At 40.9% G+C, this 113,134-nt stretch overlaps 5 protein-coding genes across 6 annotated transcripts; 3 read left to right on the forward strand and 2 right to left on the reverse strand.

Annotated features, from left to right (window-relative positions):
* Positions 1-5,036: 5,036 nt before the first annotated feature.
* Positions 5,037-12,810, reverse strand: RpS24 (ribosomal protein S24). The gene is made up of 5 exons (XM_080269523.1): positions 12,777-12,810; positions 12,484-12,552; positions 8,050-8,118; positions 5,363-5,503; positions 5,037-5,190 (listed from the first exon to the last, which is right to left on the reverse strand). Exons 1-5 carry the CDS (start codon positions 12,786-12,788, stop codon positions 5,050-5,052), a joined length of 432 nt encoding a protein of 143 aa, XP_080125649.1. The 5' UTR covers positions 12,789-12,810; the 3' UTR covers positions 5,037-5,049.
* A 344-nt stretch (positions 12,811-13,154) lies between these two features.
* On the forward strand, positions 13,155-28,809 carry RpL14 (ribosomal protein L14). The gene is made up of 5 exons (XM_080269524.1): positions 13,155-13,190; positions 14,846-14,947; positions 25,269-25,346; positions 27,185-27,301; positions 28,451-28,809. Exons 1-5 carry the CDS (start codon positions 13,179-13,181, stop codon positions 28,772-28,774), a joined length of 633 nt encoding a protein of 210 aa, XP_080125650.1. The 5' UTR covers positions 13,155-13,178; the 3' UTR covers positions 28,775-28,809.
* A 12-nt stretch (positions 28,810-28,821) lies between these two features.
* LOC145396061 (uncharacterized) lies at positions 28,822-52,225 on the forward strand. The gene is made up of 9 exons (XM_080269525.1): positions 28,822-29,452; positions 29,875-29,961; positions 41,069-41,117; positions 41,394-41,438; positions 43,087-43,133; positions 45,343-45,392; positions 45,926-45,969; positions 47,535-47,581; positions 52,109-52,225. Exons 3-9 carry the CDS (start codon positions 41,095-41,097, stop codon positions 52,216-52,218), a joined length of 366 nt encoding a protein of 121 aa, XP_080125651.1. The 5' UTR covers positions 28,822-29,452; positions 29,875-29,961; positions 41,069-41,094; the 3' UTR covers positions 52,219-52,225.
* Positions 52,226-67,704: 15,479 nt separating this feature from the next.
* LOC145396062 (transcription elongation factor 1 homolog) lies at positions 67,705-79,626 on the reverse strand. Of its 2 annotated transcripts, none has more exons than XM_080269527.1 (3): positions 79,566-79,626; positions 70,078-70,217; positions 67,705-69,322 (listed from the first exon to the last, which is right to left on the reverse strand). In XM_080269527.1, exons 2-3 carry the CDS (start codon positions 70,191-70,193, stop codon positions 69,190-69,192), a joined length of 249 nt encoding a protein of 82 aa, XP_080125653.1. In that variant the 5' UTR covers positions 70,194-70,217; positions 79,566-79,626; the 3' UTR covers positions 67,705-69,189. The 2 variants fall into 2 exon arrangements, with proteins under 2 accessions (XP_080125653.1, XP_080125652.1); XM_080269526.1 differs by having other exon boundaries at positions 79,561-79,612.
* Positions 79,627-80,695: 1,069 nt separating this feature from the next.
* Arpc1 (Actin-related protein 2/3 complex, subunit 1A) lies at positions 80,696-109,316 on the forward strand. The gene is made up of 10 exons (XM_080269528.1): positions 80,696-80,748; positions 83,911-84,011; positions 84,648-84,799; positions 86,272-86,377; positions 87,354-87,526; positions 92,660-92,777; positions 97,830-98,008; positions 106,055-106,158; positions 108,114-108,294; positions 108,618-109,316. The coding sequence occupies exons 2-10, from the start codon at positions 83,945-83,947 to the stop codon at positions 108,654-108,656; spliced, it is 1,119 nt and encodes a 372-aa protein (XP_080125654.1). The 5' UTR covers positions 80,696-80,748; positions 83,911-83,944; the 3' UTR covers positions 108,657-109,316.
* The last annotated feature ends 3,818 nt before the right edge of the window (positions 109,317-113,134 follow it).

A 113,134-nucleotide genomic window follows, 5' to 3' on the forward strand; every position in this document is an offset into this window, starting at 1 on the left:
TTGTATCATCTATCAGTACTACCAGTGTCCAGCTATACTCAGTTCTGCTAATGTCACCTGTACTCCCATCCACTGTTGACAATTTAGCCATTTTTCTCCTGTCCTTGACTCCCCCCCTCCTTACCTCGCCTCCATTACCCTCTCCTCCCGCCTAACCAGCTGCGCTGCACTACACAAATCCTGGATGGATTTTTCCACTTATTTTATCCATTGAAATGTGCCCTTTGCCCTATTCTTATACAAAATAATGTATACAAGAAAGAGAAAAGGTAACTGATACTACCATACATCTGGAATGGGCTAAATATCACCTGTCAACACCTAACGTGCACTCGTTCGTTTTCTGTTTATTTCCCCTTGAAATATGCTGTATGACCTGTTCTCATAATAAAAATATATATAAGAAAGGAAGGGAGAAGCCTAAGTGATATTTACATTCACCTGGAACTACCTAATTTATTATGTATTGTCTAGATTTCCTGCCAATCATTTCACAGTGTATATATTAGCAGAGTTTTGCTGATGTCTGTAGGCATCGTGCCTTGAGAGTAAATTTAGAAAAGAGTAAAGTGATGGTTACTGAGAGAGAAGCTTACTCCCAGTGCAATGTAACAGTGAATGGAGAGAGACTGGAGTTGGTGAGAGTTCAAATACCTGGGTACAGTGATAGAAAAGAGAGGAAAATGTGCAAAACAAGTTGAAAGTAGAGTGACACAAGGAAGAAAAGTAGCTGGTGCAATGAAGGCCTTGATAAGAAACAGAGGCTTGCGTGTTGCAGCTGCACAAGGCTTACATGAAGGAGTGCTAATGCCAACATTAACCTATGGATGTGAGACTACGATGTGGCATGAAAATGAAAAATCAAGAGTACAAGCAGTGGAGATGGGACTGCTGAGGAATGTATGTGGAGTACAGAGGGTGGATAGTATACGAAATAATGTGATTCGTGAAAGATGTGGAGTGAGGAAGTCGGTGGACACCAGAATTGATGAGAGAATACTAAGATGGTATGGTCATGTGGAGAGAATGGATAACAATAGAGTGGTGAAGGTATATCTGAGCGAATTCGAAGGAGGGAGGAGGTGAGGTAGGCCAAGGAGAAGGTGGAGAGATATGGTGGATGAATGTGTGAGGAAGAGAGGTTTGGAAGTTGGTAAGGCTAGGGAACTGACAGGAGATTGAGCTGGCTGGATGAATTTTGTGAGGAGATATGCATGATCGGGGATTTTTGGCACCCCTTTTTAACGTGGCAGCATCTTGATTGACTCTGTCGGATACGATATGTGAAGCTACAGAATGTGGTGAATGTTTTTGGCATATCCGATACAGCCAGGATTCCAGGGGCTTGAATGATGAGTGAATGGAAGTGTGGCCCATTGGATTGGGCAATTTTGGGCTGTCTGGACATTGCTACTCCTCACCGTGCCCTTGGGTGGGAAAGGAGGTCCGGATGATGATGATGATGATGATGATATATTAGCAGCTGTCACCAAGCTGTCATTGTCAACCCTTCACCGCCCCTAGGCCACAGCATTCAGTTTACTGTCGTCTTTCATGGTGAAATCATGTCGGATTTGCGCCTGTTCAATTCCGCCGCTTTTTAGCCCCATGCAAAGGGCCCTGTGACCTCTACCCCTACTAAACCTCGTGTGGGAAGGGGTAAAGGGCTAAGTGACTCTGCTGTGGAACGTGAACTGACTAATATCAATGATAATGATGGACAGTGACTACGATCTTTCTGGTGACTCTAAAACAGTGCAAGTGGAAATGTAAATAATGTGTAAATAGCAAGTGAAAGCAATGGATGTAAATATGATTGAACAGTGGAAAATAGTTTTATAAGTTACTGCAATGTAAATATTGAAAATACATTACGTAGTTTACTGAATGTGAAAATGAATGCCTGGAGTGAAAATAAACTACTACTACTGAAGGAAACTTATGGATAAATACTGTAGATATATATGTGTAATAAAGTAATAGGAATATAAAGTGTGAGTGTGTTTATGAATAACAAATGACAGAATACCAGCGGCGAATGATCACGGGTGGGAAGCTTGTACACGCTTGTAATTTACATTGCCTTCACAGTGTTTTTTTTTGGAGTATGGATTCCAAACTACGTGAAAACCATAGAATAGTGTTTCTAGTGATAATATCAGGCTATGATAGTCACATTACGGGGTGTCGGGAAGTGTAAAGTGGAGACTTCAATACCCAACTTCAGATGTCTTCACAAGTCCTACAGTTGTCAAAGAAGGCTCAACAAACATCCCAGGAGAAAGCTGAAGGTATGTGCCATGTGCACATATAATTGTAATATTCTAGGACTAATAACTGATTTTTGGCAAATATTTTTTTAAAGTCAGTCAGAGTGCGAATATCCCCACGGGAGGCACAAGGAGCGGCAAAAACATCCCTGCGGTGTAGGGGTTAATTACCCACTAAAACCCACCAGGCACCATATTTTGGTTACTAGATACAGTTACCACCCAGTATGGTAAATGGTTTCCTGGTGTACAGATGTACAGGAAACCGTTTGGTTTGTTACTCAGTGTAGAGTCACCCGCAGACAAGAGGAGGAGGAAAGAATGTAGGAAAGACAGAATGGGTAGGAAGGAAAAAAGGGAGAGGAAAGGGCAGTCACACAAAAGCAGCATTACATCAAGTGAGTGGATGGTGAGTGTCGCCACCTACAACTTCCCTTAAGTACATTAACTGGTCTGCCTAATACCATGAGGTTCATTGTAATCAAAGGTCAGAATTATGGAAGCAATACTTACAATTCAAAACTTGCCCACCAAGTGCCGCTGACAATCACTTCCACTACTGCACATATATCTCTGACACTTCACTTATAAGGCTGTCATACAAAATACCACCATTGCAATGTGGATTGGAGTCAAATACAATATTTTTTTTTCTTATTTATTACTGCCATATAATTTACTGAAAAGGAAAAAAAATTAGGATCAGAATATTTCCAGAGAAAAATAAAAGTAATTGCTACATAACATACAAATTAAACAAACTACAGCAAATGAAAGCACATACTATACTGTATCTGACTGATCAGCATCTGGATTCTAGCTTATACCAATGTACTCAAGATAAAAAGGTGACCAACTTATTTTCCCATGTTATGTCACTACTGAAGCCTTACTGTTTTGTTACAATGCTAATACTGTACTAATATACAATGAAAATTTCCTATAAAAAATGAATATGACAACAGAGAAAGTTTATCCTGAACAGCTTTAACTTATACATTGCATGACAATTAAAAAAGATACAAGCTGAAACCTTGACAATATGAGTAGTAATAATAACAAAAAAAGCTTCATTAAATACTACCTGATTTACCTTCTGTATATTCTACATTACATCTAACTACAGACCTTTTCACAAAAACTGTACGGTACACAGTGAAACTGGCATATTCTGGGGTCATCATACTTCACTGAGGCTTTCAAGATTGTGACACCTTTCTACAATAAAATTAGGAAAACTATTTGCTTCTGGCAATACCTAAGCAAACTCAATCTAACCACTTTCAGGAGTACCTAAGTGAACCTAGTAATGGGGTTAAATATGCCATTTGTATACTCTTCCACTGTGTAACCCATCATTCAAAAAGCCTACAAACAATCACCACTACCTAGCTGGCTCCACTAGCTATGTCATGAATACCCATTCATTCCAGTGATGTTCAAACCTGGCATTTCCTTTATAAACCATCGAGTCCATTCTTAACACATCAATTCAAACACACCACATACCGAGCTTGAACCAAAGGATTTGCACTTTTCCACACGACCTCCCCCTCTTACCTGATCATCACATTCAAGCAATATATACTAACAAAATCACACCCTGCTAGTTTACTGGTTAACATAATTAAATTGTGATGATCCCTGATATTTCTAAAGGCTCTACAGAATGCATACCAACCTGTTTACACACTCACTGCCATCATAACGCTTTCACAATTTTAATAACTTCAGGATAATCTGAACTGGTACCGCTAGTTAGATATTTCCTTCACTGAACCAATCACTAACAAGGGTTCCCCTAAACTGAGTACTGTACCACCATCTAGACTCTGCAAGACCGAAGGGATTAAAAATTGACAGGTCAATGCAGTTTCATGATTCTTTGGGTGACAGCAATTTCCACTCTTGATTTCAATGAAATCCATGTTTCTCATACTTACTGGACATACACCAGCAACTTTCCAGGCCAATACAAGATACCTACAACACTATGTACCGTATCCCTCTAAATCCAGGTGACTCTATTTTCAGTTTAATTCTACTGCTACCAGGTAGTCTTGTTCAGCTGAGAAAAGTCTTTTTATAATACCCAGATTCATTAAGGGTATATCTATCATCATGTCCGAAGAAATTCCTCCAAAGCTTATTAAAATCATCTGCAGGGGGCAAGAAAATATGAAAAATATGTCCCTGGACTCAAAGGGATGTAAGCTAAATCAAACTTCAACTCAACATGCTGCCAATGCCTGGTCTTCAGGACAGCAACTAGCATTACAACACGTACCTTCTGCAAAGGAAGAAAGAGAAAGAAAGGGTGAGAAACATGATTATTTTTTAAGTTTGTTAAATTTAAAAAATTTCCTGAGTATCAAGACTAATAAAAAGCCTGATTCCCGTTCATTTCTCTCAGCAGTACAGAACAAGAATGCCCCCCCCCCCCCATCTCCCACCCACAAAGGTATTAAAGCTGGCTGTATTCTACCTGCAGTATCTGGTTTGCAATGAGTGAAACTGAAGAGAATTCATCTATGTGGCAGTTTACTGCAGTATTTTTAAACAATGTCCCATAATTCCTGGAGATGCAAGTTCTTTTGTGTATTCACAAGCAAATACTCAAAATCATGGTATTTCCCTGGTCAACTTATACCTGCTATAAGAACATTAGTTAAACTGCAATGTGCTAACTTTTATTGTGAATGTACATTACTGTGGTCCACTGTAGAGTTAATGATGATAATGTGAGATGCTTAATATCTGTATACCAATATGCCAAGACCTACAATATAGTTAATATTGTCTTTACCTTTTTCGTAGCAGCAGCCATCTTGGCCTTTGCTGTGCCACGAGCCTTCTTCATCCTGTTCTTGCGTTCCTTCCTCTGTTTGCGAGCGGTCTTCTTCAACTCCAGCAGCCCTTGCTATAATGTTGAAAATAAATGGTAACATTCTTCACCAAGGTGTAGCATAAAAAAATACATTAGTAGAGTGTCAGAGCATATCATGCTCCATATGTCGTCAGTCGGCAATTCCTATTTTTATGGCTCATCACTATTAAGGTGAATGAACAACTCCAGAGCACACCACACTTACCCTCACAAGACGGTATTTGGGCTCAATTTTCTTTGCATAGTCAAGGGTGTCATAAATAAGGGCAAAGCCAGTGCTCTTGCCCCCACCAAAAGCTGTTCTGAAGCCAAAGCAGAATACGACATCGCCAGTGGTTTTGTACATCTGCAATAAGAAATCCACAGAGAAATGATTTGATAAATAAAAGTATTTGCACAATATACAATCCTGTATATTTACACATACAAAGCTGGTGGTGGATAGCAGAAGATGAGTGATTTTATTCCTAAATTATGCAACCGTCGCTTTGCTGCCAGCAAGCAGTAAAGAGTAACTATGCAGACTTGCTCTCAGCCTGGTGTACATTAATGAGCAACAACGTTCAAGACAATGCAGATACGACAACAAAGTATGATTCCTGTTCACCATGTAATGCGCAGAATGGAGAAGCATTCTGAATGAAACAAACTTGGCACAGCAATGTAAAAATGTTGTGTAAGGAGATTAAAATATGAAGGTACAGTAGTTCATTAAAAGAACGTGGTTGGTGCTATGAAAACTCTGATGCAAGGTGGAAATTAGGATACTGCACATGCCAAAGATACTGATATGGCATTACTCATGGTAGGCTCCATGGCACCCTGTTATAGTATTCGCCTATGTGGTTACCATCCAGCATTATAAATGGTTTCCTAAGTTGCAGGAAACCATTTAGCTTGTCACTGTGTAGGAGGTACTTCAAGTGTAAAGAGGGGTAACAGCTTTTGACAGAAATGATGTAAGAAGTAGGAAGAGAGGACAGATGCAGAAAAAGAATGACAGACATCAAGAATTAGGCAGCATTACATCAAGTGACACCCCTGCCTAATACCAGATACGTAAATGAATAGTGCCAATTCAACAGGGAACACAACTGACACAGATTCTACTTTTGTTTCACAGCTTATATTCTACCTCTGAATTACACAAATCCATTTCACCCCTTCCAGGCAGATTCTTAGTAAGGTAGTCTGACCTCCCCCTCAGTCAGTGTTTTAAAAGCAATGTTAACTGTACCTCATATGATGCTGAAAGCTTGGCCCAAGCTTACCTTTATTGTGCCTCAGATGAGGTCTCCCTGTGCACATCAGAGAACTGTCCCATAAAGGAGAAAACACTTATGTACAATGGGGATTGTACCCAGCGAGGGTAATGCCAGGAAGGATGAAAGCCCAACTGGCGACCGTTATGCTGGACAGCTTACTCTAGCTCTAGTTTTGACCACACTTGGCACCAGCCCAGTATGGCTTCGATGCAGAGCAAGACATTATAAAAAACTACAATTACACACATCATATTCAGATCAGATTATACCTTATTATTTCTCAGATTATGATTCCATACAACTTAGTTCAGCTTCAGGAAAACTCCCAATCTGACTAGGATATACAATATGGTTTGTACTGCTGAGAAATGTATGTGGAGTACAAAGGGTGGATTGGATATGAAATAATATGATTTGTGAAAGCTGTGGAGAGAGGAAGTCTGTGGACACCAGAATCGAAGAGTGTTCTCATGTGGTATGGTCATGTGGAGAGAACTGATAACGTGAGTGGTGAGAAAGGTATATCTGAGCGAATTTGGAGGAGGGAGGAGGTGGAGTAGGCCAAGGAGACGGAGAGATATGGTGGACGAGTGTGTGAGGAAGAGAGGTTTGGAAGTTGGTGGGAATAGACAACTGACAAGAGACTGAGCTGGCTGGATGAATGTTGTGAGAAGCAGTACATGATGAGGGATTTGGCACCTCATTTTATCGTGGCAGCATCCAGACTGACTCTATCAGATACATTTATGTGAAGCTACAGAACGTGATGAATGTTTTTGGCGTATACGATAGAGCCAGGATTCCGGGGGCTTGAATGATGAGTGAATGGAAGTGTGGCCCATTGGACTGGGCAAATTTGGGCTGTCTGGACATTGTTACTCCTCACCCTGCCCTAGGGTGGGAAAGGAGGCCAGGATGATGATGATGATATAATTCACCCCACAGCAGTCATCCCTCTCTTTGCTGTTTTGCTTTTACCAATCTCATGCTACTCTTCATTACAATACCTTCAAATATGTTAGTTTCTGGTACAGTTGGGATGATTTAAGAACTTGTATGGTTGAATCATCCAAAATTGCACTTACATCTGGTGATTAAAATAAATTATAACAATAGTAATTTGGCTCATAATGGTCCCATAGTTTTTGCACCACGTTCTATGATATTTTTTCACCATATTGGGAGGGGTCATCTCTTTGGTATTTCCTTTGGAAATGCATAGGTATTTTCATACTTTAACCCATCACGGTCCCATGATACTTTCAGTGTGTTCTATAGAATTTTTTCATGTATATACAATATAGTACTGTATTTTGTTATTCCCATCTCCAGACAATTTCATTCAGACTAGGATAAAACTCTCATAACAGGGGTCAGATTTAGCTTACAGTGACCTTTTCAATATCAGGGTGCCTCCCTAAGGTGTAATATAGTTTAAAAGTAGAAAGAATACAGTAAAAATGACATACTCAAGCTGAAGGAGTTTGAGAGGAAATGGGTTCGATTACTAATAATGGAATAAGCTAATTCAAATAACCAAGAATATTACTACGAACCTGCACAATTACTAAATAATATCAAAAGCAATATACAATATAAATCAATATTAGAACAACCCAAATCATACCTTAGCTAGCTTTTCACGAATTTCAGTCTTGCGAACAGTAGCACGATTGGGATGAAGAACATCAACAACCTGCAAAAGATTACTCATATGAAAGTCTATCTATCTAACTATCTATTGCCAGACGCCATAATCCCATAAGGGGTGGCCGTTTGACTTTGAGTTACTTGTTTTACGGAGAGGGGCACTAACCCTCCACCAACCCACTTGTTGACATGTAGGGAGCACGTATGGTTTGGTTATATGGTTACCACCCAGCGTTGTAAATGATTTCTTGGCTTACAGGAAACCTTGTCACTCAATGTAAAGCCACCCGTAATGGAAAGAAAAGCAATAAGAAGTGACAGGAAATGGGAGAAATAAGAAGAGAGGAGGGCAGGCACAGAAAAAGAATGATAAAGACTAAGGAAGAAGTAGGCAGCACTACATCAAGTGACCATCATCCACTCACTTTATGTAGTGCTGCCTACTTCTTCCTTAGTCTTTATCATTCTTTTTCTGTGCCTACCCTCCTCTCTTCTTATTTCTCCCATCTTTCCTGTCACTTCTTATTGCTTTTCTTTCCTTTACAGGTGGCTTTACATTAAGTGACAAGCCAAATGGTTTCCTGTAAGCCAAGAAATCATTTACAACGCTGGGTGGTAACCATATAACCAAACCATACGTGCTCCCTACGTGTCAACAAGTGGTAAACAATACAAAACATTTAACACTGCCAAGATAAAATATTCTTGCATGCCAAACCATCAAATCATTGCTACTTCAACAACACAAAACTTTATTCTTTTCCCTTGCTTTCTGGATAATAAATAAAGACTTTTCCCTAAGGACACATTTGGCTGGTGCCTCTTAGCTCACTGGACCACCATGCATCCCAAAATTAAATGAGGGCAATGGGGCTAAAGCACAAATCAGCAAACATACAAAAGCCCACCCATGATCTCCCTGTGCACATCAGACAACTGCCTCACAAAGGGGAAAACACTTAAGTACAATGGAGGTTGTGCCCAGCAAGGGTAATGCCAGGGAGGATGAAAGCCCAACTGGCGACCGTTATGCTGGACAGCTTACTCTAGCTCTAGTTTTGACCACACTTGGCACCAGCCCAGTATGGTTTCGATGCAGAGCAAGACGTTTTAAAAAACTACAATTACACACATCCTATTCAGATCAGATCATACCTTATTATTACTCAGATTATGATTCCATACAACTTAGTTCAGCTTCATGAAAACTCCCAATCTGACTGCGATACACACTATGGTTTGTATAGCACATGTAATTCACTCTGCAGTAGTCATCCCTCTCTGCAGTTTTTCTTTTACCAGTCTCAAGCTATTATCCATTACAATAGCACCTTAAAATACACTAGTTTCTGGTACAGTTGAGATGATTTAACAACCTGTATGGTTGAATCTGGTGCTTAAAAATAATATTTGGCTCATAATGTCCCACAGTTTTAGCACTGTTCAAAAACAATTTTTTAATCATATTAGGAAGGGTCTTCTCTTTGCTATTTCCTTTGGAAATGCATTGGTATTTTCATACTTTTACTCATCATGGTCCCATGATACTTTCAGTGTGTTCTATGGCACTTTCTCATCAAGGGGGGGGGGAGGACAGGGGGGATCTTCTCTATGGCATTTCCTTTATAAGTGAGTCATTCTGGAGAGTGCTATGTTTGTCCCCAAATTACGTCAGGTCCAAGCTAATACATGTATGGAAAGTCTGAGTGGCTTTCTAGGGTAGGTTTAGTGGAGGTCCAGATAGTTAATGTCATGGGAAGAGGGGGGGGGGTTAACCCCCATCCAGTTAGGTACATGGTTTTTCAGATGGTTTTTCATGTGCTCTGACTTTTGATGTTATTTTTTTGGGGGTGGGGTGGGGAAGGGGGAATGCCTTATTTTGTTGTGGTGATGGCTGGAAGAAAATGGCAAAATAAGGGCACTTCTGACAAAAATTGCTGGGAAAAAAAAACCTAAAGAGACTACCAAGAGAAAAATTAATGGATGAGACCTGGCAGTTTCAAGATGAACAAAACACTCCCAGAAAGATGCATTTATGAAGGTATGCCATAGAGAAGACTCTAATTTCATGAGACTGAAAATACCATGGGCTGTGATGAGTACAAAAAAACAACATGAATAAGGATTGTTACAGGAATTTTATTATCATCATCATTAGCTATTATTATTTTTTTAATGAATACAGTCCGGTTGAAAGCTTGCCCAGCACAAGCTCATAAGAGAAAATAGACGTTCTTGGTCTGCAGTATACTAAGGTCTGGTCTGAAAATTTTACTTTCATCACTACATTAGGTTTCACTTTGGTGGTCTGAAAATGTTACCAAAAATACCCCCTCCCCCAGGAAGGGAGGAGGAGGATTCTAGGAGCTACAACCTATTACATTTCATTTATGACATCCATTATCTGTGGAAAGACTAGTAACACAGAAGATAAAATCTATGAATGCTGCTTTCATGTTTAGGCTGAGTCCTGTGGGGTTTGGACTGTGTAAAATTGTTGGATCCTTAATGTTGCTACTTCCAATCATGAACTTTAATTGGACAAGTCTGTGAAATCAAGCATTTTCCAAAAAAAAAAATAAAGTAAAAAACAACTCAAATCGCATCAAAATCCACCAGAAAAATACACTGCACCACCGGGTAACATAATGAAACAGACGAAACCTAACCAAACAGACATACCGTAACCTCACCAAACGCACTAAACCTAACCAAACGTAACCCAGCATACCTAACCTATCCTAGAAGAATACGTAATGTAACCTCACCCAACACACTAAACCTAACCAAACCTACCTAACCTATCCTAGGGAAACACATAATATAATCTCACCCAACACACTAAACCTACCCCAACCTACCTAACCTATCCTAGGGGAATACATTACATAACCTCACCAAACACACTAAACCTAACCAAACCTACCCCAATATACCTAACCTATCCTAGGGGAATGCTTACTCTTGAGATACGATTGTCCAGGACGAGGGTCGTCTGGCAATAACGTCGTGGTTCCAGAACCTTTGAATCCAGTGGTTTATGAACAATATAATTTTCCAAGCAAGAAGGCGTGTGTTGTCCAGAAAAGTTCCTTTGAAGTTAGAAACACAAAAACTACACTGTACCCGTTTCTTGCTTTTTGCGTACTTTTTGTACCGACCACAGTATGACTGATGTCTGTCTTTTCAAAATTTACAAGGTTCCTGACAGTCTGGGCAATAAACTTCCGTAGGTAATACACAGTGTCCTCCTCCGATTTCGTGTGGAAACGCATTATCACTCATAAATAATCAACATCACACCAGGGACACACAGCACGTCTTTCTTGTTCAGATGCCATAGCGAGAAGGATTTGAATTTTTCCATCCACAAGGAATAAAAAAGCGCGATTTAAATTCATTGGCCAAATTCCATCACGTGACCTAAAGTAGGCATATGAGTGGGCGTTACATACCTACAAGACGCATGTGCGGTCGAGTGGAAGAGAAACAAACGTACTAACGCACGCATTTTTTTACCCGGAGTGGCCGAGTGAAGATCCAAGGTATTTTTTTGGGGGGGAATTTTAAATCAAATTCATTATCTCTGAAAATATCAATTTCCAAATGGAGTAAAGGTTTTTTTTTGTGATCCTTAGGGACTATACTATACGTTAATGGTGCTAAAATTCAGAACTGAATATTGTCCACTTATAAAATAATACCGATATTTACCGCTAATTTGATTTATTACTAACTTGTCCTTTCTGTTTACATAACCCAATTGATTCTGTCATGACTCGCCTATTCCCTCCTCCAGCCAATAGGAGCTTAAGGATGGAACTGGTCTAAAATCCATTCTTACGAACATCATGTCCACCAAACTTTGACCGGTCTTGACTGGTCTAAAAAGGGCTCACGAAAGTGCTGCATAGGACAGGCTAGTTGAGATGGACAATTAGTGACTGAAGCTGAATCAAAGTCTAACACAAGAGATGGCCACTTGCCACAGTTTGCTTGTAAATCTGGTGAGGCTGTGTAGAGATGGTATCTTTAAAATCACACATTTCCACAACTTTTTCAAGCTGTCACAATGGTGACTTAATTTTTTGAATAAATAAATACACAATTACAAATTCTATGCAGAGGAATTATCCAGCAGTTTCATTAAAATATAATAAGATCTTTAACTGTGCAAACCTGTAAGATAAAAATACCAAAATTGAATAACGTTAACTATTGCCTATTCCCATTAAATGCTTTATGCCAAAATGGGCACTGGAAAAAAAAAAAAAAATGGTCAGACTTCCAGATACATTACCCACTTCGATTTACCAGGAGTCTGACTACCGTAATTGTCAACTAGCATACAATAAGCGGGCTCTGAATGGGCCGAAGTTCCGAGGTACAGAAGTTAGACTATATTACATACCATTTGCTTCCTGTTGAGAAGCCGGTTGGTGAGGAACTTCCTCGTCCTGATCGTAGCCGTGGCTTCTGACTGTTATGGAAGAAAATTAAAATTACTGCACGAAGGAGCACTTTCGAGTGTTTGTTTACAATATACAAGCTCTCGTTGAAGCTTTAGTCAAACTATCAGAAGTACTCAACATTACTTTTATATGCATCAGTCACCATAGTAAACATCAGTATGTACACAGCTGTATTTAAACCTAGCAAATTCGTAATGATGTCTGTAATAATAAAAGATATGCAACTCCTCACCTCCTTCCCCATTGCTGTTTGTGGTCCTTGCCTACCGTAGAAGAGAGCGGTATGAGTACAGATGTCAGAAACAAAGAATTTAGAAAATATGTACTGCGTTACTTTTTTCTTAAAAAGTACTTCCGATGTAAACTCTTAGCCATAGATTAAGGTGACGGTTAATTTATAAAACATTTTTAAACACTCGTCTAGAAGCAAGAATTGAAGTTCACGTTGTGAGACAGCAAACCAATTTTCATAACTATTCATATAGTATTTCATCATGAAATATTTCTCACATTTTTCTATCGCAAATAATTGTTTGATTTTGCATATTAAGGAAGCTTTGTTTCTCAGGAATGGTTCATAATTTTTGGCGAGTACCGTACCGTTCCTTTCGTGGATGTTGCTAAACAAGTGAACATGGGGAGGGAGGTAATGTGAACATTTATCTGGCTGTGTCTTTGTCATCGTTCATATTTAAGAAGAAAATCGTGTGGTATTTGGCCGTCAAATGCCAAGGCATCTTAGCATTGGTAGGATTTACTGTTTACGGTGAAAGCTATGCTTGAAAAGTTTAGAAATTTATGATCGGTTAACTGAGTCAAGGCGACGGTGGAGGCCCCAGGACAGTTCAAAGACGTATTCTTTATGGAAAGATGTTAGGCTTTTGTTAAAGTGATTACTGTTTCTGGCATTAGGATGAGGTATACGCAGTGTAATAAGTTTTTCAAGTGGTGGGAGTTGAATGTGCAGCGTTGGTATGACGTGAATTATTACTGTGATTTATGTCAGTGTATGCTAATATGCATTTGTGTTTGCCACTGGTACGTAATAAATCGAATAATAATATCTCATTGGTGGGAATGTAAACTAAGTCATCGATATATTTCAAAGTGATTGCTGGGCGCAGAGGTATTCTCTTTTTAACGTAGTGTATACAAGTTAATGACTGCACTGTTGGCTGTAGTTTATACAGATTTCTCACAGAGTACTCGTTACTTATTCTTTACGTGCCCATTTTCCAACCAGTGAAATAAGAAAGTATGGACATTGTTACATTATCGCGTTGGTAGGCCATTATTGGTAGTGTACTTATGTTTGCTTATGAATATATGACCGTATGGGTATAACCATGTAATAGTATACTGTAGTCTTTGTAAATATTTAATCGTGTACAAAATGAATGCAGGAACTCGTTGCTATACATTTCTCAGAAGACCATGTAATACTGTAACTCCATGTTGTCAGAAATGTCTCAAAATAAGGTAAAACTGCGGGAGAGCTCCCATGGATAAAATTGATAATTGTACTTTTTATTTTTTTAATTATAATGTAATTATCATTGTGATACCATAACTTTAAAAAGTTTCAGAAATTTGTAAATTTGAAGATATAAGCTGTAAAACCACCAGTTTTCCATTCAAACCATGGCAAGTGGTCACCTGCCATGTCAGACTTTTGAATGATTCAGCTCCAAAGTCAAGTCACCACTAATTGTTTCTCCATACTAACCTAACATAATTCAACTAAATCTAACACTTATACCTAACCTGAATTATTTGAGGACAAACAAGTTTCAGGTCCAAATTGACCCAGTTCAGATTTTTGGATGAAGCCACAGACGTCAGCAAACCTAACTTTGTTCTCTTGAATACTGTAGTGTTATTTTTGCAGAATCTGGGTGTCATGAATGAATTATGTGCTAGTAAAAGAAATATTTTGCAGAATCTGTGTCATATCCAAAATGAATTTAAAAAAAAAAAAAAAAAAAAAAAAAAATCCCTGTGATAAAATTTTCATGATTTGTCAGTGGGAGCTCTCCTGCAGTTTGGCCTAAAATAACACTTTAATGAAATAGCTAGTCAATTGGGGGAAACTACTGTAGTTGTTGCTTAATCCTAGTCAGAGTCGCTAAGCTGAGCCAAGGGGAAATTGATAAATCATAGTATACAGTAGGTAGCACTGAAACTTAAAAGCGCATCTAATGGCAGGAAAGGGTGTAATAAAAAACACATACAGTAGTAAGAATGTACCGTATGCTTAATAACCTAACAATCTTTTTCTAATATGCTTTTGTTTTCTTTCAGACATACAGAAAGCTTGTCCAGATTGGGCGAGTGGTGTACCTCAATGAGGGCCGCTACAAGGGCAAATTGGCCACGATTGTTGATATCATTGATGCCAACAAGGTGAGAAGTATGAGTTTTTTTTTCTGTCCCATTTTCTGAGTTCCTTTTTGTTCATTGACCTACCTCTTTATTTTATTTATTACCGTATTTCGCGGCATGTAAGACGCAGCATTGTGAAAGACGCACCCTAATTCTGGCAGGGCAGTTCTGTGAAAAAAAAAGTTTGCCCCAACCAAGACTGCAGTAAGGTTTCTTGATAAGAGCCATTACCACACAGATACACACTCACCTTTCAGAATCTATTCATTACTGATCATCAGCCTTTGGTTTCTTTTTTTATATACAAAGAATGGTACAGGAAAAGAAAACAATGCCCCTTCTTGACAAAACGTGACTGATATGAGCCACTATCACTTAGATACAACACTCACCTTTCAGAATCTATTCAGTACTGCTCATCATCCTTTAGTTTCTTCTTTTATGTACAAAGAATGATACAGGAAAAGAGAAAACAAAACCCCGTCTTAACAAAACGTGACTTCAAACCACGAGGCCATCTCAACACTTTGCTGATAAATATGTATCAGTAAACTGATATAAACACTGTTTTTAATATTCTATGAATTTAAAACCACAAATGATGTCAATAAACTCTATTCTTTCATTCACTGACGAAAACATAAAATACAATGAATGTTCACATCAGTTCATTTATCCTAAAAGAACCCCGTCATATTCCACACCTGTTACGGAATTTCCTCACATTGCCTTGACTCAAGCACAATATCAGACGACTACCATCATTAATCATGCACTCTAACTAACCTGTAATTACCTCCACAAATAATATAAAAAGATAGCACTTGTAAATACACAAATTACAATGTTTTACAACCAAAGTTCAATTTAGCAAGGCTGCTTGGGAACAGGATAGACAGCTGTTTTTACTCTCTTCTCTCAGTATCACTCCTTCACTGTCAGCTATGTTTGCCTTGCAGCATCAACAATTAAAAATGTATGCTTCACTGATCATAATTTACTATAAACATTCATTTCAAAACATACTATGGTGAAAACATCCATTGCTACACCTTAGTAACACTGCTGCCTCCCAGTCGCTAGACAGCAGTCTCTACCCCTTCCTCTCAGTATCACTTCCTCACTGTCAGCGATGTTTCCCTTGCAGCATCAACAGTTAAAAATACGTTCTTCACTGATCACAATTTACTAAAAACAGACATTCATCTCAAAACATGTCGAGAATGGTGAAACTATCTCTTAGCAACACTGCTGCATCCCAAGTGCTAGACAACTGGCTCAACCCTCTTCTCCCAGTATCACTCCCTTACTGTCAGCTGTTTTCCTTCCAGCATCAACGATTAAAAATGCATATTTCTCTTACCAGAATTTGCTAAAAACAGACATCCATCTCAAAACATTCGAGTACTGTGAAAACATCCATTTTTGGTCTTAACACTGCTGCCTCCTAGTCGCTATGGTACACACACACACACGCACACGTACACACCCCATGCAACATTCGCTCACCTCTGAAGCATTTACATCAGTCCGTTTTGGAGTACCCAGTGGCTTTATTATATGCCAAAAACATCAAAATGTATTTGGTTGTTCAATATAAATATCATCACTTAAGGACATGAAACATCTCAAACAATTTATTCATCCAAACATCGTCAGTGCAAGACTAAAGGTGTACAGCACCATTGATCCTAAATTTTCCATGGTTGCATCTGTCATGATCACCTAAAACCTATATTCACTTCATATTACTGACATGGTGAAAATTTCACTCGTCTTCAAATCCTGAGAATTCATCACTACTTCCCCGAGTCCTGAAGCATCACTGGAAGTCATCACCACGGTCATCATCACTGTTTCACTGTCACTTTCATACAGTAAATGGTCCTCAGTACCATCCATTGAATTGCTTATACCACACTTCATACGATTTTAACTTGGCAATCGCTTTAACTGAGCACAGGCGATATTCAGACTTGGGGCATTTGATACAGCCCACATTAACCTCCTCAGTACATGTTTCCTGAACTGAATAAAATCATATGGCGAGCATGAATAAACTACACTATAAAATACATTGCTGGGCTGAAGGGATTATAATAAGCGGATTATCAGTTCCCTAGCCTGACTCTTCCCACTTCTACTTCCTTAACTACACCCACACCAAACTCTCACCTACACCTTAGGATTCTGGTCGTTTCGACGTAACGTCCAAAATGGCAAACGATTTTACAACCTAACCTAACCTAACCTAACAAATTTGGACGTTACGGCCTAAATGATCCCCATTGCCGATCATGAGAGCTTTGCTTAGGCAGCAGAGATGCAGAGAGTGAACGTTGTCAATCATTCTGATCGCTTCGTCTGCTAAGAATACAGCAGAAATGGCGGACGCTGATATGAATGCCCGTCAGGCACTGCTATTTCAGATATTGCATCAGTTATGCTACTCAGTGAATTTTATCCTATTTTCATAACAAAATACTGTAATTGGGTGTGCCCTGAGTTGCATAGACATTGCTAAAGTACTTCACTTGGCTGAAAAAGTGAAGCTGCAACTTCGTTAGCTTGCTAGAGTAGGGTGTACGCTAGACACTAAACTGCTAAGTTGCTAAACCGCTAAACCCCTTGACGGTATTGGCCAGTTGAGCTGAAAACAATCCCGTGAATGCTTTGTGTTTTTGAACTTGCATGTTTTAATATCTGCTGCATATATACACTCACAAAATGTCACAAAAGTAACTGACCTAATTAGGGTTACTGAATTTCCATACGTGACGAAAGTATGTTTTGGTGACTTGGCAGTTTCACTAGCCAGCATCTCTCCAGCATGATTGCTTTGCTAGTTAGTTAATGGATGGCAAGCAAAGTGGTCATGATTGCCTTTCAGAAGGTTAGCAGACAGTTCACCAGTGATCATGTACGTTAGCTTGCTGGAATAGTGCGGATGCTAAACTGTTAAATTGCTAAACCGCTAAATATCTTCACGATGTTAGCCAGTTGAGCTGTAAACAAACCCGCGAAAGTTTTATGTGTTTCTGATCTCGGGTGTTTCTGAAATCTGCTGCATATACACACTAGTGTATATTATTTTTAAGAATAAAATCAAGTCTGCATACTGTAGAAGACACCTGTGGTTGCTAAGCATTGAGATGATCATCTTTATAAGAGTTTCTTCTCAGTGAAGCCTAACTAACCTGCCTTAGTCTAACGTGCAGGACGCATGGGGATATTTTAAGTTAACTTTGAGACAAAAAAGTGCGTCTTATATGCCGCGAAATACGGTAATTTTTAACTCCGTTATGATGGTAGTGATAGGGATGAAGAAGAGAGGAAGTCTTTCTGGAATGATGATGAGTGTCTGCAGAGTTTCAGAGCGAGTGTGAATTTGGTAATGATGGGAGATCTGAATGCTAGAGTGGGAAATGTAGCACTTGAAGGTGTAATTGGTATGCATGGTGTGGCTGGAAGCAATGAAAATGGGGAACGAATGATAGGAATGTGCGTTGAGCGAGAGATGGTGATTGGAAATTCCCTGTTTGAGAAGAACGATATTTATAAGTACTGTATACGTGGGTGAGACAGGAGGGTGGAAAGGTTGTTGACAGAGCACTGATGGATTATATGGTAGTGTCCAGGAATGTAATAGGAAGATTGTTGGATGTGAGAGTTCTGAGAGGGGAGGGTGGAGGTATGTCTGACCACTACCTGCTGGAGGGAAAGTTAAGAACAGGTAAGAGATGGGTGAGAGTTAGGTGTGGCAGGGAGGTTTGAAAGTGAGTGAGTTGGATAAAAGAGAGAAAATGATAGAGTATCAGGAGAAACTGAAAAATGAGTGGAACGCAGTGAAAGATCAGGAAAATGGTAGTGAGGAGGAGGAATGGCAGTTGTTTAAGAGTGCTGTGGTGGGGCATGCGGAAGAGGTGTGTGGTGTGAGACATGTGGGTAGTGGTGTAAGAAAAGCAAGTGAATGGTGGTGCAAGGAAGAAAGTATGGCCTAGGCTGAGAAGAGACGTGCATATGAAGTGTGGCTGCAGAGGAAGGATGGAGTGTCATATGAGAGGTATAGGGAAAAGAGGAATAGGGCAAGAAGGGCTGTGCGTGATGCTGAAGTGGCAGCAGATGAGAAATGGGGTAGGCAGTGGACTGAGAATTTTCAACAGAATAAGAAAATGTTCTGGAAGGAGATGAAAAGGGTGCGAAAGGGAGAGTCTGGGAAGGAAGAGCAAGTAAAAGCAGAGGATGGAAGGATGTTAACTGATATGGATGCAGTAAGGAAGAGATGGGCAGAGTATTTTGAAAGATTGTTAAATGTGGAGGAGGAAAGGGTGGCTGAGATTGTGGCAGATGGAAGGGTGCAAGGAATAAATGTATTGGGAGAGTTGAATGATTCTTTGATCACGAAGGAGGAAGTGCAGGAGGCAGTAAAGGAGATGAAAAAAGGGAAAGCTGCAGGTATGGATGGGTGTGCTGTGGAATGCCTGATGGGTGGTGGAGCAACTATTGTTGACTGATTAGTAAGATTGTTGAATGTGTGCTCTGTGAAAGGTATGGTGCCAATTGACTGGGCAAGTTCTTGTGTTGTCCCGTTGTATAAAGGCAATGGTGATAAGTATGAATGTACTAGCTTTAGGGGTATAAGTCTGTTGAGTGTTGTAGGTAAGGTGTATGGTAGTGTTAATTAAGAGAGTTAGAGAGGGCACAGAGGGAGTGATTGGTGAAGAGCAGTGTGGTTTTAGGAGAGGGAGGGGATGCATGAATCAGATGTTTTGCTGTGAGACAAGTGTCTGAAAAGTATTTAGCGAAAGGCAAGGATGTGTTTTGGGCATTCGTGGATTTAGAGAAAGCGTATGATAGAATTGATAAGGAGGCGTTGCGGACTGTTTCTTGATGGTAGGTTACTAAAATGAGTGAAAAGTTTTATGCAAATAGTAGAGCATGTGTAAGAGTGGGAAATGCTGTGCTGTGAGTGATTGGTTTCCTGTGAGAGTGGGGCTGCGGCAGGGATGTGTGATGTCGCCTTGGTTGTTTAATATTTATATGAATGGTGTTGTAAGGGAGGTGAATGCAAGAGTTTTAGGTGGAGGTCTGAGTCTGGTGAATGTTGATGGTAGAGAGAGGAATCTGAAACAGCTGCTGTTTGCAGATGATACTGCACTGGTGGCTGATTCAGAGGAGCGATTGAGACAGTTGGTGGAGGAGTTTGGAAGGGTGTGTGAAAGGAGGAAATTGAAAGTGAATGAGAATAAGAGTAAAGTGATGAAGTGTGCGAGGTCGGTACATGGTTGGAGGATGGATATAGTTTTGAATGGTGAGTTGCTGGAGGAGGTAGAGTGTTTTTAGTATTTAGGGTCACAGTAGCTATTTGCTGAAAATTTGAATTTGTTTGATTTTTTTTTTTTTTTTTTTTTTTTTTTTAAATCCATCTAGTTTAGTTTTGACTCCATTTTTGCTGATGGTTTTTCATGTCTTAAATGTTTTTAATTGTCTGTATCACAAATGCCTGCTATTTGCACCCCCATCCCAAGGGAAAAACAAGCGTTTCTGACATGTGACCATCAAAAATTGATTGAAACAATACAAAATTGGACAGTGGCAAACCTGGGTACATAACTGTTAGCCCCCCACCTCAGTGACATTAACCATCCAGACTGCCACAAAATATAATATTTAAAGCCTCTCAAAACTAGGCCAGCAACCTGCCTTAGCAAACCATTGCATTTGTGGTGTGCTTGACCAATTTGGTAGGGTTTGGGACGCTGTCTGCAACCTGGTGTGCACAGGGTTCAGACTGACAGTGTGTTATTGCACCACCAATAGTGCTTGCTTTTGTTGTATCAGCATACATTATTACACTGGACACTTGACTATTATAACCCTATGGCTATAAAAGATTCTAAGGCTTGTAGGGCAGTTTTGATAAAAATTCAGAACTATGTCTCTTCACAGGAGCACAGCCTTCACACAATGCCGACATATTTGAAAAGACACATTTGCTCTTGCAGAAAAGGGAGATCGCTCCCAGTGTGCTCTAGGTGTATGAAGGTCATCGATGATTGTCTTAAGGCAAACCATGGGCATAGTCATGTTTCTCACAGCTACCTGATTGGTTTGTTCAGGAGGATTGATATGGGGCAGCACAGTAGGAAGAAAAACAACTGAGGAAGTTTGACAGGACATCATGTTTGGAAATCACTTGAAAGTCGTTCTTGCAAGGTCTGTATCCCCATGCCATAGTCATGGCAATTAATTTTCAAGATGATTGTAAAACCCCCTAAAGATGCATTTCCAAAGAAAATTCTGTATTTTGATGAGATGTCATGGGAAACATCAGGCATTGATGAGTCAGAGCTAAAAATATATTCAGGAAACTTGTAACGTATCCACTCTGAATTTAGAGGGTCTTCTAAAAGTTCAGGAAAAGAAACTGGTTGCTATTCTTTTGACATTGTGTATTTTTCTCACCCATACTAGAGCATTCCCTCATATCAGAAGAGTAAACTTGAGTATTAATGAGTATTGAATATAGATGTCCTCTGAACCACATCTGCTATACTTTCCAAAAACTGCATTGTCATTTTTTTTTGTTTTTCCTTTAAATAATGTGCAGTTGCTTACATGCATTAGCCCTGGTCACCTGTTTAATATCGAGTAACCCTTCTGTTCAGTCCCTTATCCTTAGTCTTTTTTGGTCTGCCTTAAGTAACCCTACCCACAATGTTCACTCCTCTCACCTTCTACACCCAGTTGTCCTCCTCTGTCTCCACATACCCAAACGATCTCAGACTATCCTTTCTCAACACAACGCTAATTCATTGAAGTCATGTAGTAAACGTTTTTGTAATGTATCCATACGTACCACGGCACACTTACTCATCTCATTTCAGAACATAAACATAAACTCAACAAAACATCTCAGGGAGTGTCTGGCTGAATGGTGTTTCCTGCAATTCACCAGGTGGACATCCCCCCCCCCCCCCCCCCCCGACCATGCCCCTTTTGACGATAAGGACAAAGGCGTTGCCCCTGAGTAGAGGACTTAGATTTTGGAGCATGTTGCTAGCACTTTATGACCGGATGCCCTTCCTGATGTCCACCAGTGACCCGTGGGTGGACTAGAACCTCCGACCCATCAGTCAGAGCGCTCAAACCCACTGAGCCATGGCTGCTACAACCAGCTAGGTGACAGGAGACCTCAACGTCTCCTGGCATGGCAGCTTACCTATGCGTGGCATGAACTCACTACTCTTTGGTCCCTAGTCAGACGCTCTATCACTGAGCCCCCATGCTCCCCATGATAGTAATGTCTTGGGTTTTTGCCTGCCACGTCCACCTAGAATAAGAAACATTCGGGTAGTCCCCATTTATGCTTAAGCCTGCCTATATTGCAAGCTTTTCATGGGTGTATATGGGCATCTGGTGGTCTGGTGGTTAGAATAGTCCAGTTGTAGTGATACCCTTGCATTGATTCAAGCCCCAGGAGATCTATCTATCTATCTATTGCCAGATGCCTCAATCCCGTTTGGGGTGGCCACAAACAAATCGCCTCCAAGTCGCCCTGTCCCCCGCCATTTCACTGCCCTGCTCCCAACTCACACCCCCCTCTCTCATATACCTCTCCACCCCATCCCTCCATCTCATCCTCGGCCTCCCCCTCCCTCTTCCCCCCTCCACCTCACTCACATACACTCTCTTTGTCAGTCTTTCACCCTCCATCCTCTCCACATGGCCAAACCACCTCAGTGTGTTCCTCATAACGCTTCCTATCACATCCACATCCACACCACAACGCTCCTTTATATCCTCGTTCGTCAGCCTGTCTCTCCATGTGACTCCACAGGCTCCTCTTAAATAACTCATTTCCACTGCTGTCACTCTTGACTTGTCTCCTTCCAACAACGTCCAAGCTTCACTTCCGTTCGTTAGAGTTGGTATCACAATACTGTCATGTAGTAACTTTTTCACTTCCATGCTCACTTCCCTGTTTCTTATCACAGCTTTCAGGGAACCAGCAACCTTTCTTCCCTGCTGTACCCTTTCAAGCACTTCACCCTCCAAACCTCCATCCTTACTCATCACACTACCCAAGTACTTAAATGTACTAACATTTTCCAATTCCTCACCATCCAACCTCGCTGTACATTCACTTACTTCACCTCTCTCAAAGACCATCACTTTACTCTTCCCTACATTCACCTTTAGATTCCATTTCTTACACACTCTCCCAAACTCATCCACCAAGCCTTGCAGCTCCCCTTCGTCTTCACTCAACAACACAGTATCATCTGCAAACAACAGTACAGGGAGTTTCCAAACACTATCCTCTCTCACCAGGGCCACTCCAACATCCACTGCCCTACCTTGTACCTCTTTTATTACCACATCCATGTACAGATTGAACAACCATGGAGACATGACACATCCCTGTTTCAACCCAACTTTCAAAGAGAAAAATTCACTTAGTTCACCATCCACACACACTGCAGCCTTCGCACCATCACACATACTCTTCACAGCTTTCAACAACTTCCCATCTACTCCATATATTCTTAACACTTTCCACAATCCTTGTCTATCCACCCTGTCATATGCTTTCTCCAATTCCATGAAAGCCACATACAACTTCTTTCCCTTCTCTAGAAACTTTTCCACTAAAGATCTAAGAATGAATATCTGATCTACACAACCTCTCCCTTCCTAAAGCCTCCCTGTTCTTCTCCAGTTAATTTCTCTGTTCTTTCTCTAACTCTGTCAGTAAGTATCCTACCATACACTTATTATACTAAGAAGACAAATGCCCCTATGATTACCACACACTTCTTTTTCCCCTTTTCCTTTGTACAAGGGAATAATTATACCTGACTTCCAATTCTCCGGGACTCTACCTTCCTCCCTGGCCAATCTGCACATCTTCCACATCCATTGTACTACTATCTCTCCCCCATGCTTCAGCATTTCACCACACACTCCATCAATTCCTGGGGCTTTCCCCGATTTAACTTTCTTCACTGCTTCCACAACTTCTATCCTACTGATTTCTTCCTGTCTTCTCACCTCCCTCCTTCTCCCAGCCATTTCCCAGCCACTTATACTCGCATTACTTCCATCCTCTATGTTCAACAATTCCTTAAAGTGTTCTCTCCATCTGCTCACTTTTTCTCCCTTCTCCACTAGTAATCTACCATTTTTATCTTTCACTCCCCTGCTAACTTCACTTCCACCCTGTCTTACTCTTTTCACCTCTTTCCAGAACATTTTCTTACAGTCCCTCCTCTTTACACTCAAATTCCGTCCAAATTCCTCATCCACTCTCTTCTTACTCTCTCTTACTAATCTTTTCACCTCTCTCTTTCTTTCTACATATAACTCTCTCTTCTGCCTCTCAACTTCTTCCACGCCCCTATTTCTCATCCATTCATTGTATGCTTTCTTCTTTTGTGCCACAGCCTGTCTCACCTTTTCAGTCCACCACGCTGTTCCTTGCACCCCCCTCCGTCTTCTCTTCCTTCCACACACCACATCACATGCTGCACATATTTCTTCTGTAAATATCCTACACACACCTTCCATGTCTCCCATCTGCTCCAGTTCATATTTGCCCAATCGTTCCTCCACTTCTCTCTTATACTCTGCCTTTTTCTCATCCTCTTGTAACCTTTCCACTCTCCTTGCAACTACTCATTCCTCTCGTCATTCCCTTCTTCTGTTCCTCCATCTTACTTGAATCCTAATTCTGGCCACCACCAAGTAGTGGTCAGAAAGTCCACTCCCCCCACCTCTATAAGCTCTTGCATCCATTACACATCTTCGCATCCTTTCATCCACACACACGTAATCAATCATTGCCTTCCTTTGATTCAGTTCACCACCCAGCCTTCTCATCACTCGCCATGTATACCTGTGGATCATTTTATGCCTGAAGAGGGTACTGGCTATCACCAACCCCCTCCCAGCACAGATGTCCACTAATGCACTGCCATTCTCATCTATCTCAGCAGGCACACCCCACTCACCAACTATTCCATCCACCTTCACATTCCCAATTTTACCATTCATATCACCGATCAAAAACACTCTCTCATTCCTTCCAAACTTTTCCATGCACACTGCTACATTTGTCCATTTAGTGCTACTAGGGGAGTAGGCTGCACATTAGCCTTTAAATGGAATAACCGTGGAAACTTTGCTCATACACATTGTGGGGGTAAAATGGGATTGGCTGTCACTGTTTATGAAGTATCAAGAAGTCTTTAATTCCACAGTACAGTGATACTGGTTGTCACATCTCAGGATATGTTAAGTAGATTTGTATTCTACAACGAAATGTCGGTGTTATTTCCAGGCCCTGATTGATGGCCCCTGCAGTAAGGTTCCCCGACAGGGCTTCAAGTTCTCCGAGATGCATCTCACCAAGTACCTGGTAAGTGTGGGTACCGGTACTTCACTTTTTTTTTTTTTTTTTTTTTTTTTTTTTTTTTTTTTGAGGCAGTGGCACTTTTAATTGGCATTTTTTGTGTATGTGTTTATTGACATACTTTAGTAGCGGAAAAGAAAGTCTGCCAAATGACTTACAGTGAGAACTTACTGTACCATACTGTATAGAGTAAGCAGTAAAATTGGATGACCATAACTTCTTCCCTATAATATAGTGCTGATTCCAGATTGTTTTATTCAACTTAGAGGAAAGCATTTCTTAGTTAAGGGTAAATAAAAGCTACTTGTGTAAAACAGTTCAAAATTAAATAAATTAGAATTATGGTAGCAACAACTAGCCTAATGGAAAAGAAAAACAAAAGGGTTAGGTTGGCTTATGCTGCTTCTATTTGTAGTTTTGCTTCCCTCTGTCCCTGTGGAAAAGCTTTTACTTAGTTGCTTTGTTCGTCATCGTCTTCTCTGTGCCTCGCTCCCTCCTAGGAACCCCCAAGTTGATTTGTATGTTAGCTTCTTCCTGAACTCCTTCAGCTTGATGAGAACCTTTTGTTTTAATCTTGTTTTTTTACAGACAGTTTATTCAGCTTTTTATTATTTATTCTTTTTTTGGGGCGGAGGGGAGGAGGGGGTAAATATTTAGCTATCATTGACCCATTGTGTCTGGGAATGTCTTCTCATTATGTTCTTGCCATTGTATTATAAATTTTTTTCTGCTTAGGATAGACTTCTCAAACTCAAGGGATTAAATTTAGCCTCAATTATCCCTGTCTGTATGAGAGGTCTTTCTTAAAATGAAAAGGATTGTTTGGTAGGAGCAAGAGTAAACTATAAAGGGCACTACACGAGTGCAAGGGGTTGATCCTATCACAGTTTAGGGGCTTGTCTTGCTCGAATAATGTAACCTAATTACAGCAAAGAAGCTTAGAGTATTGCTATCTGTTATATGGCATTTAAAGACCACGGAGCATACTAGCATTTGTAGGACGTGATTGAAGCTCTTGTCACATCTAGACCCATTTCCTTTCTTATACCCATCCTAAAGGTCCTTACGTAGTACCTCATCCCAAGTCTTCCTCAATCTGCCTCTTATCAGTCTTTCCTCCACATTCATAACTGTGACCCTCCATTGCCGGTCACACTTCCCCTTCCTGTCAGCATGTCCAAACTGTCTGAACCTACCCATTTGCATCACTTCTCTAATAAAGTATCTCGTGCGCGAAATCTCTAGTAGCATACTATTCTTACCCGTACCATTAGTTATGCTCTGCCTACCCTATCACAAAATTTTTTATAAGTATGTTCCAACTAGCATATATCCTATTCTTTCACTGGTCAAATATTGCTGCTGTGAAGCATAACTCTACAGGTTTTGTAGAGTACCGGTACCTTTTGCATGAAGGAGAGTCTCTTTTGTCAGGAGAGGCATTCATTCCCCATCATTGTTCCAACCACTTTTGTTTCATTTTAGCATTAGAACCTGTGTTCATCCTCCTGCATGCAGCATAAGTACCAGGTAGCAGAACTCACACATTCCAAGTTGCTGTCGCCCCAAACAACTTTTGTTTTCCATACCAGTAGCCCGAATGCCCCTACATGCTACACAATGAAAATATTACACATATTGCTTTCTATCTCACACCACGACATATTTGAATCCTTTTATTAGAAGTTGTACGTGGAACAGATTACTCCCAACTCCCTCTTTACATACTGCATCAGGCCATGACATTACTTCCCTCACACTTACTAACCATGACCTTTATTATGCCACACTTAATTTGAGCTTTATAGCCCAAGAAATTGTGCTAAAATTGTAAAATATTGCAGTTGAAAATCAACCGTAGCCAGCGATCTAAAATCTTGCGTGGTGTGTGGGCGCAGGCAGGCATCGATGAGAAGTTCAAGAATTCTCTCTGGAGCAAGAACCTACACAAGGGTGAACTGGTAAGGAACTGGACCTGACACCTTAAATTATGTGCTTTGTTTTTTAGTTTCCCTAATTACTGTTATTAAACTGTTGTTTCTGGGATAAATAAGTATTTATGCTTACAGCTGTAGAGAGAGAGAGAGTGAGTTTTACGCCAGGTACCCCTTTTTTGGATAAGGGCTATGGCGTTGCCCCTGGGTAGAGGACTTTGGTTTGGAGCGTGTAGCATTTTATGACCGGATGCCCTTCCTGATGTCTACCAATGACCCTTGGGTGGATTCGATCCTCCGACCCTTCGGTCAGAACGGAGCACTCTAACCCACTGAGCCACGGCTGCTACGTGTTGTAATAATGTTCCCGTGTGTGTGTGTGTGAGAGAGGGAGAGAGAGAGAGATATATGTTGCAGTTGGGTCAGTAATAGAAAAGGCACTTAAAAATGACTGTAAGATAAAGCATTTAGAGATTTGAAAATTAGGGTGGAGGCTTGAAGGCCTGTATGGTTAATTTCTTGGGAGTGCGGATGATAGATCTCATACTTTTCTTTTTTTCTCTCTTCTTTATTTGTCCGACCTTACCACCTCGTTAGGTGGGAAAAGGTCAGGATGATATTGAAAATGATATATTGTATGGGAGATAATACTGTAGAATGGAGCTGACATTATTTTCCTTCTGCTCTTTTTAATGATGTCTGTTGCTTGACTTTAGGCATATGTATGGTCATTTGTTTAACACAGTAGCTACTTCTCTCTTAGCTGGGAATGCCATCATCCAACATTGCAAAAATGTAAAGGACCAGATGGAAGAATATAGTATACAGTACACTACACTTTATAATCACTAAAGGATGACAATAACTTTAAATGTGGGGGATTATAAAGGTGTTAGACATGCATGGTCTTAAATGTAAGCTGCTAAATACTGAAAGGAATTGATTTGATTGAAACCTCTGGTGTAAAAGTTGAATGTTTGTGTGTGTGATGAAGTATAATTACTGAACTGAGGAAAATATGTGTCAGCTTTTTTCTTCAGTACTGGTATGTATAAGTTATGTGATAAGAGGAGGATCTATCATTCCGATATGCATAGTAACTATTTTGTGATTTGTTGGCACATGTTGAGAATGTAAAGTTATATTTCTAGAAGATAATTTTGAATTGCATTACAGAGAGAAGCTATGACTGATTATGACCTGTACAAGCTTGGTCGATCACGGCAGAGCAGGAACAAGATTCTGAACCGAGCCCATTTCAGCCTGAAGAAGAAGCGCCATCAGATGCACCTCGCCAAGAAGAACAAGAGGAGGGTCAGACTACAGAGGAAGAAGGAGGAGAAGGTGGAGAAACCAAAGGCAGAGAAACCAAAGGCAGTGAAAGCAAAGCCAGAGAAGGCAAAGGCAGAGAAAGGAAAGGCAGAGAAAGCAAAGCCAGAGAAGGCAAAGGCAGAGAAAGCAAAGCCAGAGAAAGGAAAGGCAGAGAAAGCAAAGAAGTAGATTGCTTGCACTCTCAATAAAGGAGAATAATCTAACATTTATGCTCTTAATATCCAGTTTGGTTTCTGTTAAAAGTGCTTTAACTTCATTAGTTAGGTAGTGGTTTTCCTTGTTATAAATTTTTGGCAGTCTTTTTCTGTTCAAATTCCACTGATGCCATTGAAATTTGTTGCCAGTTTCCTCTAATTTATTGTGCCATTTAAGTGTAAAAATAATTTAGAAGTCATTGCTTATAACAAGGATTGCTTGTTCTCTTAGGATGGATGAAGGAAGGCTGAGGTTGTCTGAACATGTGAAAAGGAGGAGTAACTGGGTGATGTACTGTGCAGATTTGAATGTGAAAAGAAAAGTTACTGTGATCAGGTTAAGGAAAATTGGGATGAAGACTCAAGAAGTGACCTTGATGTTATGGGGTTTGAATTCAGGAATCATGTTTTGGACCTAACATCTTGAAAAATCATCAAATGAAGGTAAACACATGCAACACAGGTACACTGATACTCAGAATATGTACAGTATGTGCTGTTTGGGTATTGGTGTTCAGGGATTAAGATCCTGTAGAATATTTTCAGATGAACTGTAGTCTGTGTACTCTCGAATTAGGGAGCTCACTGAGTCTGTATTGTGTATACCATACAAGAGAACATCTTGGGACTTAGTGCCAGGAGGACACAGGTGGTAAGTTGCTTCGTGTCTTTAGTTGTACATGATTTTGATGAAAGTGTAATTTTTAATGAATGAAGCCATTAGAAGTCATGCTGTTGTGTAGAAAACAACAACAATCAGTTGTCTCTCTTGCCTCTTTTTTTCCGTGGTCTATGAAAAGTGATGTGGTGAATCTGTAGCAGCCAACACCAGTAACTTCTTTTGGACAGAGGTCAGAGTCAGGTGTCATCTGCTGCAGGTCCACCAGACTTGAATTTTTTAGGTCCACGAAGAGGTTGGAGAGGTGACAGGGCTTTAGATGCCGACTAAATGTTGGTAACACTCGTACTAGTACAGTATTGAAATACACAGGGTGACCATAATTTTGTTTCGTTGATTTCTTCAATTTACTCCCGTAAGATTCTTCATGATTATCAAATCACCTTTCTCCCCAGGTAAATGGTGGCAGAATTAAGTAATCATCATGATCCTGGCCTCCTCTCCCACCAAAGATTTACAGCAGAAGTGCTTCCAGGGAACAGGTCAGTAAGTCCCTTTCACACATAACTGCATTCACCCCTTTTGCTAAAATGACATGTTTTGTAGTTTTCTGTCTCCAGACAGTTTCATTGAACTTAAGGGAGATGTTTTGATTTGAGGTATTAAACTTAAATATCAACAACCGTTTAACAACTAGAAGTCCTTCAAATGCTAAATTGAATTATTTGGTGGTAGCAGTATGTCAACAGATTGAAGGGGGCTAACTTTACATTACGTACATCAGCACTGCATTCCTAACTTCGTAAACCATTCAGTCTGGTGATATTTTAAATTTTTAGCTCACAGCCACTAGATGATCTTATTCAGCTGTAACACAATGTATGAAGACCGTCTTATTAGTCCAGTTTAAAAATTTTCCTTTGTTGAGTTAAAAAAAGATGCTGATAGCAAGAATGTAATACTGTACTAGTACACTATTACATTCTTGCTATCAGGCATAACCAGGGATTTGGCACCCCTTTTTCCATGTGACAGCATTCAGATTGACGCGATTGGATAGGTATATGTGAAGCTACAGTACGTGGTGGGAACCATTTAGCGCAGGCCTATCAGATGGGTCCAGGATTCTGTGGGCTTGAATGATGAGTGGATGGAAGCACGGCCCATTGAAATAGGAAATATTTGGCTCTCTGGACGCTGCTACTCCTCACCCTGCCCGAGGGTGGGAAAGGAGGTCCGTGTTATGTTGATGTTATCAGGCACCCCTAGTGCAATTCCAAATTTTCCCTTGTACGACAGTTTAGACTTGCTAAATACGTACACACTGTCATGGTAAATACCAGAAACACACAGGCATGTTTAATTTGGGAGAAAGTGATGACAAGGGCCCAGTAAGGGAGAATATTTTATTTGTTACTGGGTTCACGAACCTCATCAAACCCTCGACTAGCCACTAACCTTACACATGTGGACACATTGAGGTAAATATGTGGTTTAGTGTAAACAGCAGCAACACCTTACCATTCTCTTTTTGTTTTTAAAGTTTATTTTCCATATTTTTATGATTATTATTATGGTGGTAAACAATTGCCATAGAGATGGTAAACTTTGTTTACAATCCTTAATAGTGCCAAAGAGATGGACGCCATCTTGTGGTGTGCAGCAGACGTGTGCTGTTGTAGAACGCTATTTTTGGCACGAAATTACTCATCATTGCTGATTTAGCCGGACCTTACCAAAATCTTCATAACTACTCAACCCACTGTATTTCCCACCATATAGTGTGCACCCATCCTACTGTATTTCCCACCATATAATGTGCACTTTTTTCTCCAAATATTTTGCTTTAAATAAGGAAAATGAACATCATGGTCTGTGGTAGGCATACGGGTTGTGACGACTGGTATGAAGGCCACCAGCAGTCAGAAACAAATCGCTCGATGACCTTACTAATTATTAATGAAAATTTCAGTAATATTAGCTTAGATGAGTGTGTTATCATAAATACACAGTAAGTTATGCATACTGCAAGTTAGATATGCACATACACATCAAGGATCAAGTGACTTCACGCTGAGCCCACTGGTAAATTGTAGTAAACAACTGATCGTGTCATGTACGGTGGCAGTGGAAGACTTGTATGTTTGTATATTTCCACTTAATATAAATTATCAGTAATTTAATGCAAAAATATTCTAACCTAACCCATTTTGAAGTGTTTATATTGTTTTCGTTTTTAAAGGCTCCAACATGCTTGCATGTGTCGGCCTTGGTCACCTAATGGCGGCTCTCCATGCTGCACGATCCATTGCAGCCTCCCTGTTCAGTCCCTTAACCCTAAGGTCACACTTAATGACCTCGTCCCATGTCTTTCTCGGTCTACCCCTCATAACCCCACCCCCAATATTAACACTTCTCACCTTCCTCACCCAGCTATCATCCCCCATCCTCTCCACATGTCCAAACCACCTCAATCTACCTCTCCTCATCACAACACCAATACACTCCAGTCCCATCCTACCTCTCAACTCTTCCATTGTAAACCCAGCCCCTCCAGGCCTTGGACGCAGGGACGCACTGCACATCCACCTAATCATTGTCATTTCTGTACGTCTGAGCCGGCGAATGTCTTCCTCCTTCACTGCCCAGGTCTCACTGCCATACAGCATTACACTCCTAACACACGCTGCATACAAAGACCCCTTAGCACGTAGGGAGAGCCCCCTCAATGTCAGGAGAGGCAAGAGCTCCCTGAACTTCTTCCAACCACTTCTCACCCTAGCCACAGAGCTAGCTCCAGCCCCACCTCCAGCACACAACATGTCTCCTAAATAACAAAACTCTTCCACACACTCAAGAGATTCACCAGCAAGTTCAATTCTTTCACGTCTGACGATCTCCACCTGCTCACCCCGGCACGCCGTACACATAAAATCAGCATTATCTCGCAGTCTACCTCTGATACCACTACATCTCTTATGCACCCATTTATCACACACACCGCACAAGATGGAATTACTTCCCACGCCCTTGTGGCAAACTGCACATGGCCACTCTCCCTCGTCTTTGACAGTACCGCCACCAACCCTAGATATCATCACTTTTGTTTTATCTGCATTTACCCTTAAACCCTTTTGCCCCATACCATCTCTCCACTTCCTAAACCTTTCCTCCGCCTCCCTTTCATTCTCTGCAATCAACACCAAATCATCAGCATACAACAACTCCCACGGGAGTCCGTTTCTAAAGTCACGTGAAAGGGCTTCAAGTACCATGATAAACAACATGGGACTCAAGACTGACCCCTGATGCACACCAACATTCACGGAAAACTCATCACTCAAATCTCCATTCACTCTCACCTGGGTGTGAGCACCCACATACATGGCCATAACCACCCTAACCAGCCACTCCTCCAAGCCAAGCTTTCTCATTGCCCACTTCACCACCTCTCTAGGGACTCTGTCAAAGGCCTTTTCCAAATCAACAAAAACAAAATAAAGATCCCTTCTCCTACCAATATATTTTTCCTGAAGCTGTCGAACAATGAATATGGCATCAGTGGTCCCCCTACCTGGCATAAACCCAAACTGCATCTCATCAATATTCACTCTTTCTCTAATCATACCTTCTAAAACTCTCTCCATTACCTTCATTATCTGATCTAAAAGCTTTATACCTCTATAATTCCCTCTTTCCAGGGCATCACCCTTCCCTTTATACACATTTACAATTACACTCTTCAGCCAATCATCTGGGACAACACACTCATAAATAATCCTATTTATCAGGTCAGTGACTAAACTCACCCCTATATCGCCTGAGGCCTTCAACATTTCGGCAGTCAACCCAGACACACCTGCTGCCTTCCCCACCCTCATCCTGCCTATTGCCTCACTCACAGTAGCAGTATCAATCAAAGGCCAAGGGCCAGACACTGGATCTGCTGGCTCCAAACCTTCCCTGTCCCAGTCAAACTCCTCATTCAACAACCGGTTATAATGCTCTCTCCATGCATCTTTAATATCCTCACTGTTCACCACTACCCTTCCTTCATCATTCTTCACACACTGCTCACCTATGATATCCTGATTATCCCTCTTCACCTGACCTGCCACCCTAAATATATTTTTCCTTTCCCCATGATTTAGGTTATCAAGTAATTGTCTCTGTGACTCAGACTTTGCCCTGTATACCTCTCTCCTAGCCCTACGCTTGGCAGCCAAATATTCCTCTTTGCTACCACCCTTCTTCCATTCCCGGAAAAGCCTTCTTTTCTCCTTAATTGCAGCTTCTACACCCTCATCCCACCATGAAGTTACTTTATGTCTTGGTGGTCCTCTTGTCCAGCCGCATGTTACATCAGTAACTCTCAAGAAATTGTTCTTGAGGGCTCTGTACTGTTCATTAACGCCTCTGTCTACAGCTCCCTGTTCAGCCACCACTCTCCTCAACTCGCTATAGAAGGCATCCCTTACTACTTGGTTTTTCAGCTTCCATATTTTCCTCCTAGGTACATAAGTCCTCTTTTTCATCATTTGTTCTTTAAGCACCATATCACAAATCAGTAGTTTGTGCTGCTGCACACACTCCTCACTTCCTATAACTTTAACATCCCTCACTAACCTCCTATCGGCCCTCCTAACCAGAAAATAATCTATCTGACTGCTATTTCCCCCAGACTCATACGTAATTAACCTACTGTCTCTTTTCCTAAAATATGTGTTGCACACAATCATGTCCGTTGCCTCCCCAAACTCGAGTATCCTTTCCCCTTCTGCATTCCTTAGACCATATGCACAGCCCCCATGCACTCCTTCATAACCTTGGGCTGCTTCACCTACATGACCATTTAAGTCCCCTCCCAAAATCACTATCTCATCATCCCGCATACCACCCACTACACGTATTAAATCATCCCAAAATCTATCTTTCTCTGATTCATCCAATCCTGCCTGTGGAGCATATGCCGATATAATCACAGCTATCTTTCTTCCCAACAGAATTTTCACAACCAATATCCTATCGCTTACTCTCAAAACATTCATAACATATTCCACCCATTTCTCCGCAACCATCACACCAACACCTCCATATCCATCTATCCTCCCCTGCCAAAACAACTTATAGCAACAGTCCTTCCCAACAATCTTTCTGGCTGATCCACCCCTGTACCGGACTTCCTGCAAACACGCCACGTCCACCCACCTCCTACTGAATGCCTCAACGACTTCCCCTGCTCTTCCCCTCAAACTTCCCACATTCCATGAACCCACCCTCATCCCCATGGGTGATTTACTGTCCTCAGGCTTGCTTTGAAACCTTTTTTGTTTTGTCATCTTCAGTATTAATAAATGGGGACAGACACAGCACAGGTCCCACTCACCGCACAATCCCACGTCCAGGCAATGGATCTGGGACCCCTAGCCCACCAGCTTACCAGTGGCTGTGGTAGTGGCCTCGGGGCACCCTGCCAGTACAGCTGCAGGGACACCCTCCAAGCGCGTCTTGGCACTGCAACTATCCCGCCATTATACACCCACTGATAGGGCAGCCTCCTGGGACGCTACTCCCAGGTTCGGGCCCCTCTCTATTGGGCGGAAGCGGCAGCCTGGGAACCGCAATGCCCTGTACCCTCTAGCACAGGCCCGAGCCCCATCTCGCCCTGGACCCATGATCTATGCCGGCGGAACCCCCGCCACGCCTCCCCCCAGAAGTCCGCCACTAGGTAGCGGGGGCAAAGTTTTCTGGCCGCATGCCCTTGCTGGCGCCAACCCCTGTAACGTAGTGGGATACGTTGTGTGAAATGTAAAGTGCATGTGGTGTAGTGCATAGATAGTTAGAGGTAATGTTTGGGAGACTATGCTGGTCTACTCTCCATGTTACTGTCACACTGAAAAGGTCAGCAAAGGGGGATGGTTAGATAGCTAGTGAAACAGGAGCTCCAGCTCTCCCTATCACCAGCATTCCCATTCCCCTCGGGAGTACTACCCTGTTCGGCCCGTGCTTGGTTATGATTAAAGTTAATTTAGACAGGGTTAGGTTTGCTTTGGTTTGGGTGTTAGATTAAAATGGTTGTGGTTTGGTTAGTTTGGTTATGGTAAGTTATATTTTTGGTTAGACAGTGTAGGATAGGTAAGGCCAGCATATGAATATGTAAGGTTAGAGATGTCCGTCCATCCATCCAACATCTAATCATATGTTGCCCCAAGAGGAGCGTAGGAGCTCGGGGCTAGGCAAGTTGTTCCTGACATTTAAGATGAGAGTAACCAGCCTCACTCATCCCTGAGTGGGATTATGTGAGCAGTAACTCCAGCCACCCCTTGGATATAAATCTTCACCAGCTCAATCTAATTTGAGCGCCTTAATTACCCACTAAATCACCAGATGCCATAATTTACTTTTATGGTTACCACCCAGCGTGGAAAATGGTTTCCTGGTGTACAGGATACCATTCAGTTTGTTACTTGGTGTAGAGTCACCCATAGGCTGAAGGAACAGGAAAGAATGAAGAAAGAAAGACAAAAGAAGGAGTGTAAAGTCACCCGTGTGGAGAAGGATGAGGAAAGAATGAAGTAAAGAAAAACAGAAGAGGAAGGAAAGAAATGAGGGAGAAGAGGAAAGGGCAAACACTCGAGAGCAGCACTACATCGAGTGAGTGGATGGTGAGCACCCCCACCATTAATAATAAATTTCAGTAGATTTTAGGAAGCCTACCATTGTACTTGATAAATAGACATGAGTGAATCAAGATGATTCATCATCATCATCATCATCATTTTCTGGACCCCCTTTCCCACCCTAGGGCAGGGTGAGGAGTAGCAATATCCAGACAGCCTAAGTTTGCCCAGTCCAATGGGCCACGCTTCCATTCAAGCCCCTGGAATCCTGGCTCTATCTGATATGCCAAAAACGCTCATCACGTTCTGTAGCTTCACATAAACGTATCTGATAGACTCAGTCCGGATGCTGTCACGTTATAAAGGGATGCCAGATCCCTGATCATGCGCTTCTCACAATATTCATCCAGCCAGCTTGATCTCTAGCCAGTCCCCTAGCCTCAAGATGAACACTGATATGAAGAACAAGTAAAAGAATATTGTCAGTAAACAGTTTTTTACCACCATAAAAATTAATAATATAGAACAAGTAAAGAGAATAGAAAGTGAAACAGCGAGGTAATTCTGCTTCTTAAACTAACATGAGGAAGTTTGTGACCTTGATTGGCTGGCTTGGTTATACAAAAGCTGTCAAACCAACATCAGTTCGATACTGCTCCTGTGCTTTTGAAATTGTGTCAGTATTTTATCTGTAATGAAAATGTGTTACAAGTTTATGAAGCACAAAAATGAGCATATAATAATGTGTTACAAGTTTATGAAGCACAAAAACGAGCATTATAATGTAATTGAAAACATAGTACTGTATTAGCATGCATTTGACCCCAAAGTTTGCTGTTCATGACATCAGAGTGCTTGTGACCCCAAAGTTTGCTGTTCATGACATCAGAGTGCTTGTGTAGTGGTTTGTGAAATGCTTTCCATCCCAGCTGTGATGCATACAGTAGGACAATGAAAAGTGAGTCTTCATGCCTTAAAGGTCCTGACCAATGAAAACAGCTCACTCATGTGATGATGATGTAGACTGATGCACCTTGTCAGTGTTTGTGAGTCTTGGGCTTGGCCCAGCTCAGGTGCACGAAAATGATGTTTTTTAACTGAAAAGTGCGCTATAATGACAGGAGTGCTGAGTTTCCTCTTTTGATGTTAATGAAAACTGCAATAACCAAGGGATCACTGTAATTATCAGTGTTTGGGCTTATTGAGATGATGATGAATGGCATTTGGGTGTGGAAAGTGAGAAGTGTGAATGTTGAGGGCAGGGTTGTGAGACGCAGAGAAGAAAAGACCTGGGATGAGGTAATAGAGTTTGACCTCAGGGATAAGGGACTGAATAGGGAGGCTACCAGAGATTAAGCAGCACGTAGAGTCGCCATTAGGTGACAAAGGCCTACATGTAGGCATGTTGAACTCCTTATAAACAATATGATATGATAATATCATTCAGAATCCATGATTTCACATTCCTTTATAACTTCTTCAGGTTGGTTACTGCTGGAGGAATTAAATGTTGCATAGCCTTCATTAACATCTCTGAAAGCCAATTACCATAATACGAGTATGGGGACATACATACCATAAACTTCCTCTGAACTGCATAAAATTATATGTTTAGTAACCAGCATCAACAAGAACTTTTTCAGTGTCTCAGTTACACAGAACTTTTCAGTGTCTCAGTTACACAGAGAGTAGGCCAGCATGCTCTCCAGTACAAATTTCTCTAACTATCTTCACCAAACTACATGCACAGTACACACTACACTTCCTATTCAAAATTTACCAAAAATGGCGTCGTTTTATCAAGCCTCGGAGTCCCCAGGGGGGGGGACCATAAATGCCCCCACCATCTGCCCCTCTCCCGGTGACGACTCAAGGTGCCTGGAACCACTGTCTGACTCTCTTCTTCTTCATTTCTGCAACATTCGCGGCCTTTCCTCTAACTTTCGCTCTGTTGAGCACCACCTCTCCTCCTCTAAACCTCACCTTCTTTTTCTGACAGAGACTCAGCTGTCTGAGGCAACTGACAGCAAACCCTTTTCTGTATCCTCCTACTTTTTCTATACTCATTTCAAAGCCAAAGGTGGCTGTTGTATATATATACGCAACGACTTATCTTGCTCTCGTGTTCCTGATGTTGATTCTTCTGAATTCTCCACACTCTGGCTTCGGCTTTCCTGTCATTCTCTGACTAAATATATCTATGCTGTTTACTTATCCCCCTAATTCTACTGACTATCAAAAATTCTTCAACTATCTTACTTCTACGATGGAACACATTCTATCCATTTCTCCTTTCTCTGAAATCTCCATTCTTGGAGATTTCAATGTTCACTACCACCTTTGGCTCTCCTCTCCTTTCACGGATCCACCTGGTGAACAAGCCTACATCTTTTCTATCCTTAATGACCTAGAGCAGCTTGTACAGCACCCTACCCGTATCCCTGACTGTCTTGGAGAGAGCTCCAACATACTTGACCTCTTCCTCACAACTAATCCTTCTGCTTACTCTGTTAATCTTTTCTCTCCGTTGGGTTCCTCCGATCACAACCTTATTACCTTAACCTGTCCTATCACTCCGGTACAGCCTGTGGACCCTCCAGGGAAACGTCGTCTGTGGCATTTTGGAGCCGCAGACTGGGAGGCCCTCAGGCAGAACTTCTTTGATTTTCCCTGGAATGATTATTGCTTTCATGGCCGTGAGCCATCTGAGTGTGCCTTGCGCATTACGGAGGTTATTCTCTCGGGCATGGAAGCATACATTCCTCTCTCATATCCTTTGACTAATGCAAGAAAGCCTTGGTTTAATCACGCTTGTTCTAATGCTGTCCGCAACAAGGAGAGGGCCTACAAAAGGTACCGGAGCCAACCCACCCCTGAATCACATCATCTTTACGTTTCTGCCCGGAATTGTGCTAAGTCTGTTCTTCACTCTACTAAAAATAATTTCATCCATACTAAATGCTCTCAACTCTCCAACTCGAATTCTTCCCGCTCCTTCTGGCATCTTGCCAGAAATCTTTCTAACAACTTTACCTCATCATCCTTCCCTCCTCTTTTCTACTCTGATGGTTCTGTAGCTATTTCTTCTACTGATAAAGCAGATCTCTTCGAACAGACTTTCTCCTTCAATTCTACCTTAGACGATTCCGGTGCTGTTCCTCCATCACTTCCCCCCTCTGACTTCCTCATGGCTGACATTAAAATTTCTTCAGTTGATGTATTTTCTGCCATCACTGGCCTCAGTACTAACAAGGCATATGGGCCTGATGGGGTCCCTCCTGTTGTTCTCAAGAACTGTGCTTCTGTGCTTACACCCTGCCTAGGCAAACTCTTTCGTCTTTGTCTGTCAACTTGTACCTTTCCTTCTTGCTGGAAGTTTGCTCTCATTCAGCCAGTCCCAAAGAAGGGTGACCACTCCCAACCCTCCAACTATCGTCCAATTGCTTTAACATCCTGTATTTCAAAAGTTTTCGAGTCAATTCTTAATAGAAAAATTTTAAGGCATCTTTCCTATCACAACCTTCTTTCCGATCGTCAGTATGGGTTCCGTCAGGGACGCTCCACTGGCGATCTTCTCACCTACCTTTCAGACTCCTGGTCTTCCTCCTTTCGGGACTTTGGCGAAAGCTTTGCCATTGCACTTGACATCTCAAAGGCTTTCGATCGAGTCTGGCATAAATCTTTAATTTCCAAACTGCCCTCCTATGGTTTCTATCCTTCTATCTGTGCCTTCATCGCTAGCTTCCTTTCTGGTCGTTCTATAGCCGCTGTTGTAGACGGCCATCGTTCTTCTCCTAGATCTATCAACAGTGGTGTTCCTCAGGGCTCTGTCCTATCACCAACTCTCTTCCTTTTATTCATCAGTGATCTTCTAAGCTGTACATCTAACCCTATCCACTCATACGCTGATGACTCCACCCTTCACCTTTCCATTCGGTTCCCGCAACGCCCATCTCAACAGTTACTTCAACAAACAAGGGATGAGGCTATGGCACACCTAATGTCTGACTTGGCTCGTATCTCTGACTGGGGTAAAAATAATATGGTTGTCTTTAATGCATCTAAGACTCAGTTCTTACACCTATCAACCTGACAAAATCTTCCACAGGTATACCCACTAATGTTTAATAATATTCAGCTTAATCCTGCATCATCCTTGAACATGCTTGGGGTTTCATTTACTCGGGACTTATCTTGGAAAGATCATATTACATCTCTTGTAAAATCTGCTTCCAAGAGATTGGGTGTGCTAAGCCGACTCCGCTCTTTCTTTACCCCTGCACAATTGTTGACTCTATACAGGGGTTTTATCCGCCCCTGTGTGGAGTACAACTCTCATGTGTGGGGAGGCTCCCCACATACAGCTCTTCTCAATAGGGTGGAGTCAAAGGCTTTTCGTCTCATTAACTCTCCTCCTCTTACTGACTCCCTTCAACCTCTGTCTCTTCGCCGCACTGTTGCATCTTTATCTCTTTTCTATCGCTACTTTAATGGTCACTGCTCCTCTGAACTGTCTGCTTGCATTCCTCCACCTCTACACGGGCACGTAGCACCCGTCTGGCAGCAAACTCCCATCCTTTTTCTGTCCAACTCTCTAATGCAAGAGTTAACCGTTACTCCCAGTCTTTCATTTATGCAACAGGTCAGCTCTGGAACTGTCTCCCTCTGTCTGTATTTCCTGCTGCCTATGATCTCCAGTCTTTCAAACGCAGTGTGTCCAGGCATCTCAAAATGATCGGATCTTGAATTTGGCTTTATATTGTATTTTGTTTTTCTCTTGGAGGGAACTGTTACTGCGGGCTCATGGCCTTTGGTTCCTTCTTCCTCGCATTAAAAAAAAAAAAAAAAATCAGACTGAAGGGGTTGAAGCAGTACTTTATTTAGTATGTTGTTTCTTTCCAGTGATGCTCCTTATTGATAAGAATTGCCGAGTGATTGATACTTGACGCTAGATTCAGATCTGATGGAAATGAAGTTGATGAATAGTACACTTGTTACTTTGCACTATTAACATTCGTTTCACTTTCAGACTGCAAGTTAAATTGACAGGAGAGGATGAAACCACACCTGGTGTGCATGTAAGTACTGTATAGGGTTTTGTTACCCGTTACCAGGCATTTACGTTTGTTGTGACATCTTACTGGCTCCTTCATTAATCAGTGCTCATGTTAAATGATAAGATTTTTGCTCTTTATGTACAAAAATTATAATAATTATTTTGTGATGATCCACATTTATAGGAATTGCCGACTGACCGACATTTGAAGCTAAATCAAATCTGAATGAAATATTTAACTAATGCTTTGTACACTTGTTATCATGTGCTGTCTACACGTCATTTGTTTAACTTTCAGATCGTGCGTTTTATTGGCAAGGCATCTCTCTGTTTACCATGTCAAGTGAGTAGAGAATTAAGTTTTTACATACAGTATACGGTACTTACTTTGTCTAGTATTTTACTTTTTTTTTTCAATCATCATTATTCGGTAAATACAAATAATACAAAACCAGTGGTATCTAAGGCTGGTGGTGGTACGCTCAAAGTGGGGGAGTTGCCATGTGCGATTTGCCACGGGGGCATTGGAAGTAATTCCATCTTGTGCCATGTTGGTGGTAAGTGGGTGCATAAAAGATGTAGTGGTATTGGAGGTGGACTGTGAGTTAATTCTGATTTCATGTGTACGGTGTGTTGGGGAGAGCATGTGGAGATTGTCAGGTATGAAAGGATTGATCTTGCTGATGAGTCTCTTGAGTGTGTGGAATAGTTTTGTTATTTGGGAGACATTATGTGCTGGAGGTGGGGCTGGAGCTAGCTTTGTGGCTAGAGTGAGGAGTGGATTGAAGAAGTTCAGGGGGCTGTTACCTTTCCTGACATTGAGAGGGCTCTTCCTCCATGCTAAGAGATCTTTATATGCGGCATGTGTTAGGAGATTGTTGGGCGTGAAAGGATTGATCTTGCAGATGAGTTTCTTGAGTATGTGGAAGAGTTTTGTTGTTTGGGAGATGTGCTGGAGGTGGGGCTGGAGCTAGTTTTCAGGCTAGAGTGAGGAGTGGATGGAAGAAGTTTGGGGAGCTGTTACCTTTCCTGACATTGCGAGGGCCCTCCCTCCATGCTAAGGGATCTTTGTATGCGGCATGTTAGGAGTGTAGTGCAGTATGGTAGTGAGACCTAGGCAGTAAAGGAAGAGGATATTCACAGGCTTAAACGTACATAAATGACATGATTAGGTGGCTGTGCAGTGTGTCCTTGAGTGCAAGGCCTGGGGGGGCTAGGTTTAAGATGGACGAGTTGAGAGGTGGGATGGGACTGGAGTGTATTGATGTTGTGATGAGAGGTAGATTGATTTGGTTTGGGCATGTCGAGAGGATGGGGGATGATAGCTGGGTGCAGAAAGTGAGAAGTGTTATTGTTGGGGGTAGGGTGGGGTTGCGTGAGGTACACTGAAAAAGACCTGGGATGAAGTCATTGAGCATGACCTTAGGGATAAAGGACTGAATAGGGAAGCTGCCAGAGATTGAGCAGCATGGAGAGCCACCATTAGGTGACCAAGGCTGATGCATGCAAGCATGTTGGAACCTTTATTAAACGAAACATAACAAGTACAGTATTCAGGTTGTATCACTAAAATGCATCAGAGTTTGTAGAATTGCAACAGAAATTAAGACTAAGCAATTCTTGGGTTGAGCTGCAATTTACCTCACAATGCATAGTGGGTTACTGGTATCACTTGAATCATTCTAATATTTTATTTTTTTTTGTTTTTTTATTTGGATTATTTTGGTATAAATAGGGTGCTAGATTATATATAGCACTGTTTTTGCCATATTTTATTGCTGCTCACATTAATCACTGGTCGTGTTATCACTTTACTAAACACTCACACTGTACTGTACAGGAAATGCAAAAATTGCTTTTCATGTGATGATCCTCATTGATAGGAATTGCCGGCTGATCGATACTTGAAGCTAGAATTGAATCTGACAAAAATATTAACTTAATTTGGATATTTGCCATACTGCACAGACTAATGTTACCATTTGTTTCAGACTGCTTGGTTGTATACACAGTACACCTTGTGATGGAATCATGGCAGGTGAGGAATTAATTTATATTCTGAATGTAGTTGTCATACATAGTAGTTTGCTGCCTCCTGCATTCATCACTGCCCATATTTAAACACATGCAGTATTGGCCAAGAAAATTTGCATACCCATATTACAGAAATTATTGAAGCTTTTATGATGGTGGGGGCGCTCACCATCCACTCACTCGATGTAGTGCTGCCCTTGGGTGTCTGCCCTTTCCTCTCCATCCTTCTTTCCTTCCATTCTCTTCTGTCTTTCTTTCCTTCATGCTTTCCTTGCCCTTCTGCCTACAGGTGACTTTACACTCCCTCTTCTGTCTTTCTTTCCTTCATTCTTTCCACTTCCTTCAGCCTGTGGGTGACTCTACACTGAGTGACAAGCCAAATGGTTTCCTGTGCACCAGGAAACCATTTACTGTGCTGGGTGGTAACCATATAACCAAATTTTGGTGCCTGGTGGTTTAGTGGGTAATTATTGCGCTCCAGTCGGATTGAGCCGGTGAAGGTTTATATCCAAAGGGTGGTTGGGGTTTATTGCTCATGTAATGCCACTCAGGGATGAGTGAGGCTGGTCACTTTCATCTTAAATGTCGGGACCAACTGCCTAGCCCTGGGCTCCTACGCTCCTCATGGAGCAGTGTAGGATTGGATGATGGATGGATGGATTTTATGATTATCCTTATTGATGGAATGGCTGACTAACTGATACATGAAGCTAGACTCAGATCTGAAAAAATTTTATACATACATTTGTTTACTCGTACAATGCTGTCATTTGTCTATCTTTAAGGTTGCCTAGTTTATTGGCCAACAAGCTCAGTGGAACTGTACCAGGTGAGAAAGTAATTCATTCTCAGAATTTAGTTATATTTCTCACAATTTGACTTTCTTGTGTTTTGAGCTTTTCCTGTAAAATTCTAAGTCATTTTTTCATTGCTATATGGTGTTTCTTCTCACTTCCTACCGGTATCTGGTGGATGGCTTAGTGAGCTGGGGGAGAACCCTGTTTAATATCAGTGTTTTGTTCTAGTTTGTAGGTGGGGGCACGCACCATCCACTCACTCGATGTAGTGCTGCTCTTGGGTGTCTGCCCATTCCTCTCCTCCGTCCTTCTTTCCTTCCATCCTCTTCTGTCTTTCCTTCATTCTTTCCTCATCCTTCTGCCTACAGGTGACTTTACACTCTCTCCTCTGTCTTTCTTTCCTTCATTTTTTCCTCCTCCTCCTCCTGCCTGTGGGTGACTCTACACTGAGTGACAAGCCAAATGATTTTCTGTACACCAGGAAACCATTTACTACGCTGGGTGGTAACCATATAGCCAAATTTTGGTGCCTGGTGGTTTAGTGGATAATTATTGTGCTCCAGTCGGATTGAGCCGGTGAAGGTTTATGTCCAAGGGATGGTTGGAGTTTATTGCACATTAATGCCACTTAGGGATGAGTGAGGCTGGTCACTCTCATCTTAAATGTCAGGACCAACTTGCCTAGCCCCGGGCTGCTACGCTTCTCATGGGACAATGTAGGATTGGATGATAGATGGATGGATGAGTTGTCGTACACAGTATTTTACTTCCCCCAGCATTCATCACTGCCCAAATTTAAGCACATACAGTATTGGCCAAGAAAATTTGCTTACCCATATTACAGAAATTGCTGAAGCTACAGTAAACCCTCGATGCTCGTGGATTTTTCACTCTGATGATAAATAATAATGAACAGAGAAATAAGATGAAAAAATGTGGAGTTTGAATGGTGTGCGCCTATGTACATCACACATCAATCATGACTCATCATACTTAACTGCATTTTCAATAATTAATATTCCTACAGATAGGTGAGTTGAGAATGTATTGTACATTGATGAGAATACTGTATGTTGACATTACTGTACTGTATGGTATTTTTAAAACCTTTTATTGTACAGTTTATTGTATTTTGAATTATGTTCATGCATAATCATTTGTCATTATCATAAAGGCATCAGAAACCTTCTTTATCATGAAGGCATATTTTTAGTAACTAATTTGATGCTTGTGGATTTTCCATTCTCACGGGGGTCTCTATTCCCTAACCCTTGTGAGCATCAAGAGTTTACTGTATTATCGTGACCCCTATAGACAGGAATTGCCGAGTGATAGATGAAGCTAGACTCAGATCTGAAAAAAAGTTATTCATACATTTATTTACTCATACAATGTTGACATTTGTCTGTCTTTCAGATTGCCTGGTTTATTGGCCAACAAGCTCAGTGGAACTACCAGGTGGGAAAGTAAGTCATTCTTGGAATATAGTTATTTTACAAACAAGTTGACTTTCTCCTGTTTTGATCCTTTCCTATAAAATTCTAAGTCAATTTTTCATTCCTGTATGGTATTCCTTCTCACTTCCTACCAGTATCTGCTGAATGGCTTGGTGAGCTGGGGAAAAACCTTTTATTCTAGTAGTTTTGTGACACAGGAGCTGCCTGTCATGGGCCAAGTGTCCTACTGCAGTTTTCTATGTTTATCACATCTTGCATTTTCAGTTAAGAAAAGCAAAACATACAAAATTCCAAAAGAATACTTTTGTGATTGTTTTTGTTCTCTTATAGTGCCTTGTATTTTTATCATCATTCATGTGTTATATTTTTACTAAATCTATATACTTTACACAAAATATTTTAAATATTGTGATGATCTTCATTGATAGGAATTGCCGACTGACCGATACTTGAAGCTAAATCAAATCTGAGTGAAATATTTAGCTAAGAATTTGTATATTTGTCATCATGTACTGACCAGATGTTTTTTGTTGAACTTCCAGACTGTGTTTTATTGGCGAGGCATCTTTTGGTTCAACCATGCCAAGTGAGTAGAAAATTCAATTTCTGAATACAGTGTACAGTACTCACTTTGCATAGTGTTTTGCTGCCTTTTTTCATTCATTGTTATTCAGTTTGTATCACCAAAATGCATTAGACTGTAAAGGATTGCAATAGAAATTGTAACTTATATATACTGGTAGTCAGTTTTTGAGCTGAACTGCGATTTCCCTCACTCGATGCCCTGTAGGTGACTGTGATATTCCCCCCCCCCCCTCGCTGTATTGATCAGTGCTCGTGTTATCACTACTAAACCCTTTTACATGTAGTGGTTGGTCATTGTTAAATACAGTAAAATCTCTTTAAGTTGGAATAATTGGGGCAAAATCTCTTTAAGTTGGAATAATTGGGGCTGAGGCCATATTGACGTATTGAAAGTGTGAAGCCTCCTGACTAACCAGAAAAAAAAAATCTCTCACCATATTTGCAGAGGATGTAATTCAAGCATGAGGAGGGCCTGTTGGTAGGATATAGAGGTGTTATGGGGGCACATGATCACTTCTGTGCAATATTTTCTAACCATAATCACAATTGCACCACTTTACACATTGTACTGTATATAGGCCTTAAGAACAGTGTTACACTTTATATACGGTCCTTAATCTCTTCTGTAAAGCACTATTGTACTCAAAATTAATCACTATCTGGGTCACTCCAGAAGATTTGTGCAGGCATCTCTGAGGACACACTGCTTAGGAGGCTGCATGTTGATTCTCTTGGCCCTCACGTGCTAAAACATGGTGAACTTAGTGTCATGCCGAGATTGGGTTTCCATTAGACAACATTTTATGACGGGAGTTTTTTAATCAACGAATAATGTATGCCATGCCAATTTAGGCGTAATCCCTGCTAGAAGGGGTCTGACACATGAAAGTTTTGCAGATTCAGTCCATCTTAAGGTTAGAACCGAATTAGTGGGGTTTTGTAGCCAATATTCTTGTTGTACAGTATGTGCAAAGCTTGAATTATACAGGACTTGGCCAGGTTGGCATAGTGGCACAGCCTGCCTTGGTTAAGTTGTATGATAATCTGCCCTGCCATTGGAGCGTGAGGGAAATATCTTAGCCCTCTTTTTAGGTCAATGCAGGGCGCTGAGCCAGAAATCGAGTTATCTAGGTCCAGTGTTTCTTTAGGAAGGACCCAGACAACTGTATATCTGCCTCTGCATTGTGCACTTCCCGTCCTCAGTGGGGTTTATCATGGTCATTTTCCCAGTCAGCCTCTCAGCATAACGAAAACAGTTTAGTTAAAGGCAGCTCAAGTTGCACTCCACTACGTCGTGGTGGTACTAAGTGGTGTGTTGTCCATCAGTCATCTGTTCATAATACAGATTAGTGCTCCCATGTTCTGCAACAACAGACCGAGTATCCTAACCTTTAGATACAGTACTGTACAATAAATGCAAAAGTTTTTTTTCATGTGATGGTCCTCATTGATAGGAATTGCCGGCTGATCGATACTTGAAGCTAGAATTGAATCTGACAAATATTTACTTACCGGTAATTTTTATATTTGTCATTTTGCATAAACTAATGTTATCATTTGTTTCAGAATGTTTGGTTGTTTAGGCAACAGTGCTTGTGATGGAACCATGGCAGGTGAGAAAGTAATTTATATTCGGAATGTAGTTGTTTTACACAGTACTTTGCTTCCCCCAGCATTCATCACTGCCCAAATTTAAGCACATACAGTGTTGGCCAAGAATATTTGCATACCCATATAGCAGAAATTGCTGAAGCTATTATGGTGATCCCTATTGATAGGAATTGCTGACTGATATTTGAAGCTAGACTCAGATCTAAAAAAGTCATTAGTACATTTGTTTACTTGTTTGTCTGTCTTGATTGCCTGGTTAATTGGCCAACAAGCTTAGTGGAGCTATACTTGGTGAGAAAGTAATTCATTCCTTGAATATAGTTATTTTACACACAATTTGACTTTCTCCTGTTTTGATCTTTCCTATAAAATTCTAAGTTCGTTCTTCATTGCTGGATGGTGTTCCTTCTCACTTCCTACCAGTATCTGCTGGATGGCCTGGTGAGCTGGAGGAGAACCCTTTTTATTCTAGTAGTTTAGTGACACACAGGAGCTGCCTATCATGGGCCAAGTGTCCTACAGCAGTTTTCTTTGTTAATCACAATTTGCATTTTAAGTAAATATAACAAAACATGTAAAATTCCAAAAGAAGAATACTTTTTTGATTGCTTTTGTTCTCTTAATTTATTGTCTTGTATTTTGATCGTAACTCAGATGTTATAATTTTACTAAACCATTGTACATTACAAAAAGTACACAAACTGTTTTAAATGTTGTGGTGATCCTCATTGATAGGAATTGCTGACTGACTGATATTTGAAGCTAGATTTGAAAACTGATGGAAATTCTAAACGTTGATATCCCACTCTGCATAGTTGATGATGTTTGTTTCAGACTGCTTGGTTTGTTGGCAAGAGCACTGTCAGTGGTACTGTGTCAGGTGAGATAGTTATTCATATTATTTCAGTACGGTTTCCTGTACGCCAGGAAACCATTTACTACGCTGGGTGGTAACCATATAGCCAAATTATGACGCCTGGTGGTTTAGTGGTTAATTAGGGCGTTCCAATTGGATTGAGCACTTGCAGGATTTTATCCAAAGGGTGGTTGGGGTGAGGTTGGTATCTCATTTTAAATGTCAGGACTAACTTGCCTAGCCTTGGGCTCCTTTGCTCCTCATGGGGAAACACTAGATTAGGTGGTGGTGGTGATGATGTTTTTTATATTTTTTTTAAGTCTGACTCAGGGCATAGGCTTCACAACCTGTTCCCAAGGCCCAGTAGTCCTCCTTCAAACTATACACCTCCACGTCACCACTTCAGTGCTAACACCGACCGTCCATATTGAGTACATGCTGGGGCTGTCTCATACATGACTATAGTCGTGGTGCACAACTCTGAAGTTGTCATTATCGTCCTCTGGCAACCTACCCATCAAGAGTGCGTCCGATTTCGTGTACGTTATGCGTGTGATTCATGTAGACCATAATATGTTCGTGTATACTGTAATAATTTTCATGTATAATATATTTATGTATAATAGTATGATTCCTGTATACTATGATACGAAATCGGACGCACTGTTAAAAGGTAGGTTGTCAGGGTACGGTAATGACAACCTCAGAGTCGTGCGCCGCGACTATAGTGTATTGGTATTAGCATGGGGTATTTTTACATGGTGGATGGCCTTCTGATAGATCAATAAAGTCTGCTTTTGATATTCAAATCCTTAAACTGTTCCTAGCCCCCGCTGTTATATAAACCTGGATCCACTGGGTGGCCACCTCTCTACCAATTCAGCTAGTTCAGATTTCTGAATATTGTTTACTTGACATTAACATGCAAAGTCCTGTGTATTATCTCAAAGGGATGGATTCAGAGAGAGGAGTAGGAGTTCATAAAAGTAGAAGTGCCATAGGAACACATTGCCCAATGAGTTGGGTGATAGACCAATACGTTAATCATTTTTCAGCCATCAGAATTCATGGCTTCATCTTGCAGATGAATCCCCCCCCCCCCTTATACATTAATATGTCTGTGGCATAGAACTGTGCTGTTGACTATCAAGAAAAAGAAGTCATTTGCATTTCCATACATCATTATTAACCCGCCCCATCCCGACCACTTTTCCACCACTGACTCCCCCCAGTCCCGACCATTTTTGGAAAAATTTTTTTTTGCTCAAACCTCCGCTTTTGGTGAGAAACATCGGAAATTCATAGAGAAATCGCTCACCTGATGTTTAAAAAACTCGATCCAGATAGCAGTACCTCCTTACCTTACTGGGTTTTCTAACAGGCTGGCACCAAAGAAAACAAGTTCTGTGGGAGGGTAACTATTTCACACCACTCATAAACAGTATTTATTTATTTACTTACGAATTTATATGTAGTACGAGAGTATATAGGTTTTCAAGCAGTAATATAGGCATTATAAGCATTGTTTCTCTCACTAACTCATTACCATACCTGACATTTTTTTGCCACATTACCTGATCATCATTTCAGACTGTTTCTTCCTCTAATGCAATGTAAAGTTTGTCCTCCACATTGTCATCGATTGGGGAATCACTCTGGCCCTGAATTTCGTACCGTGGCATGACATGGCTTTACTGGCCAGGTCACTGATAACAGGTGAATTGCTGAGACAATGGCATGCAGGGGGGGGGAGGTCATGCTTGGTAAGGCATTGTCCCTGCCTGGCATCTTGCAGAGGAAGGTGTCCCGTGTATACGTACCAAAAATCACTCGCGAATATTGAAAATTGTGCAAATTAGGGACCTTGCAATTGATTCATGTTTATGTACATCGACGGGATTGGCAGTGACAAAACGTGTGGACGTTAATTCACGTCGACGGGACGCCGTGGGTTAAATACTGGATGATGAATGTACTGTAAACTCTCAATTATCTGGTGTAATTCAGCCAAGCCCTACGCTGGTTAAAGCAAAATGCCAGATGTTGCATAGTACTCCCCTCCCCCCATTGGCTGAACATTCAGCATTGAGCCAGGTGTTGTTTTACCATCCTTCTTGACCCTGTATCCTAAAAGTGCCTACAGTATTATCCATGAATAAAAGATTAAAGTGAAGCATAAAGTACAATACTGTATTGATACAGTACACTCTGATTTCTGCACAGAGATGAAAGGAGGGGGGTGGGTGAAACGAGCTACACCTGCCTCTACCCCAACTCCCAACCCTCCTGCATACCTCTACCCCCAACTCCCAACCCTCCCACATATCCCTACCCCCAACTTTCCAACACTCTCACATACTCCTACCCCCAACTCCCAACCCTCCCTCATACCCCTACTCCCCAACTCCCAACCCTCCCTCATACCCCTACTCCCAACCCTCCCCCACCTGTCATTCTTAGTTTGCAGTAACATCTCAAGCAAACTGTGTACTTAAACTCTTGGTCACACTACCTTTACACCAGCACAAAACACTAGGTTATGTAATAATATATAACTATCAACAGCTGCAGTAAGAAATAAATGCAGTACAGTATAACATTGAGACAAATAATATCGTAAACAACAGCCACCCCAGGCCTTGTATGTTGGGCTTGCTGTTTTTTTTGTTTGTGCACACACACACACACACACAGCATGTGCACGTGTGTGTGTGTTTAAACAGTGAACCCATGCATGAGGCCTGGGGTGACCGTTGTTTATGATATTGTTTCAATCAGCATTATACTCTTATTCATTAGTTAGCTGCAGCATGTTGCTAGTTAACTATTATTACATGTCCTAGTGTTTTATGCTTTTGTAACAGTAGTGTGACCAAGAGTTTAAGTATGAAATCATCTTGAGATGTAACTGCCAGTTAAGAATGACAGGTGGGGAAGTAGGGGTATGTGGGAGGGTTAGGAGCTGGAGTAGAAGCGGGTGGAGCTCATTTTGTCTGCCTCCCTCTCTTCCCTGGGTATACAGGGGTAGGAAGGAAGCATCCCTGAGCTGAAATTAGTGCTTGTGAGTGTACATATAGTACAGTAATCCAGTACATAATATAATCATTATCCTACTCAGTGGTGGCACTGCCCCAAAAGCACAAACTCAGCCATCACAAAGAATTAGGGTACATTTCACAGCACTAAAGCAATGAGCAAGGCACAGTGTGGGGTAGGGCAATGGTTGGCTTGGCATGTCGGGTGGGCTGCTCTGGAATGCATTGTGATTGGCTGGTGTGTGTTGTTGTGCCTGTGGGCTGATTGGATCCCGTGTCAGAGCCAGATGATACACAGTACCACTGATTGCTCCTGTTTGGGTGCAGGATATTGTAACAACAGATAATTGAGAATTTACAATAATACAGCCCATCGTTAGGTAAGGGCAAAAAATGGGCAGATTGATGTTGAAAGGTGATAGGAATGGCTTCCTTGATTTGTTATTAGACCAGTGCTTATTCCTACATAAAGATATATTGATTATTTATGATTAAAAATGAAGCATTAGTTTTATCATTATCGGCCCAACCCTCATTCTAACATAAAGATAGGGAAAGGTTGATGTAATAGTTTGGTGAACATTTGTGTATGCTTTGACTGTCAGTCACTTTTTTAATCAGTCTTCTGTTTGTTCCAGTGGTTACTGTACACCAAGGCTATTCACCTAGCAGCCTGTGGGCCAGATCTGGCCCTCGAGTCATTTTTGTTAGACCCTTTGACCGACTCAGAAGAATGAAAATAAAATAAACAAGGATATAACAAAGTTTTGCACTTTCCTTTTCTTTTATGTATGTACCTGAAAATGTAAGCACAATAATATATGAATTTTTTGTTTCTTTTTGTGTGTATGGTGTCTACATTGAGGGAAAAAATACAGGTAAAATAATGTATGGTCCCTTTGTTCATTTGAGTTTCATAATTCGACCCTACTTCTACTGTAGAGTAGTTGAATGACCTTGCTGTATGCCCTTTGGATCATCAGAAGCAGAATTATTTTGATGCTGCCTGTAGGAAAGATCATAACAGTTTCCTGTGGAATTGTCCATCTACAGACCCTTGATTCTGGAGGTTATGATGGGTGACCCGAACAATAACTTTCATCATCCTTAGTTAACCTATTTTTGGTTAACCATTTCACTCTGATGATGTGCTTATGTAGTTAATTGTTGCCACTACCTGACAACTGTATTCAGAGTAGGAAAGACCTCTTGTGGTGAAAGGTTATGAGGGCTGTATCTAACCCCTCATGTCTAATAGTCTCCCAGGCTGAATAAAGTCATCAAGGGACAGCAGGACTATCCATCCATCTATCCATCATCCAATCCTATGTTGCCCCATGAGAAGCGTAGGAACCCGGGGTGAATCAAGCTGGTCCTGACATAATATGGAAGTGACTCGCCTCACTCATCTCTGAGTGACGTTATGTAAGCAGTAAACCCCAACCATTCTTTGGATATAAACCTACACTGGCTTATTCCGATTGGAGCATCTTAATTATCCACTAAACCACCAGGTGCCATAATTTGGTTATATGGTTGCCAACTTACCACACAGCAAAGTAAATGGTTTCCTTGTGTACAGGAAACTGTTTGGCATGTCACTCGGTGGAGAGTCACTCAAAGGCTGAAGGAAGAGGAAAGAATGAAGGGTAGCAAGACTAGTTAAAAATATGCCCTCTAACAGTGCAATAATACCATTAACCACATTTGTTTTAAGCATCATCCCTGTTCATTGTTGGGAATTTTCAGACAGTATGACTGTGACAGAATAGTTTTCAGGCTACTTTATTCTTGAAACACAAATATTATCTATACTGGTGGATAGGGTCCAGTATAGAGAAAGAGACGTACTAGTAAAAAGTGTAAGTGAAAACTAGTTAAGTGAAACCTTTTTTCTGGGGGGGGGGGGGTGCCAGGCTGTCCTGGGAGTTGACGCATTAACTTCAGGAGGTTATTCTTGAGCTAGTTTTGGGGGAGGGGGAGGCCAACCAACCCTCCCTAAGGAAGGCCACGGCTGAGACCGGGCTTTCCCACAGAGCTCTCGAGAAGTGTATGTTGTGTTGTTGGTGCAGGTGATTGTGTGTACTGCAGTCTTCCATAATGTGCTTAATATTAAGTATGGGGTGCTGTGTTGCATCCTGGACAGGCATCAGTGACAGAGTCATCCAGCTTCTTCTGATAACTCAAGAGGGCTGGATGATGCCCACATCTCATCCTGGTCAGGTGGACCCTATCCTCATGAGGAAGGAAGGATTTAGAAGGGTGGATATGGTAGGTGGTGGTGACCATCATCCACTCACTTGATGTAGTGCTGCCTACTTCTTCCTTAGCCTTGATCATTTTCTGTGCCTGCCCTCCTCTCTTCCTGTTTCTCCCATCTTTCCTGTCATTTCTTATTGCTTTTCTTTCTTTTACAGGTAGCTTTACATTGAGTGACAAGCCAAATAGTTTCCTGTAAGCCAAGAAACCATTTACAATGCTGGGTGGTAACCCTATGACCAAATCATACGTGCTCCCTTCGTGTCAACAAGTGGGTTGGTGGAGGGTTAGTGCCTCTCCCTATAAAACAAAGTCAAATGACCACCCCTTATGGGATTATAGCATCTGGCAATAGACAGATAGATAGATATCAGGAGGCCATGCATGCAGCTGTGGGTTGTCTTTGACTGAATGGAGCGCCGAGTAATAATTTTGAGCATGGATATACTTCTGGAAGCTGGTTGGAGGCAGGTGAGGGATGACTGTGTTTGTCTATGATATCTTGTGTGGGTGTTGTTTTGATGTTCCTTGGTGTGTGTGGATGTGCTGCCATGTAGTGTAGTAGATGGTGTGGGTTTGTGGAGGCTGCTGAAAGAATTTGTGTGCCTCTTATGTCTAGATGATCCTTGGCTTTGAGGACTTTGGTGTATTGGTGTTGGTGGTCTGTAGGTGTAGTAGCTGTGCAGCATGTGATTTTTTTTAAGGGCCTTGTTCTGTATGGTCTGTAGGGTGTTGTTGTGTGTTTCATTGAGGTCAGAAGCCTAAGCAAGGCTTGCACAGTTCATCACTGAACGTATATATTGTTTGTAAACTGGTGGCGGTTTCTTTGTTGTATCTGAATGTTGTATGGGCAAGTGGCCTCAGGGCATTGAGTCTCGGTGTTAATTTATCTTTAATGTTTGTGATGTGTTGTTTAGATGACACTGATGTATTTTGTAAGTTGCACCAAGGATTTTGTGTGGGAGGGGGGGTTGTTTATGGTGAGGTGTTGAATGTGACAATGTTCTGCTGGCCAGTTTGTGGAAGGGTCTCTGTAGATTTGGCTGTGGTTATTGTGAATGTGGTGAACCATTCGTGTAGTGTGCTGAGGTAAAGTTGGAGGATGTGTGCAGCTGTGTTTGCATTTTGGTGTGTACTTGTGTTATGTTGTCTGCATGGGAAGCTGTGTATTTGTGGTGTGTGGGTCGTGCATGTATACAGTAGGTCAAAGAGTGTAGAAGACAAAACAGATCCTTGAGGGTCGCTGTTTGTGAAATTCCTGATGTTCGATGACTGACCAGCAAATGTTACATGTGCACATCTACCTGCTAAGTAGTTTGCTAGCCACCTTTTTGTGACATTGTGCATGTTTGTGTTGAATATTTTGTTTGTGAGGTTGTGGCAGGGGGATGGCATCAAAAGTTTAGCTAATGTCTAGTGTGACTGGGAGTGTTCTGTGTGGTGGCCTGGCTGAATTCATGACATCAAAAATTCTCTGTGTAAGGTCTAAAAGAAGAGTGTTTGTGGAGTGCAGTGGCCTCAAACCATATTGTGATGGGGCTAGGGGGGTGTGAGGTTAACTAGTTGTAGTACCAATCGTTCAGTGACTTCGGAGGGGGTGCAGAGGAGTGTGATGGGGCGGCGTGAGGAAGGCAACGTTGGGTCTTTGGTGGGTTTGGGGATAGTGATGATAATGCCATGCTTCCAGATGTTGGGAATTATGTTGTGTGAGTAGCTGTAGTTTGGTATGTTGGTGAGTGCTTGTATGCCTTGTGGTCCAAGGTGTTCAAGGTGTATGTTGCTTATGCTGTCTGGTCCACAGGCAGATGAGTGCTTAAGGTTGCTAATGATGTGCTTTTTCTGGTTGTAAGTGAAGGGTGCAAAGTCTGGGTCTGTGGGGAACTGTCTTGTCTCTTACGTCAGATGACACGTCGATCATCGAGATGGGAGTTTAGATGGCTGACATGTGAAAAGTGACTGATGAGAGTGTTTGCTTGTTAAATATTTTAAGGTACAGTATGGTGCCTGTTGTTGTGATGGCAGTGTGTGATTGTGTAGTGTTGCTGTTGGAGAGTGTGATGCTGTTTAGTGTTTTGTAGAGTTTGCTGGTGTTTGTTTTGTGATCAAGTGTTTGGAGAAAATTATTCCAGTTTAGTGTTTGCTGTTCTGATATTGTTTACTTGAGTATTGAGTTCTTGTATTTGTTGTAAGGTGTCTTGTGTATGGGGTGTTGGGGAGTGTTGTAGTGTGTCGTGTTGAGTGATGAGGCCTTGAATTTCTGGTGTGAAGTTGGGGTTGTGTATCTTTCTCTTGCCTCTAGGGATATGTTTTTGTCTGCATTTTGAATAATTGTATTGAAAGTGTGCACAGCGGTGTTGATGTTTGTGATGGATGTACTGTTAATGTTTCAAAGTGTTGTTCTGTTTCGTTGTGAAGGCCTCCCAATTGGCTCTTTAATTGGTGTGTGTGTGTGTGTGTCTGTGGCCAGCCGGGGTGATTCTGGTTTTGGTAGTGATGATGATTGGGAGGTGGTCAGAGCCAGGTTTTTGACCATTCTCCAGGGTGTTCTGGGGGTGAGGTTTGGGGAGCAAAAGGGGATGTCTGGGGATGATGGGAGGAAGAGGGCTTGGTGTGGCATATGGGTATGTTGATGGAGATTATAGAGTATGAAAAGATGTTGGGTATTATGTTGTAGTAGCTGTAGTTTGGTATGTTGGTGTGCCTGCTGAGATAGATGAGAATGGCAGTGCGTTAGTGAACATTTGTGCCGGGAGGTTGTTGGTGATAGCCAATACCCTCTTCAGGCACAAAATGATCCACAGGTAAAAATGGCGAGTGATGAGAAGGGTGGGTGGTGAACTGAATGAAAGGAAGGCAATGATTGATTGTGTGTGTGGATGAAAGGATGCAAAGATGTGTAATGGATGCAAGAGCTTATAGTGGTTGGGGGAGTGGTCTTTCTGACCACTACTTGGTGGTGGCCAGAATCAAGATCCAAATAAGATAGAGAAATAGAAGAAGGGAAGGACGAGAGGAAGGAGTAGTTGTAAGGAGAGTGGAAAGGTTACAAGAGGATGAGAAAAAGGCAGAATATAAGAGACAAGTGGAGGAACGATTGGGTAAATATGACTGGAGCAGATGGGGGACATGGAAGGTGTGTGCAAGATATTCACTGAAGAAATATGTGCGCATGTGATGTGGTGGTGTGTGGGGTGAAGACGGAAGGGGGAGCAAGGAGCAGCATGGTGGAATGAAGAGGTGAGACAGGCTGTGGCACAAATGAAGAAAGCTTATAATGAATGGATGAGAAATAGGGGCGTGGAAGAAGTTGAGAGGCGGAAGAGAGAGTTATATGTAGAAAGGAAGAGAGAGGTGAAAAAATTGGTAAGAGAGAGTAAGAAGAGAGTGGATGAGGAATTTGGAAGGAATTTGTGTGTAAAGTGGAGGGACTGTAAGAAAATGTTCTGGAAAGAGGTGAAGAGAGTAAGATAGGGTGGCAGTGAAGTTAGTAGGGGAGTGGAAGATAAAAATGGTAGATTACTAGTGTAGAAGGGAGAAAAAGTGAGCAGATGGAGAGAACACTTTAAGGAATTGTTGAACATAGAGAATGGAAGTAATGCGGGTATAAGTGGCTGGGAGAAGGAGGGAGGTGAGAAGACAGGAAGAAATCTGTAGGAAAGAAGTTGTGGAAGCAATGAAGAAAGTCAAATTGGGGAAAGCCCCAGGAATTGATGGAGTGTGTGGTGAAATGCTGAAGCATGGGGGAGAGATAGTAGTAGAATAGATGTCGAAGATGTGCAGATTGGCCTGGGAGGAAGGTAGAGTCCCAGAGGATTGGAAGTCAGGTATAATTATTCCCTTGTACAAAGGAAAAGGGGAAAAAGAAGTGCATGGTAATCACTGGGGCATTTGTTTTAGTGTAATAGGAAAAGTGGTAGGATACTTACTGACAGAGTCAGGGAAATAACAGAGGAATTAGTTGAAGAGGAACAGGGAGGCTTTAGGAAGGGAAGAGGTTGTGTAGATCAAACATTCATTCTTAGATCTTTAGTGGAAAAGTTTCTATAAAAGGTTCATTCTTAGATCTTTAGTGGAAAAGTTTCTAGAGAATGGAAATAAGTTTTATGCAGCCTTCATGGATTTGGAGAAAGCATATGACAGGGTGGATAGTCAAGGATTGTGGAAAGTATTAAGAATATATGGAATAGATGGGAAGTTGTTGAATGCTGTGAAGAGTATGTATGATGGTGCTAAGGCTGCGGTGCATGTGGATGGTGAACTGAGTGAATTTTTCTCTTTGAAGGTTGGGTTGAAACAGGGATGTGTCATGTCTCCATGGTTGTTCAATCTGTACATAGATGGGGTAATAAAAGAGATACAAAGTAGGGCAGTGGATGTTGGAGTGGTCCTAGTGAGAGAGGGTAGTGTTTGGAAACTCCTTGTACTGTTGTTTGCAGATGATACTGTGTTGTTAAATGAAGATGAAGGGGAGCTGCAAGGCTTGGTGGATGAGTTTGGGAGAGTGTGTAAGAAACGGACTCTAAAGGTGAATGTAGGGAAGAGTAAAGTGATGGTCCTTGAGAGAGGTGAGGTCAGTGAATGTACACTTGCTCCAGAAAGTATCGGTGCACTGTGGGTCCGATGTCATCCAGAATGATTCGACCATGTGGCAGTGATAGCCCGTTAATACCTGTATATATTACAGTATAATATTTACGGCCATTCCCTACTCATTATGAAGGACACAAGAGGTATCTGATATAGCAGTCATCTATCGTCAGAGATGCCTGCCTGTGGGAGGACAGAACCTCAATTTCCAGTTTCCTTTGTTCATTGTGTCATAATATTTAACACATATTATGCACCAATACTTTCTGGAGCGAGTGTACAGTGAGGTTGGATGGTGAGGAAATGGAAAATGTGAGTATGTTTAAGTACTTGGGAAGTGTGATGAGTAAGGATGGAAGTTTGGAGGGTGAAGTGCTTGAAAGGGTACAACAAGGAAGAAAGGTTGCTGGTTCCTTGAAAGCAGTGATAAGAAACAGGGAAGTGAACATGGAAGTGAAAAAGTTACTACATGATAGTATTGTGATACCAATTCTAACGTATGGAAGTGAAACTTGGACGTTGTTGGAAGGACACAAGTCAAGAGTGAGAGCAGTGGAAATGAGTTAAGAGAAGCCTGTGGAGTCACATGGAGAGACAGGCTGACAAATGAGGATATAAAGGAGCATTGTGGTGTGGATGTGGATGTGATAGGAAGCATTAGAAGGAACACACTGAGGTGGTTTGGCCATGTGGAGAGGATGGAGGGTGAGGCCGAGGATGAGATGGAGGGATGGAGTGGAGAGGTATATGAGAGAGGGGGGTGTGCATTGGAAGCAGGGCAGTGAAATGATGGGGGACTGGGTGACGTGGAGGCAATTTGTTTGTGGCCACCCCGTAAGGGATTAAGGCGTCTGGCAATAGATAGATAGAAAAGATTATCTGTTTGGGATTGTAGTACCAGCCCTCTGTGTCAGGACATCATTACCTAATGAGAATACAGTACATGCCCTACTCATCTCTACCACTGGATGGCAGCAGGAAAACAGTTGTATCATTTGTATTATTTTTTATCCTCTTTTTTTTTTTTACTGTAATATATATATATATATATATATATATATATATATATACATAATATTCATTAATGCAATTGTAAAATTTTGGTGGTAGGTGGGTTCCCTCACCATCCACTCACTCAATGTAGTGCTGCTCTTGGGTGACTGCCCTTTCCTCTCTTCCTCTTCTGTCTTTCTTTCCTTCATTTTTTCTTCTTCCTTCTGTCTATGGGTGACTCTCCACTGAGTGGCAAGCCAAATAATTTCCTGTACACCAGGAAACCATTTACTCGGCTGGGTGGTGACCATGTATCCAAACTATGGTGCCTGGTGGTTTAGTGGGTAATTAAGGTGCTCCAATCAGACTGAGCCTGTGCAAGTTTATATGCAAGGGGTGGTTGGGTTTTATTGCTCATGTAATGACACTCGGGGATAAGTGAGGCTGGTCACTCTCATTTTTTATGTCGGGGACCAACTTGCATAGCCACAGGCTCCTACCCTCCTCATGGGGCAGCACAGAATTAGATTAATAATAATAATAATAATAATAATAATAATAAGTAATAATAATAATAATAATAATAATAATAATCACAATCTGGTCGTTTCTCAAAAGCACCAATTCTTCCCAACAAATTCACTAGAACTGAACACAAAAGCTTTTATCCATCCATCCATCATCCAATCCTGTGTTGTCCCATGAGGAGCGAAGAAGCCCAGGGCTAGGCAATTTGGTCCTGACATTTAAGATGACAATGACCAGCCTCACTCATCCCTGAGTGGCATTACATGAGCAATAAACCTAAACAGGCTCAATCTGACTGGAGCACATTAATTACCCACTAAACCACCAGATGCCATGATTTGGTTATACAGTTACCACCCGGCGTAGTAAGTGGCTTCCTGGTGTACAGGAAACCACTTGGCTCATCAGACAGTGTAAAGTCACCCTTTTATAATTTCAAGAACTACATCAATCATACACAATCCAACCTTCATCAAAATAGCAGCAAATAAATCCTTTAATCATCCACAAGAGGATGATGCCTGGGAAGTAAGAGTGACATTAGGAGGATGGTTGTAGGTGGAACTGTGGGTCATGAGGAGTTACAAACCAAAATCTCACAGGATGGAGCAAAAGTTAGAGGCCGAAGTTATCTATCTACCTATTGCCAGACGCCTCAATCCCGTTTGGGGTGGCCACAAACAAATCGCCTCCAAGTCGCCCTGTCCCCCGCCATTTCACTGCCCTCCTCCCAACTCACACCCCCCTCTCTCATATACCTCTCCACCCCATCCCTCCATCTCATCCTAGGCCTCCCCCTCCCTCTTCCCCCCTCCACCTCACTCACATACACTCTCTTCATCAGTCTTTCACCCTCCATCCTCTCCACATGGCCAAACCACCTCAGTGTGTTCCTCATAACGCTTCCTATCACATCCACATCCACACCACAACGCTCCTTTATATCCTCATTCGTCAGCCTGTCTCTCCATGTGACTCCACAGGCTCCTCTTAAATAACTCATTTCCACTGCTCTCACTCTTGACTTGTGTCCTTCCAACAACGTCCAAGCTTCACTTCCATACGTTAGATTTGGTATCGCAATACTGTCCTGTAGTAACTTTTTCACATCCATGCTCACTTCCCTGTTTCTTATCACTACTTTCAAAGAACCAGCAACCTTTCTTCCCTGCTGTACCCTTTCAAGCACTTCACCCTCCAAACCTCCATCCTTACTCATCACACTACCCAAGTACTTAAACGTACTCACATTTTCCAATTCCTCACCATCCAACCTCGCTGTACATTCACTGACTTCACCTCTCTCAAAGACCATCACTTTACTCTTCCCTACATTCATCTTTAGATTCCGTTTCTTACACACTCTTCCAGACTCATCCACCAAGCCTTGCAGCTCCCCTTCGTCTTCACTCAACAACACAGTATCTGCAAACAACAGTACAGGGTGTTTCCAAACACTATCCTCTCTCACCAGGGCCACTCCAACATCCACTACCCTACCTTGTACCTCTTTTATTACCCCATCCATGTACAGATTGAACAACCATGGAGACATGACACATCCCTGTTTCAACCCAACTTTCAAAGAGAAAAATTCACTTAGTTCACTATCCACATGCACTGCAGCCTTCGCACCATCGTACATACTCTTCACAGCATTCAATAACTTCCCATCTACTCCATATATTCTAACACTTTCCACAATCCTTGTCTATCCACTCTGTCATATGCTTTCTCCAAATCCATGAAAGCCGCATACGACTTTTTTCCCTTCTCTAGAAACTTTTCCACTAAAGATCTAAGAATGAATATCTGATCTACACAACCTCTTCCCTTCCTAAAGCCTCCCTGTTCTTCTCCAACTAATTTCTCTGTTCTTTCTCTAACTCTGTCAATAAGTATCCTACCATACACTTTTCCTATTATACTAAGAAGACAAATGCCCCTATGATTACCACACACTTCTTTTTCCCCTTTTCCTTTGTACAAGGGAATAATTATACCTATCTTCCAATCCTTCGGGACTCTACCTTCCTCCCAGGCCAATCTGCACATCTTCCACATCCATTCTACTACTATCTCTCCCCCATGCTTCAGCATTTCACCACACACTCCATCAATTCCTGGGGCTTTCCCCGATTTAACTTCTTCATTGCTTCCATAACTTCTATCCTACTGATTTCTTCCTGTCTTCTCACCTCCCTCCTTCTCCCAGCCATTCCCCAGCCACTTATACTCGCATTACTTCCATCCTTTATGTTCAACAATTCCTTAAAGTGTTCTCTCCATCTGCTCACTTTTTCTCCCTTCTCCACTAGTAATCTACCATTTTTATCTTTCACTCCCCTGCTAACTTCACTTCCACCCTGTCTTACTTTTTTCACTTCTCTCCAGAACATTTTCTTACAGTTCCTCCACTTTACACTCAAATTCCTTCCAAATTCCTCATCCATTCTCTTCTTACTCTCTCTTACTAATCTTTTCACCTCTTTCTTTTTACATATAACTCTCTCTTCCGCCTCTCAGCTTCTTCCACGCCCCTATTTCTCATCCATTCATTGTATGCCTTCTTCTTTTGTGCCACAGCCTGTCTCACCTCTTCAGTCCACCATGCTGTTCCTTGCACCGCCCACCGTCTTCTCTTCCTTCCACACACCACATCACATGCTGCACATATTTCTTCTGTAAATATCCTACACACACCTTCCACGTCTCCCATCTGCTCCAATTCATATTTGCCCAATCGTTCCTCCACTTCTCTCTTATACTCTGCCTTTTTCTCATCCTCTTGCAACCTTTCCACTCTCCTTGCAACTACTCCTTCCTCTCGTCTTTCCCTTCTTCTATTCCTCCATCTTACTTGAATCCTAATTCTGGCCAACACCAAGTAGTGGTCAGAAAGTCCACTCCCCCAACCTATATAAGCTCTTGCATCCATTACACATCTTCGCATCCTTTCATCCACACACACATAATCAATCATTCCCTTCCTATCATTCAGTTCACCACCCACCCTTCTCATCACTTGCCATGTATACCTGTGGATCATTTTATGCCTGAAGAGGGTATTGGCTATCACCAACCCCCTCCCAGCACAAATGTCCACTAACACACTCCCATTCTCATCTATCTCAGCAGGCACACCCTACTCACCAACTATTCTATACAACTTTCACATTACCAACTTTACCATTCATATCACCGATCAAAAACACTCTCTCATTCCTTCCAAACTTTTCCATGCACACTTCTACATTTGTCCAGAACTCTTCTCTCACTCTTCTAGCACGATCTTGCATTGGCGCATACACACACACAATTGCCCACATTTGTATTCCAACTTTCAACTTTACCCACACAATCCTTGACCCAACTGATCCATACTGTCTTATGCTCTTCTTCCATCTTTTACTCACAACTATACATACTCCTTCCTTTGCCCTCTCAGTCTCACCTACTCCTGCACATATTCCCCATCCATACTCCCATTCTCTCACACTTTCTCCTCTCCATTTTGTTTCAGTTATTCCACATACATCTACTTTCGTACCCTCAAGCACCTGGACATTCTCTCTTTCACCTCATCATTCGCTCCTCTTACATTCCATGTACCATTGGGGGAGGCGGTGGCTGAATCGGTAGAGAGGCGGCCTGCAGTCCTGATGGACCCAGGTTCAAATCCCAGCTGGGGCAGGGAACAGTTTAAGGATTTGAATTTCATAAAAGCAGTCTTTCCTGATCTACCAGATAACCCGCCGACATGTAATAAAAGTACCCCCGCTACTACCAATACACAAGTCCTGTATGAGACAGCCCTAGCATGTATTCAATATGGACGGTGGGTGTTAGCGCCGAAGTGGTGACATGTAGAGAGGTGTATGGTATGTAGGAGGACTATTGGGCCTTGAAAGCAGGCTGTGAAGCCTATGCCCAGAGTCGGACACATAAAAAAAAAAAAAAAGTCCTTTGTCTGGTCCTGGGTCGTCATCGTTTGGTCAGTCCTTGTCCGAGGCTTCTTGTTTGTTTTTTTAGTTAGTTGTTTTCTGGGAAGGGGCACTAACCCTCCGCCAACCCTTTTATTCCCCTTTTACGACAAGCAGGGATACTGGGGGCGTATTCTTGAAAAAAAAACCCTACCCCCAGGGGATAGTTATAACTTTTTTATTACTCTGGGCATAGAACTCTATTCCCTAAGACCCAACAGTCTTCCTAAATACCATGGACATTTACATGTTATCATTGAGAACTGATGTAATCTGGTGTCCATATGAAGGGTGAACTGGAGACAAGTACTCCAGTGGGTGCCCCCTGTGCTAATAAGGCAATTCTTCACATAACACCATTTGACTTTTTTTTTTTTTTTTTTTGCTATAAAGGTATTCATCAGCTTATGAACACTTAACATGTAATTGTTCTTTATTAATGGCTTTGACACCTGTCTTAAGAAATTTCCAATTATCATAACTGGTGGTCACTGAACAGGGTTAGGACACTAAAATGAAAACTAAGAACTTGATCCACCACTGATGCAGCTTTTGCAAGAATCCACATACACATTGTGTTCAATATAAATTTGCTTCCCAACATTTAAAAATGCACATGTGCATTTGTGTCCCCCAAGTGCTTGTTAAGATATGCAGTGAAGGACAAGGGTTGACAGAGCACACAAAAGCTGTCATTATTCCCATCTTTTTTTCTCATCCAATGGTGGGGTAAGATGAGTCTAGGAAGCAAAAAGAGAAAAAACATGAAAGAGAATATCATATTGAATGAAATATGCCACTCATTAACTCACTATTCAAGTCACCTGAATCCTGACTCCACCTCACAGGCATAAGCTTCCACTACATACTACTTATCAGATTGAGTCAATCTGCATTAGCAGTAGTTTCAATACATCAGTTATACAGTATATGCTGGTTATGTACTTTTAACATTTAACTTAGACATTTACACCTACTCACAACATTAGACACATTTTGACAATGATCTGCAATCTTGAGTGTTTTTTAAATATTTGACAAGATAATCATACTTGCCAGAATGCTGTTCCCACATATCTGCTGCTTATCTTGGTATTCTGACAGACTCAGCTAGGTTTGGTTGATGACCATTCCTTTCTTTCATACAGTATTATGTAGAAAATGTCATGCAAGACTGACTGACAACCCTCATTTACTACTTACATGCTGTGAATATACTGGTACATGTCTACATATGAATCCAACTTCATGACCATTACCACTTTAGTGTTATTTCCTCCTCCTCCTCTTGTGCTTGTTTGGAACACTTTAATTTCCCATCCTGTCCATAAATTCTTCAAGCACATTGATGGGTTCAGGCACACTGTGACCCTCCTTCCTCAGTGCTGCTTGCTTTCTAGTCCTCTAGATCTTTCACCTATGAGGACACCCTTGACCCTAAAGCAGGCTATAAGACATTCCATAAGGTTGACGCTGTGACTCATTATTTGCTGACCAGGAGTGCCTTACCACAGGCTGCAATCTTACACTACAGAAGCACCGAATTGGAGGAGGGGCTTGACCAGTCATTATGCTTTTGTGTATACAGTATATATATATATACATACATACATATGTGTATATATATATATATACTGTATATACATACATGTGTATATATATATATATATATATATACTGTATATACATACATATACATATATATATATATATATATATATATATATATATATATATATATATATAATATACATATATATATATATATATATATATATATATATATATATATATATATATATATAATATACATATATATATATATATATATATATATATATATATATATATATATATCCATCATCCAATCCTATGTTGACCCATAAGGAGCATAGGAGCCTGGGGCTAGGCAAATTGATCATGGTATTTTAGATGAGAGTGACCAGCCTCACTCATCCCTAACTGGCATTATGTGAGCAATAAACCCCAACCACCCCTTGGATATAAACCTGCACAGGCTCAATGCAATTGAAGCGCCTTAAATACCCATTAAACAACCAGGTGCCTTAACTTGGTTATATAGTTACCACCCAATGCAGTCAACGGTTTCCTGGTGCACAGGAAACCATTTGGCTTGTCACTCAGTGTAGAGTCACCCTATATATACAGTATATATATATATATATATATATATATATATATATATATATATATATATATATATATTAAAAAAAAAAATGTGTATGATGGCATTGATGATGGGTCAGTCCTTTACCAAATATTGCTTTCCAAATATTTTCTCCTAAGATTAGTCAGTCATGTCTGCTGAAGCATCTTATAGGCAGAGAAATATGGTAGGCACCAAGCTTAGAGAAAGAACAGAGAAATTAGTTGGAGAAGAACAGGGAGGCTTTAGGAAGGGAAGAGGTTGTGTAGATCAGATATTCATTCTTAGATCTTTAGTGGAAAAGTTTCTAGAGAAGGGAAAGAAGTTGTATGCGGCTTTCATGGATTTGGAGAAAGCATATGACAGGGTGGATAGACTAGGATTGTGGAAAGTGTTAAGAATATATGGAATAGATGGGAAGTTGTTGAATGCTGTGAAGAGTATGTACGATGGTGCGAAGGCTGCCGTGCGTGTGGATGGTGAACTAAGTGAATTTTTCTCTTTGAAAGTTGGGTTGAAACAGGGATGTGTCATGTCTCCATGGTTGTTCAATCTGTACATGGATGGGGTAATAAAAGAGGTACAAGGTAGGGTAGTGGATGTTGGAGTGGCCCTGGTGAGAGAGGATAGTGTTTGGAAACTCCCTGTACTGTTGTTTGCAGATGATACCGTGTTGTTGAGTGAAGACGAAGGGGAGCTGCAAGGCTTGGTGGATGAGTTTGAGAGAGTGTGTAGGAAACGGAATCTAAAGGTGAATGTAGGGAAGAATAAAGTGATGGTCTTTGAGAGAGGTGAAGTCAATGAATGTACAGCGAGGTTGGATGGTGAGGAATTGGAAAATGTGAGTACGTTTAAGTACTTGGGTAGTGTGATGAGTAAGGATGGAGGTTTGGAGGGTGAAGTGCTTGAAAGGGTACAGCAGGGAAGAAAGGTTGCTGGTTCTTTGAAAGCAGTGATAAGAAACAGGGAAGTGAGCATGGAAGTGAAAAAGTTACTACATGACAGTATTGTGATACCAACTCTAACGTACGGAAGTGAAGCGTGGACGTTGTTGGAAGGACACAAGTCAAGAGTGAGAGCCGTGGAAATGAGTTATTTAAGAGGAGCCTGTGGAGTCACATGGAGAGACAGGCTGACGAATGAGGATATAAAGGAGCGTTGTGGTGTTGATGTGGATGTGATAGGAAGCGTTATGAGGAACACACTGAGGTGGTTTGGCCATGTGGAGAGGATGGAGGGTGAAAGACTGACGAAGAGAGTGTATGTGAGTGAGGTGGAGGGGGAAAGAGGGAGGGGGAGGCCGAGGATGAGATGGAGAGATGGGGTGGAGAGGTATATGAGAGAGGGGGGTGTGAGTTGGGAGCAGGGGAGTGAAATGGCGGGGGACAGGGCGACGTGGAGGCGATTTGTTTGTGGCCACCCCAAACGGGATTGAGGCGTCTGGCAATAGATAGATAGATAGATAGACCAAGCTTTTCCAGTCAGTACACGGTACATCCTGTCTCTTTCACTGTTTGTTCATAAAATTGCATTACATCATGCTTTCCTGATTACTTTCTCTTCTACTATTCTATTTATTACTCCAATCACATATTCTTGCCACATTAACAGGCAGGACTCAGATCTTAGGTTTCACAAATCCATTTCAGGAATTAACCTGGGATTTACACCAACTTTAACAAGGGAAAAGTTCATTTTAAAAAATTCAAATGGGTCACAATATTTACTACCAGGTATTTTACATGATGAGTGAGTCAATGCCCAAACACAAAAATGCCAACTACATCATCAACAATTACCTGATATTTTTGACATGTGACTGTAAGCAAAGTACAATTACTAAATACATTCTAATATTTTTGGTTTAATACACACTTAACTCTACATATTTAAAATCTGTATACAGGCGACCCCCACTTTACGAACGATCACGCAACAAAAATTCGCTTTAACAAAGATGGAGTTTTACTACCCTTTGCTCGCCTAACGAACGCCAAAATTTGCTTTAGCGAATTTTTTTCTGTGGGCAATTCTAAACCAAGCACACGCTCAGTCAATTCCACCACAGTGCCACTAACAGAGAAAACATGCACCATTCACTCCTGCCCTACCATCCAAAACAGTAGTCTCTTGCTGCCACACATTCAACATTTATTTTGTCATCATGCTGCTCAAATGCCCTGCTACAAGCCCCGGCAAACAAGTCGCCAAGTCCGCCAGGAACAACCTTACTCTTGAGATGAAATCAGACATAATAAGGGGGCATAAGAGCGGTAAGAAGACAAACTACATAGCTCAACTCCATGGCCTGGGTCCATCGACAGTCTCTACAATTTTTAAATCGGCGGAGGTTATCAAGAAGACAGGAGAACATACATCATTTCTAAAGGCTAAAAGGGCCACCCAAACTCATGACCCTGCAATGGAGTCATAATATACACAAATATTGATTCAGATTGAGCAAAAAAGTGTTTTAATGTGGATGGATGGGGGTATTGGGGTATTGGAACCAAACTCAAACCCTTGTTATAATGGGTTCATTTTGTTTCGTTTTTGAAGGCTCCAGCATGCTTTCATGCGTCAGCGTTGGTCACCTAAGGGCGGCTCTCCATGCTGCTCGATCTCTGGCAGCCTCTCTGTTCAGTCCCTTAACCCTGAGGTCACACTTAATGACCTCGTCCCAGGTTTATTTTTGGTCTACCCCTCGCAACCCCACCCCTAATATTAACACTTCTCACTTCCTGCACCCAGTTATCATCCCCCATCCTCTCCACATGCCTAAACCACCTCAATCTACGTCTCCTCATCACAACGCCAATACACTCCAGTCCCATCCTACCTCTCAACTCTTCCATTGTAAAGCTTGCACCCCCAGGCCTTGCACTCTGGCATGCACTGCACATCCACCTCATCACTGTCAACAAAATATCACTTAGCGAATGGTTTTTCAGGAAAGTAACCTGTTCGCAAAGTGGGGGCCTCCTGTATAATCAAAGATAATAAAAATAAATAAACCATGGGGCGTGAGCCACAGCTCAGGCATTGCCAAACAATTCTACATTTCAAATTTGCACATTCCATGGGTTAAACATGTGATTTCAACATGTGAACTCTCAAGTAATGCTTCTTTAATTACTACATATTACTAAACGAGATGAAAAATTTTGTATACCTTAAAAAAGATACAAAAACAGAAAAGCATTCAGTTAGCTGTCTCGCACGCATCAATCCATTCATTGTAGACATCTACTGGCTCTGAGAGGTAGTTTATGGAGCACTGAAAGTCTTCCAGACACACTCGACACGACACACGTCCAGCATTTCTTGGCTTGTCCCTGAAACATCAAACAATATACTGCATTACTTCACTTATGTACAGAGACAGGAAACAATGACACTGAAGAATGGTTTAACTCTATCACAGCAAAAGGTTTTCCTTAAGCTGAATAAATTAGGCTGAAAAATAAAGAAAATGCACTGTAACTGATGTGGTAAGTCCTGTCAGCTGGGAGATGGGTTGCTATGGAGTTCTATCCAGCAGCCTTCTCTCTTGGCAATTCCCACTGCAGTCACTAGAAATCCCAATAGTATACTACTGCATGCACAAAAAGTGGGGTAACATTAAATCTGCATACTGTTCTCCTATTTTTTAATATCAGATAGACTGACAAAGAAAGAGAAACACATGAACTCAAATTAATCTGGAGTTTGAGGTACCTGCTTCCATTTCCTGAGTGTTCCATTGAAAATACACTCTAGGGGGAGTCAACTTTAAAAAATTTTGTACATCCTCCAGAAGGGAGCTGCTGAGGCACGGTGAGGAAATAATACTGATGCAACTACTACTGTATGGTATATCAACTTCATCATTCCGGTGACATCAATTTATTCTAGCTACCTTTGGACATGTTTATTCAGCATTTGTGAGACCTTTTGTAATGAAGGAGTAAATGAAGACTATATCTAAGTTCTCCAATGCTGGGAAAATTTGTCTGAAGAGTAAGAATACAATGAAAAATATAGTATGTCACCACTCTGAAGAGGTCAAGGGATACTGCAGACTCGACACACTGTGCAAAATGCTACTTACATTTTGACTTCACATGATTTCTCATGATTGCAAAAGGGGCAATTAAACTGGCAATCAAGAGGCTCAATGTTCTTCCTCTTGGGAGGAGGCTTCCTCTTTGACTTACGACGACCCATTTAGCTTGCGGGTGAGAAGATGACCTGGAATATTAATTTACCTTTGTTAATATAGCTATATAAAAGAGGCAAAATACCATTTTAAAACTCTTATGTCCATTCATGTCTTTTTTTTTTTTTTTTAATACTATTCTAGTTAACACCAGATAATGCTATGCTATTCAGCTTAGATATAGTGACTGCAACCCTACATTCATCTGAAAAGCAAACTCAGTGTACTGGAGGCTGAAAAGGGATTAATCCCTGAGCTAGACCTCATCAGATCATATAGCCCTGCTAGGGTTACAGGAGAGCGCTACCCCTCCCAGCACAGCAGCCACCAGGTGGGGGGCGAACTCACAACCTCACGATTACGAGCCCGACACCCTACCACCGAGCTACCGGGCTCCCCCGACTGGAGGCTGAAGATGCTGCCTTCATCCTGCATTACACCATCCTCCTTATGGGGGATATGAGGAATGCTTGCATAAATGCAAAAAGGAGTTATTCAGTGTACCATAACATGAAGACTTTTTCTACAGCATCAACTTCAGTATTAAAGTCTTTAGGCTTTTGTTAAGGGTGAAGGGAAAAGATATTTTTTTTTTTTTCCGACTCTGGGCATAGGCTTCACAGCCTGCTCTCAAGGCCCAGAAGTCCTCCTACATACCATACACCTCTACATGTCACCACTTTGACGCTAACACCCCCTGTCCATAATGAATACATGCTAGAGCTGTCTCATACAGGACTGGTGTATTGGTATTAGCGGGGATATTTTTACGACATGTCAGCGGGTCTTCTGGTACATCAGTAAAGTCTGATTTTAGGAAATTCAAATCCTTAAATTGTTCCCTGCCCCAGCAGGGATTAGAACCTGGGACCAGTAGGACTGCAGGCCACTTCTCTACCGACTGAGCCACCAACTTCCTCTCATTTCCTAAAGCTGGTATTATCATTATTAAATACTGTACATCAAAATTTGATCTAGAAAACCAATTTTTGATGTTCAAAAGGGCTGTAGATATTTAGAAAAGTATTACCCAGAAACTCCAGCTAGATAGTAAATATATTTGGCTATAAGGTAAATAAAGAGCTAAGATGCTACACTACAACATGAGAGGGCATACAACAAAGCGTTTCAAGAGTTTAAAGGATGGTTATGATGAGGATGTGTCAAAAGACCTGTTCCAGCTGAAAGACTGTGAGAGGACCTGAGGCCATCAATATAAAATATATATTATAAAAATGGGCAAATGTCAGCATAAGGAAATTCAGTAGGGCATCAGGTTTCGTGGCATCCAATTTGGCAAAATGCACTTTTGTGGCAGCCATCAAATATTCCTGTGATTGATCTTGGGCGACAAAAAAATGCACTTTCGTGCCTTTCAGCACCCAAGTTTCGAATTTTCGCCATGGTGATGCCAGCATGTGTTCAATGTGTCCACAAGTTGAGTGTTACACTCTTGCATCCTTGATTAGTAACTGACAGAAGTGTCATCTTGTGCTTCAAGTGGAGCCAGAGGTGGACCGGGTGATGGTGGAAATGGTGTAAGAAGGCGTAACCCTGGAACAGCAGGTGGTAGAGGTAAGGCCGAGCAACTACCACTGCAAAGGGATGAAAAACGCAAGTAAGATGACGAGTTAAAAAATAAAATCGTTGTGGAAATAGAGAGAGGTGCTTGTTACTCTGAAATATGTAAAATGCATAATGTCCCAGAGTTGACTGTGAGCAGTATGAGAAATCAGCTAGTGAACTTAACCCCCACCATCCCGACGTTTTCTGGGCAGTGGTACGCCCCAGTCCTGACATTTTGGGACCTTTTTTTTTTTTTTTTTTTGGCTCAAACATCGAAAATTCATAGAGAAATCGCTCACCTGAGGTTTAAAATACTCGATCCAGATAGCAGTACCTCCTTACCTTACAGGGTTTTCTATCAGGCTGGCTGCAAAGAAAACGAGTTCTATGGGAGGATAACTATTCCACACCACTCATAAACGGTATTTATTTATTTACTTGGTACGAATTTATATGTAGTACGAGAGTATATTGGTTTTCAAACGGTAATAAAGGCATTATAAGCATTGTTTCACTCACTAACTCATCACCATTCCTGACCTTTTTTTTGCCACTTACCTGATTATCATTTCTGACTGTTTCTTCCTCTAATGTTTGTCCTCCACATTGTCATCGATTGGGGAATCACTCTGGCCCTGAATTTCGTACCGTGGGATGACATGGCTTTACTGGCCAGGTCACTGATAACAGCTGAATTGCTGAGAAAAGGGCATGCAGGGTGGGGAGGAGGTCATGCTGGGTAAGGCATTGTCCCTGCCTGGCATCTTGTAGAGGAAGGTGTCCCGTGTATAAGTGCCAAAAATCACTTGCGAAAATTGAAAATTGTGTAAATTAGGGACCTTGCAATGTTGCTGCGTTACTTTACGTCTCCGGGATATGAGTACACATCATGTGAGGACGTGAATTCACGTCTCCGGGACTGGGCGGGTTAAAGCCAACCAATATTCGGATGTCCTGTTCATCAATCTGCCAATTTAAATGCATTTTTTCTAAAGCTGTAGTGGTCAAGTGATCAAGAAAAATATAATTTCACTGTGCAGTTTATATTTTTTATATTTATACCATATACTATTTCTTGTCGAAATTTGCTGGGTGGTAGCTCTGTGACTACCACCCTGGAAATTCTGACAAGAAATAGAATTCAAAATATAAAAAATTTAAACTGAACAATGGAATTTTATATTTTTCTTGATCACTGGACCAATATAACTTTAGGAAAAATACATTTAACCCAACAACTGTTGCATTAGATTTCTTGATCCACCTCCCCATGCAAAAAAAAAAAAAAAAAAAAAAAATTGTGCTCTAATGATATGAAAGAGTGCAAGGAAAAGTACAGGAGAAACATATATGAGTTCATTATTTACCTTAGTTAGCCATAGTGAAGTACGGTAATGAAGTTGTGCATCTGACCTCTCCTCTCCATACTAGTAACAGGGAGATATTAAGGATGCGTTGGTGGTGACGGGATGTGCAGGTTGTGATGGCAATAGCTCAGCTGAGATGTCAAATGGCATTAGAAATGTGCCCATAAAAAAAGCTTGCTCATAGGTTGTATGTAGCAGTTACATGTTTTCCATCATATGAAGTACGTAGCAGCTACCGGGTTAAATTGACAGATAGGTACAAGACATCTGAATCAGAGTTGTATCGGATGTCAGAATTTAAACATCCGCGGATGCAGATGTCAATGTGGATATCATGTATCTGCATTTTGCGGATGCAGATGTCTGTTTCTAAAAACTGCGGATGCAGATGTGAAACTATGACATCCTCGCTGATGTGGATGCTGATGTTTTCAGGGTATAGTGTTGCATAATCATTTAACTGAAGCTCGGCCCTTGGAGACAGCTGCCTATCCCTTATCCTGGCTTTGGGAACTGATTTTTTCCTACTTTTAAAATATTGATAATAAACTTAGCTACTGTAAAAATACAGTGTTTTCAGCAGTGGCACTTTCAGCACCTTTCTTGAACTTACTGTGACACTTCCCTAACCATAGTCTTCATAACACACACAAGCACATGCATACAGCCATACACACCAATATAAATGCATTTTGACTCCAGTTAACCCTGGTAGACATTACAAAGTACCAAGGTAAGCGTATTACCCATGTGACTCTTATCGACTTGGTGGAGTTAGTCACAGCACTTTGGTCACACAGCAAGCAAGTTGCATCATGGAAAAAGACTAATGTTTTTGTTTATAATGAAAGCATAGTATTTTGTATATCCACCACATCCGCTTTATGTCTCGTTCAAATGCGGATGCGGATGTTTATTAAAATGCGAATGCGAATGTGGATGTATTCGAGCACTGATGCGGATGTCGAAATGGATACAGATGTTCCACAGATGCAGATGCGGATATCCAATACTGTACATCCCTAATCTGAAAACAGTATTAACTGCCAATCTAGCCCTTGCAAAATGTTTTGAACCAGGCTCCAGAGGTAGACAAGTGAAAACAGTGGCTGAGTACAGCTCAGTTATGCTAGTGGTTGAACATTACTTGTTACAGTGGTTGAACAGGAGGACTTTGGAAGGCATGAGTATGTCAAGGCCCAAAATTCAAGCCCAGACCTGCCTATTTTATGATGCAGTTGCAAAGAAACCCCCAGAGTTCACTCTTTCACAGAGTTGGCTACAGAGGTTCAAAAACAGGTTAATAGCGACATTTCAGGTAACTGTAGGATGTATTTAAAGTAGTAAATGCATAAGGGGGGTAAGTTTTCTTATGGGTCTGACCCCTGTTGGCTTTTTCCCAAAAGGTCAATGCCCCAACTTTGGCAGCATTTTTCACGGTCCCCATTAGGCATGAAACCTGATGCCCTACTGTATTCATCCACACACAGGATTGTAAGGATGTGGAATGATCTATATACTAGATCATCAATAATGAACCAAATGTACCAAATATATTTAAAAAAACATTTTGACAAGCAATGGAGTACACTCCCAATACTGTATGACCACTGCAAGAAGTTTGAAGACAGATTCATGTGTTGTCTAAGCCTCATCTAGAATCATCTCTACTGTACATAAGTCTACAGAGTGTAAATGTACTGCAGAGAAGACCTGTAACATATTATATGATGTCCTGAATCTAATATAGCTGAATATAATAACTGAATAATAAAATGTCTTGTGATAATTTGAGTAAAAAAAAAAAAAAAAAAAAAAAAAAAAAAATTAATGGGAATAATGATTTTGTTTTGCATCATGTACCCTTCTACCCCCTCATTATCTCTCAACAGGAATAATCGAGTGTGGAAACTACAACAGAGACGAACTCCAATCAAAATGAGATCCATCAACAAAGGAAAGTGATTTCACAATATATCAGTACATGATGCCTGTGCCTTTAAAACATGCTGGAAGGAATACAATACTTGTATTAAGCTCTAATACACTTTCTGGTAAGGCTGATAATGCCTCTATGGGTTAGGTCTAGGTGGGGGTTAAGTAGATAGCAAACATTTTGTCTTTTCTGTCCAACCCTCTAAAGCAAGAGTTAACCATTAGCTACTCCCAGTCCTTCATTTATGCAACAGGTCAACTCTGGAACTGTCTCCCTCTGTCAGTATTTCCTACATCCTATGATCTCCAGTCTTTCAAACACAGTGTGTCCAGGCATCTCAAAATGAATGGATCTTGAATTAGGCTCTCTTTTGTATTTTTTTTTTTTTTTTTTTTTAAGGAATGATTTACAGGCTCAGTCTTTGGTTCCTTCTTCCCTGTAAAAAAAAAAAAAAAAAAAAAGCAGTACTGAACCAGGTAAAAGCAGAATGGAACCTAACCCAACATTAAACAACACTCTAGCAAACCTAATCTAACTCATACTAACCTAGCCTAATGCCTAGGTGTTGTGTTGGTCTGACAATATCCTCAGGTTTAAGAAGGTTAATAAGCCACCAAATGAATTAGGTAGGCTGGTTAGGTTAAATTACAGTACAGTAATTAAATTACTCCAATCCCCCAAATCCCTCTTGTAAGTCAATAATGAAATGTTGGGAAACTGTTCTGCATGAATTTTCCCCCACAATTTCCCTTGAACTTCATGCCCTGCCACCTATAAGCCTAGTTAAACTTATCAAGGGGGAAAATGTGGTTATTATCTTCAATTTAAGTGACATGTAGCACCATACTTTGATGTACTGCTGAGAATACAACCATCTTCATTATATCACAAATAATTAGCTTATAGAAAATTGCTTATGGTAAACATAAGCTTTATTTGAAGCAGCAGCAGCAACTTACCAATTCACTTCTTCTTCTTCCTGATAGTCTGTTCTATTTTTCTGGTTATTTCTGGGGAGGTAAAAAAAAAAAAAAAAAAAAAAAAAGTTTCATGTGAAATCTGTTTTCCTACTGGTTTTAGCTATGTTCTGCTGTGTCAACCACTGAGCTCAGTGGTTGAGTTGAGTTGATGTTCGGGAGTTTTGCCTTTGCAATGGCACTCCCTGATGCTGTCTATGGTTTGAGCTTTGGCAAGCGCTTTACTCTGAAATTACAAAGTTTCCATTTCTTTTTACCCTGTATGTCTTGCTTTATTTTCTCCAATATTCCAAAAAGTATAGATTTTCTCTTTAGCTTCTTCAGTGCTAAAATTATCAAACAGATAATCACCAATTACATAATCTTCATTTTCCACATATGGCTGTTGTAGTTTCACAATTTTCTTTCTTTCTTCACTGCATCTGGGGCACCATAAGAGGAAATGCTTCAGGTCTTCGTATTCTGCTTCACACATCTTGCACTTAGTTTCTTTACCACTAAATCTCTTCCTGTCATTGAGGTTTAAAGTGTGGGTCCTGCACTTGTATAGTATGGATGATGCTTGCTTATTGTCATATGTGCTGTATTGCCCTCCAATTTCTTGTCTCCACTCTCGGTCGATCTTCAAACTTGATTTGCTCTCCATCTCTCTTTTCCACTCTCTTGTGTCCCAGTCTTTCATTCTCTCATCTGTAACTTTCATCCATTCCTCCCTGTGCCCAATCATTCTAATCCTTTTCTCCAAACCTTTCATCCATTTACTTACCTTCTGTACCGTACCCTCATCTCCTCTATTATCCTTCTAAGCAAATCATTTCCTTCCTCTTTCATACCATACCTTACATACTTCCACTATGTTTCTATTATCCTAGCTCTCATGCTTGAAGCCCCCACCTCTCCCCTCAAAGCAGCCTCCTGTGCATACCTTGGTGCCCCCATAATTTGCCTATAAACTCCATTTTCTATATTCTGTAATCTATTTATATCTTCCTCTGTCATATCTATCACTCCTACTCCACATAATATTGATGGTATCACTATACTTTTCCAAAAAGTTTTACCAACAAGTAATCTGGAACAACTTTTAGCAATTACTGAGTATGTTGTGTTACCCATTTTTCATGCTTTTTCAATCACAATTTTCTTTTGTTCTCTAAAGAAGTTTCTTATATCTTCTATTACCACTCCAAGATATTTTATCTTATTTTTTATTTTTATTCCCTCTATTTGTTCTGGCTTGTTTTTCATATTGAATATCAATACTTAGCTTTTCTGTCTGTTAATTTCTAGTTCGTATTCCCTACCGTACTTATTATTGTAACTCCTCTGATGACTTCTTCAGCCTCCCCAATGCTACCTGCCAAAAGTATAATATCATCTGCATAGTATAAAGATGTGATCTTAAAATAATCATCTCTAAAACCCTTGTTTATTTCTTCTAACCTTTGCATTATTTTATATGTAACTAATTTAAACAGAGTGGTTGATCCAGTACATCCCTGGCGTATTCTGCTTGTTACTGGTAATGTCATCATATTGTTTTCCTCTAGTTCAAAATTTGTTTTTGTCTCCCTTATAAACTTCCGCTATTACATTAATTACCGGTACATTTGGATTTATTTTATATTCTATTAATATTTCTATTAATTTCTCCCTTTTTATACTGTCAAAAGCTTTAGAATAATCTATTGGTATTACTACAAGTGGTTTCTTTTTGTGGAATGAGGTTTCGATGCAATATCTCAATATTAACCAATTATATTCAGTCCTCCCCCCCTCTGTGAATGCAGCTTGTTTCTTTCTCCATATTATTTCTCATTAAATGCTCTTCAGTACTCTCTCTTATGACTGCCATCAGCACTTTATATCCCACATTGTTTAAAGCAATTGGCCTCAATTCGCCTATCTTTGGTCTCTTTGTTTTTGGTATCAGTACTGTCTTTGTTTCTTTCCACTCTTCTGGCAATTTTCCTTTTTCTACTACATTCTCTAGACATATATTACTAAACAATCCCTGTTATTTTTGTTGTTGAGGAGTGCTTTGTACATCTCTGGCTTAATTCTGTCCAGTCCTGATACTTTTTTATTTTTCATTCTTTTTAAATATTTGATCACCCTTTCCTCTGTAACTGCCTTTTCTTCTGTAAATATTATACCCTTATCTACCTGAAATGCCATTTCAAGACGTTCTCTTATTTCTATATTACATGATTTTATCATCCTTAAATCTTCTTCCTGTTCTAACCTCTCTTCCCTTTCTATTCTACTTGGAATTCTCCTCCTCTCTTTGTCTTTTCTCTTACATTCTCATATTCCTTCATATATTCTTCCTTCTTCTGTCTATTCCATATTTGTTCTATCTTGTTTTCCTGCTTTTTATATATATATTTCCCCAGAACTTTCCTATTTCTTCTTCTAATCTTTCTTTCTCAAATTTCTTGTCATCTTCCCCATATACCATCAACCTATTGTCTTCTTTCTCTTTCTCTCCTTTCAGCTTCTTTACATATTTCCAAATATTTTTATTATCCCTTTTATCTTTTATCTCCTTTATACTTATTTATTTCATCTTTAATCAACTTTTCGGTTTTCTGTTTTTGTTCCAGGTACAGGTTTTTCCACATTTCCTCCTCTCCCTGTGTCTCTTTCTTTATTTCTTTTCTTATTTCCTCTGTTATCCACACCGGTTCCTCCTTATCTCTTTCCTTGCCCATCCATCTTCTATAAGTACCTTTCAGTACTCTTTCCGCTATATGTGTCTTTCATCCTTTCTTCTAAATCTTTTATGTCTCTGATATTCTCTCTTTTTATTCTTTTTTCCAATTCTTCTTCAAACTTTTTCATCGATTTTTTATCTGACTTGTAATATTCTCTTACTATCCATTCCTTATTTCTGAATTCTGTTTTTTGTTTCTTTGCTTTTATTTTTATATCCATTAAATTATGATCTGACAGATCAACTCATTTGACTCATCAGGGTATTGGCAGAAGGACTGTCCTGACCTAAGTGTTTAACTAAACCTAACCTAACCAAGCTTAACTATACCTAATAATTTAATCTAATCTAACCTAACCTTGTCTGGCATCCAATTTTGAAATGAAAACCACCTTTGAGAATGTTGAGTAAGACAGACAATCCTAGGTATGGCTTAAGAAACGTGATGCTAAAAAGTGGAAAAATTTTCAGCAGGAAAAGTTAACTTACCACCCTGAAAAGTCAGAAAAATACAGAAAAACTGGAGGAATAAGAATTGGTAAGGTCCTTCTACTTCTTCATGTAAAGAGTACGTTATACTTGCTTACCTTAACTTTATTTACAATTCATTCAAAATTTTCAAGAAACAACGTCTGCGTGGTGTACCGTACTTAGGCCAGTGAAAGGGCTTTGTTTTTATGCCTTTGTTCTCATTTTAGTAATAAGACGACAATCAAACTAACCTCCAGTACTAAGCTACCTGGATCAGAGCCTATAATCTACCAACAAAAAAGGTGACAAATGGATATGGAACAAATGAATACCAAGACTTACCCCACCTGTAATACTAGCGCCTCTCACAATACAGCGCGTACCATCCCTCCTCCACCCAGCTTGTAAACAATCCTAGTTTAGATCCGGAAGTTGCCATGGAGATGCAAGTTCCAATATATTTGCATATTCATCCTAATAAGTACTCCAGCTATTTCATTAAGATAAAAGTACCTATAAATAATGGAAAGCATTTTGCCGAATTTTACATTATGTAAATTATACATCGTCTTAGTCCGTAGCGTAATATGGAAAATATAGTGTCCGTTCAGCGTAGGCGGCATGAATGAATAAATGAGAAATTGTTTGAAAAAAAAAAAAAAAAAAGGTCGAATTGCAAGTGAGAAATATTTCCGTCCCTGGAAAATATGATTTTTTTTTTTATTGTGAATAAAAAAGGTTATGCAATTTCACTTACTATCATGAGTGATTAAAATGTTTGTTGTTGTAACCCCGGGGCGAACCCGATGAACAGGGTCAATAATATAAAATTACATTATGGGAGAAAGTGATGAAAGGTAACTGATATAAGTGAAATGCCTTTGTATATGCCTTGCGGCTTTCATTTAAATGTCATGTCAACTTAAAGGTAAAGATGAAGCACACGCCATAAGGCGCCTACACACGGTGCTCACCTTCTGGTTAGGTTCACAAATACAAGGCAACTGCATCATCCAGTACTTACCTCCCTCAGGTAAACAGTGACGTGAGAAATAACAGCTACTTGTATATGAAGTTAAATAGGTGATTATCCCAAGACCATAAACAACTCACAAATGGTGGGATTTAGTTGAACGTAGTTTTAAATTCCAATTAAATCTCTATTCCCTATAAACTACAGCTTATTTGCGATAAACATTTAAGCTTCGCGGGCCGGGCGCTTCCAATCAGATGCGTCATTGATACTCTGTCACCAATGTCCTAATCTTTGTATTATAGCGATATTAATAGGAATAAATAATACTGACAGGAGCTTCATTTATCAGTGGGATTATCTTTTCCGTTAAATAATATCTATTCTTTCTTGTTAAATAATACAAATGAATAACAGTTTGGTCCAGACTGTGTAATATGGATTTTCTTAAAACGAATTTAGGACTGACGTCAGAGCCACACAGAAGATACGGACACTTGACAGCCACGGGGGTGTTAGCGTAGACTGACCAGAGTCCGCTAATATCTCTAATTTTGGTAAGATATCGGTGTTGTGCCGGGGTATTTTGCTTATTCTCTCTTTGTCAATCATTATACCATCAAAATAAGTGAATATGACGTACGTGTTTGAGCTACATGGGCCGCGTGGGTCCCTAATGATATGGTGAGGTAGGTGGGGCAGACATCCGGTAGTAGATGTGTCGAGATTAAAGATAACATTGTAATTATTAATTTTTTTCTAAGTTCATCAAGAAAGCCAATGATATGTCAAACTTATTTATTTTTGATTTAGTGGAAAAGTGACCCGGGATGCTGGTGTTGTTTAAAGTTTCGTATACCCCATACCTTCAGTCTCAAGAGCCTTCTGTTGGTGTAATTTTTCCAGAGCCTCGAGACTTGTGTAACAGAACTCACTAACGATGCGATAGAGCTTTTCTAGGCAGTGTAATTTCAGTCCAGCAAGGTTTCATAGTTCAGATTTGTAATAATGGTAGAAGACAAAGACAGAAGCCTGTAGTAGGGGCATCCTTAGGATCATCAAAATGTGTATCCAATGGACTGCAGGCTAAAGCAATCCTTCTTTCACAGTTCATCATCCTGTTTGGGGATAGGGATGAGATTGAGGGATGTTTGCATAACTGTGCCACTCCACTTGCCAGTCATATTGGTGCCAATACCTGAAGGTGTCCCTCTCCAGTAGCCAGTATTATTTTACAAGTTGCCAATATGTTTCAGGGATATTACCACCATAAACACATAGTCTGATATTTAACTCTAAGGTAAGCATTCTGCTGAAGCAGGTTAGATTAGGTTAGGTTAGGTTCAGAAAAATATATTGCACAACCTGGGGGGGGTATTGGCAAATTGTAAAAATTTTCCTGCAGATTCTTTGTAAGGAAGTTAATTAGTATGAAATTTAAACATTTAAAACTTTGATTTCAAAAATTGAACTTGTAGGTACAGTACTAACAATTTTATTTTCTATGACTAGGTCATGGTTAGGATCAGAGATTGCCCACATTAGGAAACATGTGCCTTCCTTGGATGGATTAGGTCCCATTCAGTTTAGTTTGTTTAATATTCATAAGTCTTCCCCTAAACAGCACCAGTGTTAGGACTAGAGAATATGGTTTTCTCAGATTGGTTGGGTTTAAAGAGCTTGGGTATAACTTTAGAAGTAACCAACGTTACCAATTTTCATTATATTACGTCCCTGAACTATTCTAACTAAGACTTACCTTTTAAGCCTAGTTTGAGTTGGGGGAGCAAATTTTGTAGGGGTAGTCATATAGTGGCTTAGGTTAGGCTGTCGCTCAGTAACGGATGAATGTTGCGCCATATTGGCTAGTGCAGGCGTGTGCATTTGGTCTGTGTCAGGCCCTAGAATAGGCCTAGGTTAGGTTAGGTTAGTTTGGGTTAGTTTAATGCAAAATAGTGTGTTTTTAATTAATCTTGATCTTGATTTTGGGGGATAAACCCACTTTTGGAAGTCTTACTCAGAATTCCAAAAGGGGGATTTTCCCCCCAAAATGAGGGTCAAAACTAATTAAAGCACAGTATTTTGCATTGGAAACCATAAAAATAATAATAAAAGAAAATGATGGTTACTTCTAAAAATTTACCAGAGCTTGAAACATCAGTCAAGTTTTACCACAGCAACATTCACCTTCTCAGTTTCCCTCTAGGCTACTCCGTAACGATGATGATTGAGTTGTTGTGCCATTCACTGTGAGAGGCTTAGGCTTTGCTCCAGTTTAATGAAATTCTATTGGAGCATGTTGCACTTTGTGACTAGGGGACCATATTCCTGGTGACCAAGGAGGCTCCCTAACACCTCTTCCTTACCAGTTTGTTGCTGCATATAATTTTTCAATATTCACCTTTATTTATGCAGTCTGTAGTGGCAGTAACATAGCATAAATAACCAGACTAGAATTGTAAGTTGTAGTATGCAACGTAAATTGCTGAGAAGTGCTAAAAAACCTCCGAAGCTTATGAAATTACCAGTGTGGATGCCTTTCTTTTGTCAGCCATTGTCCATTTTCTTCTGTTTAATTTATAAAGGCCCTAACACGCATGTGTCAGCCTTGATCACTTAATGGCAGCTATCAATCCTGCTTGATCTCTAGCAACCTCTCTGTGCAGTCCCTTATCCTTGAAGTCACACTGTACTAGCTTGTCCCATGTTTTCTTTGGAATGCCTTGTGCAGCTCTACCCTCGACATGTACACATCTCACCCTCCACACTAAATTGCCATCCTCCATCCTCTCCACATGCCCAAACTGTCTCATACATTGAAGTCCCATCCTTCCTCTCAACTCATCATTCAGAAACTTAACACCTGCCCTCCCCCCATGTCTTTGAAGGACACACTACACATCCATCTAATGATCTTCATCTTTGTATGATTAAGCCTTTGAATATTCTCCTCCTTCACCATCCAAGTCTCAGTGCTGCACATTACACTCTAAACACATGTTGCATATGGTGACCCCATAGCATGGAGGAAGAGCCTCTGTGTCAGAAGTAACAACTCCCTGAACTTCCAGCCGCTCCTGATGCTTGCCACCAAACAGTAGTGTATGCTCTAACATACCAGTACTAGGCCACAGCAGCTTTATATTTTGAAATACAGTACATGTTTACATAGTAAACTTGATTTGCCCTGACCCTCAGAGTAGTGAACATTGTCATTGTTGGAAATATGATTGCTGCTTGATGAATTATTCATTTGTGAAAAAAAAAAAAAAAAATCAAAATCAAATGAACCACAGAAAAAGTTACAAGGGAAAAATCAAGCTTGTATGTCCAAAATCAGTTGAGGCTGAAATGCAAACTTATCATATGACAATTGTGATGCTAGGCACAGATTCTTGTCAGGAGAAGATGTGATCTCCCTCTCTCTTTCTCAACAATATATCCATTACAGTCACTCCTAGGTGATGTATCTTTATCCAGGTGCCCTAATCCCAGAGGGAGTGATCACAAACTTATGTCACCCTGTCCTCCGCCATCAGGCCTTCCTGTCTTTAACTAGATCTCCTTCTCTCGCATACCTCTCCACAGCGTCCTTTCATCATATACGGTAGTTGGTCTCCCCTTCCCCTTCCGTCTCTCCACCTCGCGTACATTCATTTTCCTAGTAAGCATTTATTTAAACCTAATGATTTCCTGATTGTCACCTGTTATATTGACAGGTGGTGGTGTTGGTTGTGGTGTCATTGACTCACTATGACTGAAGTGTACCAGTTTGGCTTTGTGCCCATCACCTGCCATGCTTGGAATCGGGATCGCACGCGTGGGTATTGCCCCAGTTTCATCCATACTAGTCAGGCTTTGTGATACACAGTTAGAAATGCCCATGATTGCCTTTGAAGTGTATGGAATTTGTGTTAAGTAGCACAGTGTAGTACTAATATTAAGACCCATTTTAATACCATATTGCATGTTTTGGTTTAATTCTAGAGGCGTAGGCTGAGATTTTTTTTATTGCTGTCTATTCAGATTTTGTGATATGCAGTTCAAAATGCCCATGATTGCCAGTGATGTGAATATAAAGTCCACTTTGTGACTTCAAAGTTAGCCATTTCATTCAGGTGACATCATTATATTATATTTGTTATCTTCAGAGGCTTAATTCAGCACATTGGTAGGTAGACCTTTAAAAGTTAGAGGATTTAGATAAGAAGATACCAGTACCCATGATGAATCCCTACAATATAGATGTACAGTAATTCCTCAGCTGTTTGATTAAGCCTTATTTCCAGAGGAGATGATCAAAATTACTACCAAGCTGTCAGTCTTCATTTCCAGTGTAGGATTTGTTGTGAAACTTGGTTGTGGTTTATGAATGAGAAATAAGAGAGTATAAAAAAAGTAGAACTGTCAACAGAGTTGACCAGCACTATGGTTCTTGTATTTTGTTCCCCTGCAGAGGTAGCACTGAGTCTGAACAATAATGAGGTAAACATCTATGGGTGGAGTGGGTCGGAGTGGAAACTGCAGGAGACTCTACAAGGGCATGACCTTCGCGTCACTGGGATTGATTGGGCTCCCAACACCAATCGGATTGTTACCTGTGGTGCTGTAGGTCATCGCTTGTTTGTTTCTCTTCAGTTGTAAATAATGAGAGTAATTTTAATTTAAAACATTTGCAACCACTCTGAATCATTTTTGTTACATGATTCTTTAATCCCCCTTAGCCACATGACAATTGTATTTTATTTTTGGTGTAACCAAACTATTTTATGCAGGTTACAAGAGTCTTCTAATGTTGAGGGGGTTAATGAAAGTTACATTTTACCCCTCAAATTAAGAAAGTTCAGAATTAAATAAAATAGTTTAAGATAGTGTGAATGAATTCCATATTGCAGGTGTCATAAGGGGCTTTGTAGCACTTTTTCTTTGGGGATTTGTTTTGCATAGTTTACCTTAACATTCTCCTTTATGTTCATCATCATCATCATCCAGACCTCCTTTCCCATCTTAGGGCAGGTTGAGTTACTTATGGTTTTTGTATGCCGATGTACAGTAGTTTGCATCAGTAACACGCAAAATGTTAACCCTCTCAGGAAACCTGACCCATATAGCCGTACCCCCCCCCCCTCCCAGTTTCGGCCCAGTCCGATATTTCCCCTGCACTGAAAGTACGGTTTATACTTTTCGTTACAGAACGGGCCTTAATACAGATACCCGTTATTCTTTTGTTGGATTAGAGAGCCAAAAGATGTAGCTTTCCTTTGTTCTCAGGCTGTAAATTTGTAAACTTACAAATTTATGTAGAACTAAGCATGTGAATTCTACATTGGATTCATTCACAAAGAAATCTGAACTTTTTGAGGAAATAAAATATATTTGTATTAAATATAATCCCTCTTCTTTTTACTTATTTTACATTATGTTATCAGATTTCTCATGGTACAGTGTATACAGCACTTGAAAATTTGCTATGTAGTACTATTTTCTGCTCCCAGTCAAAGTGAGATTTATGGTAGTATATTAGCCATAAACAGTAAAAGATTGTCACTTGCAACTTGCACGAGCGAGACACACGTTTACATTAGGCACACCATTGCCAGATGTACGAGCCCGTAATGTGTACGAAAGCAGATCATATGTCTTTTCTTGTGTTTTTTCATCCAGTGGTTCATATGCGTCTAATTGTGTATGAAAACTGTGAGGGGGGTAAGTAGATCATGCTTATCAAACACGTATGAAAACCGTGAGAGGGTTAATGAGATGTAATTTGCAGAATAAATTGCTGAGGAAGAGGTTTTGCACAGAATATGACCGTAAAATGAATATTAAGGGGCTAAACCAGTCACAACTTTTCCAGTTTTATCTGTGTTTTGGAATAGAAAAGTGTTGTGTGTTCTTTTGTATGTGGTGGAAAATGTGAGTATCATCTTTTATTTGTAGTACAGCGTAGTCCAACTTAATTACACTGCTAAAAACAGTGGTTAGTACTATTGGTTATGGCTAAATTTGGTCTAACAGTATTGTGTTCTGTAAATTCTGTAATTATTGTATCCTGATATACACTGTACTGTATATGATAGGACCGTAATGCGTATGTGTGGACCTGTGATGATGGGAAGTGGAGCCCCACCTTGGTGCTTCTCCGCATCAACCGCGCTGCAACTTGCGTCAAATGGTCACCCAATGGTTAGTCTTTTTTTTTTTTTTTTTTTTTTTGATACTGTCTCACATTAGTTTAGAGTCAGGAACAAAAGTTGGTCTACCATTCCACCATCTATTTTACACTTAGAGACTGTCCATCTCCTTCATCGTCGATGTGCCATATCGAGCATCATGTGTGGGGAGAGAAACATACAAGCCTGTCACAGCTTTGGCATATTAATTAGCAGAGGGAAATGAAAAGTAGAAAATGTGAAATACAGTATTGAGCAAACATTGTTGCTGACAGTACGTGCAGGCCATGCACAGGCACTCCACTGTACACATTCATGGTTATTGTAGTGGCCCTGTGTATTATACTTTGCAGTATGGTATAATGAAGTACATGTATATTTCTTGATATGCCTTCTAGAGAAGACATTTCTGAACAGGTTTAAAAATGTGTGCATGGCAGTTAACTAATAATAAACAAAAAGGGTTTCTTTATGTTATGATGTAGCTAGTTCTTGCAAGTACTTAGAGCTCTGAGAGAATAATTATACTTATTATATGAGCTGACTTGTTATGTAATGTATTTTAAATTCTGAAGAGAAGATGTAGGTGTTGGCACTTGTGATCAAATATTGTTGCTTGTTGTGTTTTTGTTACTTTTTTCTCAGGCACAGTGGTCATGAACTGATAATATAAAAGACTACAGGTAAGTCCTTGATGTATGTCTGCGATGTGGTCCAAAATATTGCTTCTTTTTTTCCATACAACTGGTACATGTTGAGGGAAACTGGCTAATGAGCTTTATAGGTAGGCAAACAGTGGAATGTTAATGGAAGTTTTTCGTATAAGTCACTATAGATTTAGTGCTGTAGCAAAAAATAAATACAAAAATAAATAAAAATAAAATACATAAATAAAGAAAGAAATGAAAAAATAAAAATAAGAAAGATGAGAATTTTAAAATTCATACAGCATTGTGCCTTCTCATTTTCATGCCATTGTGTGTTTTCAGAGAATAAGTTTGCAGTGGGGTCTGGTGCAAGGCTGATCTCTGTGTGCTACTTTGAGCAAGAGAACAACTGGTGGGTGTCAAAGCACATCAAGAAGCCCATCCGCTCAACTATCACCACACTTGACTGGCATCCCAATAACATTCTGTTGGCTGCTGGCGCTGCTGACTTCAAGGTAGTATAGCATTATCATATTCATTATCATTATTGTTATGGTCATTGTCGCCATTGTCATCATCAAATAAAATTTTCTCGTGCTGTTACATGGTATATATAATTCACAGTCAGGCATATCCAACCTTTTGTGCTTGATGTAGTTGTGGATGAATTTCACTGTATATGCAGAGAGATGGTAGAAAATTCTGACCAAAACCAGTAGTTGCTTAAGTATTCCATCATATATTTGACAGTATTTAAGAGAAAGGTTGCAAAGTCATGATTTCATATATAGTTTCCCTATGTTAATGTGTTTGTTCGTTCGTTTGTTTTGGAAGGCTCCAACATGCTTGCATTTGTCGGCCTTGGTCATCCAGTGGCAGCTGTCCATGCTGCTCGATCTCTGGCAGCTTCACTATTCATTCCTGTATCCCTGAGGTCACACTCAGTGCCCTCGTCTCTGGTCTTTTTCGATCTACCTTTCGCAACCCTACCCCTAACAGTAACACATCTCACTCTCTGTGTGTGTTTTTATTATTTTTAATGAATTCAAGGGGGAATAATGAAGCATATGAGATAAAACTTACACATTGCCACTCTGTTAACAGCTTGCTCTTCTCCGCTGCTTACTCTTCTCCCTGCCATGTAATGTTTTGTTGTTTGTGCTAGCAAAGAATACTAGTAGTTAATCTAAATGCATGGGTATGGATCTTTGTCATCAACCTAACTTTATTTCCCACCAAAGAAGAAGGTGAGACAGGATCCAGAAAAAAGGAAAGGGAAAGTATGAAAGTTGGAGAACTGTCAGCAGTATGTCCTGAAATGGGTCACACAGTCATTAACACATTGTTCAAGCCCTCAGAGTCATAGCTGTGTATAGGTCAGATCATTTGCACCTTTTTTAGATGTGCTTCATATTACCTGCCAGATAGTCAATATGTCGACCATGAAGTAAAACAATAGATGCCTCTTTTGTCATGTACTGTAAACTGGGGTGAATTCGGACTCGGGGCGAATTCGGATAATATTGCAATAAAAAGGTGTTTAAATTAATAAATAATTAATGAATAAACTTATTAGAAATCTGTTTGCTCCCAACTGTTTGTAATTCTTTACTGTACTTTCGTGTATAAAGATATTTAATATATCACATGACACATACCAAATATATACTAAAAAGCAAACATATGTAAAAAGAATAAGATCTGTAACATTGGCAAACTTTCTTTGGTAGAAATGTTAATGAATAGATGCAGGAAAATCTTCAGTGCCCAGATGTACTTTCATGCGTAGTGTGAAAGTGCAAAGTAAGTAATTGGCGTTATCTTCTTGGTTAATCTCTTAACTGGGCATTTAATGAAATTTTTAAAATTTTAATGCAAATTGGAGTCAATTCGGACATGGGGTGAATTCGGACAGGGGGAGTATGAACAAAAAAGTAACACTTTTTACAACGTACAATTGCTTATAATTTGCAAGATGTGGATATTGTGTGTAACTGGGTTCATATGTATCATTTACAGATATTCTCTTGAGCTTTTATGGTACTATGTGTTTAAACAAGGTCACCCAATGACCCAAACATTTAAGAAAACAACTGGTGGAGATCAAGGTCCTTATCGTAGTGAAAAAGGCAAGCAAAAAATTGGTAAAGCCAAATTATCATGTTAAATATCACCTTTAACTAATTTTCCATTAGTCTTCCAAAAACGAAATTATTAATCAAGAAGTGATTGTTAAGTATATACAGTACTAAGGTTTGTAGCTAGATTTATATTAGGTACATGTGTTCTAATATGTTTTATTTAAACCAAGGAAAAAAATAGAATTGCTGTTGTGCTCATATCTCATTAGTATACTCATTAGCTTATTTTGTCAGGGAGTGGCATTATTTCTGTACTGGAAGAACATTTTTTTAAAAGCCCTAGAACGTCCGAAATGGCCCCACATACGGCCGAGACTAAACTGGGAACCCAGGGTAGTCATATGCATTCATTTTCTATTTATGTACAAATTTATACAGTATGTCTGAATTCACCAAAGTTTGAGTACAAATTCGGACACCCATTACTATATTTGCTATAATTATATATGAAACATTTTGAATTTTTACTGCTATGATTTGATACCCTAGTGGACCAGCTCCATATACAGTACTTAAGATCTTGGACTGAATTAAAAACTAGATTACATGGCACAAAAAAATGAAAAAATCGTCCGAATTCACCCCAGTTTACAGTACTGTACTCCTCTGTACATTTTTAATTCAGCCAGCTAAATCCAATTTCACTTCCTTAGCCTTATGAACTTTCATACTTTGATTTGTCATACACTTATTTGCCATAGCCTATCCATCCACATTTGTTGTGGTTTGCCACACCTCCCACCTGTAAACTCATTCACATAAAGCCTTTTTTACTGCTCAGTTTATATCCATAATTTTCATACAGTCATGCCATTTGAGTTCACTCTCTTATACAGGTACTGTATTTCAGCAGAAAATATTGCTCCACATCTCTTAATGTTCACAAATTGCATTATAGTACTAATTACCTGTTGGGGATGAGTATTGTTTTTCACTCGGTTTGTTGTTTGTCTGTCTGTCTGACTGTCCGTGCCCGTTGACAACTTTATGCGAAAACTACGAGTGTGATTTTGACCAAAATTACAGGGATGATGAGCTGTGACCTGATCACCTGATTAAATTTTGGTCAAAATTGGGCCAAGGCCCAGGCTGTAGGCCCCTCCCCCCATAAAAAAAAGATAGCCCTAACTCCTTTCAAATTTGTCGTATTGACATGAAACCAAAACCTAAAGGTGCATCTTTCAGATCTGTATCCTATAATAGGCCTCATTACATCCAGGGGGTTACTCCCCAGTCAGCAGTAGGAGGATCAGGTGGGTCAAGCCTAAAATTTCAAATGAGCATAGAGTCGTCAGTTTTCACCTGATTTACTCCAAATTTGATATGTGACATCTTTGACTAGATATCCTGTTGTGTTTATATGTCAGCACTAAAATGACTGCCAGGGACAGGTTTGCTGTGCCATGGCACCTGTTCTTGTTTTTATTGTATCCAGTCATTGCCGTTCACACACATTTCATAATAATCCCATTCTCACTGCTCGTACTCTTAGCTTTTTGTTCTCATCCCATATCGTAGTTGTATACCTATATATCAGTGGCATATGGGGGAGGCGGTGGCTGAATCGGTAGAGAGGTGGTGTGCAGTCCTAATGGACCCAGGATCGAATCCCAGCGGGGGCAGGGAACAGTTTAAGGATTTGAATTTCCTAAAAAAGCAGACTTTCCTGATGTACCAGATGACCCGCCGACATGTCGTAAAAGTATCCCCGCTAATACCAGTACACCAGTCCTGTATGAGACAGCCCTAGCATGTATTCAGTATGGATGGTGGGTGTTAGTGCTGAAGTGGTGACATGTGGAGGTGTAGGAGGGCTACTGGGCCTTGGTATAGGTGACTGCCCCCAAGAAATAGGCCCTGAGCCTTTGCCCAGAGTCAGACACATTAAAAAAAAAAAAAAATAAAAAAAATAAAACCCCTTCATGCTGTCCTCTTCTCTCAAAAATACTGTAGAGTATGCAGTATTCATATGAAATAAAAACTACTGAATACATTCAGCTCTTCATGGTTCCACAGTTCCCACCAAGTTCCATCAATTCATAAAATTATTTGAATTTTGTTGGGAATTATAAAGTATATAAGGTAAAAACATGCTTTCAGAACTTGTTTATAGAGTACTATATCAGATGAATGTCCTCCCTTCCTTTGAATGATAACCCTGGCTCTGTCTTTTGCTCTCAGAAAATGCCAGTAATCCTAGCACAGTAAGGTCCCAGGTTACGTCAGAGTTCCGTTCCTGCGACGTGACATAAGTCGATTTTGTATATAACTCAAGTTTCTGACTGTTCATTGTGCATTTATACCTTACATCAGTGCATAGGTTACATCATCACTTATGTGCACATTTCAACCATACATCATATACTGTACATATAATACTTCTATCATAACAGGTACAGTATGTATATGAAACACAAACTTTTGAACTTATGATTTTTAATGAATAAAAAATGTGTTGTACTCCTGATCCTCCACGTCACTCCTCAAAAGCCTCTCATGCATCACAGTCATGGTGGTACGGGCACGTGTTGTCGTTGTTGTGGCAACGGCAATGGTAGCAGAGTTAGGCTGCCGTTTCCTCACTCTTCCATCGTCTTCATGCATGTGCACACTGCAAACACGCATTTTATTCCCTAACACTAATGTACCCAAGTATTATTGTTATGAGTAACAGTAATCATACAATAATCTCAGTTGATTGCATAGGAGTTGCGCCATTAACATGAGACAAGAAACAATTCTTGTCTTTGATGATAGTGGCTACAGTTGTCTGACTAATCCCTAGTGCACATATGATTGCTGATGCCTTATCTCTCTTCTTATTATGCTTAATAATGTCCACTTATTCATGTAACGTGTTAATAATGTCCACTTATTCGTGTAACGTGATGGCCTTTTTTCGCGGAATCATTAGTGTCACTAGGAAGCTTCCTTTAGACATCACTGAATCAGGATTGCAAAATACAAACACAGTAATCACGGTAACAGCAAATCAAATGGTGGTAACGGTGAGACTGAGACCAATTGATGGCAGTTAGGTGCGAGGTGGGAAAACACCAGAGACATCTTGTGGCACACAGCAACACTTTAAAACCCGCCCTTTACGTTTATTTTTTTTTTAATTTTATTTTTTTTTTTGTAAAGATCCCTGTAACAGACTGTTGTAACCTTGAGATAGACGTTAAGTCAAGAGCGATGTAACCTGGGACCTTACTGTATATGAATTAGGATATCAAGGAATTAAATCTGTACTGCTGAATTATTAAATTATTTGGCAGAGTAAGAGAAATTGCAGGGTTGTCTTCTCGAATGGAAACCGAGAACTATACTGTACAGTATATGGATTACAGCTTTTGCTTTCTTTCCTCTTTTGCATTACCGGGTATTTGTGTTGTACCCCTTTTGCACATCGGACCCAGAATCTTACATACATAAGTGTTGGAAATCCTGTATACAATAATCTGAAAATTACCGTAAGTGTTAATATCAAGTTTTTTCATGTTTCAGGTTCGGATCTTCTCAGCATGGATCAAGGATATTGAGCCCAAACCAACTGCAACCCCATGGGGGGCTAAGATGCCCCTTGGACAACTTATGACAGAGTTCTCCAACTCCACTGGTGGTGGTGAGAAGCCAGATTTATTTACATATTTCTCTTGACAGCCTAGCCTCATACCTCCTAACCCTCCGAAAGGGTAATGTAGGATTTTTTTTTTTTTTTTTTTTTTTTTTTTTCATGAGTTGTGTTATCTTGATAGTGATTTGTTTGTGGCCACCTCCTCTGCGATTAAGACATCTGACTCTAGATAGGTAGATAAACAAGTAAGTAGATTTAACCATCTTATATATACTTCGTTTGTGCATAAGTATAAATTTACATGACACACTCTTATTTCACTCCAGCAGCGATATTTAACCACTTACATAAACATCAGGCTGCCATTACATTTGCTTTCAGCCACATGAAACATATGTACTAATACCTTTTATAATCTGTGGATGTTCACCTTATTCATTTTTTTCATATCCTTGGTACCAAAAGGGTATTTTACAGTCCTAACATTCTTTCTCTGCTGTTTGCCATACAGCAGATACTTGCTGAAAATATTCCCTACCACCTACTACTGCCGAAGTCACCATCTTCATCACTCACAAATAATTTTGATAGCTTTATTACCTTTGGTGGGCATAACTGGAACTTTGGATATGGAATCTGTAGATCATACTAAGGATTTTTCCCTGTAGTTGCCTATGTTAAGGCCATACATTACTTTTTTTTTTTTTTTTTAAATATATATATATATATATATATATATATATATATATATATATATATATATGTCAGTGACATCCTATTTCCATTTTTTTTTATTTTGAATTATGTACGACAGTGACGTCCTATTTCCATACTTCCTATTGGAATGAAGTGATGACAGGATCCTTTGTTATTTTTTAAAGATTATCATATACACTCATTTCGTTTAGTTTTTTAATGCTCCAACATGCATGCGTGCATCTGCCTTGATCACCTAATGGCGGCTCGCCGTGTAGCTCGATCTCTGGCAGCTTCCTTATTTAGTCTTTTATCCCTGACGTCACACTCAGTGACCTTGTACCAGGTCTTTTTTGGTCTACCTCTTGCTACCCTACACCCATCATTAACACTTTTCACTTTCTGCACCCAGTTTTCATCCCCCCATCCTCTCCATGTGCACAAACCATCTCAGTCTATCTCTTCTTATCACACAGTACACTCCAGACCCATCCTACCTCTCAACTCTTCCATTGTAAACCTAGCCACCCCAGGCCTTGCATTCAGGGATGCACTGCACATCCACATAATCACTGCTATTTCTGTACGTTTGAGCCTGCGAATATCCTCTTCTTTTACTGGCCAGGTCTTGCTACCACACAGCATTACACTCCTAACACATGCCGCATACAAAGATCCCGTAGCACAGAGGGAGAGCCCTCTCAATGTCAGGAGAGGCAACAGCTCCCTGAACTTCTTTCAGCTACTTCTCACTGTAGCCACAGAGCTAGCTCCAGCCCCACCTCCAGCACATAAGATGTCTCTCAAATAACAAATCTCTTCCACACACTCAAGAGACTCACCAGGAATCACAATCCTCTCACGCCTGGCAATCTCCACATGCTCTCCATCCTTCCATCCATCATCCAGTCCTATGTCACCCCATGAGAAGCATAGGAACCCAGGGCTAGGCAAGTTGGTCCTGACATTTAAGATGAGAGTGACCAGCCTCACTCATCCCTGAATGGTATTACATGAGCAATAAACCCCAGCCACCCGTTGGACATAAACCTAAACAGGCTCAATCCGATTGGAGCACCTTACTTACCCACTAACTACCTAGTACCACAATTGGTTATATGGTTACCACCCAGCATGGTAAATGGTTTCCTGGTGTACGGGAAACCATTTGGCTTGTCACTCAGTGTAGAGTTACCCATAAGCAGAAGAAAGAGGAAAGAATGAAAGAAAGAAAGAGAGAAGAGCAAGGATGGAAGAGAGGAAAGGGCACACACCCAAAGCAGCACTACATTGAGTGGGTGGATGGTGAGACACACATGAAATCAGCATTATCTCGGAGTCTGCCTCTAATACCGCTACATCTCTCATGCACCCACTTGTAACAGACACTGCACAAATTGGAATTACTTCCCACGCTCATGTGGCAGATCGCACATCGCCACTCCCCCTCTTCTTTGACAGTACTGCCTCCTGTCCTAGATACCATCACTTTTTTTTATGTGTATTTACTCTTAAGCCCTTGTGCCCTGTTCCATCTCTCCACTTCTTAAATCTGCTCTGCCTGGGCTTTTTTAAAATATTGGTTTATAAAAATATTTCTAAATAGGGGTTCCAGTATTGTACATAAAGCTGTGCGTATCCTATATTTTACGGAATATGAAGTGGTTTAATTTAATTGCTGAGCGCCGTTTTACTAACCTGTATCATTTTAATGGACGAGTCCTGTGTTATGTATATGAAGATTTGCTTTATGACCACACCTACCTTCGCCATGATGTGGTCATGTGACGATTGCGCCATGATTAACGAATGCTCTTAACGCACGATACTTTTTTGGTGCAAGTTTTACGTAATGCATATTTTAGTTTGCACTAGGTTAGGTAGGTTATAATCATTGAGGGTTCTGGGGGGCAAAGCCCCCAGTTAAGTTTCAGTGCTTCCAGTTAGGCGCTCACTGCTATTTATGGTTTTAAATTGTATGCATTTGAGATTGTTTTGGTGTGGTGACGTCATGTCCAGTCGACGGGATTGGAAGTAAACATGCTATCGGGGGCGCTTAGGTGGCATTCTGTAATATCGTCAAGTTGGTATATTTCGATTGTTCTCCAATATTTTTTGATAAAAAATTAAATGTTTCACCATCCACTCACTCAGTGTAGTGCTGCTCTCAGGTGTCTGCCCTGTCCTCTCCTCCATCCTTCTTTCCTTCCATCTTCTCTCTTTCTTTCCTTCATTCTTTCCTTGTCCTTTCTTCCTATGGGTGACTTTACACTCCCTCTTCTGTCTTTCATTCCTTCATTCTTTCCTCTTTCTTCTGCCTATGGGTGACTTCACACTGAGTGACAAGCCAAATAGTTTCCTGTACACCAGGAAACTATTTACTATGCTGGGTGGTAACCATATAACCAAATTTTGGCGCCTGGTGGTTTAGTGGGTAATTACTGTGCTCCAATCGGATTGAGCCGGTGAAGGTTTATATCCAAGGGGTGGTTGGGGTTTATTGCTCACGTTATGCCACTCAGGGATGAGTGAGGTTGGTCACTGTCATCTTAAATGTCAGGACCAACTGCCTAGCCCCGGGCTCCTACGCTCCTCATGGGGCAACGTAGGATTGGATGATGGATGGATGGATTAACCACCTGAGATTTATCTACTGTAGTACTAAAATAAGTTTCCTTGAGAATGTAGGTCTATAAGAAAACAGCATGAATCCATGTGCCACTTTCCTTCATATGTGTCCTTTTTTTTTTTTCATACTATTCTTAGTCCTCTTACCTAAATTTGACTCTGTATCTTAGTGTGGGTCATACAGAAGTCTGTACTGGACTTACTCAATCATTAAATGCTGTTTATGCTTATAATACCTAGAAGTTGAAGTGTTGAATGTTGCACAACATTCTTTGGTCAGAGAAAGTACTGTACCTGTGTACTGTCATTATTGTTGATTAACCCTAGCCTGTCTGGCTGAGCAGATCCATCAGTCACAGCAACCTCCCCTGCAGTGCCATCCTGTGCAGTGAACTGATGTTCTGCCATGAACTTATGTTCCATGGTGGTTGAATACCTCACTGTGGCAAGGTGAAGAGAGAAGTGTGGAGGTTTGGTCCTAGGTGAATGTCATGTTTGTTTTGACTCAGTGTCATAACAGTAGGCTCAGCATCACTCTGTGATCAGGTTATATAGTTACCATGCAGTGTTTTAAATGGTTTCCTGGGTTACAGGAAACCATTAGACTTTTCACTTAGTGTAGAACCACCAGAAGTAGAGAGAAAAGTATTAAAAAAGTGACAAGAAGAAAAGAGGGTAAGTACCAGTAGGAAGAAAGGAAGCAGACACAGAAATAGAATGGTGAAGGAAGAAGTAGGCAGCACTACACCAAGTGAGAGGATGATGGCCACCATCACCTATGTGCTGTTTATTCTTTTAACCTGTTAAATAAGCCTTATGAATTTTGGTAGTGATAGTTAGCTTAGTATGTTGAATCTTAAATCAGGTGATGCATTGTACTGATTTATCCTTGCTGCTTCCATATACTGTAGACTAATTTCATTCAGCAAAAAAGAACACCATAGTAGTGAAGAGGTTAACAAATGCACTATCTAACCCTCTGATGATTCATAGAGCTTGTCATTAGCCAAATTAAATTGTCTGGGTTAAAAGCAACTAAATACAGGGAGTCATCATCATAATTTAAGAATATTTTAAGAAGTATCATGACTTTTTTGATAAAATGGGTCTAACTTTGGGGATATTGGCAACCAGGTTTATAAGGAGGAGTATAACTTTGATAGGCAATTTTTCTGTAAGTAGGGTTGCCCATCATTCACGCACTCGATGTAGAATTAAACTGCCTACAGGTGATTCAACACCGAGTGACAAGGCAAGTGGTTTACTGTAACCCGTTAAACTATTTACTACACTGGGTGGTTACCATTTAACCAAATGATTCCAGGTGATATAGTGAGTTATAGCACTCAGTGTAATGAAGCCTGCAAGGGTATACATACTTCAAGGGATGGTAACTGAGATGGGGTAATAAATGAGTGGATGGGTATATTTGTATGTGCGTACTTTGACTTTATAAAAGAATAAAAAAGAGAGAGAGAAAAAAAAGCATCTTAGACTTACTAAACCAAATGACATTTATCTGTGGGCTGAGAAAGTTTTCTCATTCAGCATGGGGACATCTTTTTTACTGTATTATTGCTGCTGCCTTTGAACTTATATTCAGCTTAAGGTAGGCATTCCAGACTGGAGAGATTAGAGAATGCCTTAATGAACCCCTTAGAATACAAAAGGCCTTTCCTAAGTTGGAAAAAATTCATCTAGTAGCAGTATGGATAAATTATAAAGGATGTCATGTGGATTCAGGTGGTTAATACAGTATATCCATTGCATTGTCAGGAGGTTGGGTGCACAGTGTGAGTTTCTCTGGAGATGGAAACCGTGTGTGCTGGGTGGGGCACGACTCCAGCCTCACAGTTGCTGATGCTGGCAGGGAGATGGCCAAGTCGCAACTCAAGACTGAATACCTTCCCTTCACTGCTGTCACCTGGGTCTCTCATAACAGCCTGGTGGCTGTGGTATGTATTTTAATTTTCAATATGCATTATTATACCAGTAGTGTTGAGTCAAGATTCCAGGGGCTTAAGTGGTGAGTAAAGGAATGTGTGACACTTTTCATTGTTCATGCTGTTGATTAGTTTTCCCTCTGTCATGTTTATTCTTTTTTGGCTTTCTGGATCCTACCTCATTCCATCCATAGATGTGATAAAGAGGTTGGGATGATGATTGTGATTTTAGCACATCTGCTTCATCACCTTTATATGTACAGACTAGTCTTTGTTATGAGTCCCCTCAGGTGAATAACATCAGTTTGGAAAGAGCAAGGATGAAATTGACATCATCCTCTCGAGAATGTATTATTTGTTGTATTGGTGCCATCTCCAGATAGTTTATTAAATTTGAGAGAGACTGATAAAACTGGAGGAATTAATTGAACCATCATTGACCTCTTGACCTCTTTTCTTCTAAGGGGTACTCATAAGATGATTAACCCGCCCCGTCCCAACGACATATGGGTACATTGCAACGATTTGCATTTGCCAGTCCCGGCGACGTACCAGTACGTCATTCAATTGCAATGTGCATAATTTCGACAATTTTCAAATTTCGCGCTTGATTTGCGGTACGTACCCTCGCCTGACCTTCCCCTACCTGCCACCAGGCGGGGACACTCGGCGACCCTGCGCGACCCGCGCTAGCCCGCCACTCGTCCACTCACCTGGTAGCCACGGTCCTGCTCAGACATGGCTAAGAGAGGTCTCTCAGAGAGCGAGATTCAAGTCGCCCTGGACACCTTTACCGGCGACAGTGATTCCCCACTGGATGACGAGGAGATGGACAAAGATTATGTGCAGCCAGAGGAGGAAGAAACCACCAGCAGTGACGAGGAAGTTCCGTCACCCAGGAAGCGGCAGTACGTGACTTAACGTGCTGCTAGAGAGGGGCAGGAGGCAAAGAAGGCACGTGCTATATCATATCCCTATCCCCAGCGTGCTTTGGAAGGAGAATTCGAGGTCGAGGACGAGGACGAGGACGGAGCCGTGGGACGTGCTGCCACGTGGTATGGACGGGAGGTCATAACACATCGTGGCCCAGAGCGCACACCACGTCGTATGACCAGGTATGGGCCTAGCATTCTGTTTGGGGAGCTAGGAAGTCAAGTGGAGGGAGTGGGGAGTGAAATGGAAAGTCCTGGGATTAGGGAAAGTGAGAGTGACGTGAGTGAGTCATTGCTCTCCCTACGTAGTGTGAGGCGGCAGAGTGGAGCACGTGGGCCAGTGCGGGTGCGTTCATTATCACGTGGGGTTGTGAGGGAGGGGGAAGGTGGGGAGGAACCACTCCAAAGCACGTCTCATGCTCCCCAATATCCCCTAACACGTGGTCGAGCAAGGTTGCGTGAGAGAGCACGTGGTGTGGTAATGGAGGGGGAAGGTGGGGAGGAACCACTCCCCAGCACGTCTTCTGCTCCCCAATATTCAACTATTTCATCCCCACAGCCCCCTAATGTTCCTCAAGGCCGTAAGGGTAAGGGAAAGGGAAAGGGTAAAGGCAGAGGGAAGAGGAGTGACAGTGGGGAAGCCCTCCGTACTCCTTCTCCCCCACCTCCCCAACCAGGATCTCCTCCCCACCCAGACGAAGGCGGTGATGGGGACAAGGGATTTGTGTCGTGGGATTGGGAGGATGGGAGTGATTTTTCTCCCCTCATTCACCCCTTCACTGAGCAAGGGCGATCTGGCTGCATTGCACCAGGTATTCACAGTAATTCCACCAGGTTGGATTTTTTCCACCTGTTTTTCAGTGAGGCATTCGTAGATCAGATCGTTTATCAAACAAACCTGTTTGCAAGCGCCCAGCGCCTAGAAAGTGAAAGATTGGGAACAAGGAGTAGGCATTCTATGATCTATGATTACCCTGTCTCCCTTCCAGAAATGTTCTTATTTTTTGCCCTTGTCCTTTTGATGGGTATTATAAGAAAGAATAGAATTCCTGCTTACTGGACTAGGGACCCTGTTATGTTTACCCCCATATTTGGTCAAGTGATGAGCCGTAATCGGTTTCAACAAATTCTAAGTCACCTCCATTTTTATGATGCTCATGACCCTGCAAATGCAAACCACACTGACAAAATGAGGCGAATTCGGTTGGTCTTTGATCACCTCAGGCAAACCTTTCAATCCTCATTCTATCCCTATAGAGATCTCGTCATAGACGAGAGTCTCGTGTTGTGGAGAGGCAATATTTCATTCAGACAGTATATACCCAGCAAAAGGCACCGTTTTGGTTCAAGATCTTTGTTATGTGTGACTGTAGGACTGGATACGTGCAAGACATAGTCTTGTACACCGGTGCACAGACAGACATAATAGAAGATCGAAGTACAGTAATCCCGCATATTTCGCGGTAGTTACGTTCTTGTAACCCTCGCGAAATGCCAAATACGCGAATACTCTATTAACAATTGAATCTTGCACTTGTGTCCAACATGCTATCCATCACACAGTCCATGTCCATACTGGTTGCGAGAGAATTCGCCGTCAGACAATTCCCTTTCAAAACATGGACGATTCCCCGCCATTCTATAAATATACTTATTATTAATTAATCAATTCTTTTATAAATATACTTATTATTAATTAATCGATACTTTAATAACTATATTTCAGGGGGATCCAGCAAAGTCTATGTTCAATAGCGTAGGCTTTGGATATTATTTATTAGTTGCACCTTTAGTCAATAATTAACTTGTTTCTTCCTCGCTGTAGTCGCCTTTGAATTATGTTCTAGCGTCGTCCATAGCTATCTTCATTAATGAAGGCGAATTGTCTTGTTTTTGTTGTGACGGCGACTTGCCTTGACAGCGAATTGTCCCGGAACCTCCATACTCATCCCAAAATACCTTCTCACAAGATTGAAAGTACATACTCCATTATAAAGGAAAAACGTAAACACCGTACTGTAATACACAATTGTCTACACATTTATTCACAAAACAGTACAAAATAAAAAGATGCAGTAACTGGTGATAGCAAACACTCGCATGGTCGAATGTCCCCCAACTCACACAGTCGCACCTCCCCCGACCACTGCCAGCTATTTACTGTTTGCTGCCAGCCACCAACACCACTCGAAGACTCACAATCTGACAAAATGATTTTTCAATCATTACACCACCAGTTAAGTTGAAATTATTAAACTTGTTACCTGACTTTTTTGCTCAGTATCACGTACTGTACGTATATATATATATTTTTTTTCCCAAGGTGTGCACCACATAAAACTTTAATTCACGTCTATAAGTACAGGAATATTTTTAGTTAATGTCTGTTTGTTATCATTTTACATACCTTTAGTTACAGAAGAGTTTCACTCAGAGACATCAGACGAGGCAGGGGAGTTAGGACAGGGATCATCAGCTGACTCGTCCTCCATGCATGAATCATCCATGCGTGGTGAGGCAGGAGAGGATGAGTTGCCAGATGTAGATGGCAGGGCAGATGCAGGACTGCGTTGGTTTTTCTTTGAGAAAAACATAGTTATTGGAAGTTGCTCTCTTTCATGTTTCATCTCCTTCATTATTTCATGGTAGGGAGCAAACACAGCTTCCATCCCATTCTTCACTTTTAATGCCCTGTCCAGTGATGGGTCATATGACATTAGCAGGGAGATAGTATGCCTCATACTGCGAGTGATTTCCCCAAGCTTTTCTAGTGTCAACGCCTGTGGTAACTCATTTATACCAGATTCCTCTTCCTCTTCATCTTTCACTTCTTCATTGAGCAGTTCTTCCAATTCTTGAGTCGTCAGTTCTTCTCCTGCATTCCCCAGCAGTTCTTCCCGAATTTCATTTTCTTGCAGGTCAGAAAACCCTTCACCTCCGACAGTCCTCGAAAGATTTTTAATTCTTATAAGTTCAGCATCAACAGTTGGGAATCCTGCAAAGTCATTCACGACTGAAGGCCACAATTTCTTCCAACAGGAGTTGATGCAGCTAGCAGAGAGTTCCTCATGGCACTGTTGAATTAACATGATGCAGTTGGCTATGTTGAATTTCTTCCACCACATTTTGATGTTATCTCCTTCTTCTATGCCTTGTCTAATCATAGCAAAGCTTCGTGCCACGTATTTTGCCTTGAAAACAGCAATGATGCCCTGATCAAGTGGCTGAATGAGTGATGTGGTGTTCTTTGGTAGAAAAACTACCTCGATGTTAGGGTGTGCAAATTTAATTGATTCAGGGTGACCTGGGCAGTTATCTATTACCAGCAGCACTTTAAAGTCTATCCCCTTTGCCTTCAAGTATCTTTCAACCTCGGGAACAAAACAGTTATGGAACCAGTCACTGAACAATACTGCCGTCATCCACGCTTTCTTGTTGCTACGATAAAACACTGGCAGCTGATTCAAGTCTTTCCCTTTAAGTGCACGTGGTTTTTTAGCCCTGTATAGCAGCATAGGCTTGATCATATGACCAGCTGCGTTCCCACAGAATAGCAGCGATACTCTGTCCTTCTGAGCTTTAAATCCAGGTGCCTGTCTCTCCTCTCGAGATATAAAAGTTCTGCTGGGCATTTTTTTCCACCACAGCCCAGTCTCATCGGCATTGAAAACTTGTTCCGGCAGATACCCTTTGTCCTTCACTATTTTTTCAAATTCTGCTGAATACGTTTCTGCTGCCACGTGATCAGCAGAGGCTGATTCGCCAGTAATCCTGAGATTGTGGAGTAAGAATCTCTTCTTAAAGTTCTCAAACCAGCCTTTGCTAGCCATAAATGTGTGCTTCCCATCTCTCTCTCCATCACTGAAATGATTGTACAAATCCTTGGCCTTTTCTCTGACCGAATTTGTGTCAACAGGAATATGTCGGCGGTTCAAATCTTCAATCCATATGTTCAGAGCCTTTTCCATTTTAATCAGAGCATTATCACGAACATGTTGTGACACCTTTGCTGACGTTGATGCACAGCTAGCAACTGCATGTCTTATTTCTTTTTCACTTTTCTTAATGTAACGCACTGTCGATTCGTTCACTCCATACTCACGACCGCATGCGGCGTAGCTCATGCCACTTCTTAGCTTGTCCAGTAACACAATTTTCTCTGCTAAGGTCATAACTTTTCTTGATCGTTTTGTCACTTTGGAGTTCCTACTGATTGTATTATTAGCCTTCAGTGAGGCTGGCTTACGTCCTGGGGCCATGTGGAAATAACGTGGGAGACCAAGTGGCTTGTATTACAGCGTGGTTACTAGTGCACCAAGCAGGTGAGGCAGACAGGCGTGGACTGAGGGATGCAGGGCAGAGGGACCGCGGGAAAGGGATGGAGGGTGGCGTGAGTTTACCGCACTACAATTGGAAACGGCGGGAATTTCAAATTTTTTGTTCTCCGTATATTCAAGGATATTTTTGAACTTATTAATGCTAAGAAAATCCGCGAGAGGGCAAAACCGTAAAAAAAAAAATCCGCGAAACATACGGGATTACTGTATAGGACTTTCGGGAGCAGTGGTAAAGACGATGATACAAGACTACCTTCATCGCGGTCACGTTCTCTACCTCGACAACTGGTACACTAGCCCTCTTCTCGCTCGTTATCTTCACACACATGAAACGGGAGTCTGTGGAACCGTAAAGGTGAACTGGCGTCACATGGTCAAGGTAGGGCGGAAACTTGCAAGGAGTGAGGTTGTCTTCTTCAAAGCCAACAACATCCTTGCAACAATGTGGAACCACAACAGAGAAGTAAGCCTCTTGTCCACGGTTCACCGCCCCTTGATGCACCGTACTGATTCTGTAGATTACCATAGTGAGAGCAGGCGTCGTGTTTGGAAACCTGAGTGTGTAATGGATTACAATATAAACATGCGCCTCGTGGACCAGTCTGACTCCATGATATCGACAGTAGAGTGTGCCAGGACAACGATGAAGTGGTATAAGAAACTGTTCTTTCACTTACTAGATATCACTGCTCTGAATTGCCACCACCTTCACGCCATGACCACAGGAGTTCAGGAAACATTTGAAGGGTTTGTGAGGGAGCTCACAAGAGAAATCTTTGCTAAGTATGCTGTTGAAAGGCCCCAACAGCGCCCCCGCACTGCCCCTATTACCCAGACTCCCCAGAGAATATCCGGCCGCCATTTCCCCACTCCTATCCCTCCCCAGCCCAACAGACCTAGGCCCCAGCGCAGGTGTCACGTGTGCAGTAATTCCCAGGTGAGACTCACGACACAGAGGAAGGACACCCGCTATGAGTGCGTGCAGTGTGACGTGGGTCTGGGTATTCACCCATGTTTTGCTGAATATCACACGTTGATGCAATTTTAGCATGGTGTGAATGCGAAAGGACGCTGAAATTATGAGGTAAATGCGACAGACAGACGCTCAGTGAAATTATCAGTCATGTGGATCTCCAAATATTAGTATAAAGTGCCTACGGGTAGAACATAAGTGAAAACATTGGGTGTAAGTATATAAATCTGCCCTAAGTTGAAACTTACATAGAGAGGGTTGTATGATGCGATATTCTGTCGCTCAGTGCAATAAATACGGCCCGTTATTATATAATTATTATTATGTGACATTCTTACGGGTATAATATAAGTTCAAATTATTGTATATGATGATGTATATTCTAAGTCAAATATACATAGCGTGTGTATAAAGATAAGATTTCCTGACGCTCAGTCGAATGAATAAGGCACGTATTAGTCAAAATAAAAGTCAGCAAGTGATAAAGTGAATAATTAGTATATAAGTGTGTGAGTGAATTAGTATATAAGTGTGTGAGTATTATGTATGACGAAACATTCCTTGCGAGGGTATTTTCAGGCGATATTCTCACGCTCACCTGAATAAATAATGGCAGTAAGTATGTACAGTGCATTCTAGGGGTGTAAACGTGTGTAATGTAAGTGGGAAAATATAATTGGAGTGAATAAATAAAGTAGATGATGAAACACGAGTGTTTGAGATCGTGGTTGCTACGTGAATATGCGCTAGCATATTGCTAAATGCCCTCGTAATGAATGAAAATAATTGAAAACCTTTACAGTGGTGGAGGAAAGGTTCTATGTAAAGGGGAAAATAATTGGAAAGTGATAAAACAATTTGGTATGTTGAAATACGAGTCATAGCGAGTGCGCTTACTAAGCTGATGTGCGCTAAACTTATGCTGCATGTCATCATAATGAATGAAAACATCTGAAAACACTTACAAACAGTTGTAATTGGTAAATTGTCATTGAAACAGAAGTATACAAGTAGAAAAAATGATAGGTTGACTCATACCAGAAACTTAGCATATAGCATGTTACGACTCGGACCACTCTCGCTATGCTCGCGTGATGGTACAATGCTTATTTTTCATATATATGTGTCTGAAATCCATTATATTGTTACTGTTATTGTTTATTAGTTCAAATTCAATAAATGTAGAGGTGTTGTGTGTTGTTTCTCCCATTATTCCTTACCATAGAAAACGTAAATGCATATCCAGCCCATTACAGAATACGATACCTGCGGGGGGAAACCGCACCTGTACAGACCACTTATAGACCGCAGGGACCACTTTCTTTATGATTTTCCTTCGTTTCTCGACCTAAGCGGAAGTTTTAGTAGAAAATTTTTTTTTCCAAAAAGGCTCGGGACTGGGGGATGTCATATGTGCGGAAAGCCTCGGGACGTGACGGGTTAAAATAATCAGAAAATACAGGAACAAATAGATAAATACATCCTTTAATTCAAGAGGTATATATGACATTGTCACACTGAAGGTGACAAGGTATTCTTAGTTATCTTCATCCTGACCTCTTTTACCTTCCCCCTCCCTCCCACCGAAGGATGGAGTGAGGTAGGATCCATAAAACAAGGAAAGAGAATGCACGAAAGAGGGAGCAGTATTAATGGCACGGCCAGTGAAAATGGGAAAATGGGCCGGATACTCATTCACACACCATTCATATCTGCAGAATCCAGGCTTAATTTCACAGACCCCAAGATAGAGTGTATAAATATAGTTTCTGTCTTTGAGGACATGAATAATGACTTCCTGCGTTCTTCTTCCCAGGGCCATGGATGCTGTCCAATGTTGTACTCTGTTGATGACACTGGAAAGCTGACTTTTGTGACCAAGCTGGATGCTGCACAGAAGAAGGAGTCTGGCAGTCTCAGGTAAACATTGTGTGTGTGTGTGTGTGTGTGTGTGTGTGTGTGTGTGTGCGAGAGAGAGAGAGAGAGAGAGTGTGTGTACCATGGAATTCTGTAATAACAAAAACCAAATTTATTTTGCTGAATTTAGAGAGAATTATCACTTGTATACTGTCAATGAATGTACTGACTGCAGCTATATTTAGTCACATGGGGGAGGTGGTGGCTCAATCAGTAGAGAGGTGGCCTGCAGTCCTAATGGATCCAGGTGAAAAATACCCCCGCTAATACCAATGCACCAGTCCTGTATGGAAGGTGGGCGTTAGTGCCGAAGTGGTGACATGTAGAGGTGTATGGTATGTAGGAGGACTGCTGGGCCTTGATAGCAGGCTGTGAAGCCTATGCACAGAGTCAGACACACACACACACACACACACAAAAAAAAAATCTGATGTCATTTTAAAAGTTGATATCAGCTGTTGAATGAAAATTATGAAGAATCTTGATCATAATGCTTGCATTCAGCTTAGGGAGGGTAATTTTGTGGTCCACAGATTGACATGTAAGTTAACGATGGGGGGGACCTGCTTAATGAGGAGAAAGCATTTTGTTATTAGGGGAAAAGACCAGGAACTGTTGTTTGAGATTTCTCACTCTGCCAGTTACTTGTATGTTCTGTCTTTTTAGGTTTATTAAGATTCTTACCAACCCTGCATAGCAGGATGGTGTAATTTTTGGCAACTCGCTCTATGCCATTGCATGAGATTCAGCCTGTCTTTTTGTCTGTATGTCTTTTTGTGTGGCATGTTTGTCCAACTCCTCCTGGGCTGTTTGAAGGATTCAAGTGAAATTTCCCAAATGAGTTCATGTGGGTACTCTGAAGGTCTTCCTCTATACAGGTATACAATTTTCCAACCATGATTTTTAGAGGGGGTCAGCTTCCCTCACCAAGTAAAAATTTCTCAGGTGTAGTGAAAGGAGGGCAGATATGGCTCATCTAATACCAGTACATGTCGTGCAAGGGACTCATTCGTAATGTGATATTTGGGGAACATGACCCCATCATGATTCTTGGGAGGATCAGCCCTCTCCCCAAAACTAAAAATGATCAGAAATAGGGGAAAGTGAACACATGGATTCCCATGAAGCTTCTCTGGTCTGTTTGCTTGGTTCCCTGATAATAGAATCCACTCTATAAAATTTTTCACCGTTATTGTTAGGGGAGGTTAGTCCTTGAAAAATGATAAAGGATACAAAATAGGGGAAGGCGGGAAGAAATCGCATTGATGTCGTAGTACATAACTGGGCTTCCATCCACTAATCTCTACTGCTACTGCCTACTACCACTGATGCTACTAACTACTACTATTACTACTACAACTACTACAGTTCTTTAATTCTTTCAAATTGGCATGCATATCACAGGATTGAGTATGAAGTGTCTCTGTTTTCTCTGAATGCACAAGGAAAAACTGCACATCTCCTTTATTAATTTATTGAAGTTTTTGTGTGGCCAGGGGTAAAGCTGCCAGTGAAACAATGCCATCTATCTATCTATAGCCAGATGCCCTAATCCCTAAAGGAGTGGCCATAAACAATTGCCTTCATGTCACCCTGTCCCCTCCCATTTTACTGCCCTTCTCCAAACTTAAACCTCCCTCTCTTATATACCTCTCTACTCCATCCCTCTGTCTCATCTTCAGTCTCTCCCTTCCTCTCTCCCCCTCCACCTCACTCACATACATTCCCCTAGTTAGTCTCTCATTCTCCATCATCTCCTCTTAGCCAAACCACCTCAGTTTATTTCTCCTAATGCTTTCAATCATGCCCACGTCCACACCACAATGCCCCTTTACTTCCTCATTTGTCAGTCTGTCATTCCATGTAACTCCACATGCTTCACTCACATAAGTCATTTCCACTGCTTTCACTCTTGACAACAAACCTGACTCTACATAACGTTGTGTTACATATTTCAGTGCCATGAAGAAGTTCCAGTCATTAGATCGAACAGCACGATCTGACCAGTCAGACACCACACTGGCTACTGTGCATCAGAACACCATCACTGGTGTTGCAATATACAGTGGTGACAAGACTTCTGCCACTGCCATTTCTACTTGTGGAGCAGACTCTCAGTTGGTCATTTGGACCTTTAAGGTGAGATCACAGAAGACAGAAGTAGCTGAATGTTTGTGTATGTTTATTTTTACTTGTTCTGTTTTTACATTGGATTCAGTGCTAGAAATATACTCCAGTAACATTTGTGTGTATGACTGTCATTTCTGTTAATGCATCATAAAGAGTGAAGTCCGTATATCAGAAGGTGTACACTACGTGGAGATATGCCCTGAAAAAAAAAAAAATCATTATTCACCTGGGTAGATATATTTTGGAGGCATTGTACAATACATTATAACAGCTAAGTTCACCTTAAATTAGCACAGCATGATGTTTAATGTTAATAATGTGTTTTGTTGCAGCAACTGGAGCAGTCTGTGGGGGAACTTAAACTGAGCTAAACATAGGCTCTTGTCATCCCATCAAGAAGCTGTCACTTGCCAAACTTTGATAAAGGGTGAAGCCAAATCTGCTCAAGTATTATGATACAGTGACAGCACAGTATAAGAATGATTAATTACAATTTAATGGAATATGGTAATGTATGAATGAATTGTGGAAAGAAGTATTTTAAAACAAAGTTGCCTCACGGAAGACTTTTTCACAGGCAAGCCACTACTCTTGTTTCAGAGGTAACATGAAGTGTCATAGGCTCCATTGAGTCAATCATTGCTACTGCACCACCATGACCACACCTTAGTAATTTGGCTGGGGTGTACAGTTATATTCACAAGTTTTGTCATTCATTGATTTATTATATTGATTTTCACATTTTTGCATTCATTTACATTTTCACTAGGTTTACATAATGTTCAGTACAGGTATAGATAATAATTTGTGACAAGTAAATTTTTACTTGCCTTATGTGTGGATGTGGTTAATGTATGCCACTCAGGTACCCCCAGTTGTTGGAAGATGAAACTACTCCTTTGGTTTCACTTAAACTGATTTGGCTATGTTTGACCAGAGAATGATTACTGTTTATGAGGAAATTTCTTAGATTATTCAGTTGCTGTTAAAATGACTGTGAACTGTTATAATAAATAAGACTTATGGTTGTTTCTTGTATTTTTTCAGTCATTACATGTGCAGATTCTGAGAAGTGGAATGAGTTTGATTGATGCTGGCTGAAATGCTGAGGATGAGTATGGCACACTTAAATATATTTGTGAAATATAAGTTGTACGTACAGTCAGGGACAAAAGTTGAACTACTATACCACTGCATCTTATCCACAGTTGGGGATGCTGGTCATTCTGCTCCCTGACACATGTCAAAAACAATCATCTGTGGTCAGGGAAGCATATCTAACCTCTTTCAGCCTAAGAGTGTCCCAAATGTACAATACTCCGTGAGTGAGCTGTTGTAGATTAGGTGGTTTGTGGAAAGAATGCGTAATAGAAGTGCTCAGAGTATCTACAGCAGTCCAGGTCAAAGAAACAAGGAATGTGCACTCATCCTGCAGCATTATTGAAAGAATAAGAGCAAGTCTGCTGTGACACTGCATTCATTGATATGAGAGCTGAGTTTAATGATGCAGTCTTCATTTTCATCAGGCCACCGCCACACAATTTTATTCAGCTGAAGGGAGATGTATTGTGGAAGATTTATGAAGATTATACAGCCCCTCCAGCTTCAATTATCACCCTTAAGCTGAAAAAATTATATAATTGAAGAAAATATGTCATCTGGTTGAAGGAGTTCATCATCATCATCATCATCCAGACCTTCTTTCCCACCCCAGGGCAGGGTAAGGAGTTGCAACATCCAGACAGCTCATGTTTGCCCAGTCCAATGGGCCACACTTCCATTCACTCATAATTCAAGTCCCAGGAATGCTGGCTTTATCTGATACGCCAAAAACATTTACCACATTCTGTAGCTTCATATAGATGTATCTGATAGAGTCAATCTGGACGCTGTCACATTAAAAAGGGTTGCCAAAGCTCTGATCATGCACTTCTCAAAACATTCATCCAGCCAGCTTGATCTCTTTATCAGTCCTATAGCCTCACTGACTTCCATACCTCTCTTCCTTGCACACTCATCCACTATATCCCTCCATCTTCTCCTTGGCCTACCTTGCCTCCTCCCTCCTTCAAATTCTCTCTTTTATACCTTTTTCACCACTCTATTGTTATCCATTCTCTCCACATGACCATACCATCTCATTACACTCTCTTTGATTCTGGTGTCCACAGACTTCCTCACTCCACATCTTTCACGAATCACACTATTTCATATCCTATCCACTATCTGTACTCCACATACATTCCTCAGCAGTTCCATCTCCACTGCTCTCACTCTTAACTTTTAATTTTCATGCCACACCATAGTCTCACATCCACATGTTAAAGTTGGCACTTTCACGTAAGCCTCGCGCTGCTGCAACAATCAAGTCTGTTTCTTATCGAAGCCCTCATTGCACCAGTTACTTTCCTTTCTTGTGTCACTCTACTTTCCACTTCTTTTGCACATATTCTATCACAGCACCCAGGTATTTGAATTCTCTCACAAATTTCAGTCTCTTCATTCACTATAACATCACAGTGGGAGTCACATTCTCTTTCAATAACCATCACTTTACTCTTTTCTACATTAATTTTACTCTCAAGGCATGACACTCACAGACATCAGCAAAACTCTGCACTAGTCTACCAAGTTCTTATCCAGTATTTGCAGGTACATAGTACTGTATCATCAGCATACAACAAACTTGAGATATTCCGTCCAACACCACTCGTTACCAACGCCATGCCTCTCCCCATTACTTGGGTTTTCAGACTCGTATTCAGCCGTACTTTAAGAACTTTTAATTTCTTAAGGTGAAGTACTGTATATGATTATTTTGTTTTTGTTGTCCCCAGAATTTTATTTGGTTTAGGGAATCTCATGTAGTGAGGGAGGTAATGAGAACTATATATGAGTGGTGTGAAAATCAGACCAAAAAAAGAAAACAAACTTGAGACGAAGTAATAGAGTGTGACCTCAGAGATAATGGACTGAGCAGGGAGGCTGCTGGAGGTGAGTAGCTTGGAAAACTGCCATTAGGTGACTAAGGCCAACGCATGCAAGCATTTTTGAACCTGGAGAGAGATGGAGGGGAGAGGGGGAGAGGACTGGGGAGACGCATGATGATATGGAAGGATGGGGTGGAGAAAAGGGGAGAGGAATGGGGAAGAGGAAGACCAAGGATGTTAAGGAGGGATGCTACTACAACTACAACTACTGCTGCTGCTACTACTACTACTAATGCTACGAATCTACTTGTATTCTTTTACAACTACTACTACTACTATTTTATTATTGTTTTTACACACACACACACACACACACACACACACACACACACACACACACACTTCACCCGCCCACCCACCCACCCACCAACCCTTTCCATCCCCCACTTCCCCACACTCACCAACATCTCCCAAACTCCAATCCCCCCATCCACACATAAGCGTAGCTTACAGGATATGAGTTAGGTTTTGTGTGTGTGTACGTAGGTGAGGCTTACAACCATTATACACGTGATGGTACATGAGCCTTAAAATAAAACAGGAATTCCCGAGTGGCTTATACTGCAAGGAAACATGGAACTTCAAGTGTGACTGGATGAAATGTCTTCGAAATTATTAACGCACAGGTGTTGCCTGGTGTTTTTGTCTACACCCTGAGAGATTCCTTAAATAAAGTAAGCTGCAGGATGAATCTATAGCTGTAATAAATATCTGATCCTCCAGTTCGAGTTGCTATAAATGTAGTATGTAGTAAGCAAGGGGGTATTAAATATCTCATACTGCTGATATTTGATTGTTATTCTCTGTGATGCTGCCCCTGCAATGGTTTTCCTTAGTCTCCGTGCCATCTAGCGTCTGTAAAAGTGGTTGGGGAAAGTTTCTGGGCTGGGCAGGGGTCGCTGGTACTTGTGACGTCAGACAGTAGCCACCAGACGATGGGAGGGAGAGGGTACGTCAGCTTGTTCTCCCGCTGGTAAGTGCTGAATTTTACTGTTATTTAGTAATTAAGGGGATTCACTTGGGCACAGGGATATACTATTAATACCCAGAAAGTGTCATAGACCAAAGAAATATAAAAAGTAAGGGTAATGGATGTAATTTTGAGAGGACGGGCGTGCAGCATCTCTGTCTTGTCTCAGCCACGGTGAAATGGCCGCTTGAGGAGCATATCGCCTTGCATATTCTTGGGCCAGTCAGAGTGGTGGGCTCACTCTGTTTCCCTTATCCCTGTTCACTCAGCTTTAAAATTAAAGACATGCCTGGGTAAATGTTCGTTTGTACTGTACCACTATTTTGATTTTTTTTTTTTGTCTGTTTTTGTCTTTATTTCGTGTGTCATTTTTGGAGCCTTTTTTCTCGAGAGGAAATGCCGTAGAAGTGGGTATTCAGAGCTTTTTCCTCGGAACAAAAGCTATCACAAATAGGATTAAAAAACAACAGAACAATCGAAATTGACCTGAATACATACAAATGACCTAGTCTAGCCTAGCCTAGCCTAACCTAACGTACTACGTGACTACCACCACGCAAATTTCGACAAGAAATAGAATTCGGTATAAATATATGTTCACAACAAAATTATATTTTTATTGGTCACTGGACCAGTATAACCTCAGGAAAAAGACAATGAAATTGGCAGATCGAAGTCCAGGACATGCAAATATTATCCACTGCATGTGAGCCAAGTCCAGCGGGTTGTATATGTTAGGGTTAGATTGAGACGACAAAAATTGATGGGTCAGCCTCAGTGATTCTCGTGCAGGTGATACCCTTAAAGTGTTGTATCCCTTATCCCCAAGCGGGGGGGGGGGGGGGCGGTAGCACAGTGGTAGCGCGCTGGACTTGTAATCGGGGGATTG

This window comes from Coenobita brevimanus, chromosome 34, assembly GCF_032717465.1.
Source record: "Coenobita brevimanus isolate Jiangsu-jjx chromosome 34, ASM3271746v2, whole genome shotgun sequence".
NCBI classification, from domain to species: domain Eukaryota; kingdom Metazoa; phylum Arthropoda; class Malacostraca; order Decapoda; family Coenobitidae; genus Coenobita; species Coenobita brevimanus.

Coding starts and splice junctions, on each gene's coding strand:
- RpL14 (XM_080269524.1), top strand. Junction 14,948..25,268: donor ATATCATTGATGCCAACAAG/GTGAGAAGTATG, acceptor TGTTATTTCCAG/GCCCTGATTGATGGCCCCTG. Junction 27,302..28,450: donor ACCTACACAAGGGTGAACTG/GTAAGGAACTGG, acceptor ATTGCATTACAG/AGAGAAGCTATGACTGATTA.
- RpS24 (XM_080269523.1), bottom strand. Junction 8,119..12,483: donor TTCTCAACAGGAAGCAAATG/GTATGTAATATA, acceptor AATCTTTTGCAG/GTTGTTGATGTTCTTCATCC. Junction 5,191..5,362: donor CCAAATACCGTCTTGTGAGG/GTAAGTGTGGTG, acceptor TCAACATTATAG/CAAGGGCTGCTGGAGTTGAA.
- LOC145396061 (XM_080269525.1), top strand. CDS start 41,095: ATGAAACCACACCTGGTGTGCAT. Junction 41,118..41,393: donor AAACCACACCTGGTGTGCAT/GTAAGTACTGTA, acceptor TTTAACTTTCAG/ATCGTGCGTTTTATTGGCAA. Junction 47,582..52,108: donor TTGTGATGGAACCATGGCAG/GTGAGAAAGTAA, acceptor TGTTTGTTCCAG/TGGTTACTGTACACCAAGGC.
- Arpc1 (XM_080269528.1), top strand. CDS start 83,945: ATGACTGAAGTGTACCAGTTTGGCTTTGTGCCCATCACCTGCCATGCT. Junction 84,012..84,647: donor TTGGAATCGGGATCGCACGC/GTGGGTATTGCC, acceptor GTTCCCCTGCAG/AGGTAGCACTGAGTCTGAAC. Junction 86,378..87,353: donor CGTCAAATGGTCACCCAATG/GTTAGTCTTTTT, acceptor GTGTGTTTTCAG/AGAATAAGTTTGCAGTGGGG.
- LOC145396062 (XM_080269527.1), bottom strand. CDS start 70,193: ATGGGTCGTCGTAAGTCAAAGAGGAAGCCTCCTCCCAAGAGGAAGAAC. Junction 69,323..70,077: donor AAATCATGTGAAGTCAAAAT/GTAAGTAGCATT, acceptor TTGATGTTTCAG/GGACAAGCCAAGAAATGCTG.